Source organism: Amia ocellicauda, chromosome 6, assembly GCF_036373705.1.
Source record: "Amia ocellicauda isolate fAmiCal2 chromosome 6, fAmiCal2.hap1, whole genome shotgun sequence".
Taxonomy (NCBI): domain Eukaryota; kingdom Metazoa; phylum Chordata; class Actinopteri; order Amiiformes; family Amiidae; genus Amia; species Amia ocellicauda.
In genome coordinates, this window is record NC_089855.1 from 46077187 (window position 1) to 46220136 (window position 142950).

The 142950-nt window shown below is 45.7% G+C and overlaps 9 protein-coding genes across 11 annotated transcripts; 6 read left to right on the forward strand and 3 right to left on the reverse strand.

Moving 5' to 3' along the window:
- The first annotated feature begins 15921 nt into the window (after positions 1-15921).
- On the forward strand, positions 15922-26361 carry LOC136751570 (sp110 nuclear body protein). The gene is made up of 9 exons (XM_066707284.1): positions 15922-16260; positions 19013-19155; positions 19361-19532; positions 19893-20069; positions 20794-20922; positions 21028-21126; positions 25421-25560; positions 25694-25758; positions 26067-26361. Exons 1-8 carry the CDS (start codon positions 16227-16229, stop codon positions 25739-25741), a joined length of 942 nt encoding a protein of 313 aa, XP_066563381.1. The 5' UTR covers positions 15922-16226; the 3' UTR covers positions 25742-25758; positions 26067-26361.
- A 24938-nt stretch (positions 26362-51299) lies between these two features.
- tomm22 (translocase of outer mitochondrial membrane 22 homolog (yeast)) lies at positions 51300-54462 on the forward strand. Its single transcript, XM_066707286.1, has 4 exons — positions 51300-51571; positions 52503-52621; positions 53389-53506; positions 53683-54462. The coding sequence occupies exons 1-4, from the start codon at positions 51479-51481 to the stop codon at positions 53755-53757; spliced, it is 405 nt and encodes a 134-aa protein (XP_066563383.1). The 5' UTR covers positions 51300-51478; the 3' UTR covers positions 53758-54462.
- Positions 54463-54559: 97 nt separating this feature from the next.
- dmc1 (DNA meiotic recombinase 1) lies at positions 54560-61837 on the forward strand. The gene is made up of 14 exons (XM_066707285.1): positions 54560-55415; positions 55833-55894; positions 56258-56302; positions 56852-56998; positions 57170-57252; positions 57390-57442; positions 57608-57649; positions 59877-59949; positions 60153-60244; positions 60509-60582; positions 60728-60842; positions 61265-61325; positions 61433-61549; positions 61755-61837. Exons 1-14 carry the CDS (start codon positions 55199-55201, stop codon positions 61822-61824), a joined length of 1251 nt encoding a protein of 416 aa, XP_066563382.1. The 5' UTR covers positions 54560-55198; the 3' UTR covers positions 61825-61837.
- A 1822-nt stretch (positions 61838-63659) lies between these two features.
- ddx17 (DEAD-box helicase 17) lies at positions 63660-73654 on the forward strand. The gene is made up of 13 exons (XM_066707287.1): positions 63660-64053; positions 64363-64519; positions 64761-64857; positions 65485-65618; positions 65774-65839; positions 65993-66134; positions 66249-66409; positions 66556-66728; positions 66852-66962; positions 67073-67134; positions 67370-67429; positions 72209-72448; positions 72547-73654. The coding sequence occupies exons 1-13, from the start codon at positions 63992-63994 to the stop codon at positions 73206-73208; spliced, it is 2127 nt and encodes a 708-aa protein (XP_066563384.1). The 5' UTR covers positions 63660-63991; the 3' UTR covers positions 73209-73654.
- Positions 73655-74575: 921 nt separating this feature from the next.
- gga1 (golgi-associated, gamma adaptin ear containing, ARF binding protein 1) lies at positions 74576-86877 on the reverse strand. Its single transcript, XM_066707288.1, has 17 exons — positions 86747-86877; positions 84506-84590; positions 84274-84349; positions 83787-83885; positions 82751-82874; positions 82464-82564; positions 82238-82318; positions 81878-82018; positions 81690-81771; positions 81079-81186; positions 80696-80845; positions 79999-80072; positions 79653-79846; positions 77886-78127; positions 77594-77763; positions 77249-77359; positions 74576-77161 (listed from the first exon to the last, which is right to left on the reverse strand). Exons 1-17 carry the CDS (start codon positions 86787-86789, stop codon positions 77051-77053), a joined length of 1992 nt encoding a protein of 663 aa, XP_066563385.1. The 5' UTR covers positions 86790-86877; the 3' UTR covers positions 74576-77050.
- A 1629-nt stretch (positions 86878-88506) lies between these two features.
- micall1b.2 (MICAL like 1b, duplicate 2) lies at positions 88507-101346 on the forward strand. The gene is made up of 16 exons (XM_066707290.1): positions 88507-89387; positions 90852-90900; positions 91929-92070; positions 92882-92982; positions 93172-93296; positions 93400-94013; positions 95000-95069; positions 95195-95589; positions 95688-96067; positions 96529-96663; positions 96790-96916; positions 97025-97115; positions 97198-97271; positions 99830-99944; positions 100115-100161; positions 100261-101346. Exons 1-16 carry the CDS (start codon positions 89245-89247, stop codon positions 100389-100391), a joined length of 2739 nt encoding a protein of 912 aa, XP_066563387.1. The 5' UTR covers positions 88507-89244; the 3' UTR covers positions 100392-101346.
- Positions 101347-101517: 171 nt separating this feature from the next.
- Positions 101518-107083, reverse strand: c6h22orf23 (chromosome 6 C22orf23 homolog). 2 transcript variants are annotated; one of them, XM_066707291.1, is made up of 7 exons: positions 106998-107083; positions 103236-103344; positions 103001-103063; positions 102515-102688; positions 102251-102373; positions 102041-102141; positions 101518-101950 (listed from the first exon to the last, which is right to left on the reverse strand). In XM_066707291.1, the coding sequence occupies exons 2-7, from the start codon at positions 103336-103338 to the stop codon at positions 101846-101848; spliced, it is 669 nt and encodes a 222-aa protein (XP_066563388.1). In that variant the 5' UTR covers positions 103339-103344; positions 106998-107083; the 3' UTR covers positions 101518-101845. The 2 variants fall into 2 exon arrangements, with proteins under 2 accessions (XP_066563388.1, XP_066563389.1); XM_066707292.1 differs by having other exon boundaries at positions 106966-107067.
- A 2668-nt stretch (positions 107084-109751) lies between these two features.
- Positions 109752-112373, forward strand: polr2f (RNA polymerase II, I and III subunit F). Its single transcript, XM_066707293.1, has 5 exons — positions 109752-109898; positions 110088-110157; positions 110433-110563; positions 110713-110784; positions 111882-112373. The coding sequence occupies exons 1-5, from the start codon at positions 109879-109881 to the stop codon at positions 111970-111972; spliced, it is 384 nt and encodes a 127-aa protein (XP_066563390.1). The 5' UTR covers positions 109752-109878; the 3' UTR covers positions 111973-112373.
- Positions 112374-119709: 7336 nt separating this feature from the next.
- Positions 119710-131958, reverse strand: sox10 (SRY-box transcription factor 10). Of its 2 annotated transcripts, none has more exons than XM_066707295.1 (4): positions 131784-131958; positions 124546-125556; positions 120840-121102; positions 119710-120571 (listed from the first exon to the last, which is right to left on the reverse strand). In XM_066707295.1, exons 2-4 carry the CDS (start codon positions 124965-124967, stop codon positions 119751-119753), a joined length of 1506 nt encoding a protein of 501 aa, XP_066563392.1. In that variant the 5' UTR covers positions 124968-125556; positions 131784-131958; the 3' UTR covers positions 119710-119750. The 2 variants fall into 2 exon arrangements, with proteins under 2 accessions (XP_066563392.1, XP_066563391.1); XM_066707294.1 differs by having other exon boundaries at positions 120840-121105.
- Between the last annotated feature and the right edge of the window lie 10992 nt (positions 131959-142950).

A 142950-nucleotide genomic window follows, 5' to 3' on the forward strand; every position in this document is an offset into this window, starting at 1 on the left:
TATTATTATTATTATTATTATTATCGTTTGATATTTTAAAACTGATATTTTGAAAACAACCACATACATACAACCTGGTACCTCAGAAATATTCTACTTTTAAACAGTACATTTAAACATTTTAATAAGTCGTGAAGGTGAACTCACTTCCCAGCGGCCCTTCGCTCTGACGTCACCTGAGGACACGCCTCTCTAGTCTCGAGGGAGAGTGATCGGGCGCTTTCAATAATGAATCTGGAACATTTGACAGTTTCAAACATAGTCATAATTATTATTATTCACAGTGTCAAACATAGTTGTCAAACCATGACAACCATCTGCCGTCAGTCATCCCCCATCTCCCCGACCTACTGCTGTCCGACCATGCCAACCAATCCAACGTCGGCTATACGTCACCTCCCCCAACCGCGACTGTTGTCCAACCATGCCAACCATAATCCGACATCGGCTATACATCACCCCCCCGACCATACTGCTGTCCAATCATGCCAACCATATGCCGATGTCGGGCCAACGTCCTGTGCTATCTGGGAACCCAACTTATAACAGAACAGAGTAAAGAATGCAGCTGCTCTATTACATGAAAACAGTTTGTTATCTATGCAAGAAAGCAACATAATAAGTAAATAATTTAAAAATACAATAAAAAGTGATGTATTTCAATAAAAATCTCAGATAATTTATGTTGTGCATGGCAACTACTACCAATAATAATAAAATGGGTAACTAAATAAGTGGAAAAAATACATTTGAAATCTGGACAGAAAGTGTTGAATTCACCCAGTTAATTGTGTAATTTGACCAGTTAAGCAGATGAACACCACAGCGCTGGTTAACAGTGCAGCCGCACCCTGCTCCCCCTGTCCGCAGGCCTGGACCTGGGGATCTTCAAACAAGAGGAGCTGCACAGCTTCTTCACAGAAAACATGTCCGAGCTCTCCAGCACCGAGGAGCCTGATAGGCTGCTGCGCTGCCTGCGGGACTATGACATCATCACACAGGAGGAGTACGGGGTGAGACGCACTTCTGACTGACACCACACTCAGGGTTACTGTACCGGCTGCGGATAGCCAAGGCCACGGGCAGACAGGTCAGAAAGGGCACTGGAGTTAGAGTTACTGTGCCCTCTGTAGCTGCTTCTGGGCTGCAATGCCAAACATTATGCCAGCCCAATGCCCACAGCACTACTGCACTGAATTATGACTTGTGTTTGCCTCTTGTTGTACACTGTATGGAATTGCTGTTTACTATAATATGTTTCTTTTTTGGGGGGGTGGGAGTGTGTTTTCTCTGACACCTGCATCAGAAACGAGATTGTTAAAATATATAAATATATATATATAAATATATTATATATTATAAAATACAAATGGGAAGCTTTGAAAACAGAACACTTATTTTAATCCTTTTCTTGTTTTGGTGGTTGTCCGTGTGTGTGTGTTTGTGCTGTGTCAACTGTGCTTGTCCATGCTGTATGTGTGCTGTGCTGTGATGGGTTATGTGTGTTTGTGCTCTACTGTCCTGTACTGTGCTGTGCTGTACTATATTGTTCTGTTCTGTGCTCTGCTGTGCTGCCCTGCCTGTGCAGAAGGTGAGTAGAATGACTCAGTGGCTCGATCGAGAGGAGGCGCTGTATACTGTGCTGGACAGGCTGGGGACAGAGGAACTGCACGTGATCAAGGGCTTCTGGAGCTGCGCCTTCAAGGGCTTCATCTTAGAGTGCAATCCCACTCTGCAGCGCCTGCAGCACAGGCTGCTGGGTGAGTAACTCTGGCCCAGGACAGAGCAGACTCTAGTCTGGACAGACATTGGGTGCATTAACTATGTCTGAATCAGTGTTGTCTGTTTTAACTGTGCTCAGTCAGAAATGGATGCAGACGCCTGTCCATTAGGGCTCTTATTGCATCCCTACAGCGCTGTACTGACTCCCTGTCCCTCTGCTGACCCATCCTGTCCTTTGCTCTTCCCCAGAGATGCTGGACGAAGAGAGGTCAAGAAGGACAAGAGGTGTGAGGAGCAGGAGAAGGAAACAGGGACCCCAACCCCATCCATGTCATTTTGGCAGCCCCCCCCCCTCACCAGGACATCACTGCAGGACATCTTCATCTCTTCGTGGACCCCCCCAGCCCAGGTCCCTGATCCTGAGCACCCTTCTATATTCCTCCACATTGACCTTTCTTATTGGTCATTATCCTGCTTTTAATAAGATAAGTGTGTGTCAGTGAGTCAGTGTGTGTGTGTATCTGTGTGTGTGTGTGTGTGTGTGTGTGTGTGTGTGTGTGTGTGTGTGTGTGTTTTCCAGCTTTAACACAAGCTAGAAGCTATGGCCTGTGCTGAACTGTTTTCCTCCAGCAGAGGCACCAGAGAGCACAGAGGCCAGAGAGGAGGAGAGACAGGATGAGCTGCAACCAGGACCCTCCACTACAGGTACCTGCCCTCCTGCTTTAATTACATTTTATAGGTTGATAGTTTACCACATTTTTCAAACTAGCTCCCCAGCTGAAAGTGAATACAAAAGCCGTTAAACCAGCACATGTGTCATAGACGAGAGGCTGCGGTGTCTTCACAGTGCAGTTAATTCAGTCCAGCTGCTGTGTTGATTAGAGTAACTAGATTGAAGGAAAGGTGAGCTAGTTTAGGTCAGTGTCAGTGAGGTGTCAATTGGTGGCAGGAGGCTAAAAACAAAGGTACTTAAGCTGCTGTTGAGAAACAAGATTAATAGAAGTGTTTAGGAGTCGCCAAAATCAGACACAGGACAGCTGTGCTGTTTCTCTGTAACAAACCAAAAAAAAAACAAGAAAAAAGTCAAGCAGTTGAATTAGGGTACAGAAACCAAGAGACAGTGTTTAGGGCACCAACAACAACAATTTAGAATCATGTGGCCACTACAGTGTCAGGTTTGCAGAATGATTGCCTTCCTGGATGAACTCATGGATGATTTAATCTGTGAACGTTGTCAGCATGTTGAAGTCCAAGATATCAAAGTCCATGATCTTTAGGCTCAGCTTGCTGATCTACGCTGTATTATCGATCTGGAAGAATTGGTCAGTCAGCCCATGAGAGAGATGGTGTGCACACCAAAATCTAGGAAGGTTTGAGCCTTAGAGCAGGAAAGTGTAGAGAACTGCTGGGTTACAGTAGGTCATAACCGCAGAAAAGGACGAGCACACACCTTAGAGATTACCCAAGAGCTAGAAATGCCCAACAGGTTCCAACTGCTGGACACCGAGTTCGGCAGAGGTTCTGCAAGACAAATTTAAAGAGTTAGGAAAGAAACTAAAGAGCAATACTTCCGGTACCACATGCCAGGCCAGGTAGACAAGCAGAGATTAGAAAGTTTAACACGTGGTTGAAATCCTGGTGTAGGGAAGAGGGCTTTAGATTTATGGAGCATTGGTCTTTCTTCTGAACAAACTGGATGGTCTACATCTAAACAGAAGGGGGGATAATCCAGTGGGAGAACGTATGTGCAGAGTAATTGAGAATGTTTTAAACTAGGGACCAGGGGGGCTGGGAGCTCTGACAATGGGACATGTACCACTGAGGAAAGAAAACAACGATAAACTGCTAGTAGGAAAGTCCTGGAATGTTTGTACCTCAATTCCACCAGTATTAAGAACAAGATGTTAGACCTAGAAGCTACAGTGCTGGTGTGTGACTATGATGTTGTAGGAGTGACAGAAATATGGCTTACAGAAAATTATGGGGATGAATACAAGTTGAAAGGATACATACAGTTTAGGAGAGACAGGCAAAATCGAAGAGGTGGTGGGGTAGCATTATATATCAGAAATGACATTGAAGAACACAAATTAGATCCTGCTAACGAAACAGAATCATTGTGAGTTAAACTTTTGAATACAAGATCTGGAGGATTAGTGGTAGGAGTGTGTTACAGACCACCCAACTCACATATTCAGAAAGATGTTGCATTGTACAGTGTAATCAGGACTGCATGTAGCAAGGATGTGTCTGTTATAATGGGGATTTCAATTTCCCCAAACATAGACTGGGAAAGCCCAGCTGGGACTACAGAAGCAGAAATGGTTGTGGTTGAGATGGCAAATGACTGCTTTCTAACTCAATTTGTCAGGGAACCAACCAGAGAGAGTGCATGCATTGATTTGATATTTTCAAATGGCAAATTGTGATCACAATATGGTTAGCTTTGAGGCATTCTTTCAGAAAACAAGGACCAAGTCTAAATCAATGGTCTACAATTTTACAGAAACAAACCTTGAAGGTATGAGGCGGCACTTAGAAGCGTTAGACTGGAGTACACTGGATACAGAGTCAGTTGAAAATGGATGGTTATATTTTAAGAATATACTACTTGAGGCTCAGGAGAAATTTGTACCTAAATGTAGCAAATTGAGGACCAAAAAACATTGGCCAAAATGGTTTAATAGAAATTTGCAAAAAAATATCAAATAGATAAGAGAGGGATCAGGAAAGCAAATAGGGAAATAGAAAGAAACATAGCTCTTGGAGCTAAAACTAATGCAAAGAGCTTTTTTCAATACTATAACAGCAAGAGGTCAATAAAGGAGGAAGTGAAACTGGTAAAGGCAAAAATGGAAGTATCTTAGAAAATGAACAAGATGTGGCAAATGTTCTCAATGAGTATTTCACAGAGGTTTTTATAAAAGAAAAACAGATAACATGCCACAGGTTAACAACCAGTCCAGTCAAACCCTAAGAGAGAGGAGGATAAATTAGGAGGAGGTACTAAAGGGACTAGCAGAATTAAAATCAAACAAATCACCTGGGTCAGATGGTATATTAACAACAGTACAATATTCCAAATGACACTAAGAACAGGGGATGTGCCAACTGATTGGAAAACTGCAAATGTCATGCCTATCCACAAGAAAGGGGGCAAAACTGAGCCAGTAAAATACAGACCAATCAGTCTCACCTGCATGACTTTTAAAATGTGGGAAAAAAATAATTAGACACATGGGGACTTTATTCAAGTTTTCAAAATCATGAAAGGCATCGACCACATCAAGCCAGAGGAGCTTTTCCAGATCTGCAGGGACACATGGACCCAGAGACACAAATTGAAATTGAGTTCAAGGCATTCAGGACAGAAAACAGGAGACACTTCTTCACACACACAGTTGTAACAATTTGGAACAGACTCCCCAGCGATGTGGTGGAAGCTGAAAATTTCAAAAATACACTGGATAGGATCCTTGTATCATTTCGTTATTAATGGACACCAAATGAGCACGATGGGTCGAATGGCCATCCTCTCGTTTGTAAACTTTCTTATCTTCTTATATACAAGAGACTGTACTGCAGGGGAGTTTCTAATCTGAATTCTTTCGTCGGAACTGACTGAAGACAGCGTTAGCGCAGGGGGATGCTGGCGGTGTTTTGTCTGCGGTGTTAGTGGGGGGGGGGAGAGGTGTTCTGACTGTGTTTTGTCCAAGGTGAACTTACGTAGTTCTTTGATCATCATATTTTTAGGGGGCCTCAAGGGTCTAGTGATGCTCCTGCTGCAGTGTGTGGAGACTCCTTGGTCTCGAGCCCCAGGCATACAGTGCTGTATTGATGTCCAGTCCCTCTGCTGAACTGTGCAGCTTCATATGAGACACTGCAGAGGAAGGAATTCAGAAAGGAGGAGGAAGAATCAGGCATGTCCACATCATCCAGGTCACAGTGGCTGAGGAAGATACCACACATCCACAGCACAACAGCATGAGAGAGGAGGATGATGGTGATGAAGAATTCAAGCTCTGCATATCAGCATATATGTATTGTAGCAATTCTGAAGCCTTGCTAGGCCTAGGCCTTTTAGTGATGAGGTTGTTGCAGTGTGGCACAGGAGAACGGACTACAAGTCCCCGCACCGCCATGGCCCAGAAAACCCCAAAGTGTTATAATCTATACACAGGGCTACAGCACTGTATTGATGCCCTGTCCCTCTCCTGAACTGATTATTTTACTTAAGGATAAGGAACGCCATACTGTTTTCCCTAATGTGGATATTGCTTTCAGAATATATTTTACTTTACCTGTCACAAATGCAAGAGGTGAAAGGTATTTTTCCAAACTGGGCCTGATCAATCATAAACTTAGTACCTCAATGGGTGAACTGTGGCTTAACCACTGACTCTGATGTCTCTTGAATATGATCTGGTGTGTCAGAGGGACTTCACCCTTATTAGTCAGTGAGTTTGCTTCAAAGAAAAGCAGGAAAAAGATACACTAACATAACATCATCAGTAAGTCAGATATTTGTAATGCTTTACATTGAACTCATAAGAATCTATTTTTTTTTATTTGTTGTCGCATGCATGTAGCGCACCTTTCTGCAGTTCTGCACAGCTCCACCAATGGGATCGCTGTGATTTTGCAGATCTGCACTGAACTGCGGTACACGCTCACGACTAAATGTCTGAGTTGCTGTCATTTGTTGGTCCTGCCCTTACGTGTGTGTAATGACCTAATAACGTTACAATGGTCTTGCCAATGCGGGGCTCATAGGCTGTGCAGCACTGGGGTTGTGGTTGTATTGGTTGTTGCATTTTGTTTCATTCATTTGTTTTCTGTGTACAGAGGGGCCTCAAACTGTTCTTAGCCTAGGGCCACAAAATGTCTTAACCCGGGTCTTCTCCTGACCTGTGCAGACTCCTCACCAGAGACACTGGACAGTTCAGAGGCCAGGGAGGAGGAGGAGGAGGAGGAGCCAGGGCTCCCAACACCATCAAAGTCACTGCGGCAGAGGAAGCCCCCCCCCTCTCCACTGCAAGACTGCACCACAGGTGAGGATGATGATGATGAGGAGGAGGAAATTGAGCTCTGCCCAACCAGCCCAAGTCCCTAATCCTGAGTAGCTGCTCTCTGGATCCTCCTGATGATTCTGGCTTTCATGGGCCACCTGCTATTAACACTCAGGGCCCGACCCGATCAAAACTGTGACCCACCCGCAGATTTCAAAGAACAAATCTGTCCCCTATTGTGGTTTAATTTACTGTCAGAAGCCCTATATATTTTGAATATATATCTCAAACTATATATAATACACACCAGGCCAGCGCAGTACACAGTACAGATTCCCATCTCTCTGAGTGACAGCGTCCTGTATAATTCTGGGGGTGACCGACTGATGGGGCAGCTTGAGTGACAGACTGAGTCTGAGTCCCAGCAGGCGGCTCGGGTTGTAGGAGTGACAGCCTGGGAAACGCTAAACTGCACACAGTGGTGTCAACGAAATGGACTGTTAAAACCATGGTGTTCACAGCTGGAATAGATCTCCTGTGTATTTACCTCTGATCAGTGCAGTGAGGTGTGCGGCAGCTTGTACTGCTGCTGTCTTCTTTCTCTCTTTCTTACTTTCTACATTTACTATGGTTGGTCAGTCAACTAATTTGAATACAGAGCAGTACGGACTGGAAAACAGCCCAAAATAATATTCTTTAATAATAATAATAAAAGGTTGTTTTGATTGTTATGAGCTCTGTGTTTGTGTTAACAACCTTGTGCAGGGCTTTATAGCACATAAAGATGGACTGATTGACTAATAATGGTAATACTGTAACTGATTGATAGCTGTCACTCTTTTCTCTGGTCCATGAATCCCAGGTAAGGTCGGGCGCAGGTCCAGGCTCACAGATCACTGCAGCAATGGCAGTGTGTATAGAAGAGCACAGCTGACCCCACTTATCCCTGTCACCTGTGGGGAGAAGGAGGGCATGCTGCACCCAGACGAGCTGGCTAAAGGTGAGGGGGGCACACCCACAGACGCCATGGGCTCCCACTGCAGTCCTGAGCTCATTCACATGCAGGGAGAATTGAAACCGGTTTGCTTGGTTGGTTGGTTGGTTGATTTGCTCAAAATTAAGTTTTAAAATAAAGTAGCAAGAGAAAGATACAGCAGATAAAAACATGCTTTCACAGGCTGCAGCTCTTTAACACACAAAAACAATCTGCTAAAAGTGTATTTGCCTGCAAGCTGTCTGTGATTGAGAGGAATAGCAGTAATGGGACTGTGTGTGTGTCACTGTGTGTGTGTGTGTGTATGTGTCTGTGTGTGTGTGTCACTGTGTGTTTGTGTCTTGTTTTCTGTCTCTCAGGCTCAAGAGTGAAGATCATCCTCTCAGAGGGACAGTGGTTCAGCCCTGCTGAGTTTGAGACGTTTGGAGGAAAAGGAAGCTGGAAAAAGTGGAAACTGAGTATCAGGAGTCAGGGGATATTTCTGTCTCTATTGATCAAGGTGAGATGGAGAGACAGGGTGAAGAGGTAGAAGAGAGCTTTAGACAGGGGTAGAGAGTGAGGGAGAGGGAGAGGCAGCTGGGAGAGAGATTGAGTCTGATATCACAGAGAGACAGAGCAGGAATGGTGGAGGGACAGAGCACAACAGAGAGAAACTGACTTTTTCTTTTCCCTCTCTCTGTATCTGTTTCACAGGAGGGGCATCTGAGATGTCCAGTCCAAACCCACAGGAAAACTAACGACAGGTCTGGGAACTGTTTACACTCATTCTGTACAGGGTTTCACTGCATCTGCTTTGGCTTACCTGTAATTATAAAACACGATGATGGACAATAACAAGGATAACTGGAGAAAGAGCACATGACTCTTTGCAAGGTACTGCAGGATGTGATGTCATAAAATTGTACCAGGAACAAATATGACTCCAGAACTGACAGATTACCTCACCTTGTAGGACATTAGTGTGAAGAGCACTGGGGTGATTCCTAGAGTACAATGGACTTGGCTCACTGCTCAAGGGTACCAGGATAATGAATAGTAACCCCAGCTGACATTTCGTACAGGCAACACTGGACAGTTGGGTTGTATTTTGGTTCTGACATAGACAATGTGAGTAAAATGTTGCACAAATGTTTGACCCCAACCAATAATGTCGTTAATGTTCTCTCCTCGTCACACAATTATCTGCACATGTCACAAGTCCCTCTCTGGATCCACACACATCAAGCCCAGCTGAATCATTTTGCATGCACATATACAGTATATATTCTCTAAGATTTTTATACCTAAACAGTTTATTCTGTGTCTTTTGATTTTGGCACTTGAGAATATTGCTTCTTTTCAATGTAGTTATACATGTCAATTTGTAATGTTGTTATGGAACATTTCCCCCCCGAGTCGACACATTTCTGTTGTCTCTAAATCACTGTGTTCTGTGTTCACTGTATTGCAATGTTGCCACAACATTATGTGGTCAGCTGGGAAGATGTGTCCAGCTTCATGTCAGATATCTATTCTAACTTCTTACAGACATGACCCGACAGATATGTTCACAGGTTAGAAGAGAGTACTTCATATCAGGTTTAGCACAACAGCATCTAATTCTCAGTATGCCTTTTCTTAATTGCTGCAAAATGGTCTGGGGTCCACAGAGACATTTAACCCTTAATCTCTGTGTCTAGCAGCAGTTTCTCTCTCTCTCAATTCAATTTCAATTTCAGGAGCTTTATTGGCATGACAAATACATTCGTGTTGCCAAAGCAATTGGACATTACATACATGTAAGGAAAATAAATAAAATAATAAATCACAATACTTTATAAAATGTATTAAAATACAGAAAAAATAAAAGAAAATGACAATATCAATTATATTTTATACATAGAAAGAAAGAATAGTATGGTGTCTCCATACAGTCCATACTAGTACGGTGGCTCGTTGAGGACATGAAAAAAAAGCCCCTCTGGTTATCTCGTGTTAATGTTACCTCTCGCTATCAGAGAAAGAGGAAGTGATGTCATTTTCTTGAGACTGCGGCAGTGCTGTCAACACATTCGGGTTTATTGAAGGACTACACATCAAAGGAATGGCCACCCCTTAACTGGCAACACAGGGGCTTTAAGTACTCTATTCAATTATTCAATTAAACATCGAACTGCATGGGCACTGGAGGGGGAGAAAACAAAACGTGCAAATGTGGACTGAGACCGCTACATAGGTAACAGTTCAAACTGTATACAACCATACACAGACAATGTCATGCTTATCAAAAGGGACCACTGTGCGGTGATTCAGACCACTCGGTCCATGTGGTCCGGACCTCAGCAAGTGTTCACAGATGAAGGCTTAAAATATATAATTTCAAGCAGGCATAACTATACTCAATGGTTAACAGACTTAACCCCACTATTGTACAGAACAATAATACTGTTTTATTGTTTAAAGTATTTTACATTTTACAAATAAAAACATTTCAATATTTTTAATACTTGTGATTAAAAACTTTTTTTAAAATCAATTCTTAAAATCACTTAACATTTTTAAAATCTTTGTGATTTAACGAAAACAAAAAAACAAAACTTCAAATAAACAAGTGCACAAAACAACAAAGCAAATGTGATTAAAGCAAAACTGCTAACCAACATAAAAGTCAAATACATTGAAAAATAACTGAAAATGCACTGGACAAAATAAAGAAACAATTAAAAAGGTAAAAATAAAAAACAAACAAAAACTGTCCAATGCATTTAAAATTAAATCCAAAACGGACAATGTATTTGACAAAAAAATAGAACAAAATTAAACCAAAAAAGCCCTAAACAATTAGTGTTTTAAAAACAACTAAATCTTTAAAAACAATTAAAATTCATTTTAAAATTCATTTTAAAATATAATCATTCATAAAATAGTTAAAAGATCTTGGACTCGGGCTCCAGCAGGGGGAACTGACCGTCCCCGGAGGTGGGTCCCATCATGGGATCCTGAGCTCCCCCAGATCTTGTATATGCCCGTTCTTATAGGCTTCCTCCTTGCCCCTCTGATGGACCTCCAGATTGACGTAGTCTCTCACAAGCACCATGCCCCTCCGCGCGATGACAATCGGGTCCAGCTCCTGCTTATTGAATAGAGAGATGTTCCGTCCCTCCCACAGGGCCTGCTTCACTGCGCAGACGACACGCCACCAGCACCTCAGGGTGGAAGATGTTAATCCCCTGGCAGGACCATATAAGATCTGCTGGGCGGTCGCCCGCGCAGGAACGGCAAACCTGTGGAGGAACGGAGAAAACAGGAGCCAGACCCTGTAGGCGGAGGGGCAATCTCTAAAGATGTGAGCCTCCGTCTCCTTCCCCAGGCAACCCTTATAGGGGCAGGTGTCATAAGGAGCTATGCCCCTTCTGTGCATGAACACTCGGGTGGGGAGACACCGACTCACAGCCATCCAGGAGACATCTTTCTGCGTATTTGTGAGGCAAACGTGCGTAGCGTTAGCCCAGATAAACCGGCAGGTTTCGGGAGGGAAATCTTCTATCCGGCTGGTCTCCTGGGTAGATCTCATCTGGCTACAGATGGTCTTATAATCCCAGGAGGCCAGCATGACTTTATGGAGGCCTACTTCAAGCGCAAAGGCTCGGAGCGCCCTGTAGAACGGCGGGGGATCCCACGAGTGCGGCCTGGTGTAATCCATGGCGCAGAGGCCGAATGGTCTCAGGCTGCTGGCAAAATAAAAGCGGTTCATAAAACTCACTTTCTTGCCAGCAGCCTGGATGTTCTTGACCACATAGGCCAGCCCCTGCGCCTTTATCAGCCGCACAACGTCCGGGACCCCCCTGCCTCCATCCAGGGTACCCTTCACCATCTGCACTCTTTTCAGCCTCTCCATTTTGCTCCCCCAGACAAACCGAAATATAATTCGGGTCACTAGTTTTGCGATGACCTTGTCTGGGGGGAAGATCATTCCTACTTAGAGGAGTATCGGGAAGAGGATGGCCTTTACGACCAGCACCTTACCAGCCATCGTCAAGGTCCTTGTGCTCCAGCCGTGGATCTTCTTTTGGACCTTAGATATGGCCTCCTCCCAGCTCCGGGTGCCCGTGTTGGTCCCGTCGATCGTGATCCCCAGAACCTTGATAAACGGCTTCACAGGGAACACGGTCGGCGGGCCCCGGCCGACAGGCCATGCCCTGGAGAGGTAGACCTCGCTCTTGGCCTTGTTGACAGCGGCCCCCGTCGCCTTGCAGAAGCCGTCCAGCAGTTCCTCGACCCTGGCCATGGATGGAGCGTGCGTGCAAACCACGGCCACGTCGTCCATGTAGGCCAGGGCCTTCAGTTGCTCTCTGCCGGAACCCGGGAGATGGAAACCTGTCACCCGGACGTCCCGGCGGATCGCCTGCATGAACGGCTCCAGACAGAGGACGTACAGCAGGGCCGACAGGAGACAACCCTGCCGGACCCCCGACCTGACCGGAAATGGTTCGGTCAGTAGGCGGTTCACAAGGACCCTGCTGCTTAGACCGCTGTAAATGATCTTAACCCATTTCCTCAGGCCAAGAGCGAGACCCATCCTCTCCATGACAAGCTGCAGGTATTCGTGGCCCACTCTGTCGAAGGCTTTCTCCTGGTCCAAGCTGATTAGGACCAGGGGAAGCCCTCTCTCGTTCGAGTAGGCCACGACATCCCTGAGCAGCATGGCGTTGTCGGCCGTCGATCTCCCCCGGGCACCACAGACCTGGTCGGGACCCACGACTTGAGGGAGTGGCCGCTGCAGCCGGAGCATCAGTGCTGTACCCTCTCTGTACATCGACCCCAAGACCTGGGCCAGATCTTCTTTAAGCACCTCCCAAAAGATCTTATAGAACTCAGCAGGGATCCCATCGGGACCCGGTGTCCTTCCAGAGTTAAGACTCTTTATCACCTGGGAGAGTTCAGTGGTGGTGATCTCTGGATCCTCCTCCTCCTCCTCGTCCCCCTCATTGCGGGACTCCAACAGGGACAGAAAGTGATGGATCAGATTTTGATCCACCACCTTCTGATCATACAACTCCCTGTAGAAATCCCGAACCACTGTCTCAACAGCCTCTCTGCCCTCCACCTCTTGCCCCGAGGAGTCGATCATGGAGGACATTGCAGGCCGCCTCTCCTTCGTTTTCTTGAAGAAGAAGCGGCTGCATTTCTCATCGTCCTCCATGATGCGGACCCTGGAAAGGACCTTGATCTTCTCTTGCTCCTCCCGATAGAGGGCGGAGAGACTCAGTTTGACCCGAGCCACCTCCTGAGCTAGGTCGAAGCCTCTGAGCTGTAAAAGACTCAGGCGCTGGAGGCGGGCGTTTAGATGGGAATATCTCGCCCGCCTCTCACGAGCTTTCCGTTTCCCCAGCTGAATGAAGTAGCCCTTGGTCCTTTTCTTCACCATCTCCCACCACTCTATGGGAGAATCAAAAAGGTCCTTCAGGGTCCTCCACTCCTCAAGGCGTCTGCTAAAGGTCTTAATAACACGAGGGTCATCGAGCAGGTAGGTGTTGAGCTTCCAGACCCCAGGCCCCGACTCCTGTGTGCTCGGGATGAGCACCTCTGTTGTCAGGAGCCTGTGGTCTGAAAAGAAGACCGCCTCCGAAGACATGGCGGTCCTCTCCAGTGGCTTACTGAGGAGGACGAGATCTATCCTGGAGAAGGAGGAGCCAGAAGAACTCACCCAGGTGAACAAGGGGACCAGGTCCCGACCTGCGTCGCAGAGTTCAAAGTCCTCCACGAACGCAGCGAGGTCCCTGCTGGATCTATCATTGTGGGGCTTACTCCGGTCTACATCCCTCAAAGCACAGTTGAAATCACCTGAAATGATAACTGGTAAGGTGCCGATCAGGAGCGGGCGTAGCTGAGGGAGAAAGAGGACTCTCTCTCTCTGGCTGGTGGGGGCATAGACATTGACCAGCCTCAATACTGCCCCCTTGTATTTAAAATCGAGGCTGGCCAGTCTGCCCGCCTCTATTACCTTAAATGTCTTTACATTTATGAAGGGGTTTTTCAGGAGTACGGCAATCCCGTCCGCTCGGGACACATTGGACCCCGACCAGAAGGATTCTCCTAGGACAATACAGAACAATAATAACAGGAAAAGCATAAGTATTATAGTAATAACAATAAATGCACATATGACCAGCACCCCACATTCATTGAGCGTCTTCACCTCCACAGCACTGTGTTCAGCCGCTACACAACGACACACAACCTTTCCATGAAGGGGGTTTAAAGCTGTTCTGAGGGGTTAGCTCATTTGTAATGTGTTCATTATGCAGAATGAGTGTATTTACGACTAGGCACACATAAAATATGCTAATATGAACATGTGTATGATTATTATAATTATAGTTTGGGTAGTTTTTATGAGTTGTGTCAAGAAAACTAAAACAAAAGCCAGCGCATTCAGTTTGCTTTAAGACCAGTGTCCCACTAGGCCGAACTACTGGCACCGCGGACACACACTCACAACGGGCATTTCTGAGTGACAATTAACCTGAAGCACATGTCTTTGCACTGGGTGGAAATGGAAATGGAAATGGAAACCACAATACACTTAGAAAAGAAGCGAGATACGGAAAGAATAAGCAAGCTTCACAGAAGCTTAAATGCATTACGCAAATTTCAGTCCAGTGGGTAGCCTATACATCAACCAAGAAGTTGTGTTGTAATGAAGTTCAGACAGTTTCAGGATCACTTCAATTACTGAAAGGCATAAAACAATGTGTCTGCATTAGCCTAGCTGAAAATAAACCCGAATGTGTTAACACAGCACTGCCCTAGTCTCAGCACTGTCTCATTAAAATGACATCACTTACGCTTTCTCTGATAGCGAGAGGTAACATTATCTCGTGATCACCACAAAACAACTTGTCACAACCAGATAACCAGAGTTTTTTTTTTCATGTCCTCAACGAGCCACTGTAGTTTTTTAAACTTTTATTTTTCTTATTTTTTAATTTACTAAAACAGTATCATAAAACATTATAACCTAAAATATATAAAACTTTTATTTTTCTCATTCTCTTTTTATTTACTAAAACAGTATCATAAATTATTATAACCTAATAGATAGTTTAGTTTAGTTTAGTTTAGTTCAGTTTAGTACAGTGAACTCATTGTCATGTTCAAGAAACCAATTTGAAATGATTCGACCTTTGTCACATGGTGCATTATCCTGCTGGAAGTAGCCATCAGAGGATGGGTACATGGTGGTCATAAAGGGATGGACATGGTCAGAAACAATGCTCAGGTAGGCCGTGGCATTTAAACGATGCCCAATTGGCACTAAGGGGCCTAAAGTGTGCCAACAAAACATCCCCCACACCATTACACCACCACCACCAGCCTGCACAGTGGTAACAAGGCATGATGGATCCATGTTCTCATTCTGTTTATGCCAAATTCTGACTCTACCATCTGAATGTCTCAACAGAAATCGAGACTCATCAGACCAGGCAACATTTTTCCAGTCTTCAACTGTCCAATTTTGGTGAGCTTGTGCAAATTGTAGGATCTTTTTCCTATTTGTAGTGGAGATGAGTGGTACCCGGTGGGGTCTTCTGCTGTTGTAGCCCATCCGCCTCAAGGTTGTACGTGTTGTGGCTTCACAAATGCTTTGCTGCATACCTCGGTTGTAACGAGTGGTTATTTCAGTCAAAGTTGCTCTTCTATCAGCTTGAATCAGTCGGCCCATTCTCCTCTGACCTCTAGCATCAACAAGGCATTTTCGCCCACAGGACTGCCGCATACTGGATGTTTTTCCCTTTTCACACCATTCTTTGTAAACCCTAGAAATGGTTGTGCGTGAAAATCCCAGTATAAATATATATATTTAAAACTTTTCTTATTTTTTAATTTACCAATACAGTATCATAAAAAAATATAACCTTAAAAACACAATTAATGCTATTAAACATTACACCTCCACACCAGCAGGGTGAGGTACCCTTGGACCATCACCATGATGGATGTCATCCTAACAAAATGGCTACCATCTTACCAGATGACCTATGACCTTACAAATGGCCGATATCATCCAAGATGGCTGACATCCAAAATGGCTGATTTGTGTGGGTGTGGTTACCCAGGGGGAGGCTGGGAAGGAGAGAGGAGTTCCGGTTCAAAGGTGGTGTAACTGGAAGGTGAGGTGGGCCTTCTGGTCTATGGTACGGAGGGAGGGCGGGACTTCCGGCTGTCAAAATAGTAACATGAGCTGCCATCTTTACTACTTGTGCTTTATTTTTTAAAGAGTGCATTGAAATCCCAGCTTTGAAAAAGTACTTCGAATAAATTAATACATTTGCCTTTTGACAAACTGGCCCAGCCGGTTTTTGAGAGTTGGTTGTCTGCCAGGATTTGTTTTAATCTGTGTTGCAGCCTTTGTCAGTGTGCATCGCTCAGTCTCTGGTGTCTCAGTGTGTCTCAGTTTGTGCGTCTGGATTCTGTAGTGAGACTGTGGTGTGGACACTGACCAGGAGAGAAACAGAAAGATGGACAGAGAGACCAGAGGTACCTCAGCCCAGGGTGAGTGATTAAGGTTTAGCCTTCTAACACTTATATCCTATATCTGATCACAGCTAATGTGAGGCGATACACTGGAGCAGGTGAACGAATATGAAGACCACACCAGGGAAGCCCGTGTCCTAATGCCCTCAGGGTGACAGAGACTGGGGCAACACAGTGCACTCCTGTTACCGGACATCATACGCACTAACTGCACTAACAAAGTTCAGTCTGTTCTTATTGGTTTCACTTTCGTTTTTGGCCCTAAGGTGACCATGCCTCTGACTCTGGTGAAACTTATATATGGCAGTCATTTTATAATCAAAACCACATTGTTGACAGATGGGTAGTAGTAGTAATATATTATTTTTGTTATTTATTAAGTAGTTTATTCTGTGTATAATAATAATAATAATAATAATAATAATAATAATAATAATAATACTAATAATAATAATAATAATAATAATAATAATAATAATAAATCAATAATAATTACCCCAAATTACATTGTGGCAGCAAACCATCCTGAGACAGAGAGGAGGAGGGAGAAAGAGCAAGGAAGGCAGTAAGAAATTCACCAGTCTGGTGAGAAAGTGTCAAATTCATTCAGTTCATTGTTTAATTAGACCAATTCAGTTGTTTAATTGAGAGCTGGGTTGGAACAGAAACCTGGGCCCCATTTCTCATAGGCTATAGCTGGCTCAGTTAGCCAGATAACTTTCAGGATAACTTGACAGAAGTGTAATGAAACCTTTTGTGTGATGTGATTACTCTTGTGCATGTGAATGAGGAACGCTGTTCGTTGTGATTGGACGCATTAAGTGCACATTTATTTGGAACTGCTGAATCAAACTATAGAAACTTGTGCGTATTCAAGCAGCACTGCTTATCCAGGAGAACAAATAAAAACAATGAGCGACAGAGAGGAGGGATCACAGACTGAAACTCTTGACTTTGAAGTGTCTCTGTTCCTCATTTTAATTGTGTTTTTAGCTTTTGTATGTATATTCAATTTTAATGTATTTTAGCAGCTGTTTATATACATTATACATACACACACACACACATATATATATATATATATATATATATATATATATATATATATATATGTATAAACATTATATACATTATATATACATTATATACCTGATAAGTATACCTGATAAGGGCCAAGTATTGTAACACTGATTGGACTGGGTTTTATACATTTATTGGTGAACATTTCTTGTTTACAGTTTGTATAATTGGTGTGAAATTGAGTTATTGTTTGTGTTTATAATCTTTAGGTGTTTTTATTTCTAAAAACTGTGAGAGTTTCCCTCTTTTTATAGAATCACATTGTTTAGGGTAAACTGCAATAAACTGATTTTAACCTTAATTTGAGTCAGCCATCTTGGAACTCCAACTCAGATTTCAAAGGGGCAGTAACTAGCAAACAGCTCCTTTTCAGTTTTATCACAGAGGTGTGGCCTTTTCCGATCCTCGAAGCAAGCTTAAAGTCCAGATGAGTAAGTTACCATAGCAACACATCTTTAATCAACTGCTCCAGCGCAGGATAACTCAAAGTTAGTCAGATCTGCATGTAAAAGCTTGTGCTTCGACCCCAGGGGTTCCCAAACCAGTCCTGGAGGACCCACTGTCCTGCTGGTTTTTGTTCCAACCGAGCTCTTAATTACATAATTCAGTCTTATATTGCATTGTTAGTACAATTAAGTAATTGGGTGTTGAAATAAACTTTTTATGACTACAAACCGATGGATCTTTTGAAAAAAATAGGGTGATTTATGCCATTGAATGTGCATAAAATGTTCTTTTTTACATTATTTTCGTGATTGACTCCCAGAAAAGCAGCTCCAGACGTCATGGGATATATCTCCTATCTCTGATTTCTGGTACATAAAATGAGCTGGACATGGAAAACTCACTCCATGTAATATGTTTCTACTTATAGAATACCCAGATTTTAGGTGGAGTTCCCCTTTAAATCGGAATCAGATTAACGAGACAAGATTAGCCTCTATTCAGCTTCCAGGAATGGAGACAGCCTGACTTAAATTTAGGGGTAACTGAATGTCTGATTAGCCTGAATTTGTTAAACCAGGTACGAGGAATGGCCCTAGTGTTCTGGAGTGTGTGTCCCTTGATTTCAGTGAGTGAGGAATGGGTGGGTTCATGTTGTTAATTCATAGGCTCAAACACACACACCCTCCCACAACTGCCTCAGCCATGGGCCTGCAGGGGCTCCGCTCTCCTTGCTTGTCTGTGTTCCAACTGAGCTCTCTGGTACTTCATGGACACCTTAACTGAACTCAGAATTTGCATCAAATCAAATAATAATATCATTATTACAAGCTGGGATATTTCACAAAACACTCCAACATTTTTGTTGGCAACACACTTTTTAAGACGCACTTCATTTTGCAGTCAGCAAAATGAAAGAGTTCAGTCAACAGTTCAGGGATGTAAAATAGTGTTTGGTTGGACAGTGTGGCCCCTGTCCCTGTCCCGGCCCCCTGTTGGCTCCTTCTGCCCCCTGCTGTCCCTGAGTGAACTTAATCTGGTAACTATGCACAGGGTGGGGGTGTTATGGGGTGTCCAGCCATACAGGCAGTAGGCTCAGGGCTTCACATTTGTCACCTTGATAAATTCCTTTTTCCCCCTTTGACCCACCAGGGGGCATATCCAGAAAATTGCACTACTCTGTCACTGCCCCCTAGGGACCACTGAGGCTAGTTGCATTGTTGTGTCATCCTGTACTGCTGCACAGGTTGGGACTTGGGATTTTTCACTGAGGAACAGCTCCATGACTTCTTTAAGAAAGAAATAGTGGTGCTCTCCAATACCGAAGAGCCCATTAGGCTGCTGCGCTGCCTCAAGACTGATGGCATCATTACACGGGAGGAGTACAAGGTGAGCCACACTGCCGCACTCAGGGGACTGTGTCAGAGAAGGGACACACGTTAGAATCATTGTACCTCACTGTAACGGCTCCTGTACTGTTGGTATTTATGCCAGCTCTGCACACAGTGCCGCTGTAAGGCTTTGTCCTCGATATTAGTTCACTGCAATTAACACCGATGTCACACTGTTGTGCTGTGCTGCTCTTCCTGTACAGAAGGTGAGTGGAACGGCAGAGGGGCCCGAGCGAGAGACTGAAATGTACAATGTGCTGGACAGGCTGGAGGAACAGAAACCACACTTGATCAAAGGCTTCTGGAGCCGCGCCTTCCAGGACTCGATCCTAAAGCAGAATCCCACTCTGCAGCGCCTACAACAAGAGCTACTGCGTAAGTAACTCTGGGCCAGGGACAGAAGCCAGTTTGAGAGCCATTCAATGTGTAGACTGTATATAAATGAATATAATTTGTCACAAGCTTTCAAGTGCTATGTGTTAGATCATGTTCAATCACCAGGCTCTCCACAGGTGGAAATAGAACATTATTGCATTTGCATTCCAAAATGCAAATTTTGGAAAAAAAACTAAAACTGAAAAGAATCATCTGTCTCTTCACGTTGACTTCTATAAAAGAGTCTGGGGTGCACAGTGCTGGGATGGACACAGTCTCCTGACTGATAGGTGACCTATTGACCTACAGTCATCCCTGCAGCGCTCTTTTCATTGCCTCTCCCTCCACTGTACTGTACAGGATACTTGCCTTCACCTGAGATGCTGGAGAGGTTGAAAGCAAGAGACGAGCAGAGAAGGGAGGAGCAGCCATCAACGTCATCAAGCTCACTTCAGCCGAGGATGTTCCCCAGCACTCCAGAGCAGGACTATACAACAGGCTATGATGAAGAATTTGAGACTCGCCCAGACAGCCCAGGTCCATAATCCTGAGTAGCAGCTCTCTCTCTCTGCTGCAGTGTCTTATAGATGAGAGGCTGCAGTGTGTCTTATATATGAGAGGCTGTGGTGTGTCTTATATACGAGAGGCTGCAGTGTGTCTTATATGCGAGAGGCTGCAGTGTGTCTTATAGACGAGAGGCTGCAGTGTGTCTTATATACGAGAGGCTGTAGTGTCTTATATGTGAGAGGCTGCAGTGTCTTATATGCGAGAGGCTGCAGTGTGTCTTATATGCGAGAGGCTGCAGTGTGTCTTATATGCGAGAGGCTGCAGTGTGTCTTATATACGAGAGGCTGTAGTGTCTTATATATGAGAGGCTGCAGTGTCTTATATATGAGAGGCTGCAGTGTCTTATATGCGAGAGGCTGCAGTGTGTCTTATATGCGAGAGGCTGCAGTGTGTCTTATATACGAGAGGCTGCAGTGTCTTATATATGAGAGGCTGCAGTGTGTGTTATATATGAAAGGCTGCAGTGTGTCTTATATATGAGAGGCTGTAGTGTGTCTTATATGCGAGAGGCTGCAGTGTGTCTTATATACGAGAGGCTGCAGTGTCTTATATACGAGAGGCTGCAGTGTCTTATATGTGAGAGGCTGCAGTGTGTCTTATATACGAGAGGCTGCAGTGTGTGGAGTCCTGGTGGACTCGAGCCCCAGAGCTACAGTGCTGTATTGATGCCCTGTCCCTTTGTTGAACTGTGCAGCTTCATCAGGGACACTGCAGAGGGTGGAGATCAGTGAGGAGGAAGAGGACCCAGGCCCCTCTAGACTATCAATGTTACTGCAGCCGAGGAAGACACCCCATGAGCCACCACAGGCCAGCGTGATACAAGGTACACATTAGCATCGGTGTTGTTCTGGGAGTAACAGACTGATGGGGCTGATTGAGTGACAGACGTCAACTGTAAGTCACAGTCAAGTCGCTGCTGTCTTTGTAGTCAGCAGTGAGGAGGAGGACAGTGCAGAGCTGGCCTCACCTATACCTGTCACCTGTGGGGAGAAGGAGGGCATGCTGCACCCAGATATCTTTGCTAAAGGTGAGGAGGGGTGTACCTGTTATATCTGGGATGGTCATATCTGGGTGTGTTATTTTGAGTTTTCTTTTTAAGAAGAACTGAGACACAACTTGTTTAATGCTGTGGAAATATTTATTAGGGAGAATCACATCATTCTTTCCATGAAACAGTGCAACTGAGATCCAGGGCAGTGCATCTCGCCCTGGTGCAGGGGATACCCTTGTGTGTTGTGTTGCAGCTGACTTCCAATTAAGCATCTAATTAAGTCTCCAAATACGTCATTTAGAGCTCAGTTGGAACATCCCCAATGAAAAGGAAATAGAGTGAAGTTCACTATATGTATGTTCAGTTAAAGTGCTTATACTTAAGTATACTCAAAGTGTAGCTAAGTGTACTTCTGTTTGCCACTTAGACATGCCCTCATGGGGCTAACATTTCATAAACTGTGTCTGAATGGTAATTTCTAATAAGTAGCAGTGATTTCATTGGCATTCTAAACTAAGCCTTCCCATCTCATCAATATTATAATCATTACTCATGAATAATAATCATTAACCTCTACATTGCCAATTGCATTGGAAGGTAATTTGCAGATAATACGTTGCAAAAACATGAGTTGCTGATAATAGAAGGGAGTGATAGAAAAGTTAAGACAAGAATGTAGGCCATAAAAGTTAAAACGTGAACTCCAGAGTCATGGCACACAAAATAGAAAGAAAGACTAGAATATATATATTTTTCCCCCACACACTGCAGTGACCACTCCAGAACCAGGTCTGAAAACCACTGTTATCTGTTGTCAGAAGCACTGCCCAAAGGGGAGGGGTTTCTGCGCACTTCTGTAGGAACCCAATCGAAAACGTCACTCTATCAAAGCTGCCATTGGCAGACGTCATTCAGAAAAGGTTCCTTCCCCTTCCTGTTCTATAAAACGTGACGTCTGCGCAGGTTTGTCCTCTTTTGCCATTTCGCTGGACCCGAGAACGGGAGGTTTCTGTTTCTGTGTGTTGCATTAGACCTTAAAAACTGCATATTTCGGCTGGCTGGCTTCACTAATAGTGTTGTTCACCACCATCTCTGTCTCTATTGTGTGTCTTATTAGTTATATTTATACCTCATTTTGATCCTGTCCGTCGGTGTACCAGAGCTCTGGCTGTGCACTCGGTTTCAGTTTTGGTTCACAAATAGAGCACTTAAAAATAATAATCGTGTTAATATAGTGCCATATATTATCCGATTGCTTGCTGTGTTGGTTTATTGTCCACAGGGCTTTTTCCTCCACAGCAGGAGCGCTAGCAGTGGCAGTAAAATCTGAGGCCCGGCCACCCGGCCTAAGCCTTGGTCTGTCGTAAGAGATTTCACCCCCGCAAGAGGTGCTCCTCCACCAGCTTGCACCCGCTCTACAGCCTGCAGCTGTAACTGTAGGAGATCTCGCTCTCTCAGCTTGCTGGGATCGAGCTCTGCTGCGCTCCACCGTCCACAGGTACGGCCTCGGTTCTATGCCCCACTTCGGCTGGTGGCCTACTACCCTCGGCCCCCCAGACCCTGGACCCCGCATCACCCTGTTGTAATATTTTGTATTTCAATGATGATACAGGATTAATTAAACAGACTCTGAACTCTTGAACTCAATTCTGGCATAACCACACACAGAACAACCAGCACCTGAAAACGAGGTTCTGTTGCCCCTAATAACCTTAAAGGGGCCTTTGCAATTCTTTGGAATAACTGGTACAGACATTCTCTTAACTTATGACACTGGTGTCCCCGGAAACCCCGGCACACACGGTGTGGTTAAGCCTACGGCTATGCGGTGCTTATATCCTACACCTGGTGTTTGGAATACACAGTGTTCTGTCCGGCAACAACAAGGTTGCATCTGGGTGGTGTTACAGTGCCCCCATGTACATAAACGGTGCCGGGAGGAGATGCACTCCAATTCTCGCGGCGGTGTTTTAGTTATTGTGTGCCCCCTGGTGCAAACACTGACCAGCTCCCCCGCTGCACGTTTCCCTGTTCACTCACATGTGCACTTGGCAATGAGCTCCTCTCGCCCCCGCCATTGCGCCGCTTGCACCTTGCCCACCTGGAGTGGGGAGGTCCTCTGCCCCATCTGTCTGGGCACTGACAGTGGGCACAAATTGGCCGCGACTTCCCACCGGGTCCCACATCAATTGTCGCCGCGCCCCGCAATCTCCCACTCCGGCAAGAAACGGTAGGGGTTCGGAGGCTCTGGACCTCCGCCTCTCCCCGAGCCCTTCCGTCTCCTCCTCCAGACATGCAGCTTTGGAGACAGCTGCTTCTCCGCTTGCATCTGCTGCTGTGCCCACTGCCGCGACCGCACCTGCCACGGCACCTGCTCCCCCAGTGGCAGCTGTGCCCCCCCTGCCTGACGTGCCCGGGGTATGCGCCGCTACAGCCGCGTCTATGGACAAGGGCAGCAGACAGGTAATCTGGGACAGACATGCTGGTTCGGACGGACAACACAGCAGTGGTTGCTTATATCAACAGGCAAGGAGGTCTCCGCTCACGAACTGGGGTCTGTCAGACGCAGTAGTAGCCACAATTCAGTCGGCAAGAGCTCCCTCTATGAGGTCGCAGTATTCCTAGTGCTGGTGCATGTTTAGCACCTGGTGCCAAGACGGCGGTCAAGACCAAATTAATTGTCCCACTGGGGTCATATTACAATTTTTACAAGAGCTGTTGGACCAGGGTAAGTCCCTGTCCATGCTCAAAGTGGATCTGGGGGACCAGTCATCTCTGCATGTCATGTCCAGATTGATGGCGAGCCCCCTGGGTCTCATTTCCTGGCTGCGCAGTTTCTGAAGGGAGCTCGACGGCTACAGTCTCCTCTCGCTCCATCGCTGCCCGCATGGTGCCTTGATGTAGAGCTGGACACACTTTCCCAAGCCACTGAACTCAGCTGAGCTGAAGGTGGTGTCACTTAAGACGTTTTTTCCTGGCAATCACCTCTGCAAAACGTGTGAGTTACACGCCCTGTCCATACACCCATCATGGGTCCATTTTGCGGGAGATGGCTCCAGGGTCACGCTACAGCCTAACACTGCGTTCCTCCCGAAAGTGCTGTCTCCATTCCATGTCAACAGGCCTATTGAGTTGATGGCTTTTCATCCTCCTCCCTTCTCTTCGGAGCAAGAGAGTCGGCTTCACCTGCTCTGCCCTGTGCGGGCCCTCAGGTGCTATTTGGAACGCACTAAGGACATTAGGCGCTCGGACCAACTGTTTGTGTCCTATGGAGTGCGTACACAGGGCCAGGCGCTTTCAAAGCAGTGCCTCTCGCTTTGGAGTGTGGACACTATTACCATGGCCTATGAATCCACCAGGACCCCAGTGCCTGAATACCTGGTGGCCCACTCGACTTGAGGCATGGCCCTTTATCAAGGCACCCCCTTGGCAGACATCTGTGCGGCTGCAGCTGCAGCGTGACTGTCCTGGACAAAGGGGGCTCTGTGGCTCCTGTCTGGAGTTGTGTTGCCGAGGCCCCCTAGTGGTGCACCTCGGGGCAGGCTTCCTTATCAGTTCGCTGCCTCTTCACTTGCGACGGTTTTGTTATACAGTAACCTCTCCCCCTTGGTAGTGCTTCCGACTTGAAAGATAATGAAAGGTTGTGAATGCAACCCCGGTTATCTGAAAAAGGAAGCACTGCCCAAGGGTTACAAGGTCGTGCGGGAGTCCTAACTCCCAGCAAAAGAGGACAAATGCCTGCGCTGATGCCACGTTTTATACAACAGGAAGTGGGAAGGGACCTGTTCTGAGTGACGTGAGCAGGGGCCAATGGCAGCTTTGATAGAGTGATGTTTTCGATCGGGTTCCTACGGAAGTGCGCAAAAACACCTCCCCCTTGGGCAGTGCAGCCGTTTTCAGTTAACCGGGGTTGCATTCACAACCTATCATTTCACCTATCGTGTCACATCAATACAGCAGGATGTCGTTTGTAATGTCTTTATATAAGTGTCTCTCCTGGGGAGGGGAGATTATTCTCCAATACAAATGAATATGGTGCATTTAACTGAGGGCACGTGCAGGATACAGAAATTCCTCCAGCAGCTTCATGCTCTGAATTTCTGCTCTCTGACTTCCAAGCACACACTGAAGTGCCCAGCTTATAACGTGCGCTGAATAAGGCAACATGCAGGTAATATAATATTCCATAGGCACAGGCAGAAAAGGAGGGAATGGCATGACAAATAAAAACTCCTGTCATACATAGAAAATCTGCCAAGAAGTAATTTTGCCACCTGTCTGTGATTGACAGGCAGTAACATGTGTGTCTGTCTGTCTGTCTGTCCCTCAGGAACAAGACAGATGAGCATCTTCTCAGAGGGACAGTGGTTCAGCCCCTCTGAATTTGAGATGTTTGGAGGAAAAGGAAGCAATAGAAAGTGGAAAACCAGTATCAAGCATCTGGGAAAATCATTAGAAAAAGTGATCAAGGTGAGATAAAGTGATAATGGGGGAGAGAGAGGTGACAGAGCGAGTGAGGCTGATACCACTGAGAGAAAGAGGGGTGGTGGAGGGAGAGAGGAAGTGAGAAAATCTGCCTCCTTTCTCTGCATCTTTTTTCCAGGAGAGGCACCTGAGATGTCCAGTCCAAAATCCAAAGACAAAGGAATGATGGGTCTGCAGAGTGATGTGAGAACTGTTTACACTCAAATACCACTGTGTTACACAGCATCTGCTTTGGCATCTTTATAAAACACAAAGTTATCCACAATTGCAACAAGCATAACCTGAACAACTCTGCCCCCCACGGTGGATTGAACCAATGACTTCCAATGAGACTGGGGAGGCAGGGGGCAGAGATTGTGGGTGGAGACTGTACTATTAATCCTAATTGATCAATCCCCATTATTCACTACTGAAGGACACACTACTTAATGCAAACTGGCTACTGGTGCCTCAATGGAGTCTCTCAGTGAGTTTGTTTTGCACTCTTCCAGGACATACAGCCCAAGACGCCAGCAGTCGAAGAAATAAATCCACAGCTGATAAATGAGGGATAAGCCACCCAGAAGAAGTATCAGTAGTCTAGATGGCGGTATCACTTATTTTGACAGCTGGAAGTCCCGCCCTCCTTACGTACCTTTGAACCAGAACTTCTCTCTCCTTCCCAGCACCCCCCAGGGTTACCATTTGACCCTCCCTTGTCAGCCATCTTGGATGATATCGGCCATTTGTAAGGTCATAGGTCATCTGGTAAGATGGTAGCCAGTAAATGGTTTTAGTAAATAAAAAGAGAATAAGAACATACAAGTTTTAAATATATATATATATATATATATATATATATATTTAAAACTTGTATGTTCTTATTCTCTTTTTATTTACTAAAACCATATATATATATATATATATATATATATATATATATATATATATATATATATATATATATATAATTTTATTTTATATTGTTTCATGATACTGTTTCACTAAATTAAAAAAATAAGAAAAATTAAAGTTTTATATATATATAAGGTTATATTGTTTTATGATAGTGTTTTAGTATATTAAAAAATAAGAAAAATAAACCTTTTATATATATATAAGCTTATATTGTTTTAGATACTGTTTTAGTAAATTAAAAAAGAAAAATGAATATTTACCCAGAGTGGGATTTGAACCCACATGGAGATATTTTATTTTATGTTTTATGATTAGGCTTAGGATGATACTGTGTTGGGAAAATAAAAAGGTAATAAAAAATCAATTAAGAAATGTTTAGACTTACATATATTGCATGTCATTAAATATATATTGAAGCAAGTAGTCTAGATGGCAGCATCACTCACTATTTTGACAGCCAGAAGTCCCGCCCTCCTACGTACCATAGATCGGAAGGCCCACCTCACCTTCCGGTTACCCCCACCTTTGAACCGGAACTTCTCTCTCCTTCCCATCACCCCCAGGGTTACCCTTTGACCCTCCCTTGTCAGCCATCTTGGATGATATCGGCCATCTTGGATGGCAGCCATTTGTAAGGTCATAGGTCATCTGGTAAGATGGCAGCCATCTTGGATGTCAGCCATTTGTAAGGTCATTGGTCATCTGGTAAGATGGTAGCCATCTTGGATGGCAACCATTTGTAAGGTCATAGGTCATCTGGTAAGATGGTAGCCATCTCGGATGTCAGCCATTTGTAAGGTCATAATTCATCTGGTAAGATGGTAGCCATTTTGCTAGGGTGACATCCATCGTGGTGAGGGTCCGAGGGTACCTCACCCTGCTGGTGTGGAGGTGTAATGTTTAATAGCATAAACTGTTTTTAAGGTTATGTTGTTTTATGATACTGTTTTAGTAAATTAAAAAATACACGTTTTAAATACACACATATATATTAGGTTATAATGTTTTATGAAACTGTTTAAGTAAATTAAAAAATAAAAGTTTTAAATACATATATTCTTCTAAGGTTATATTGTTTTATGATACTGTTTTAGTAAATTAAAAAATAAGAAAAGTTTTAAATACATATATATTAGGGTATATTGTTTTATGAAACTGTTTTAGTAAATTAAAAAATAAGACAAGTTTTAAATACATATATATTAGGGTATATTGATTTATGAAACTGTTTTAGTAAATTAAAAAATAAAAGTTTTAAATACGTATATACTTCTAAGGTTATATTGTTTTATGATACTGTTTCAGTAAATAAAAAGAGAATAAGAAAATATTTTGTATATATTTTATTTTAGATTATAATGTTTGATTATACTGTTTTAGTAAATTAAAAAATAAAAATAAACATTTTATATATATTTAAGGTTATATTGTTTTATGATACTGTTTTTGTAAATTAAAAAAGAAAAATGAATATTTACCCAGAGTTGGATTTGAACCCACATGGACATATGTCCATGTGTTTTTAGTTTATATGTTTTATGATTAAGGCTTAGGATGATACTGTGTTGGCAAAATAAAAAGGTAAGAAAAAATCAATTAAGAAATGTATAGACTTACATATATTGCATGTCATTACATACATATTTAAGCAAACACAGATAAACACACATGCCTATATCTCTTTAGTTTATATTTATCAATAGACACTAAAGAAAAATACACCACTTTTCTTAGAGAACAACAGTGAAATGTATAGAATTATATCTGTACATTTTGACCAGCCCTGTACTTATTATATTTGTTACATTAGTGAATGCTCAAACGTAACCTTAACATGTATCATATTTAAGAATATATTGCATTTAATTTCATTACACATACACACACACATATATATATATATATATATATATATATATATATATATATATATATATATATATATATAATGATTTATTTATCAATAGACACTAAAGACATGTACACCACTTTTCTTAGAGAGACACAGTGAAGCACTATTTGTGAGTACTCATATGTATAAAATAATATATAATATATGTATATATAATATCATTTGTTTGTGCTCAAATGTATAGAATTAATAAAATACACAAACACACACACACAATGGTGACTTTTATTGTTACAAACAAGCATTTTACAACATGGAACATAGTCAGAAGTAGAAAAAGATACTCCAAAAAAATGTTGTACAGATACTTGTAATTAATTTCTGGTTCACAACACCAACATTGGACAGAAAGAAACACTGACCTGTACGGAGTAATGTCATTCCATAACATTTCCAGCATATTCCATATATATTCTATTAAGTCTTTCACTGTTGGCTCCTTTTTCAAAGTTATACCAGGTTCTGGCAACAAAGTATATCAGGTATCAATTGTAAATAAAGTGAGAAACACTTAAGTTTCTATTCCTTTGGAAATACCTTATTTTTCAAACCTACAAATACATGGTGACAACTGCAACCATGAAACACATACAAAACACAGAAATAGGGACCACATTGCAAGGATATAAGCACAAATGGTATTTACTGCAAATTTTAAGTTTTGTAAAATTATTTATATAACTTCTAGGAGTAATCTACATAGTGAAAATGCAATCAGTCTTCAGGAAACAGACACAGCAGACTGAAATAAGCACAACGTCATATTTATACGACCCAAAACTGCATTCTAAAAACCCTGAAAAATCACTAAAAACTCTTTGTTTTGTAAAATGGCTTATTTCACAGACACAGAAACAAATAGGCTCACCCTCAACATATTCCAACACTTACAAAAATTATGATGAAGGTTTACCAGTACTACAGGGGTATTATTAATCTATTCATGCAACTTTTAGACACTTGTCAAATACAGAGCCAACAACTGCATTGACAGCAGGTAACAGGGCTTAGACAATGCTGTGCGCTGGGGTTTAAAATGACTCTGTAGGCTAGGGCTTCAAAACCTTACCCCATTTTGACATTGTCCAATTAGCCTCCAACCCCTAAAATACTAAGACATGTTTTTTGTATCATATGTATCATGTTGTATTACTATGTACATTAATGTGGTTTATACTTTTGATTTAATTTGACATCATTTTATCATATTTTTAATTACAAATTCATATATATAAATAACAAATACTATACACTCACCTAAAGGATTATTAGGAACACCTGTTCAATTTCTCATTAATGCAATTATCTAACCAACCAATCACATGGCAGTTGCTTCAATGCATTTAGGGGTGTGGTCCTGGTCAAGACAATCTCCTGAACTCCAAACTGAATGTCTGAATGGGAAAGAAAGGTGATTTAAGCAATTTTGAGCGTGGCATGGTTGTTGGTGCCAGACGTGCCGGTCTGAGTATTTCACAATCTGCTCAGTTACTGGGATTTTCACGCACAACCATTTCTAGGGTTTACAAAGAATGGTGTGAAAAGGGAAAAACATCCAGTATGCGGCAGTCCTGTGGGCGAAAATGCCTTGTTGATGCTAGAGGTCAGAGGAGAATGGGCCGACTGATTCAAGCTGATAGAAGAGCAACTTTGACTGAAATAACCACTCGTTACAACCGAGGTATGCAGCAAAGCATCTGTGAAGCCACAACACGTACAACCTTGAGGCGGATGGGCTACAACAGCAGAAGACCCCACCGGGTACCACTCATCTCCACTACAAATAGGAAAAAGAGGCTACAATTTGCACAAGCTCACCAAAATTGGACAGTTGAAGACTGGAAAAATGTTGCCAGGTCTGATGAGTCTCGATTTCTGTTGAGACATTCAGATGGTAGAGTCAGAATTTGGCATAAACAGAATGAGGACATGGATCCATCATGCCTTGTTACCACTGTGCAGGCTGGTGGTGGTGGTGTAATGGTGTGGGGGATGTTTTCTTGGCACACTTTAGGCCCCTTAGTGCCAATTGGGCATCGTTTAAATGCCACAGCCTACCTGAGCATTGTTTCTGACCATGTCCATCCCTTTATGACCACCATGTACCCATCCTCTGATGGCTACTTCCAGCAGGATAATGCACCATGTCACAAAGGTCGAATCATTTCAAATTGGTTTCTTGAACATGACAATGAGTTCACTGTACTAAACTGGCCCCCACAGTCACCAGATCTCAACCCAATAGAGCATCTTTGGGATGTGGTGGAACGGGAGCTTCGTGCCCTGGATGTGCATCCCACAAATCCCCATCAACTGCAAGATGCTATCCTATCAATATGGGCCAACATTTCTAAAGAATGCTTTCAGCACCTTGTTGAATCAATGCCACGTAGAATTAAGGCAGTTCTGAAGGCGAAAGGGGGTCAAACACAGTATTAGTATGGTGTTCCTAATAATCCTTTAGGTGAGTGTATAATAATAGTAATAATAATGCAAAAACATAACAAAAGGGCAGAAACATGAAAACTCGGACTTGGTGGGGTGTTTCTGTCCAGTGGTCTGATCTGATACAACTTTCTACTACATTTCATATTCTATTAAAATAGAACACATGAGTAGTAGATGGCAACCATTTGTAAGGTCATAGGTCATCTGGTAAGATGGTAGCCATCTCGGATGTCAGCCATTTGTAAGGTCATAATTCATCTGGTAAGATGGTAGCCATTTTGCTAGGGTGACATCCATCGTGGTGAGGGTCCGAGGGTACCTCACCCTGCTGGTGTGGAGGTGTAATGTTTAATAGCATAAACTGTTTTTAAGGTTATGTTGTTTTATGATACTGTTTTAGTAAATTAAAAAATACACGTTTTAAATACACACATATATATTAGGTTATAATGTTTTATGAAACTGTTTAAGTAAATTAAAAAATAAAAGTTTTAAATACGTATATACTTCTAAGGTTATATTGTTTTATGATACTGTTTTAGTAAATAAAAAGAGAATAAGAAAAGTTTTAAATACATATATTCTTCTAAGGTTATATTGTTTTATGATACTGTTTTAGTAAATTAAAAAATAAGAACGGGATCGGGAGCTTCGTGCCCTGGATGTGCATCCCACAAATCCCCATCAACTGCAAGATGCTATCCTATCAATATGGGCCAACATTTCTAAAGAATGCTTTCAGCACCTTGTTGAATCAATGCCACGTAGAATTAAGGCTAAAAAAGGGTAGAAACATGAAAACTCGGACTTGGTGGGGTGTTTCTGTCCAGTGGTCTGATCTGATACAACTTTCTACTACATTTCATATTCTATTAAAATAGAACACATGAGTAGTTCAAAGTGTTAAATCTCTTATGAGTGTCTCTACAGCCCCTCATTGCTCCCTTGCATTACAGAGCATGACACGTGCTCTTCACATTGAAATTCACATTCATGTTGATGTAGGACTCGTCAACACAAAACTGTACAAAAATACATGAAATACGTAAACAATACAAACATTAAGAACAGAAACCACTTTCATTCTGACATCTCACAGTATAGAAATTAAATAAGTTTGAATTACCTCATTGCTTTCCTCAGGCTCGGAGCCAGGCCCGGTCTTGCCATCAGCGTCAGAAGCTGAGCGCTCTGTGTAAGATTCAGAGTATCGTTCAGCTGTGAGCGGTGGAGAGGGGAAAGGGAGATGCACAGCAGGCAGAGTGTCTGTGAGACGGGTCTCTGTCCTGCTTGTCCTGCAGAGCCTCTCTTATCTGAAATGGCACTGGACACACACAAAGCAGCAACGCCCCCAGACAGCAGCTCCTTAAGAGAGGACACAGTCAAATTTAACATTCAATAAAAGTCCACTGTTTTGACCATTTTCAGTTAATCAGTTACATAATCCTCAGCATCAAATGCATTGAGACCGTACACAGCTTTCAGATGACTTGTACTTTAAGATATGTTGTATATTTAGGCTACCCTGTTATTGCTTGAATAAAATGTTATTTTATGAGAGCAGTAAGAAAAAGGGGGAACAAAGATATATAATTTAATGAATCATTTTAAGCACTCTTTCTATTAGAAATAACTAAGATGAAGGCCTAAACTGGCTATCTAGTAACTGTTTAAAAAGAAATGGTTTTCTGTGAGTGTGCTAAAGAAATGAACTTCTCATTTCTGTCATTACAGTGAAATAACTGGAATACGTAGTATATACCTAACAGTTGCTTAGATTGAAATGCTTTTCTTTATGAAATGTAAGATGAGTGCTCAGAACAATTAGACATCTATATTCCTACCCGGGCTTGATTATGTTGACAGTTTATGACTGTGCTTTGCCATTAATCCAGATTTCACCTTGTTCTCTATGGGTTTGCCTCGTAAGGCCATGACTTTATGACCAAATATTACCTTTGATATCATATTTGCTCTATAATAAAGTCAATGTTTCATTCACATGAAGGAATCAAGAGCATCTCTAACCTGTAGACACCCAATGAAGTTTAGACCCACAATGATTTAGTGCATTTGCAAAAGCTTTGAGAAGCAGCCAGAGCAGCAGTTTGCAGCTCAAGAGTGAGAGGACAGTGTAGCAGCTTTGGTCTGAAATCTCCTACAGGAAGCCAGACATACAGAGGAACGAGGCTGCCCGGACATATTACTCTTCACAGAGACAGAAATAATTGCCTTCAAAGTTTCAGTTTCTTCACTACAATTATCACACAAAGGCCTCCCCTCCTACTTCAAAAGCCTTCAGTGCTGACATGACCATTCATTGTTTTTACACAAAACCATGGTGTTATATCACTTAACGTTCTATGTATATCATGTTTTATCATCATGCCCTGTTATGGTTCTTTGTTAGGTGTACATGTGCTAGAAGAATACCTGTGCCAGTCATATATCTCTCTGGATAAACCAGTACAAACATGTTTACCATGACATGTTTTTAAAAAAAGATTTTAACTTGTTTACATTGTTTTAGAACAAAAAATGGTAATCTGAAGATTTCATAACTAAATAACTGTTTTGTTTGAATAGGGTGAAATACTGTACATCCCAAACTGCAATACAGACTAAGATTACAAGAGAGCATAGTAAGTGTAGCATGGTAAAATAATAACGTACAAAATACTCATTCCATTTAGACAGACAGACAGTGAGATATACGTATACTTAAAGGTAATCCATATATACACAATTTAGATAAATAGTTCATGTTTAAGAATGAGATTGTCTAAATGATCAGGACTGAACATGTCTAAGCAGATAGAATCCGTAGAAAAGAAGTGAAATGCTCATGCAATACCACAACATCAAAGTGTGTTTATTTTTTTACTTAATGTACATGTATCAATATAGAGTGAGAAAGTATAGGACTGTTTTAAATAATTAAAAAAAACACTCCGAGTACTGGGTTCGTAGGCCGGCTACATAAACACGAGCTCTCTGGCTCTGTCGTTGGGGTGTTATGGCCAGGCCTGGTTGTAGGGCCTTATCTAGAACGTAGCCATCGCTTGCTACTGATAACCGCCTTCAGGGCTCTGCCGTTTCCCACCCAATCTGATAAGTATGTGGTGTCCTTCTCCAGGACACTAATCCAGAGAATAACTAAGAATAACAATAAAAGAAGGAATAAGTAATCAGACCCGGTTTCATGACTTTTACTACAGAGCAGTTTAATTATTGCCGCAGTCTTTGTGTGCCATATTCAGTTTACTTATTTTAATAGCACAAATGAGTTGTTTCCTTACAGTTCCCTTTAAGAGACCAATATTGACACATTTCTTTCTTTTTATTATTATCACTTTTAAGCCTTTACTTCACTAGTCTCATAAGGAAACACATTTCTGTGTAAATATTTCTGTTATGTGCACATTTTAGGTCTTCAACATATTGATAATGGCAAAAATGATTAAGGTTTAATTAAAAAAATAGACAGTTCTTTGTCTTTGGTTAAATCCCTCTCACTTTGTAACTTTTACTAGTAAGTCAAATTGAGATTTTAAAAGTTGGTACATGTGAGACAGAGCCAAGAAGGTGTAATTCAGACTGTAAGTTTATGTACATGGGTAAATTACTTTTGCTAACCTAGTATAGTACTATATACCAATGGTTTATTGTCCTTCAGCCTAAATCATTTTGTATACCAAAATACCACCATGGTGAATGCCATATTCTGAGTAATGTACTTAAACTAGTGCTAATCATGCTCTGAAACCAACCCATAGAGAACAAGGTGAAATCTGGATTAATGGCAAAGCACAGTCATAAACTGTCAACATAATCAAGCCCGGGTAGGAATATAGATGTCTAATTGTTCTGAGCACTCATCTAACATTTCATAAAGAAAAGCATTTCAATCTAAGCAACTGTTAGGTATATACTACGTATTCCAGTTATTTCACTGTAATGACAGAAATGAGAAGTTCATTTCTTTAGCACACTCACAGAAAACCATTTCTTTTTAAACAGTTACTAGATAGCCAGTTTAGGCCTTCATCTTAGTTATTTCTAATAGCAAGAGTGCTTAAAATTATTAATTGAATTATATATCTTTGTTCCCTCTTTTTCTTACTGCTCTCATGAAATAACATTTTATTCAAGCAATAACAGGGTAGCCTAAATATATAACATATCTTAAAGTACAAGTCATCTGGAAGCTGTGTACGGTCTCAATGCATTTGATGCTGAGGATTAATTCAACTGAAAATGGTCAAAACAGTGGACTTTTATTGAATGTTAAATTTGACTGTGTCCTCTCTTAAGGAGCTGCTGTCTGGGGGCGTTGCTGCTTTGTGTGTGTCCAGTGCCATTTCAGATAAGAGAGGCTCTGCAGGACAAGCAGGACAGAGACCCGTCTCACAGACACTCTGCCTGCTGTGCATCTCCCTTTCCCCTCTCCACCGCTCACAGCTGAACGATACTCTGAATCTTACACAGAGCGCTCAGCTTCTGACGCTGATGGCAAGACCGGGCCTGGCTCCGAGCCTGAGGAAAGCCATGAGGTAATTCAAACTTATTTAATTTCTATACTGTGAGATGTCAGAATGAAAGTGGTTTCTGTTCTTAATGTTTGTATTGTTTACGTATTTCATGTATTTTTGTACAGTTTTGTGTTGACGAGTCCTACATCAACATGAATGTGAATTTCAATGTGAAGAGCACGTGTCATGCTCTGTAATGCAAGGGAGCAATGAGGGGCTGTAGAGACACTCATAAGAGATTTAACACTTTGAACTACTCATGTGTTCTATTTTAATAGAATATGAAATGTAGTAGAAAGTTGTATCAGATCAGACCACTGGACAGAAACACCCCACCAAGTCCGAGTTTTCATGTTTCTGCCCTTTTGTTATGTTTTTGCATTATTATTACTATTATTATACACTCACCTAAAGGATTATTAGGAACACCATACTAATACTGTGTTTGACCCCCTTTCGCCTTCAGAACTGCCTTAATTCTACGTGGCATTGATTCAACAAGGTGCTGAAAGCATTCTTTAGAAATGTTGGCCCATATTGATAGGATAGCATCTTGCAGTTGACGGGGATTTGTGGGATGCACATCCAGGGCACGAAGCTCCCGTTCCACCACATCCCAAAGATGCTCTATTGGGTTGAGATCTGGTGACTGTGGGGGCCAGTTTAGTACAGTGAACTCATTGTCATGTTCAAGAAACCAATTTGAAATGATTCGACCTTTGTGACATAGTGCATTATCCTGCTGGAAGTAGCCATCAGAGGATGGGTACATGGTGGTCATAAAGGGATGGACATGGTCAGAAACAATGCTCAGGTAGGCTGTGGCATTTAAACGATGCCCAATTGGCACTAAGGGGCCTAAAGTGTGCCAAGAAAACATCCCCCACACCATTACACCACCACCACCAGCCTGCACAGTGGTAACAAGGCATGATGGATCCATGTTCTCATTCTGTTTATGCCAAATTCTGACTCTACCATCTGAATGTCTCAACAGAAATCGAGACTCATCAGACCTGGCAACATTTTTCCAGTCTTCAACTGTCCAATTTTGGTGAGCTTGTGCAAATTGTAGCCTCTTTTTCCTATTTGTAGTGGAGATGAGTGGTACCTAGTGGGGTCTTCTGCTGTTGTAGCCCATCCGCCTCAAGGTTGTACGTGTTGTGGCTTCACTAATGCTTTGCTGCATACCTCGGTTGTAACGAGTGGTTATTTCAGTCAAAGTTGCTCTTCTATCAGCTTGAATCAGTCGGCCCATTCTCCTCTGACCTCTAGCATCAACAAGGCATTTTCGCCCACAGGACTGCCGCATACTGGATGTTTTTCCCTTTTCACACCATTCTTTGTAAACCCTAGAAATGGTTGTGCGTGAAAATCCCAGTAACTGAGCAGATTGTGAAATACTCAGACCGGCCCGTCTGGCACCAACAACCATGCCACGCTCAAAATTGCTTAAATCACCTTTCTTTCCCATTCAGAAATTCAGTTTGGAGTTCTGAAGATTGTCTTGACAAGGACCACACCCCTAAATGCATTGAAGCAACTGCCATGTGATTGGTTGGTTAGATAATTGCATTAATGAGAAATTGAACAGGTGTTCCTAATAATCCTTTAGGTGAGTGTATAGTATTTGTTATTTATATATATGAATTTGTAATTAAAAATATGATAAAATGATGTCAAATTAAATCAAAAGTATAAACCACATTAATGTACATAGTAATACAACATGATACATATGATACAAAAAACATGTCTTAGTATTTTAGGGGTTGGAGGCTAATTGGACAATGTCAAAATGGGGTAAGGTTTTGAAGCCCTAGCCTACAGAGTCATTTTAAACCCCAGCGCACAGCATTGTCTAAGCCCTGTTACCTGCTGTCAATGCAGTTGTTGGCTCTGTATTTGACAAGTGTCTAAAAGTTGCATGAATAGATTAATAATACCCCTGTAGTACTGGTAAACCTTCATCATAATTTTTGTAAGTGTTGGAATATGTTGAGGGTGAGCCTATTTGTTTCTGTGTCTGTGAAATAAGCCATTTTACAAAACAAAGAGTTTGTAATGATTTTTCAGAGTTTCAGGGTTTATTAGAATGCAGTTTTGGGTCATATAAATATGACGTTGTGCTTATTTCAGTCTGCTGTGTGTGTTTCCTGAAGACTGATTGCATTTTCACTATGTAGTTTGCAGATTACTCCTAGAAGTTATATAAATAATTGGTAACACTTTATTTTAAGGATCAAAAATTAGACAGTAATAAATTACCAATAACTGCATTTGTAAGTGACTAGTTATGTACTTGTATGCCATTACAAGCTATATTTATAATTACATTAATGCTATATAATTTATAAGGCCTTTATTGGCTGTTATTTTATTTTTGTCTTATAGCCCCTTTACACTTGTTTCTGTCCTAACAATGAATTTATTAGCTAAAAATATAACATACTAATAGATTGTATTGTGCAAAATACACACTTTATATGTTCTCAGTACACTGTGTGAATGTATAGCTTATAAGTATGAAATAAATATAGAATGGACATTTCAACACAGACATTTAAATTAGCATAAAAAGCACTATGGTGTTACACAAAAGCACAGTTTTTCTAGTAGTTGTTCTATACTAACACATTATTTATAACTGAAACATTACCTGAATTTATTCATGGGTAACAAGCACATTTCTCACTAATAAATGCATATTAAGGCAATATTACTTCAGAGTATGTTCCCTGTTCTAAAGTAAACATTTGTTGTTTTCCAATAAGAAAAGAGACATTCAATATTGCAGTGAAGAATTCAGTCTTTATTGTTTTATGGTTCAACAAAAGAACAAACTGCAAATGAGAGAGATCTTGAATAATCACAGTTAACTGCCAAACAATTTATGGACAAATTAGTTTTGAACACAAATGATAATGGTCACAGAATAAACTGATCATTTGCATTTTTCACACAGGATACTTCCTTATAATGTCATGCAAAATTATACCCAGGAGGCCATTTTTATGTTTGTCACCACGCCAGTAAGTCCACTCAATTACTTTTAAGTGGTCTTTGAGCATGCTTTCTGTGCAGTTCCCCCTAAATCTCCACACTGTTGCCTTGCAGACTCCCCAGAATCTCTCAATGTTTTGTGTGTGAGCACCTGTCCGAGGATCAACAAAAACCTCTTTATGGTTCACAGTTAGATGGTTATATCCAGCATCTCTGAGACAGTTATAGGCTCTCCACCCATCTGAGACAACAGTGCTTCCTTGTCTAACATGCTTCTGGAGAATTGGCATGAGGTGTTGAGCTGAACGCTGACTGACAACTCTCACAATGGGTCTGCTCTCCTCTTTGACCCCAAGCATTCCAAAGACCCATGACTTCCTGTTGCTCTGTTTTCCTCGGTGTACTAAAAATGACAAAATTTCAACTGTTAGGATAAATATATTGTATTGTTCATCTTTACTATAAAGTGTGACCAGATTTAATTGTAAATATATTACCTTTCTTTTGTGGCCAAATTTGCATTCATCAATCAAAACAATTTCGTGTCTTTTTTCAATTTTCAGGTCACAACTTCTCTTAATTCTTTTAATTGCAGATTTGCAGACTCCACGCAGACAATAAGCAAGTTTAGTTAGTGTGGAAGAGCTTCCAGTGATGCCTTCCTGTAGCATGTCCACTTGCCGCAACCTGAGTCCTTGTGAAAATCTACAGTTTAAAAGCAAACACATAGGATACTTAGGATAATACATCACGATCATAACACATTTCTCAATACTCAATTCACTATCAATTAAGTTATATTATCTGCTTGGGTAATATACTACAAAATAGTTTCCTCTCAACACAAATACAATAATTATTACATAATCACAAATAGTTATTATAACCTTATTAAAACAACCCTAATTAAGTAAAAAACACAGGATGATATATTCTTACCTGTAAATGAAATGCATCCATGTCTGGAGGCTGAGTTGAGACTTGGAAAATATTGAGCCACTTCGGATGCTCTTGCTATAAGATTTCCTGTGGCATTTATCTTGACACACCCTAGCAGAGGATAACAGAATTAAAATAAGCATACTAGCTTCACAACACCAAAATTATTTTAAAATACTTTCAAAGCAAATGCATAGTTTAAAGACAGGTGATATACTGAATTAAGAACATTGAATTAGAAAGAAAATAATATTGAACAGTGTTTCCTGTAGAATTACAAACTCTGAATCAAGTCTGAATCAACTTGTTTGAATCTTTGAGTTTTAATACGTTTTAATTATTCTAACATGTGAATAACAACTCAGAGAATCATGCAACAAATAGGGTTGCATTCTCAACATTGAACTGAACAAATAAATTCCTACTAAATAAAACATTACACTGAAATTTAATTTTAAAATAAATATAATACACTACATATAAGATATACATATAATATAATATACTAAATATTATATGATATAATACATAATATATAATAATAAATAATGTAGGCCATTGCTCCAATTCACATGACATTACAATACATTACATTGTAAACAATATTCTGCGCAGAAAATCAGACGAGTCCAATCAGATGAGCAGCGCTTCACCAAGAGCCGACAGAGCAGAGCTTCAGATCTGGAAAAAGAAACTGGGACCACCAACGATGCAAATGGGATGTTTTTTATGGTTAAATTTCAGCTTTGTTGTTGTTTGTTTTAAAGATATTTTACGTCCATATAGTGTTTCAATTTTATTGCTAGTCTACATATCCTTAACTAATGATAGCTTGCTAGCATCTAATCTTTGCAACCAAGAGCGCCAAAAATATGCATCACTTGTTTAGTTAAAACACTTATAAAACATTTAATGGTCCTGGCGTTTTAATAACCAAGTTGTTATGTATTTGATAACATACACTAAGCCTGTCATCACAAAATAAGCAGGGTGATTAGAATCAAGCTGATTGTACATTATTATATACTTGTATTGATTTAAAATTATGCATGAATAATGAGACAGTAGACTGATATAAGAGATGTAAAACAACAAGAGTATTCCATAGTATAAGAGTAAGATTTACAAATATTTTATACTTAAAACTTTATTGCTTAAGTGGTATATTTACAAATACAGGTAAGTTGGACAGTGAAAACACTGGAAGTTTCTTAATTTTCTTTTACTTTTGTCAGTAAATTTAAAATCCAAGAGAATAAACATCATATTTTTTTTATTGCATTTTACAAATTATCCCAACTTTTCTGGGGTTATGAGGTAATAGAGTTAATAAAAATAAAGTAAATTCCTGTGACCTTTTATACAGCCAACACAAGCAGCAGGAGTCATTCCGGAGAGCTCCACAGATGCAACACCTAATGATCTGGAGGAAAATGAACCTTCTTCACCAAGCTGCAGCAGCCAGTGTTCTCATACTAGTATGTTGTCATTTTGTCTATCTCACAAATAGCAATGAACTACTTGTATTTGTGTCCAATATTATTTGTTAGCTTACTAATATTCCTTTTGGATATTTTGTTTCTAGGCATTTTTTCCATGAAAATGAAGATAGAATTTCTGGAAGAGAAAATAAAGTGGCAAGAAAAAATGATGGGAGAGCTAGAAAATGAACGCGATTTTCTCCGAGAACAGGTTCTTGGGAAAGCCAAAGGACAAGATGTTGGTTACTATAATAATATGATGTTCCATGCTGTGTGTGCAATATCTAATATTATTATTGTATTATAGTCTCTAAAATTCAAAAGTTCTGTTACTTTTCTGATTAGTAAAGTGTCATCCAGCCAGTGATTAGCTACTGATTCTAAATCATTGCCGTTTATTGTCTAAGGCTGCATCTGAATAGAGAAAAATGCCTTTAAAGGCTGTATATGAAGGCAGGATGAAAATAAGGTGTTTTGTAAACCTGCCAGTTAACTGTCAATAACTGATGTCAGCTTCCTAGAAAGTGTTGATTTTAATGCTAATGCTATGCTACACTTTTGTTTATTTATTTTTAGCACCTTTGAACGTGAAACAAGAAGTCCACCACCATGGTCACAATGACGACACCACCTCCTCATCACCAAGTTAGAGCGAATCAGATGAGCCTGAACTAATAGACAACAGAAGAAAAGGAAGAAAAAGGTGGCACACCATTCCCTTCGACATCACATAAGAGGTAAATGGCTTTTGTACATTGTTTATAATGTTTACATTATATTATATAAAGGTATATTGCTGTTGTTTCCCCATATACCTGAATTTGCTTTCAACAATGTTTTAAGTTCAGTGAAAAATCAACTTGGTCATGATCTGGTCCAGAGCTGTTTAATGGATAACCCACCATCATTAGCAGTAAATGGTTGACATTGGCATACATTTCACTGCTCTCATATTTTCCATTTTCATGGCTTCTTTTTCAGTTTTCAGGTTGAAAAGTCAAAACCTTTTCCATAAAGGGGCAGTATTTTTTCACTGAATTTGATTTTTTTGTTTTTTTCACATTTATTTTTACTTTTTTCTTTATCTGACAGCAGAGATAATGACAGGGGAGAAGAGTGGGAATGGGATCAGGAAAACACCTTATATTATATGTGTTATATACATTTATTTTTAAATTAAATTTCAGTGTAATGTTATATTTAGTAGAACTTTATTTGTTCAAAACACCAAGCTAAGACTTAAACTCACCCCTCATGAACAACACCATATTTTAGAGCAAGGCTATGACTCTAACTGAATTTGATCTTCATTTGTTTTTTATACCATTGTGAGTGTGTATGTTCTCTAATTATGGAAATGTTTTTATCATTTTAATGTTAAATATTTCTATTTAATTTGTTTTGTTAAATGAATAGTTTAGCCAAATGACAATCCTCTCGTCATTTACTCACCCTTTTGCCATCTTAAATTTGTATGACATTATTACTTCTGTGGAACAAAGAACAAAGATATTTTGATGGAGATGTATATCCTTAAAACACACGTGAATAAAGCACATAAAGACAACATAAAGGTTCAAGTAATTTCTTCTGAAGAAATGTGATTGGATTTGGTTGAGAAACACTTTCCTTCCGTGGGTGGCACAGTGGCGCGGTGGTTCGCACTGCTGCCTCATAGCTCCAGGGGTACTGGGTTAGAGTCCTGGCTCGGGGTGCCTGTCTGTGTGGGTTTCCTCTAGGCATCATCCAAAGACATGCAGGTTAATTGGTCATATTAAATTGCCCTGGATGTGTGTGTTGCCCAGCAATAGCCTGGTGTATGCCTGCTGGGATTGGCTCCAGTGCCCCCTCACCAGGATAAGTGGTTTTACATATAAAACACAAGGGTGTGTTTTTGCACCCAAATTTTTTATTCAATTCCAAATAAATAAAACTGGTCCTAAAGAATTGTTTTCTCAGTTACCATCACAGTATGCAGGAAGACTGTACTTTTTGTAATTTTTGTGTACTGTTTTTCTTTATATACGTAATTTAATTATGTAGTGACAATGCATCTTTCCTTCTTATTTATGCAAAGTTACAGGTCCAGAGGAGGTCATCAGTCCTCAAAACATTCAGGAAAGTTCGCACCATGTCAGTGGCATTCCATCGGCACAATGTTGACAGAGGCACCATTGCAGCAACAGCACCAATAGCAGAGCTTCAGGTTGCAGACCCCAAGACCTATAGCACCCTGGTGTTTGATCCAGCTATGGAAACATTGCTAGCTTTTGCAAAAAGATGTGCCAGGAGTGTTAATCCTGAAATTAAAAGATCCATTGAAGATCTCAAGGCTGGAGGGCATCTATTGCCCATTTTGATCAAGTATTGAAGTAATTATGTGGTGCTGCAGGATTTTGTTCAAGAAAGAAAGAGACTGTTCAGTAAAATAATTTTTTTAGATTAAATAAAATATATTACTGGATGTTTATAATTCTTTTATTTATTTTCTTGTTTTCCTTTTTATAATCTACATCTTATTAAAATCTTGTTGGTTAGCGACTTTTTGAGTAGTGTTGATAAAAAGGACCTGAAGGAGTCCTTTAACTTTAAATTAATGTTTAAGTTTGTTACAATTAAAAACATAATATGTTAATTGTTTGGCAACTGACTGATTATTCAAGATGTCTCTCATCTGCAGTTTGTTCTTTTGTTGAACCATAAAACAATAAAGACTGAATTCTTCACTGCAATATTGAATGTCTCTTTTCTTATTGGAAAACAACAAATGTTTACTTTAGAACAGGGAACATACTCTGAAGTAATATTGCCTTAATATGCATTTATTAGTGAGAAATGTGCTTGTTACCCATGAATAAATTCAGGTAATGTTTCAGTTATAAATATTTTTTTAGTATAGAACAACTACTAGAAAAACTGTGCTTTTGTGTAACATAATAGTGCTTTTTCTGCTAATTTAAATGTCTGTGTTGAAATGCCCATTCTATATTTATTTAATACTTATAAGCTACACATTCACACAGTGTACTGAGAACCTATAAAGTGTGTATTTTGCACAATACAATCTATTAGTATGTTATATTTTTAGCTAATAAATTCATTGTTAGGACAGAAACAAGTGTAAAGGGGCTATAAGACAAAAATAAAATAACAGCCAATAAAGGCCTTATAAATAGCTTATAATGGCATACAAGTCCATAACTAGTCACTTAGTTATTGGTAATTTATTACTGTAATTTTTGATCCTTAAAGTGTTACCAAGTAATTTTACAAAACTAAAAATTTGCAGTAAAATACCATTTGTGCTTATTATATCCTTTCAATGTGGTCCCTATTTCTGTGTTTTCTATGTGTTTCATGGTTGCAGTTGTCACCATGTATTTGTAGGTTTGAAAAATAAGGTATTTCCAAAGGAATAGAAACTTAAGTGTTTCTCACTTTATTTACAATAGATACCTGATGTATTTTGTTGCCAGAATCGGGTATAACTTTGAAAAAGAAGTAAACAGTGAAAGACTTAATAGAATATATATGGAATATGCTGGAAATGTTATGGAATGACATTACTCCGTACAGGTCAGTGTTTCTTTCTGTCCAATGTTGGTGTTGTGAACCAGAAATTAATGATTACAAGTATCTGTACAACATTTTTAAGAGTATCTTTTTCAACTTCTGACTATGTTCCATGTTGTAAAATGCTTATTTGTCACAATAAAAGTCACCATTGTGTTTGTGTGTGTGTGTGTATTTTATTAATTCTATACATTTGAGCACAAACAAATGATATTATATATACATATATATTATTTTATACATATGAGTATTCACAAATAGTGCTTCACTGTGTCTCTCTAAGAAAAGTGGTGTACATGTCTTTATTGTCTATTGATAAATAAGATATATATACAGTGAGGGAAAAAAGTATTTGATCCCCTGCTGATTTTGTACGTTTGCCCACTGACAAAGAAATGATCAGTCTATAATTTTAATGGTAGGTGTATTTTATCAGTGAGAGACAGAATAACAACAAAACAATCCAGAAAAAACGCATTTCAAAAAAGTTATCAATTGATTTGCATGTTAATGAGGGAAATAAGTATTTGATCCCCTATAAATCAGCAAGATTTCTGGCTCCCAGGTGTCTTTTATACAGGTAACGAGCTGAGATTAGGAGCACTCTCTTAAAGGGAGTGTTCCTAGTCTCAGCTCGTTACCTGTATAAAAGACACCTGTCCACAGAAGCAATCAATCAATCAGATTCCAAACTCTCCACCATGGCCAAGACCAAAGAGCTGTCCAAGGATGTCAGGGACAGGATTGTAGACCTACACAAGGCTGGAATGGGCTACAAGACCATCGCCAAGCAGCTTGGTGAGAAGGTGACAACAGTTGGTGCGATTATTCACAAATGGATGAAACACAAAATAACTGTCTGTCTCCCTCGGTCTGGGGCTCCATGCAAGATCTCACCTCGTGGAGTTTCAATGATCATGAGAACGGTGAAGAATCAGCGCAGAACTACACGGGAGGATCTTGTTAATGATCTCAAGGCAGCTGGGACCATAGTCACCAAGAAAACAATTGGTAACACACTACGCCGTGAAGGACTGAAATCCTGCAGCGCCCGCAAGGTCCCCCGCTCAAGAAAGCACATGTACAGGCCCGTCTGAAGTTTGCCAACATCTGAATGATTCAGAGGAGAACTGGGTGAAAGCATTGTGGTCAGATGAGACCAAAATCGAGCTCTTTGGCATAAACTCAACTCGCCGTGTTTGGAGGAGGAGGAATGACCCCAAGAGCACCATCCCCACCGTCAATCATGGAGGTGGAAACATTATGCTTTGGGGGTGTTTTTCTGCTAAGGGGACAGGACAACTGCACCGCATCAAAGGGACAATGGACGGGGCCATGTACCGTCAAATCTTGGGTGAGAACCTCCTTCCCTCAGCCAGGGCATTGAAAATGGGTCGTGGATGGATATTCCAGCATGACAATGACCCAAAACACACAGCCAAAGCAACGAAGGAGTGGCTCAAGAAGAAGCACATTAAGGTCCTGGAGTGGCCTAGCCAGTCTCCAGATTTTAATCCCATAGAAAATCTGTGGAGGGAGCTGAAGGTTCGAGTTGCCAAACGTCAGCCTCGAAACCTTAATGACTTGGAGAGGATCTGCAAAGAGGAGTGGGACAAAATCCCTCCTGAGATGTGTGCAAACCTGGTGGCCAACTACAAGAAACGTCTGACCTCTGTGATTGCCAACAAGGGTTTTGCCACCAAGTACTAAATCGAAGGGGTCAAATACTTATTTCCCTCATTTACATGCAAATCAATTTAAAACATTTTTGAAATGCATTTTTCTGGATTTTGTTTGTTGTTATTCTGTCTCTCACTGCTAAAATACACCTACCATTAAAATTATAGACTGATCATTTCTTTGTCAGTGGGCAAACATACAAAATCAGCAGGGGATCAAATACTTTTTTCCCTCACTGTATGTGTGTGTTTGTGTGTGTTTGCATATATATATATATACACTCACCTAAAGGATTATTAGGAACACCATACTAATACTGTGTTTGACCCCCTTTCGCCTTCAGAACTGCCTTAATTCTATGTGGCATTGATTCAACAAGGTGCTGAAAGCATTCTTTAGAAATGTTGGCCCATATTGATAGGATAGCATCTTGCAGTTGATGGAGATTTGTGGGATGCACATCCAGGGCACGAAGCTCCCGTTCCATCACATCCCAAAGATGCTCTATTGGGTTGAGATCTGGTGACTGTGGGGGCCAGTTTAGTACAGTGAACTCATTGTCATGTTCAAGAAACCAATTTGAAATGATTCGACCTTTGTGACATGGTGCATTATCCTGCTGGAAGTAGCCATCAGAGGATGGGTACATGGTGGTCATAAAGGGATGGACATGGTCAGAAACAATGCTCAGGTAGGCCGTGGCATTTAAACGATGCCCAATTGGCACTAAGGGGCCTAAAGTGTGCCAAGAAAACATCCCCCACACCATTACACCACCACCACCAGCCTGCACAGTGGTAACAAGGCATGATGGATCCATGTTCTCATTCTGTTTACGCCAAATTCTGACTCTACCATCTGAATGTCTCAACAGAAATCGAGATTCATCAGACCAGGCAACATTTTTCCAGTCTTCAACCATCCAATTTTGGTGAGCTTGTGCAAATTGTAGCCTCTTTTTCCTATTTGTAGTGGAGATGAGTGGTACCCGGTGGGGTCTTCTGCTGTTGTAGCCCATCCGCCTCAAGGTTGTACGTGTTGTGGCTTCACAAATGCTTTGCTGCATACCTCGGTTGTAACGAGTGGTTATTTCAGTCAAAGTTGCTCTTCTCAAATGTATACAATATAAACTAATATATATATATATATATAAAACTTTTATTTTTCTTATTTTTTAATTTACTAAAACGAATCATTAAACATTACAACCTAAAATAAAATTTAAAACTTTTATTTTCTTATTTTTTTAATTTACTGAAACAGTATCATCAAACAATATAACCTAATATATATATATATATATATATATATATATATATATATATATATTTCTTTATTTCTATAAATTGCTGCAAAATGGCCTGGGGGCCTCTCCCCCCTCCCCCCCCTCCCCCCTCTCTCTCTCTCTCTCTCTCTCTCTCTCTCTCTCTCTCTCTCTCTCCCACCCTCACTGCCTCTCAAATTCAAATTCAAATTCAAAAAGAGCTTTATTGGCATGACAAGGTTACACCCGTTATGCCAAAGCAAGTACAGGGGGTTCTACTGCAAAACATAGAACAGTGCAGTGGGCAATGATACTGTATATATACAATACACACAAGTTTACAGACATTACATACATTAATATACATCGAACACAACATTTACAAAACAATTCTGAATGAATTGGTACTATATATGTATACCAGTGCTTAATTTGTAAATCAGAAGGTGCTGGAACGCAAAGTGTATATGAGAGCGGAGGGGTGACAAGGGCACTGGTCCCAGAACAGTGGAGGATGTGAGAGCGGGGTGACGGTCAAAAACCCTGAGAGAGGGGGGTGGCACAAAATAAGGCCTGATGTATACATAGTATACAGTATCTTTTACACTGTCTCTCTCAGTTTGTGGCAGGTAAGCACATAGTCGTCAGCCAGCCAGCTCTGCTGTATGTTCATCCTCTCCTAACAGGATTTTTATTTTGTCTTCATCACTGAACTCTTGGATCCTGTGACCTGGGCTGAGAGTTTCGGGAGGTACGTGTCCCTGGCTGTGGAGTATTTGGTACAGTGCACCAGGAAGTGTGTCTCGTCCTCCACCTCCCCCTGCTCACACTGTCCACACAGTCTCTCCTCTCTGGGCTTCCAGGTCTGCCTGTGTCGCCCTGTTTCTATTTCCAAGCTGTGGGCACTGAGTCTGTACTGGCTCAGGGTTTATCTCTGTTTGGGGTCCTTCACTCTCACCAGGTAAGGTGCCAGGCTGTAGTCCCTCTGTTGAGAGCGGTAACACTGCAGTTTGTGCTTCTGTTCAGTTTCTGTGTGCCAGCGCTCCAGGTATTGTGCTCTCATCTTCTTAGTGATGATGTTGATCCTGGTGCCCGCTTGTCTACCCACTGGGGCTGGTGTGGCTCTGCTCAGTGAGGGGCTGTGCCAGGGTACGAATGGCACACTGTTTAGGGCCATGCTTCTGGCTCTGCAGTGCTGTGTGGCAGTAGGAGTGAGGGTGGCTGTTGTTGATGTGGACCCAGTACTTCAGTTCCCTCTTGTGCACAGTGAGCAGCAGTGGGAATTCAGCTCAGTTCAGCTCTGCATGCGTTATTGGCTGCGCTCCTGTGCAGCTGGAGCAGGTGTCTGCAGAACTCCAGGTGCAGGCTCTCAGTTGGGCTGCTGTCCCACTTGCTGTGATCAGGGTAAGTTACTGGCCCCACACTTCAGTACAGTACAGGAGGATTGGTGACAATATACTGTCAAAGATTTTAAGCCAGATCCTCACTGGGGGTTTTAAGTTGTACAGTTGTTTTTGTATTGCATAAAAAGCCCTTTGTGCCTTTTCTTTAAGTGCACTTATAGCTGCATTGAAGCTCCCTGATGCACTAATGTCCAGACCAAGGTATGTGTAATTGGTTGTGTGCTGTACTGTGTTGCCATTTACAAAGAATTGAAATTTCTGTGCCTGGCTCTTGGCTTTTTTCTGGAACACCATGATTCTGGTCTTGTCCAGGTTGGCTTCCAGGGCCCAATCCTGGCAGTACTGCTCTAGTATGGTCAGGCTCTGCTGCAGCCCCTGCTGTGTGGGTGAGAGCAGAACCAGGTCATCAGTGTACAGCAGTAGTTTGACAGTGGAGTGGTGCAGAGTGAGGCCTGGGGCTGAGGACTGCTCCAGCACTGAAGCCAGCTCATTCATATAGATATTAAAGAGTGTAGGACTCAGGCTGCAGCCCTGTCGCACTCCGCGACCCTGGTGGAAGAACTCTGTTCTTTTGTGGCCGACCTTCACACTGCACTTGTTTTCCTGGTACATGTTTTTGATGATGTCATAGGTTTTCCCTCCTATGACACTCTCCAGCAGTCTGAGGAGCAGTCCGGGGTGCCAGATGGAGTCGAAGGCTTTTTTGAAGTCGATGAAACAAGCAAAGACTTTCCCCGTGTTGGTGCCGTGTACATGTTTGCTGAGGAGGCTGTGTAGAGCGTAGATGTGGTCGGTGGTGCGGTGATTGGGAAGAAAGCCGATCTGGCCTCTGTTCAGCACACTGTCCTCTGACAGGAAGCTCAGGATTCTGCTGTTCAGGATGCTGCAGAAGACCTTCCCCAGGCTGCTGCTCACACAGATCCCTCTGTAGTTGGAGGGGTCCAGCTAGTCGCCGCTCTTGTGGATGGGGGTGATGATGGTTCCACAGAGCAGGGAAGCAGCCAGCAGTCAGCACCAGGTTGTACAGCTTAAGCAGGCCCTCCCGTAATGCCAGGCTGCTGTGCTTCAGCATCTCATTGAGGAAAAAATCTGCCCCACTGGCTTTTTTAGATTTCAGGGATTTTATTCTTTCCTTTAGTTCCTGCAGGGTAATGGGGGTGTCCAGGGGTTTTTGATTGTCTTTGATAATGTTTTCTAAATCCTTTAGTTTCTTTAGGGTCAAATTTTGTTCTGGTGTTAGAGTTTGCTCTGGTATTTCTTGGTATAGATTTTCAAAGTAATTTTTCCAAATGTTGCCATTATGAATAGCCAATTCTCTATCTTGCTTGGTGTAATTTAACTCGTTCCAAGTTTCCCAGAAGGCGTTTTGATCAATTGATTCTTCAATTTTTTCCAGTTTTTTGGTGATATAATTGTCTCTATTCTTTCTCAGTGTGTATTTCTAGTGTCTCAGTGTGTGGTGGTAGTGATGCTGTACTGTGGTGTTATCTGGATCTCTGTGCTTCTGGTTGGAAAAAGATCGCAGTTCCTTTATGATTTCTTTGCATTCAGCATCAAACCATTTTTCTTTTGACTGTCCCTTTTTATTCTGTTTTTTATTTTTATTTTTCTTAGGTTAGACTTGGTGGCTAGGATTTCAAAGATGTCATTTAGTTCTCTTATTGCTAAATTTACTCCATTTGTGTTTGATTCATCATTTTTATTTTGAAAGTTTTGCAATAGATTTCCATCCTGTGTATTGCAGAGTGCTTTCTCATACTCTGAGATGCTCTGCTGTGTCCACTTGTAGGAGGTAGTGAGGTTGAGGAGGTTGGAGGTGGTCTGCTGGCTGGGGTGTGGCTGGGTCTGTCCTCTTTATGTACAGCACTGTTTGACAGTGGTCAGACAGGAGGGTTTGCTGCTTGACTGTAAATGCATTAAAATTGTTTGGGTCCATGTCTGTAATTACGTAGTCCACTACGCCAGTGCCAAGTGCTGAGTTGTAAGTGTATCTTCCTAAGGAGTCCCCCTATCACACTGCTGTGCTCTGTTGACTGGTGGCTGTCTGTCCTTGCCGGTTCTGAAGATCTCTACCACTGGCCACCACACGAGGAGCTTTCGACAAATTGGTGATCTTTGGGCAAATCAATTCCCCTGGTCACTCACAGAGCAGAGACCTTTACCAGAAAAAATGAGCTGTCAGGGGCAATGGCCGATCTGTACATTTTCTGTACATTAAAGATAACAGTAACATTAAATATGATCTGCCGCGTGCAAATATGGCAGATCATGCACAATTGCTTTTCATCGGAAATTAAGCATGGTTTTGTCTTGAATAAATAATTAAAAGTCATTGGCGCAGACACTTTTGCATGACACTGAGACAATATAGGATGGAGAAAACACAATGCATTTGAGTATCCTAGAAACTAATTTACTGAATTGCAGAAGTAGGTGAATGTCAAAATGTATGTTCTCAACACTTGTATGCCAGCAGCACTGAAACGCGTTGCTCATTGCAGTTATCCCTCTCAAACGACAGATGGCGCCACTCTTTCTATGCGGAGGTTTATAAACCATCTGCGCCTGCAAGCCGCCTTCCCGTGGTGCACCGCGCCCAGTAACCCTGAGTGACCTCCGACACACCGCAGCGCCGACACGCTTCCCCGGCACTGAGCGCCCAGGCAGGCCGACACACAGGCGTCCCAGCGGGCTGAACCAGCGGCACCTCCTGTAATATCGCTGTGCAGATTAAGAGACCAGCAGCCAAGCCGGCGTGTCAGTAACCCTCCATGGCCGGAATCGAGAAGCTGTCTCCCGCCTCGGGCCCCGTGGAGACGCGGCCCCCGGAAGACGAGATCGAGGGAGACGAGGAGGACGAGGAGGTGAGCCGGCGCGCTGCGTCCTTGTGCTGCACAGTGAAGCAGCTGCTCACTGAAGTGCTCTGTCCCTCCGGTCCCAGTGATCGCTTCACAGTCAGCAGCGACATATACCTTGAGCTGCAATTGTCTCCCACCATCGCTTAGTTATACTGGCGTGTATTGACCTGGACTGGTGCAGTGTGTGTGTGTGTGTGTGTGTGTGTGTGTGTGTGTGTGTGTGGGGGGGGTGCATTCAACTCCTTTAACACGAGTGATTATTGTGCACAGATGTCTGTATCCCGGCGCCATTGTTTCCTAATATCAAACTCTTCTACACATTTAAGAGAACTACAGCTGTTCTACTCAGTTTGAGCCAGAATACAGATCCCTTCACAGCAGACATCAGTGGAAAATTAATCTCGTTAACAATGCGTTTCATTCAGTAACCCAATCCAGTGTATGGCTTACCGCTGTATTTACACCACTAACGGGTTAATCGTCTAATAATAAATCGCACAATTGATGTAACTCACTGCCTTTAAATGTGAATAGAATTGAACCACCAAGTTTCGTACAGTTGAGTTACTTTTATGCTATTAACCAGGCTCACTATACTGCACTCTGAATCTCATCTTTGCAAAATGTGAAACTATATGCATATATTAAACCTGATAAGGTTCAATTTATCTAAGTTAGTACCTGCACGCTTACATATGCGCCAAACCAACTCTTTATTTAAACAAATTGAGATCAGTGTTTCAAGATGCAAGATCTTCATCTAGATAAAGAATTCACTTTCAAACACACTGAAATCTCATCTTTATTGGTCCATTGTCACTAGCAGTGTGTGTGTATTCTGAATGATGAAATGCATTCTCTGTTGTTGGTGTGTGGATGGGGAGTTTTAGTGGCGGCTGCAGGTTCACATGAGTGAGTGCTGTTTTGTGTTTCCCAGCTGGACGAGACGCTGGGCGAGCGCATCTGGGGGCTGACGGAGATGTTCCCCGATGGACTGCGCTCAGCGGCCGGCGTCACGCTGGACTGCTCCTTCTCCCTCGCCAAGAAGATGTATAGGTGAGCACGAGTGGGGAATGACCTCCTGTATGTGCTGTCAGTCTGTATACTGTGTTGTTCCTTTAGTACAGTATAGTGTCATGGGGGGGGTGTTGGGACGAATGAGCCTTTATCCTGTGGAGAGACTACCAGTGAGCCAGTAGAGTCACCCACTGTGAGCGGTCAAGTTGCATTTGAAGTTCAATCACTGAAGTCGTCAAACTGAAGATCTAAACCATTCGGATGTGGTTGTAGTTGGAAACTTGAACAAATGCGCACACCTGAAAAACACCATCCTTGGATATCTGAATCGTAGTCCTGTGCAGCAGTGTGGAAATCATCTTCTGAAGCCTAAATTATTTGGATGTCTCTGAAGCCTCGAATGCTTCTAAGATGGACATGTTTAAGAGGGTTACAACAGCTCAACCCCCTGTGGTCTTGAATGTGTTTTCAATTATTACACTTGTGTAGAATAGAGGCTGTTTTCATTGGGTGCAGGGGAGGATGGGCGGAGGAATGTGTGCCCTGTTCCGCTGCTGGAGTCAGTGTAATCCTCATTAATCTGTTTTAGTTTTTTTTTTTTTCCATTATTATTCTATGTTCATTACCAGTTCTAAATATTTGCAGTCCTTATAGTTAAGACTGTTAGTCCCATGATGTGCTGGGATTGTGAAAGCTGTTTGAGTGTTCCTGATCCGTTCCTCCAAGAGCTGGACATAAATGCTGGTTGACCAGCAACCCTGTGTGCAGCTCCTCTGTTTTCTAAACTCACTCCCTCCCTCCCTCAGCTTCACCCGCTCAGCGCTGTGGGTCGGAACCACCTCCTTCATGATCCTGGTGCTGCCCGTGGTCTTCGAGACGGAGCGACTGCAGCTTGAGCAGCAGCAACTGCAGCAGCAAAGACAGGTAAGGGGGCCACGGGGGGGCGTGGGAGCCGAAGATTGACACCTACAGGTGCAGGATGCAGAAATGAAACCACAGCGAGGCGCTGGCTGGACGAGGAGGGGTCGGGCAGGTCGGGCACACTGAGACAGGAGCCCTGCAGTATTTTACGGACTATGAATGCGTTTCTTTCTCTCCAGATCCTGCTGGGACCGAACACAGGGATGTCGGGAGGGATGCCGGGAATGATGCCTCCTGCTCCCGGGAAGATGTGACCCCCTGGAGCTGCGGCTGATCCTGACGGGAGCGAGCGGAACTGGGTGTGGGGGAGGGAGGGAGACCCTGGATCGGCGCACGGGTCCACCACCCCAGCACTGGGATGACTGCTACACCAATTCGGAACAGGAAATGACCAAAACAGCGGGATAATAAAGAGACCTCCCCCCCTTTTCAGCAGACCCTCCCCCCCTGCCCAGCCTGTCTTGGGCCGCAAGATCCCGGATCAAAGCACTGACTGTTTGCTGATGGCTGCGGTTTTATGTTGTTGTTTTTTTTTTATATATGTAAATGTCTGTGATCTTGTGTGGGGGGGTGTAACGGTGAGGCGCACATCAAGGACAATGCAGCAACGGGAGCCCGGAGGGTCGGGGCGAGTCTGGTGTGAATTGGTTTAACAGAGCTGGGCATATATATGTGTGTATGTATATTTTAAATAATATATATATATGTGTTGTCAAAGTGCTGTGGGTCAGTCGGCACTGGACAACTGAAAAGCCTCATTGGTCCTCCTGTATCAGATGAGCAGTGAAGAGGGACGTCACAGTCTCCGCTGACCTCCAGTCCTCTGTGCTCCCCAGCAAGGCAACACTAATGTCCAGTGCGTTGCTCTGCTGTCGTGGTGCCCCGGCTCTCGTCCCCGGAGCAGATGCCCATCGCTGTGTATGATTTACTGTACAGGAAATTAAACTACTTCCAGTGGATCCTCCCATGCTTCCAGTCGTTTTGTGCATTCTATTAATAATGAAAACCTGCCAAATATTTTCCTTTTGATTTCCCACTCTCTATCTATCTGAAATCTAGAGTGATTATAGACACTGTGGTTTGATTTTGAATATGGTTTTTGTGTACAAGGTATTACAATTTTCCACCTTTTTTCTTTTATTCACATCCACTCAAAGGTGTTGTCTGGTGCTGGTGCTTCTCTAAAACGGATTTGACCAATAATTACTTATCAGTGCTGGACTGATAGAGAGGGGTCTCGTCCCGTCCCCCTGCTCCTAATTAGTTAATGACCCTTCAATTGAATGGTTATGGGATCTGGAATTCCTATATTTACAGCAGTGCAAAAGTGGGGTTGAGTAAGGTTAAAGGTTAAAATATATTTTTGTTGGGGTACATTTCTCTAAACAAAATATTTGGAGTGGTTTATGGTACTTCATCAATGCACTGCTATAATTAAATATAAAATCGCACCCTGTCTCTTTGGTTTTCCACTGTATTTGAACGTAATCTGTTTTTTTTATTGTTTTTTTTACTTATTAATTACAAACATAGAAGGGATTCATTGCACACGAATTAAAATGTTCTCTCTGTGTGTCTAAAATTAAAAACAAATGTCACTGTCCGCGACCTCCCGGCACTCTCGCGATGCAATAGACACGTGGGCTTGGACGCTCCTCCAATCAGCGTTTGGAATAGACGTCGGGGGCGGGACTTATGTCAATGACAAGACAAGCACCCAATCAAAGGCAACAGGAATGGCGTGACGTATTGACAGTTCTAGCCAATCAGAGGGGCAGCTGGGTGGGTGGAAACCGCCGCTCGACGGCCCGGCCGAGGCTGGTCCTGTTCCCGCCAGCCGTCACCGGGTCTCAGGCAAGCGGTAGGACAAGCGCTCGTCACCGGCCGGCATTGAAGCGCCTACACTATTACAGTATGGCCCCTTATTGAAATGTATTCTATAGAAAACAATGTAACTTTTATTTAGAAGGTGTGAGTTTACTATACTCATCTGAGGTGTCTAATAATAAAACAATATTAATACCATAGGCGTGTTATTCTCGGTGTTTAGTAGGTAATAATCGTCTTATTTTTAAAGACCCATGAAGACTGATCTCTCGATGTATCATTGGAGCCCAAAAGAAGAAATGCTCTTAATACATTTTTTTTTCTGTACCTGTACAGCTAATATAGTTATGCATATCTGTCATTGAAGTGTCAACAACATAAACGTTATTCTATACAGTCCTGTACTGCCTGACAAATTAATTAAATCAGTACATACTGCAAACACATTTTATTGATAGGCATGTTCATTATTATACTCAGTTGTGTGTATATTGTCTCTCAGTCGAGATGAAGTCGGTGGGTGACCAGGTAGTTGAGGACGAATCCGGGTTACATGATGATGAGGTACAGAGCTGTCTTTATTCCTTGTCTCATGTCTATTGATTGATTTTTTCTTAAAGTGTTTTCCCAGTAGCCCACGCTGTACTTTAACTGGACACATTGGTGATTATTATTATTAGTAGTAGTAGTAGTAGAAATAGTAGTAGCAGCTGTAATTCATGCAATAACTCTGAGATTGTAATCGTTTGTCAGTTTACAGAGGAGTTTTCAAAGCTGCCTGCAGCTGGCAGTCTGCAGCCTGGGGTCGCTGACAACAAAACCCCAGACCCACTGCGCTTATAACACAGCGTACACCACCGCTAGTCTGCTGTCGCTCATTATGTTTCTGTCTTGTTTCTGTCCCTGTGTGTGTGTGTGTGTGTCTAGGAATCCTTTTTCCAAGACATCGACCTCCTGCAGAAGCATGGCATCGTGAGTGTGAGACAAGACTCAACCCCCCACACACAGACACCAGCACTGCTTTGATTCAATCTTGGCCTTCAATTAGGAGAAAATGGATCCGCCTGCAAAAAAAAGCTGCAAAAAGTGTCACTGTGGTACAATACCAATGGGAACAGGAGTCCGATTGGGGATGTTATAAGGTTGTGAGGAGCTGTGGTATGCTGTGGAGCAGGTGTCCCCCACCCTGGTCCTGCAGGGCTCTGAGGTCACCCCTTTATAAAAGCCTGGAAATATGTAATTCTGACCAGTTCCAGTCTTTTAGAAACCATTGGGAGTTCCTTCAGCATCTCAGAGCAAAGAGTCCCCTTGCTTGACTAGATTAGTTGATTAATAACTCCCATGTGTTCTCAGTGTTTAGAAATGGGCAATGTAGGGTAACCTGTCAGATTAAGCTGACTGGGGGACCAGGGCTGAGACCCTGCTGGACTGCACTGCACTGAGAGACCTTGGCTGTATGATGCATCTCAGTGTCCTGTAAAATGACTCCTGACTGCACTCCCTGCCCAACTCCCACTGTAGAACATGGCCGACATCAAGAAGCTGAAGACCGTGGGCATCTGCACGGTGAAGGGCATCCAGATGACCACTCGCCGGGCGCTCTGCAACATCAAGGGGCTGTCTGAGGCCAAGGTGGAGAAGATCAAAGAGGCTGCTGGGAAAATCCTGGTGAGGGCAGGGGGTAGACACTCAGAGATCAGTGTACAGTGTCCAGTCTGGTTACTGTGCTGACCATCCCTCTTTCTCTCTCCTTCTCTTCACTCTTTGTGTCTCTCTGCCCCTCTCTGTTTCTGTCTCCTGCTCTCTTTCCCCTCCTTGATGTCTCTATCTCTGTTGTAGGAGAGTGGCTTTGTGACGGCCTTCGAGTACAGTGAGAAGAGGAAGCAGGTGTTCCATGTCACCACAGGGAGTCTGGAGTTTGAGTTAAGAGCACGACCCCATCTTTTTTTAAAATAATTTATTTATTCATTGAAAATCTCAGCCCTTTCTGTCACTGTTGTTGTGCACCCCCTTCATTTTATGCACTCACCCATTCTGTGGTTTTCCTCTGTGTCCACAGCAAGCTGCTTGGAGGAGGGGTTGAGAGCATGGCCATCACTGAGGCTTTTGGAGGTGAGTCCACGGGCTCCATCCTCTAACCTTCCATTTTTAGGACCTGGATGATACCGGTGTGGTTACATCTAGGAGCAGAGAAGAGTTTTCCCCTGTGTGTGTCCAGGTTGTGCAGCTATAGGAGAACAGGCCCTCATTCACTGGTGTTTAATTTTTTGTCTCCAGAATTCCGCACAGGAAAGACTCAGCTGTCCCACACACTGTGCGGTGAGTGCTGCCCCCCTGGGAGGAAAATCCACTCAAGGTTTGGTGGTGTTGTGTCCTTCAATTTGTAGCAGATGCTTAAACTGTGACTCTAGCCAGCAGTAATTTTGGTTACTATTGTCGGTTGGTATCAGTCTGTATTCACACCCTCTGAAACCCCAGTGTCCACCACCACAGGAGCACCTTAATCGAGATGGTGTACCAGGAAGTGATGTTTCTTTATCAGGAGAGACACAGAGCACTTCAATTGGCTTGTGTTTGTGCAGTAGTTCCCACGGACTGGTGGTGAGGGCTGCCCCTTGTGAAGGCGGAGACTTGGGAAAGTCCACAATGCCTGAGGTTATGTGTCGCCCCATGTGTTCGCTCAGAACTCCAGTGCTGATCGGAGCTGCGGCCCGGATCCGTCAGGACCCAGGGTTGCCTTAACAACCGTGAAAGCTGTGGAAAAAAACTAACCACCGTAAACATTGAAATGACCTAACTCTGTCTGCTTTTACTTTTCCTGTCATTGGTGTAAATAGAAACTGACCACAATAATATACAGTGAGGGAAAAAAGTATTTGATCCCCTGCTGATTTTGTACGTTTGCCCACTGACAAAGAAATGATCAGTCTATAATTTTAATGGTAGGTGTATTTTAACAGTGAGAGACAGAATAACAACAACAAAATCCAGAAAAACGCATTTCAAAAAAGTTATACATTGATCTGCATGTTAAGGAGGGAAATAAGTATTTGATCCCCTATCAAGCAGCAAGATTTCTGGCTCCCAGGTGTCTTTTATACAGGTAACGAGCTGAGATTAGGAGCACTCTCTTAAAGGGAGTGTTCCTAGTCTCAGCTCGTTACCTGTATAAAAGACACCTGTCCACAGAAGCAATCAATCAATCAGATTCCAAACTCTCCATCATGGCCAAGACCAAAGAGCTGTCCAAGGATGTCAGGGACAAGATTGTAGACCTACACAAGGCTGGAATGGGCTACAAGACCATCGCCAAGCAGCTTGGTGAGAAGGTGACAGCAGTTGGTGCGATTATTCGCAAATGGAAGAAACACAAAATAACTGTCAGTCTCCCTCGCTCTGGGGCTCCATGCAAGATCTCACCTCGTGGAGTTTCAATGATCATGAAAATGGTGAGGAATCAGCCCAGAACTACACGGGAGGATCTTGTTAAAGATCTCAAGGCAGCTGGGACCATAGTCACCAAGAAAACAATTGGTAACGCACTACGCCGTGAAGGACTGAAACCCTGCAGTGCCCTCAAGGCCCCCCTGCTCAAGAAAGCACATGTACAGGCCCGTCTGAAGTTTGCAAATGATCATCTGAATGATTCAGAGGAGAACTGGGTGAAAGTGTTGTGGTCAGATAAGACCAAAATCAAGCTCTTTGGCATCAACTCAACTTGCCGTGTTTGGAGGAGGAGGAATGACCCCAAGAACACCATCGCCACTGTCAAACATGGAGGTGGAAACATTATGCTTTGGGGGTGTTTTTCTGCTAAGGGGACAGGACAACTGTACCGCATCAAAGGGACGATGGACGGGGCCATGTACCGTCAAATCTTGGGTGAGAACCTCCTTCCCTCAGCCAGGGCATTGAAAATGGGTCGTGGATGGGTATTCCAGCATGACAATGACCCAAAACACACAGCCAAGGCAACAAAGGAGTGGCTCAAGAAGAAGCACATTAAGGTCCTGGAGTGGCCTAGCCAGTCTCCAGACCTTAATCCCATAGAAAATCTGTTGAGGGAGCTGAAGGTTCGAGTTGCCAAACGTCAGCCTCGAAACCTTAATGACTTGGAGAGGATCTGCAAACAGGAGTGGGACAAAATCCCTCCTGAGATGTGTGCAAACCTGGTGGCCAACTACAAGAAACGTCTGACCTCTGTGATTGCCAACAAGGGTTTTGCCACCAAGTACTAAGTCGAAGGGGTCAAATACTTATTTCCCTCATTAACATGCTAATCAATTTATAAGTTTTTTGAAATGCGTTTTTCTGGATTTTTTTGTTGTTATTCTGTCTCTCACTGTTAAAATACACCTACCATTAAAATTATAGACTGATCATTTCTTTGTCAGTGGGCAAACATACAAAATCAGCAGGGGATCAAATACTTTTTTCCCTCACTGTATATATACTATTTTGGAGGAAAACCATTTCCTTTTTAAACGTATCTTCTCATCTACCCCTTAATTTTCTTAATCCATTCCCCCCCCGGTTCTCTCTGCAGTGACCGCGCAGCTCCCAGGTGAGAGCGGCTACACCGGCGGCAAAGTGATCTTCATCGACACAGAGAACACCTTGTATCCTGCCCACCCATGCAACCGCAGCACAGAGACACATACTGCAACCGCAGCTCACCCCAGACCGCCGTGAGCCGCGGGCCTCCTGTGTCTACCATACATGTATTATTAATCGTGAGGTTATCACTCCCGTAATATGGTGCCAATATTCACAATTAATGAAGAGTTTTGTGTGAGTACGACTCCTTGACCCGCTGTGTCAGCCGCCCGGACAGGCTGAAGGACATCGCTGACCGCTTCAATGTGGACCACGAGGCGGTGCTGGACAACGTGCTGTACGCCCGCGCCTACACCAGTGAGGCCCCAGCCTGGCCCGGCTCGCCCGCCCGCGCGTCTGCAGCTCCACACAGTGCTGACATACTTTGATACACAGTACCAGGCTCTGTGGGTCTGGGAACATGTATCGGCTTTATTGCGCTTGATTTTCTGTTATTTATTGTGTGTTGGAATGGTGGACGCTGTGAGAGGGACAGTTGTGTGAGCGCTCTCTGATGCACAGCCACTCCTTCCCTCCCTCCCTCTCTCTCTCCCTCCTTCCCTCTCTCCCTCTCTCTCCCAGGTGAGCATCAGATGGAGCTGCTGGATTTCGTGGCGGCAAAATTCCACGAAGAGGGAGGCGTCTTCAAACTGCTGGTGAGAACCGGAAGAAAGGAAATCTGCTTTCTTCCAATAGTTAAATACATATGTATTATTGTACTTTATATGAACTCCATCATTGTCTCTCCCTCTCTCCCATCTCTCTTTCCCAATCTCTCTTTCTCTCTCCCTCTCTCCTCAGATCATCGATTCCATCATGGCTCTGTTCCGGGTAGATTTCTCTGGCCGGGGGGAGCTGGCCGAGCGGCAGCAGAAGCTGGCCCAGATGCTGTCCCGCCTGCAGAAGATCTCAGAAGGTGCTCCGGCCCTGACCTCCTCCGCTGGGGTCGTCCTCACTCTGTCAAAGCTGTTAACTCATGTTACAGACAGTGGAGGCTTCGGGGCTCCTCCTGTGCAGTAGATACATGTGTTATAGTCAGGATGCTGCTTTTTTTTAACACAGCTTGAAAAAAAAACAAGTCATAGAAAACATGGGGTCTCCAGTTATAGTCTACACGTACACAAAGTCACTTCAGCGCAGTCTGTGTGGGCTCTCAGGTGTGTGGTTCCCGTGTGCTGCACCTGGGGTGAAATGTGTTGAGGGACCCTCTACTTCTCCAACACACTGTCACTGCAGGTGACAGCGGACGTGGATTCCTGAGCTCTAGACTTGGCATGTGAGACCGGGCTGGAAGGGGTGGGTTGTGTTTGACTTATGTCTTGTTTGTTTCTTTCCCAGAATACAATGTAGCCGTGTTTGTAACAAATCAGATGACAGCCGACCCTGGAGCAGGCATGACGTGAGTAAGCAGAGCACAGACGGGCTTTTCTTTTTCTCTGTGTACTGGGGGCCCAGTTCTCTCCCTCTCTCTTGTTTGTGATTGGAGGGCTGCTGTGTCCATCTCAGGTTCCAAGCGGACCCGAAGAAGCCGATTGGCGGACACATCCTGGCCCACGCCTCCACCACGCGTATCAGTCTGCGGAAGGGGCGGGGCGACCTGCGCATCGCCAAGATCTTCGACAGGTGCGAGAGGTCTGCTGGGCACTACACAGTGCAGTACGCTATACCACATTATAGTACACAATAATATAGCAAAGTGCAGTACAGTACCATACAGTACAATACAGTGCAGTAAAACACAGTACAGTAAAGTACAACACATAGTACAGCACACCATAACACAGTACTGTACTAAACAAAGCTGATTGTTGTCCTTGTGTATCTGCAGCCCTGACATGCCCGAGAATGAGGCCACCTTCTCCATCACTGCGGGGGGGGTGGCAGACGCCAAAGAGTGACCTGGAGAGAGGGAGGGAGGGAGAGGGGACCCCACAGTTCATTCATATTTATTCTCAGCTGTTGATATCCTCCGGCTGTTATAACAACAACGCTGTTCTGTTGTAGATTGCGTTTCGTCACCTGTTCTATAGGACGTTCGGTGTTTGTTGTTTTTTCACTGTTGGTATTTATGAACTGTTTTCTATTTATGTCATTTTTTTTAGCCCTGTGGAAAACCACTGAGACAGAAATAAAGTAATGATTGAGAAATGGGAGTTTGTTTCATTGCATTTTGCACCAGGGGCTGGTGTGTAGTGCTCACTGATGTTTTCTCCATCGTTGATCCTGTTTACTTCAGAGGGTATAGGACAGGGATGGTGAACATGTGGCATGCCAAGTGAGTGACTATCTGCATTTATTTTATTTATTTATTTATTTTTGTCAGCCCGCCGCTCAATTGTCTAAACTGATTGGCACTTCAGAAAACCAGTCAGTATATTTGGCAGTGACGGCGCCGCCCCCAAGTTATTGAGCTGCGATCACGTTAATATTCATGGTTAGGTCGGGTTGTTGTGCGCAGATTGTAACAGTTATGCGCAGAACTGAAGAATCCTCCGCTCCCATTGGTGGAGCTGCGCAGATCCGCGCAGAACTGCGAATATCTGCACTTCACGAACAAGATGTTAATGTTATGAGTGTTTATACTGCTGTGCAGCACTCTGAGAGCAGGAGAGAGATGACAAAACACAAGTCTGTCCTGTTGTGATTAATTTTGGTCAGCAATGTCTGTTGAGCACAAAACAATATGGATGGGTTACTAATGCAGTCAAATTAACAGACTAATTCTTGTATGTAACGGCAGGGCAGTGGGAGAATCTGTGGGACTTTTTAAATGTGCCTTAGCATTATAATCCTCAAACTTAATGCGCGATGAAATGGGATTCATGCATTTTACTGCACTGTAGCAATACTGCAACATTGAAATGATTTATTAATTGTATGATGCACTGGTGGTGTTTCGTCAGAAGAAAAAAAACATTAATTCAAATTAACATTTATTTATACTAAAGTAATACAAAAATGACTTAGAAGTGAATACATTTAGAAGTGAGTCGTTTTTCGAGATTTACGATTATACTGTATTTACATTATAATAATAATGCTTTTTCTGACTATGTGAACGAAAAGACACAAATTCGCCCGTTTTCTCAATGGAAATAATTAAATTTAAAAATATCACTGTCCTGGTCACAAAAGCAAAGTTTGTGGGGAATAATCGCAATTTTTCTATAATTCTGAGGCATAAGCAATTAGGAAATAACACTGCCCAGGAAAAATAATTGTGTTAAATAGTGTTATTATACTTACATATGCTTATCCTAACCGATATACTATCATGAACACAGATATTACACTACAGCTACTACCTACTTAGGGTAGTACTATACTATACTACAACTTTGATTACAATCACTGATATTATCCGACACATTAAAATAAAATAATACATATCTTAAAATATATAATTCAAAAAGTACTTTCACATGCAAGTAAATACATTTAAATTCTAGTTAGAAGCAGTTACTAAGGTGGTGTCTCTTGCTAGCTGCATGTGATATATTGTAACAGTGGATAAGGGTCACCCTGGGTAAGGGTGTCTGCTAAGAAGCAGTTACGTCCCCTGTATCACGTCACTCCGGCGTCTTGACGTACGCTCCTTTCTCGGGACGTCGAAGTGACGACTGCGGCGGCAGGTATTCCACTAACTTTCTACGCCACTTTCAGAGCGCAGCCGCAGTCTGAGTGACTTGAGTTGCGCAGTGTAATCCGGTCACTCTACGCTACGAGCGCCGGGTCCTACGACGCCGCCATTTTCTCCTAAAGATCGTTGTGGATGAAGGCAGTTAGAGATACGCACAAACTTTCTGGAAAAATAATATCTTTATCGTTTTCGTAAGATTTATTAAGTAACCAACTTTTTTTTCCCTGAGATTATATTTATATATATATAGTTTTGTTTCTGGTAGCTGGCGCTGAGTGAACATTGACAAATAAGTCGGGCTTGTTTGTGGGCGGAGTGAACAGCCGTGTTGTTCTGTATTGTGCTTGCGTCTCCACCGCGAAACAAGCGGCTGCAGCCCGAGTTCACAGCCGGTTCATTACAGCTCCCGTGTAATTCGTGCGGAGATGCGAGGCGGCTCGTCGTACGGAGACCGGGACCGGGACCGGGACCGCGGCAGAGACCGGGGGTGAGTGCCAGCCGCGCCGTTGCGCAGCGCTACACTGCGGGGCTGAGCGCTGTCTTCTCGCTGTGTATTGCCGTGTGTTTGCGGGTCTCCAGCTGCTGCCACCTGCAGTTTCGTGGTTCTGCGTTGCTTCCGTGCAGCCCCTTTTCCTATAACAACCTTGTGCATATTTGTAGTCGCTTGGATGTACATTGTGTTGTATAAACAAGCTAAGAGCTGTCGGGTTATACAGGCCACGTGTGTGAGAGCCACTTTTCGCCTCTGCTGTACTGCCTGGATCGAGTCTATTGACTCTTCCTCTCTCCCCTCCAGCCCTCGTTTCGGCTCCAGTCGTGGCGGCCCTCCTCCCACCAAGAAATTCGGCAACCCGGGAGAGCGCCTGCGCAAGAAGAAATGGGATCTGGACGAACTTCCCAAATTCGAGAAGAACTTCTACACGGAGCACCAGGAGGTGGCCCGGATGAGCCAGGTACACAGACCCTGCACCCAAACGGGCATCGCCGCTCCCATCTCATCCTCTGCTGCTGTTGTCCTGATGATTGTGAATATTATTGAAGTCCCTTCACTAGGAGTCACTGCTCAGAATCAGTGCCACACAAAAACAGAGTCTCTCCCAGAAAACGACATTTAAATCATCCATAAACAATGATAAAATGCAGAACAAAAAAATTGCCTAATCAATGGTGTTTCTGTCTCCCTCCCTCTCTCAGTATGATCTGGAGGAGTTTCGCCGGAAGAAGGAGATCACCATCCGTGGCACCGGCTGCCCCAAGCCCGTCACCAGCTTCCACCAGGCGCAGTTCCCCCGTGAGTGCCGCCCCAGCGCACCCAGTGTTCTGTACTGTGTGTCAGTTAAACCTCAGTCTTTAACACCCTGTGTGTGTCATCATCACCATGTCAGTACACTGCTGGATAAAGGCCTGCCCAAGATGTTTCCACTAACTATCTTCAGTTTCTCTTTTCCATGTCACGCCTGCAAAGTTTATGATTTAATCTTCCCATGTTCTATGTGGTCTTCTAAGTCTTTTTTAATCTCTTGGGAGATGAAATGGCTTCCTTTGTCCATCTTTGATCTGTTCTTCTTGCAATGTGTCCACCCTATTGCCATTTTAACATTTTCACTCTTACAATCATGTCACATATTTGTTCTCGGATCCATTCATTGTTCTGTCTCTCCTTTTTCCAAGCATACACCTATCCATGCTTCTTTGTGTCGTCTGCAGTTTCTGTATCATTTCTATGTTATGTGATATATACTCACAAACATACATACCTGCTGCTGTAATTCAAAACAAAAGGAAACATTTTGTTTGTACAGAATACAAGGAACACAGATTTAAACTGTGAGTTAAGAGTCTGCTGTCTTGCGATGAAACAGCTGAAGCCTTATTCTCTCTCCTTTTCTCAATCTACACCCCCACACCTCCCGTCCAGAGTATGTGATGGATGTGCTGATGCAGCAGAACTTCGTGGAGCCCACAGCCATCCAGGCGCAGGGCTTCCCCCTGGCGCTGAGCGGCCGCGACATGGTGGGCATCGCGCAGACTGGCTCTGGGAAGACGCTGTCGGTGAGGCTCGCTCTCTCTCCCCCAGCACTCCCCCTCTCCACACTCTGCTCACCTTCGTGCCTTGGCAAGAAAAACAAAGCAAGCCAACAAAAAGTATAAATAAATTGTGTGCTTTGTTTCGAAGCCCTGTTGAATGATGTCTGTGTGTCTTGCAGTACCTCCTGCCAGCGATTGTGCACATCAACCACCAGCCCTACCTGGAGAGGGGAGACGGGCCCATCGTGAGTAGCCTCTGTGTCCTCAAACCCCTTCCCTGCAGTGTCGGTCTGTCTGCCTGTATGTGTGTGTTTGTACCCTTACCCTCTCCCTCCCTCAGTGCCTGGCTCTCACAATGTGTGTGTGTCCTCTAAACCCTGCCCCTCTCTCCCCGGCAGTGCCTGGTTTTGGCACCGACCCGGGAGCTGGCCCAGCAAGTGCAGCAGGTGGCGTTTGACTACGGCAAGTCGTCCCGCATCAAGAGCACCTGTATCTACGGGGGGGCACCCAAGGGCCCCCAGATCAGAGACCTGGAGAGAGGTGGGAGCAGCAGCCACCCTATGCACATGCACTTTTTATACAGATACTCAAAGTACCCAAAGACTTGGCCTGTTTCCACTGATTGCAGCCACTCTTTCCCTTTTCCTCCCCCAGGCGTGGAGATCTGCATCGCCACCCCGGGCCGTCTGATTGACTTCCTGGAGTCGGGGAAAACCAATTTGCGGCGCTGCACCTACCTGGTGCTGGACGAAGCCGACCGCATGCTGGACATGGGCTTCGAACCACAGATCCGCAAGATCGTCGACCAGATCAGGGTGAGTGGAGGAGGGGGGAGTTGACCAGGGTTAGGAATGGAGTCCAAGAGACGGCTTTAGAAGAGTTCCCTACAAACAGCCAGTGTAGAAACGGTTTCGATTTCTGTGTGCCACCTGTAAACGTAGTCTTGACCCCCCCCCACCAGCCGGACCGCCAGACTCTGATGTGGAGCGCCACCTGGCCCAAGGAGGTGCGTCAGCTGGCGGAGGACTTCCTGCGGGACTACGTGCAGATCAATGTGGGCGCCCTGGAGCTCAGCGCCAACCACAACATCCTGCAGATCGTGGACGTGTGCATGGAGAGCGAGAAGGACAACAAGTGAGTGAGATACACACACACTAGCAATAAACTCATTCATAGTGTGTCATTCTCACACACACACACACACACACACACTCGCAGAGCGCAGCCTCACACTCAATCCTTCCACAACCCCCCCAGGCTGATACAGCTGATGGAGGAGATCATGGCAGAGAAGGAGAACAAGACCATTATCTTTGTGGAGACAAAGAAGCGCTGCGATGACCTGACCAGGAGGATGAGGAGAGACGGGTGAGAGGGGGAGGACAGACACTGTATATATTATAGTCGTTTACACCGTGGCAGTTGGATGTTTGGTTCAATGTCAATGTGACGTTTGTTCTGGTCGGTCTGTGTGGCAGGTGGCCGGCGATGTGTATCCACGGAGACAAGAGCCAGCCGGAGCGAGACTGGGTGCTGACAGGTGAGCTGCAGGACGTGGGTCCTCCCCCACACTGGACTGGTGGGCTGGGGTGTCCGCTAACCAGTTACGCTGAGGATGTCCTTTTATCGTTGTTATTACGCCTGTGTTATGATCTGGTATCCACACTCTGTGAGTCTCGTGATGTCACACCAGAACCCCAGTCTTCATCTTCTGTTTGTTTATTTAATGTATTTGGTTGAGTTGCTATTATTTTCAATCCCCCCTCTCTCTGCAGAGTTTCGCAGTGGCAAGGCCCCAATCCTGATTGCGACGGACGTGGCTTCTCGGGGGTTAGGTACGTGTCGAACCCGTGCCGAGCCGCACATTGTAGCACTTAGAAAGGAGGGAAGAGAAATGGGGGGACATTAGGGGAAGAGACAATTTCTAGACTAAACAATGTGTTCTCAGCAACAAGTTAAGTTTAATTTATCGTTTTTATAAAAACTAAAGACAGAGAGAGTGCGTGATTCTCCCTGACGATGGTCGTTTTTTTTTAACCAAATCTTTTTTTTGTGTGTTTTTTATTTTTCTTTTCTTTTATTGTTTTCATTTGTTGTTTTTTATCCCCCCAAGTCTCCCTCCCCCCGGCGCTCGGAAGCCGGCATTCACAGGCTTTCGAAGGGGGAAGGGACGGGGGGGATGGGGCGTGCCTGCCGCAGGACCTAGGCATGACTAATCAAGCGCCCAGCCCAGAGCGGAGAGGGAGAGAAGGCCCAGATTTATCGATCCTCAGCCCAGTCCTCCTGTCTCGAGGAAAAAAAAAAAAAAAACCAAACCCTCCACCACCACCACCCCCACCCAGGGAACTCGACCTGGGCAGGGGGTAACGGCAGAGAGTAAAGGGGGCTGCTGGGCTGCCAAATTCCAGCTGGGGAGGAAAGGTGGCTGAGCTGGGGAAAAGGGTTTAGGGGGGGCCTGCCTTTTGCGGTTGTTTTTTTTTTTCTTCCTGCCTCTTAAAATCTCTAAATGCAGCCGTCCACCCAAGCTGTTGAAGATGCCTGTGTTGCTGGGCAGGGGGGCACCAGGCTGAGGCAGGCAAACCTCTGGGCCCAGCTGTACTGGAGCTGTGAGTCTTCTGGGTCTTTGTGAAGTCTCAAAGGAAGATTTAGTCAACAACATAGCTGAACTGCACTGTGTGTACAGCTTACCAGACCTGGGCAGTGTCAAGGGTTTCTGTCCGTAGACAGGTGTGTAGTGTTACTGGACTTCAGCGCAGTATGTCCTAGGTGTGTCAGTGTAGACGGGTGTGTTGTGATACTGGAGTTAAGTACAGTGTGTTACAGATGTCAGTGTAGATGGGTGTGTAGAGTCACTGGAGGGGCCCCCCCATATCACCCTGGGTCCTCAGCCCCCCCGGCTCCCTCCTCTGCCTCCTCCTCCTTTTCTTCTCCTCCTCCTGCTCCTCCCGTGGGCCCAGCCCCTGCGTGCGGGCGTCATGTCTGGTGTCCTGTTTGGCAGTGTCCCGCTCCGGCCAGCGGCTGCTGTGCAAAGGGAGGGGGGAGGGGGCAGCCTGGAGCCGCCGTGCCGCGTTCAGCCGCCCAAATGCTTCTGCGCCAACAGACCCCAGAACAGAACAGAACGACAGGTTTCACTGCAGCCCCCACTGCCAAAAGTCATATTCATCTCTGTGCAGCGTGCGTAGATGCTCCAGAAACACAGATACAATATTACCCAGCAGCCCTTACTTCCAAAAGAGAGAAAAACATCTTGCCTAGCCGCCCCCCCGGTAAATGGAACCAGACAAAAAAAGAACGGTCACTTTACCCATAGTGCACCACTGTGACAGATCACTTGTCTGTTTTATCATCATCATCAAACTCCTCGAGGCAAAAAGCAGTTTCCTCCTGATTTGTCCCTAGCCCCCTTTTCAAGTCTCCACTCAAACAAGCCCCACCACCCGTCTTGTCCCCCCATCCTCGAGCCTGGACACCCATGGTCTGTTTCTTGTTACTGCAGTAGTCGGGAGTTTTCTGGGCTGTGCTGCCTGCTGCGCTCAGGGCGAGGGGCTGCGCTGTCAGCCGCTCCCCCGCTGTCTCCTCTGTCTCCTGTGTGTCTGTGTTCGAAGACAACGACAAATTGAGAAATCTGTAACACTTGGGTGGAAGCTGCCACCACTACACTGCCAGGCCAGACTCATTGTTTCCTAAATATCCCATCTATAGTTAGAAGAAAGAAACTATTTTTTTATTTTTGGGAGCCTGAGAAAGGTAAGATGTGTTCTCCCCTCCGAGCAAGAAATATCATTAAAAAATACATATTTTTGTTTTCTTGTCCTGGAAGAAGGAGGTTTTTCTCTAATGGGTCAGACCTTTTTCAAAAATAAACTATTTGGAAAGCCACTAGCAGAATCTCGGCCCCCAACACACCCACCCACTCGCTCGACCTCCTCCCTGTTCGGGCAGAAAGGCAAATCTGAGCAAAGATGTAAAAAGTACATTTTAAAAATCTATATACAATGCAGGTTCCCTAAACTTAACCGTGGACTTGCCCTAAATTCTTCACTCCCTGGCCTCCAGCAGAGGGAGGCCTGTGTCCCCTCGGGTGTTCAGTGGGGCCTGTAGGTCAGGCAGCCGTGACGCCCTGAGGTAGCGCCAGAAGAGTGCAGATTTATAATTCACCAGACCCCCTCCCCCCAAGCCACCCACTTGCCCCATAAGCCCCCTCTGGAGTCTGGAGACTGCCCCTTGCTCTTGCTCCTGACCCCCTTGCCCACCCTCCCTCCATCCTTCACTGGCCGGCGCCTGGGCAGAGGTGCTGTCCTGGTCTCTTCCTCCGGGGGGAGACGAGGAGGAGGCCTAAAGACCTGGGACTCGCCTCGTCATGCTGCCCAGGGCACGGAGGGAGACGCTGGGAAGGGAGTGCAGACCCAGTGTGCTGGAGCCTGGTGAGAGGGCTGGGGCTCAGACCCAGAGGGACAGGGTAAGGAGGTGCGGGCCCGGGCTTCTGAGGTCCGGGTCAGACTGGGGCTCGGCGGCAGAACCAAGCAGAACGGCGGCAGCAGTAGGAGGCGGCAGCAGCAGCGGCGCCTCAGGTTCTGGCCTGCCAGGGAGTTGGGCGGTTCTGACCCGTTAACCTCCAGGACAGGTGTGCGTGAGGGGAGGTAGCGGAGCTCTTACCTTGATCTAGCGCCGGCTCCTGTAGCAGCGGTAAGTACGGCTGACGAACACAAAAGCACGCGCGTCGCACAATTACCCTCCACTCACTGCAGTTTAGACACCCCTTGGCGTCTCTGCCCTTCAGCTGTGCAGCCATAGAGGCCAGTGTCATATGAGCCCCTGAGTTGGTGTTCCTTCCTGTGTTGCTTGTTTGTTCATCCTGCTAACCCTCCTGACTAACTCTCTTTATCTTTGTCTTCTGTGTGTTTTATTTACTTATTTAAGTGTCTGTTTTCGCTGGATAATTCCAAATCTACAGTATGACAGATCTCCCCCCCCCCCCCTTCTCCCCCTACAAAAAGAAACTGATTTAAAAGGAGACGTTTCCTCTCTGAAGCAGCAGTGGTGTGTTTGTCCAGAGCCCGTCCTCTGTAATGAGAAACAGACTTGTTTCGGTTCGGTGTTCGAGAATTGCAGCCCGGTGAGCCCGACCAAACAAAAGTATCTGCACGATTTTTCTGAGCAGTTGATGCAAACCTACCCACCTCCTTTCTCAACCACTGCCACCTCGCCCAATACATTTATATCCGTGCCAAATCACCCCCCCAAGACCCTCTTGGCGTGTCCTTGAGCCCCTGCAGATTTTGACACAGGACCGGTGAGATGTTTGGAGCCCAAACGCCCTGTCCCAGGCTGCCCAGACTGGGGGCAGATGTTCAAGGATTCTCTCTCTCTCTCTCTCAGCCTCTGTCTCTCTCTCTTTCTCTCTGAGAGTCCACTGTATGTTATCCTGTTTTATTTTCAGTCCTAGGACATCTCTCCCAGTCTTGCTTGGGCCCCTGTGCAGGAAGCTCTAAAACCTCTTGCCACTGCAGTACCAGTGTTTTAAATTTGACCGCCAGTCCCTCTTGAACGCCAGCTCGTCCCTCTGATCTGCAGGCACAGCCGTGTCTCCCGCACTATGAAGCAGTGCCATGCAAACGCACCCCCACTCGCCCCTGGCCATAGGTTATAGTGAGGGGGGGGCAGGGCGCAGAGAAGCATGAGGCCGCTGTGTCAGAGACGCGAGCGCTGAACTCCAGACTGGATGAGTGTGCGTGTCTGTCTGTGTGTCTGTCGGGTGGGCAGTGGGCGCTTTTATTTTATTTATTTTTATTTGGGGGGGGGGGTTTGTGTTTCAGCAGGTCAGTGTGCAATAGCGGGTTGTAAATGTTTAAAAGATGACCTGTGCCATTGAGCACCAGTAGTGAAGTGGCAAATACATAGTTATGACTCAAAGTCCTGTGTGTGAGTGTGTGAGAATCAGTTTGTGTGTGAGTGAGATGGTGTAAGTGGAAACCGTTTTGTGGTTGGGTTGGCACTCTGCAGTCCTTCAGGCCGCTGGCAGGTAAGTCCCGAGTCTGACGTGACTGGAGAGTTTCAGGTGAATCGCGAGGGGGGTGGGGGCTGTGGTGAGGCTTCACTCTGCAGTGGTTGTTGGGGATGAATCAGAGACTGAGTTGAGCAGTCTGAGACCTGGCCAGAGTGCTGGGTTTGGAGATGTTTGTGTGTCTGAAGTGTCTGGCACAGTCAAGGTAAGTGAAGCCAGGAGAGTTAGCTTTGCAAAGGTGTCGTTGATTTATTGGATTTAGTCATTTGCCTGGGAGGGCTGGGGACGAGACACTCGCGTTGTCTCACACTCTGTAGTGCAGTGGATTAATCCAAATAAACATCAATACATGATCAGCAAAATCAGCTGCCCTTTGCAAAGTCCTTGTCACCAGATTCATCCTCCTCCCACTCGATCTGCCCTCACCTTCACCCCCATCTTCCTGTTGTCATCTCCAGGCTCTAATTTGTCTTTTTCCCCCCCCCCTCCCCCATCATTTCTTGTGGGGCAAAAAATCCCCCCACTCATCCAACCACACATCGCCGACCCCCCCCCCCCAAACCCCAAATGAAACCCCTACCCTGACCCCACCCCACCGGCGATAATAAAGATGTGGAGGACGTGAAGTTCGTGATCAACTACGACTACCCCAACTCGTCGGAGGACTACGTGCACCGCATCGGCCGCACGGCACGCAGCACCAACAAGGGCACGGCCTACACTTTCTTCACCCCCGGCAACCTGCGGCAGGCGCGCGAGCTGATCCGCGTGCTGGAGGAGGCGCGGCAGGCAATCAACCCCAAGCTGCTGCAGCTGGTGGACTCGGGCCGCGGCGGGGGCGGCGGAGGGGGTGAGTGAGGGAGAGGGAACTTGATCATTTTCATGCCACAGTAATGCCCACCCCTGCCCTGCTCTTCTGTAATACCTCTCTCTCTCTGTCACCCCCAGGCGGTCGCTCCCGGTACCGTGGCGCCGGCTCCAACTCCAACAACCCCAACCTGATGTACCAGGAGGAGTGCGAGCGGCGCATGCGCAGCGTGGGGGGGGGCAGCTCGGCGAAGGACGGCCGGGCAGGGGGGGGTAGCGGTGGCGGCTCCAGCAGCAGCAGCAGCAGCAGCAGCTTCGGCCGAGACGGGCGTGGAGGGGGCAGCGGGACGGGCGGCCGGGATCACAACGGCGCTGATCGCTCCTCCTCCTCCTCGGGGTACCGGGACCGGGCGGGGCGGGACAGCCGTGGGGGCGGCAGCAGCTACGGCACTGGGGCCAACGCCAGTGGCTCGTACAGCTCAGGGGGGCCCGGGGAGCAGTACCAGGGCTTTGGCGCTGGGGGGACTGGCCCCAGGGGCGGCTCCCAGCAGACGGGGGGCTCCGTGGCAGGGGGCGCGGGGGCGGCCAGTGGGCAGGACCAGACCCAGGCCCAGGCCCAGGCCCAGCCGCAATTCGGGGGGCTGGCAGGACGCACAACCCCCGCCCCGCCCCCCCCCTCTGGCCCCCAGCCCCTCATGGCCCAGCAGTTCGCTCCCCCCCAGCCCATCCTTGGCTTCATGGGACAGGCACCCTACCAGTTTGCCCCCCCGCCCCCACCACCTCCCCCTCCACCCAGGAAGTGAAGCCAGTACACAGTCCTCTTTTTTTTCCTCTCACCCCCTTTCTTTCTTTCTTTTTCTCTTTCTCTCTGTCTGGACTTGGTGAATCCAGAGCAGTTGCTTGTTAACGTGAAAGGGTGTTTTTTCCTTCTCCCTCCTGCCCCCCCACTCACCTTACCCTCCTGCACTGTGCTGAGACAGAGCCCAGGGGGGAACTGCAGGCTGGAGATCACAGCTGCAGGAGATGTGGGGGCAGGGCCTGGTCATGTGGCCAGTTCTGAAATCTCCTGAATTGCTGTTTGTTTTTGTTTTTTTAAGTCAGATATGTGAAATGTTGATTAACCAGCCCCCCCCCACACCTAGTTACAGCAGAGTTTTTTACCCTCCTGCAAAAAAAAAAAAAATCCCACTTCAGCAGCCAAAGAACTTCCACCGTCACATGTGAATTAAATTGTACATAAGTATATATACTTCTTTTCCCTTTGCTTCATTTCACTGGAGTGTCTGCGCTGCTCCTGCCCTGCCGGTCACAGCCAGCGCCGTGCTGCTCAGTGCTGATCGGCTTGAATGAGTTTAAGTGTTGGGATGATTCATGTTCAGATTTGTATTGCTGTTCAGTTCAGAGGGCTGGCAGTGCTGTTACAGGCCATGGGATTCACTAGTGAAGGATCTAGTTGCTTAGTTTTGCTTGTAGCTTTTCTGATTCAGAGGTAAGGAGCTGTTTGCTTTGGTTATTGTCTTTTTTTAAATATTTTCAATGAGAGTATTTTGTTGGTGCGTATAGGAGAGCAGTCATGTGAGCCGTAAAGTATCAGTTATCAGTGTTGTTTTGTACACAGCCCAGACGCGTGTAATCCCTTTCCTTCAGGAGAGCAGGCGGGGATGAGAGGCTCGGCCTCCTGGGCTTCAGGACAATAGTAGCCTGTGAGGGTCTGATCTCTGTTGTGATTGTAGTACAGTTCACAGTACAGGGCTGCGAGACAAACAGTGTACAGCTGAGCTGCATTGTGGGACAGACCCCCGAACTCACTGCGGGAGACCCCCACTCTGCCTGGCTCCCCTCCCTCTCTCTCTCTTGCTCATCTGTTCTTGTTTGTAGTCTTCTCCTGAGCAGTTGAAAAGAAGGAGAATGTTAATTTTCTGTGTAGTTGAAATTATAAAACTAAATGTCTGTTTTTGATACAGTATGGAGACATTTTCTTTTCAGGTTTAAATAAAAGATTTGACAAAAAAGTCCTATGTTGTATTATTGTAATAAGTTTAGTTTGACATGAAATATGTATTTTTGTGTGGTGGAGTGGCTGGGGGTGTTTTAAGGTGTTAGTCTGCTTGGTCTCAGTGCAGCCAGTGAGTGCTGCACCCACAACCTCACACAATCGGAGAGACAAGGATTCAATCCAAACAGAATACCCTTTTATTTCCCTTTAAATACACATTTGCACTACAGTTTAGTTGTCTTTTTTTCCATTTCTTTGTATTTGTATTCTTTTAAGTTTTTTTTTTGGTTGATGTACAGAATTTGCAAATACCGATATATACATTGACAAAGTCATAGAGTTGGAATTGCGGAGGACCGGGGGGTGAGCGAGCGTTAGTGTGTATTGCTGAGGATCAGTCTTCATCTGCAGCATCCTGGGGAGAGAGGTGTCTGGAGGGGGGGGTACAGTTTGACAAGTGATAGAAATCTAGTTGGTGGAAGTCGGTCAAAATACAGCAAAAGCTATTACAGTAATTCCAAATACATTCTTCTGGAGAGGTTCTGACCCACTGCTACTCTCCCTCCCTGGGCCTGGAGGACCACAGCGTCCCCTCCCCGCTCCCACTTCTAGCAGAGGGCTGAAAACACACTCCATTCCCAAAGGGGGCCACAGGGTCTTATGGGCTTCAGTTCCAATCTCCCCACACCAGTCCACTGGGCTCCCGCTGAGCTACCTGGTCCAACTCAACCGGAATGAGGGCAGCAGCTTCTCTCCTGGTCATGCATGGAGCCTCGGACTCGAGAGTCAAACCGGGTTGAAGAAAGTGGGGAGGGGAATAGACATTCAGTTAAAAACCAGGTCCACCTCCCCAGCTGGAAAACCATCCAGTGTAAAGAAACTGTTCAAGACCACAGATCTTCGTGGCAAAATCAGCTCCTCCCCCAGAGGCTCGGAGCTCCAGGCCGTGGCGGTTCCCGGCGCTGGTCCTTTAAGCCAGAGGTTCTCATGTTCCCCTGGCCCGGCTGATTTGGGGAACAGCGTGCTGGGATTGGCTTGAACAAAACCAAACACCTCGTTTCAGCTGCATTTCACTCTCAATGCCCTCGTGCTCACGAGCTGCACAATTCAACTGCCCTGGTAGCGTTTTTCTCTCCCCTTCCCCACTACTTAGGAAATACTGAAACATCACATGCTGACTGCAGTTTGGTAGAGTAACTGGGAGCCGGAGCTGGAAGAGGTGCCAGCAGGACCGGCATGGTGGGCAGGAGCAGGGTGATGTGGGGATCCCACCTACTACCATGGCTTTTAAACAAGTGGATCTATTATTTTGTATAACTTTTCTTGCCCCAACATTTCAAGCAGTCTATTATCTCAGTGAACTGACTGAACCCCAGACAGACAGACAGACAGACAGAGATAGAGGACACCCACACCAATGAGTCAGTCACCACTGAATACAATATATACATCTGAACAGAACAAACACCACCAAAAAAAAAAAAAAAGCTAAATTGTCAGAAGAGGCACAGTTGGCAATGGGGTGTCAGTAAGACTTCAGGGTCTCCCACTAGTGTCTAGAGTCTGGGGGAGGAAGTGGGGGGAAAAAGGAGAAGGTATTTTTCCATTTTGATTTCTTGTGCAAATAAATGTCTCCAAAGGCATGTTCAGTCTGTGCCTCCCTCTATCTCCCCATCCAGAGTCAGCTTATTTTTAAACGCAAGCTGATGCAGCACTGGCAGCAATAAATACACGAATGGACTGTCCACAGGGCTGCCCCCCTCACACCCACACACAGCGGCCCTCCACCCCGTCTCACTTGCTCTGCCTATCTTTCTGTCGCTCGAGCCCAAGTTCTGCATCCCAGAAACGCCAGGACACGACAACAGTAGAGCGCACACGCACACGCACACGCACACAAACGGAATCTGGCGAGCTGGTTTGATTTATTGCCGTACTTGTTTTGGTTTATTTATTTCTCTCCGCTGCCATTTTAAATGATTCTTATTATATTCTATTCCCTGAACCGATCTGTTTAACAAAGCAGACCAATCCCACCATTATTATATCCAGCTCTCTAGGAAAGTATTATTATTATTATTGACGCTGAATAAAAATCTCAACACATATTGTCTTAACCGTTGTGGCCTCCCAGTGCTGGGAGATCATGAGGTCACTTCCTGTGTCAGGACTCCCAGAAAGAGCAACGTTTCCACAGCCTCCGACACGACAGGAAGTCGCTGTCCGAAACAGACACTGTTCTTGGGGTGGGGGGGGACATCATTCAACAATCACATTCAATCACTGGGGGAGGGGGTGGGGCGTGTGCTGACCATTACATAAAAGGCATTTCATTTCCTCTCGTCAGATTTAAATGATCCCTTTAAGAGTTAGTAGTGCCTGAACAGTGCTGCACTGGGCTGTCAGTTAAAGGGTCGGAAGGGAAGGAGGTGGGCAGCAAAACGAACAAATGCACAGAAGATGAACAGAACAATAAACGGAGGACAAAATAAATTAATCCCACAATGAGATAGACAGAGGAGGAGGGGACAGTAACAGCTCCAGGGGGTGGGAGGGAGAGGAGAGGAGATGCTGAATTGGGCGATGGGGAAGGATGGGGGAGCAGGAAGCAGGTGACAGGAAGTGCTGTGCTGGCGCTGGTCCGTCCCCCTAGAGGCTCCCCCAGGTCTCCGGGGGGGGGAACTGCTCCACATCACCGATCTCACTGAACGTCTCATCCCCCAGAGTGAAGGACAGCTTGTACCGCAACCGCACCTTCTCCTGTAGAGCAGGGGGGAGAGAGAGAGTCTGTCAGTCAGTACAGTGCGTTCTACTGGCCCTGTGTGGGTTACAGTGCGATATACTGACCCTGTGTGGGTTGGCCAGCAGCAACACTTGTGTGATGGCGGCGGGGGGCAGGACGGGGTTAAAGGCCGGCAACTCTGTGCCTGATGGGGGCTGCAGCTTCACTTTCATCACCTGGAGAGAGAGAGAGAGAGAAAAAAAGAGAGAGAGATGGGGGGGGTGTCCTCCTGTGCCAGTCAGTGATGAGCCTCCACTGTAGGTATATCCCAGTGATGGTGGGTCAGAAGGGACAGAAGGGGATATCAAAGGTTGCCTCCAGGGAACAGTCTGACGGGGGAGGGATGTGGGGACCTCGGGACTGGAATACGAGGGGGCAGGCTTGTTGCTGGGACAGGGCTGTGTGCTTACCTTGGGGACGGCGGACTGGAAGACGATGTTGCGCAGCGGGGCAGGGGCCGAGCTCAGCATGGAGATCACAACCACCAGCACGTCCGGCCGCGCCGGCGGGGGGTCACGGGCAAAGTGGAACAGCACCCGCAGACTGTGCCGGTCATACACCGTCACCGGCAACACACTGCCTGCACAGAGAGAGAGAGAGAGAGAGAGAGAGAGAGAGAGAGAGAGAGAGAGAGAGAGAGAGAGTCACTGTCACTGCAACACTTTCTGCAGGCGGGGGGGAGAGAGAGAGAGAGTCACTCACTGGGTTTGATGGACTCCAGGGGTACAGTGACGTTGGCCAGCGAGATCTCAGCCTGGGCGCCGGAGGCAGGGGTGGCAGGCTGGGCAGAGCCCACAGAGAGGGTCCCGAGGCTGGGCTGGGAGTTCAGGAAAGCCCCAGGCTGCTCGGCAGAGAAGGCCGGGATAGGGGCGGGGCTGTGGGCAGGGCCGGACATGTGCTGCAGGTCCCTCAGGGTGGGCTTGGGCTGGGCCTGCTGCTTGTCCCTGGACACCATGGCCACAGCAGCCACGACAAAAACAGCAGCACACAATTGTAACAGACAGCAGTGCGCACAGGACCTGCAGTGCACGGCAGTGCACAGTGTAGTGTGGAGTACACAGTGTACAGTACAGAACTGTGTGTCACAGTATAGTACAGTGTGTTAGAGTGCAGGGTGCTATACTACATAGGGATGCTCCGATCAGGCTTTTTACAGCCGATACCAATCACCGATTTTCTGTCATTACAATTGGCCGATACCGATGATTTTGTTCTGCAAGTCTTTACACCAAGCTTCTTTGTAACCAGTTATGTGCTATGCATAATGTTAGTGCTACCTTATTGTTATTTTGAACTGTAGACCACAGGTGTCATTTCATTTTTTCATTGCCAGAATTAAATTCAGTGGGTTTATGGCTTTTGCAACAAGTAATCATTTTAAATTAAGACTTTTACTAATAAAACAAAACAAAGGACCACATCAGGCTACATTTCATGGCATATAAGGCCTCTTCATTACACATTAAACCAACAGTAATTAAAATAAAGGTAACCTATAACAGAAATATTACATTCAAATAAAAATAGAAAAGACATCAGCCCACAAAGAACATAAGCAATATTGGACACGGTTAAATAGTGGATTTTGCAAGATGTAGGCTAATCAATGAAGATTAATAAAAGGTGTAGGCCTACACTAAACCTTTTTCATTTAAGGCTACATATGATGGCACTGGGCATGTCTTTATCAGCAATTCAAACCATGTTAGTAATTAAACATTGCCTATAACAAAAATGCGCATTCAAATTCAACCCACAAAGAAAACGCATTACTGGGTAAGGTAGGCTAGAGATGGGCCGTCTATTATTAACTTCAGGTTCTTTTTAATGAATATGAGCATCTCTGCATGTTTTGATGACAATCTGTTCCTCTTCTCATCCAGAATGTGCGCTGCTGTACTGAATAAGATGTTTGCTGTCTACACTCGTACAAGGAGCACAAAGGTAGATCCGAGCTGTGTCTGCCAGTGCAGAGAAACGGCCTTTATTCATCTTCCAAAAGAAAAGCGGCTCTTGGGATAAGTTGCTCACTCAGATTGACATTTAGTTCCGATGTGACATCATTTCGTTCGCATTTGTCTCTGTTCTTTTCGCTCACAATTTCCTCGTGCATTGTCTGCAGAATACTTGTGCGTTGTGCTTTCATTAAAGGCTTGGTTGCTTGCGATCTCTCATCAGTTGGTTACCCACAGCACATACCTTACAAACTGCGATTTTTTCATCATCAAAACTGCCAGACCGGCGAGGATATGCTGCAGTGCTATTGTAGGCTAGTATATTAGTCTCATGTCTTTTGCTTCATCAAAAAAATATATATATTTTTTTTATCAGCCACTGGAGCGACCACCGATCGAGTAATTTTAAATGTGAATTGGCCGATACCAATCAGCGGGCGATCGATCTGAGCATCCCTAATACTGCAGGGTGCGTTACAGTGCAGGGTGTGTTACTGTGCAGTAGTTCAGTTACCATTTGACCTGCAGGGCCTCTGGGGGCAGTGACTGCTGCAGGAGACTCTTCCCCAGCTCCTCCAGCATCTCCAGTGCCTTGTTGCCGGGGGGCGTGGGCTGTGCTGGGGGAGGGGCCTGTGAGGGTGCGGTCACTGCAGGCTTCAGCATGGCCGCCGGGGCTGCTGGAATAGGCGCGTCCACACTGTCGGAGGACTGACAGCACAGCAGGGTCAGACAGGGCACAGCGCACTGACAGCACAGTACAGCGACTGACTGACTGGACACTACAGTACATTAACACTGACTGTCTGACTGGACACTAGTCCATTAACACTCACTGTCTACTGTCTCTGTCCGTCTCTCACCTGGAAGGAGTTCCAGCCAGTGGAGTCCACAGTCTGAGACACAGAGGTGGAGCTGGAAGTGGGGTCATTCAGACCTGAGAGAGAAGGAGGGAGACAGAGATACTGTCGATACATGTTCAAGTCTAAAATGTATAATGTCTGTATTTATTGCTCCCCTTGTCCTGTTCTCCAGCACTGGACAGGGCTGTCAATGATTTAGCAACACTGATGTCAATTAGTTAGTCCCTCCAGAAATCTAGGATTCTGGAATTCCAGATTTCTCTTCCTTATGCAGATTTCCACAGAATAAGCCAGTTTTTGAATAATAGACAGGGAAAAATGTTTAAATAAATAAATAAATAAATAAAGGTAGTAACATATATAACCACTAGGTTACATAACATTACACAGAGTAAGTAGCACATATTTCATTCACTTGTAACCACCTATTGTCAACAATCTGCATCGTATATTTTTATATTGTGTGATCTGTTATAGGAGGGACAAAACTAAATCACTTAACTCTGCCAAGACAATCAGTTACCCATAGAGGCAGGTTTAAAATTGAGAGATTTTTTAGACCAAATAGTGTTAGATCAAAAAGTAAAGCTGGAAATGTAACATGCCCATGAGCCTTTTTTGAACTGAGAGAGATAAATACAGACACTCTGAGGGACTGACTGGACAATAGAGTACAACTTCACTGACTGGTGGTTACCTAGTGACATGAGCTCGTCATCAAGGAGGGAGAGCCCTGCCTCTGGGGGAGGGGCTGTCTGGCCTGCAGAGAGAGTGGGGAATGCTGGGTAGGAGGGCGTGGTCAGTGCAGCGTCCAATCCCGTGAGGTCGAGTAGGGCAGAGCTAATGCCTGCGGAGGGGCAAGAAGATCGAGTTAAATAGAGAGACAGTCAGAGAAGTACAGATCCAGAATGAAGACAGATAGGTACCTAGAGATATGAAAGACAATAGATAGACAGACACAGATACAGAGACAGAATGATTCTCAGACAGACAGTCTGATACACACAGACACAGATCAATACACACAGATCAGACAGACCGATACACACACAGACGGACCAGATCCTCGGCACTCCCTACCTGGGATGCGGGGCGCGGCTCCATCCCCATTCAGCTCCTCCCCCTGGACCAGCTGTCTGTACAGGTTGATCACCTGAGTCAGGCTGTCATTGGCCTGCAGGATCTCCGCTGTAACAACAGCACAAAGGAGCACAGCTTAATACAGCACCGTTTGGATTTTGATTTTAAATGCATCAGATTGTTTTGGTTTTGTCTTTATTGTTTTATTTGTTTTTTTGTTTTATCTGGTGCATTTTAAGTTAATTTCAATGCATTTGACCATTTTGTTTAATTGTGTTTCATTTGGCAGTTTAGCCCTTATCACAATTTTATTGTTTTTGATTGATTTATTGCACGTTATTTGAGTTCTTGTATTTTTTGTTCGAATTTAAATCACATTAAGATTTTAAAAATTTTAAGTGATTTTAGAATTGTTCTTTTAAAAAAAAATAATCATAAGTATTAAAATTTCGAATGTTATTTTATTTGTAAATGTAAAATACTTCACCCAATAAATAGTATCTTAATACAGCACAGCAGAGTATAATACAACACAGCACATGACACTACAGTCCAATCTAGTCCACTAAAGTACAACAGAGTACACTACACAGTCCAGTCCAGTCCAGTACCCAGGGCCTCGTCGTTGTCCTCCGTGTCGCTGGCCAGCCGGAACAGGGTGGGCCTCATCTTCTCACAGCGCTGGTACAACTCCTAGGGAGAAGGAGAGGTGGGGAAAGACCTCAGACAAAGCCCCAGAGCAGGACCGTAACACACATGGACTACAGACACACACAACCTCTGCCTCCGCCTCCCCTACCCTGATGAGCTCTTCATTGGGGTTTGGCTGGGACGGTGCTGGACTGTAGTCCCCCAGCAGCTCAGTCAGCAGGCGCACGTTGTTGTTGACCTCCTCCAGCGCGCTGACCCTGCGAGACACTCTGTCCATCCGCTTCTGATCCTGAGAGACAGACAGACAGAGCGAGACAGAGGATCAGTCTGTGTGTTTCTGTCAGACTATGAGTGTGTCAGTCTGTTAGTGTGCGTGTGAACGTGTGTCCCGCTGTGTTTGTCAGTGCATGTCAGTGTGTATGTCTCAGTGTGTGATCGCCTGCGTCAGTGTGAGCCTGCCAGTCCAATGTGTGCGTGTGTGTGTGTGTGCCCTCTGCTAGCCCCTCACCTCCTGCACCATCTCCTTAATGAGCTTGTTGGCGGCTCTCAGGTCCTCTGGGTGTGAGCTGTTCAACAGACGAGCCAGCATCTAATCAGGGACAGGGGGGTGAGAGAAAAAAGCATGAGTTTTAAAGCGTCTCTCTCTCTCGCTCTCTCAGTGCACTCCTCCTCCTCCTCCCTCTCTCTCTCTCTCTCTCTCTCTCTCTCTCTCTCTCTCTCTCTCTCTCCTTCACCTTGGATTTCTCCTCGTCCTCAAAGATGGCATTCTTGGGTCTGGGGGGGGGCGGGGGGAGGGGCCTGTCGTCGGGCAGAGCTGGGTCCTGCTTCACAATCCCTGAGAGGACAGAGGGAGGGAGGGGGAGAGAGAACAGATCAGTCTGCTAAATAACAAACAAAAACAATATCAATAACAGTAGTATCTGGCTCATCTCATCTCAATGAGTAACTTTTTAGCCTAGGGCAAGAAAATGACTGTGGTGTCTGAGCAGGAGTCAGGGGTCAGGGGTCAGGCTGCACTGACCTTGTTTCTTGAGCATCTGATAGGCGTCTGCAATCTTGACCTCGTCTGGGAGGCCGACTGTCCAGCTGTACATCAGCTCCAGGACTTTCCCTTTGACCTTTTCAGGAGCACGAGAGCCAAGGTACTGGGGAGGGAGGTAGAGTGAAAAAGTGACAGGGAAAGAGAAGGAGAGGGGGTGGGCAGGACGAACAGGGACCAACAGAGAGGGACTGAATAAGATGCATTGAAAGAGACAGAGAAAACAGGAATGGAGAAGCACAGAGAGAGAGAGAGAGCTGCACACAGTGTCTGCGTTTAGATGCAGCCTAATATTCCATAAATTATCCGAATAAAGGCCATTCTGAATAAAATTCCTTCATATAAACACCTCAGTCGGAATAGAATAATCCGAACGCAGTGATTCTGAATAAAGGACCTGGTATTAACCTTAGCTAATAGGAGAATATTAGCCATATAAACGCTTGTTCGGATTACATTATGAATTGCTCTTGGTCTGCTCTGACGTAGCTGACGTAGACCTAATGAAGAAACAATGTATTTAATATGTGGATTTATTGATGTGCTGTACATGGTCATGACATTTCAAGTAAATACCTCTGCTTTATGTTGTTGCTGTGTGAATGGTAGGATGAGAGTGTGCAATTGCGGTGTCTGTCTCAATTGCAAGAATATGACTGAAGCCAGTAAGATGCACAGAATGCAAAGACATGTCTCTTATGTGAGGAAAGGCAAACTGCACGGCAAAATGACACTGCACAAGTCACAAAGTAGCACAAAGGAGCCTATCCGTGTTATATAATTGACATGTAAACGGGTACCCACAATAAACAGTTGGTTCGTAATATCCATTTGGAATGAACTGATTACGACTGACCAAATATTGTGCATTGAAAGAGAGAGAGAGAGAGAGAGAGAGAGAGAGAGAGAGAGAAACGGAAATGGAGAAGCACAGAGACAGAGAGGGCTGCACACAGTGTCAGGGTCACACAGCACAGACAGTGCTGCAGTACCATTCTCTAGCCAGGAGGGGGCTCACCTTGGGAGACACCACCTTGATGAGCTCGTTGAGGAAGCGAAACTTTCCCACCTCGCTATGGAAACGCTTCCCACAGTTCTTCATGCAGGTCTCCAACACCTACCGCACACACACACAAACACTGTAACACACTGTAATTCACACACACACACACACACAAACAAACACACTGTAATTCACACACACACAAACACTGTAACACACTGTAATTCACACACAAACACTGTAACACACTAATTCACACACACAAACACTAACTCACTGTAATTCACACTAACACATACACTGTAATACCCCATAACACAAACACCAAAATACTGTAAAACACTAATTCACACACACTTTTTAGAACATTGTAATCACACATTTAATCACTAACACACTGTAATACACAAACACACACTTTAATTAATAGAATATTGTAACACAACTTATACATCACACAGTCACATTCAATACTCCCCTCCTCCCTCCCTGCCTCACTCACTGTCAGAGCCTGCATGGCCTCCCACTCCTGGGGAGACTGGATCTTATGGGCCAACAGCCTGGTGGCCAGCTGAGGACTGAGAGAGAGAGATAGAGAGAGAGGGGGAGGGAGGGAAAGAGAGAGAGAGAGAAGAGTCACAAACACAGAGTGACACTGAGATGCACACAGTCAATACAGATACACAGAGAAGCACAGTCAAACACTGGTTAGCACAGATCAACAACTCACTCACCCCTCAAGGTCCTTGTTGAGTTGCTCACAGAACGCTCGGACACTCTCCCAGTCCAGCTCTTTGTTCAGGGGATTAGTGGCCTTGTCTACAGGAGACAGACAGACAGACACATACATTAGAGATACACTGACTGGACTGGACTGCTGCAGAGTCACTGACTGGACTGGACTAGACTGCACTGCACTGCTGCTGGGTCACTGAGTGGACTGGACTGGACTGCTGCAGAGTCACTGACTGGACTGGAATGGACTGGACTGCTGCAGAGTCACTGACTGGACTGGACTTGACCTCAGCACTGAGTCACTGACTAAATGCAAACACAGCCTTCATCTTAACCCCTGGTTTGGCTTTTCTCTACACATTGCCTCCTATATAGCAGTCCTGACCACTTCCTTCTTGTTATTTCCTGATTTTGTGTGTGGGGAGGTATACTACTATTTTATTGAATTTAGTATTTTTCTTTTCATCAATAAAAACAATTCAATTTTTAATACTTGTGATTAAAATCATTAAAATATCAGTCCTTAAAATCACTTAAAATTTTTAAAATCTGTGATTTTAACAAGAACTAAAACAATTAACTTCAAATTAAACGTGCTCAAATCAACAAAACAAACGTGATAAAAGCAAAAACTGTGTGGGGAGGTATAGACGGCACATTTGCACAGATACAGGCGTGTGGAGGTAAGATGACAGCAGCTACAGTTTCCTGCTGAGCTGCACCAGACTGGGAGAGAGGCTGCTGGTGGAGGAACCTGAAATACAGCAGCAGATGGAATCCTGGGACTGCAGCCAGCCAGCCAATCAGCAAACCACAACACCAGCAACCAGCCAATCAGCACATGAGAAGACCGGCAGCCAGCCAGTCACCTAACCCACCAGTAAATGAGCAGCAGTGGCTCTCAGTGCCTGGACTGGCAGGGCCCCTGCCTGCACTTCTGCTTTCTGTCTCACGCAGCTCTCAGGAAATCGGAAACCCCCCCATCACACTTCCAGCAAATTGTTTGGTTTACATTCATATTTCTCCACCAGCTGTTTAATCTGATTGGCCAGATGAGCGTCCGATTAAGTAACTGGCCGCGTTTTCCCTTCCTCTAGTCGAGTCTTCCCTGTCCTTCAGTCATTGTACCAGCTGACGAAGACATACAAATAAGAATCCAATTGAGCAATTACACTAATTACAACTCCAACTCAGTAATGAAGAGATGAAACTACATTAAACTCAGGGGCAGCTCCAGGACTAGGGTAGAGAAATGTGTAATTACTATGGTTATAATTCGTGTTTCATATATATCATCATCAGCCTATACTGATGATGGATGAAGGCCTCCCCAAAATGTTTCCAATTGCTTCGATCTAGATAGGTACAGCTCTGGAAAAAATTAAGAGACCACTTAACATTGATTTCTGAACTTGGAGTGGTCTAAATTTCCAGAGCTGTATATATACATGTACATATACACAAAAAATACACACACAATATACAATGATACACTATTCTCACTGCATATTTTCAGTCTGTGTTTTAGCTTTAACCTAGACTGCAGAAGCCAAGAGTGGATTATTTTATTTGTATCATTTTATTTTCTTATTCTGGGCTGAGGGCTACGCAGTATCACACCCAGGGCGCACCTCACACGGAGACAGTGTGCATCCTGCGGCAGTGGGACCAGTGCTGTGGTCCGGGACAGATACACACTGACTGAGGCCCCGGCACAGCAACAACACAGTAACAACACACGTGTCTGTCGGCATTATTCATTCAAGGTCGTCCTCCAGTGCGTGTAAACGCGACTCTGCTGTCTAACCCAGACGGCAAGCAGCGCTTTAAACCCCACAGCGCCGGTGACACTTAATGAGGTAAACATCCGCTAACAGACACCCTCCTAACTCCTCCCATGTCCCCCCAGTCGTGGAAAATAAATAAACCGCTTCCACACAGGCTCGGGCCGCCCTGTTTACACTAGGGAGGGATACCGAGGTGGCAGCCCGGAGCGCAGCGCAGCGCCGGCGGAGCAGCGTGGTCTGCGCCGACACAGGGACGGGTCAGGGTGAGGTGTGTCATCTCGCTGTTGATTTGTATGTAGTGCCCCGAGTCCGGCCCAGCTTCGGAGACCCCCGACCCAGCCGCCAAGCCCCACAGAGGACCCGGACTGACAACTCCCGATGAGGGAGACTCCCAGCCGCCTCCCCCTGGCCCCCAGCCCGCCACCCCGCTCTGCGATCCCGGGCGGTACTCACTGATTCGTGACTCCAGGGTCTCCTCGTCTGGCGGCGCCGCCATCTTGCGGGAATCCTCCCCACGCCAGCAGCTGGTGGAGTCTCGCGAGGAGAGGCCGCCCAGCTCTCGCGAGAACTGCTTTCTCTGTCTCTCGCGCTCTCTTCCTCAAATCTGGTTGCCAAGGAAACGTCACTAGGGTGCATTCTAGAGCACGTCACCCTTCTTTATGACAATGGCATTATTCCCTCCTGTGCTTTCCAGGGATGTGGAGAAGTATACTCTTAGATATGGGTATATAGCAACACTGTGCTTGAAATGTAATGTATGTTAACACATGAAACTAAATAGGCCTACCCTCTAATAGTATTATTATAATACATGTGACATCAAGCAGCCCTGCTCTTTTTCAGGATCTGTATTGTTTTTAGTAGTAGCAGAAGTAGAACCATTGCTTTCGGACAGTCACGCTCCTCTCACCACATTTGCACTGCACATAGAAACCTCCATACAGTGACGCTTGATGCTTGTGCTGTAATACCCGATATTATCCCACACAGCAGTGCTGTGGTGGTTAAATAAATGGTGTTTGTAAGGCCCAATATGGTCCAAAGTTGAGACAACGATCTTGTCCCCTATGACAGTAAAGTGAAGTGTGGTTTTCCACGGTAAAAATGTGCTACAAATACAAAAGTGCTACATGGTACAAATATGGCACAGTCCAGTGGTAAAATACTGTAGTGTCCCTTGGTAAAAACATTGTAGAAATATGGAAGTGTTGTGCTTTTTTTAACTCATATCATTCATAATTATTGATGTAACTGATTAAAGTCCGTTGGATATAACATTGGATACTCACACACACTCACACAGACACACACACACACAGAGCTGTGACGTTGTGATAGCAGAGCAAGTGGGTTACTATGTGGGGCAAAGGTGGGGGCAAAAGTGCAGCCTCACCTTTGACAAGATCTCCCCTATGACAAGCCTTTCTCCTGTGCAACATTTTTGTGACCGACAAAGTAACACACAGAGTGTGTTTAATATTATTGTAGTTAAGGTTGTGAAGTTATAGTATAGTACAGTTTAGCATGCAGTCCGTTATAACAGTCTATATTACAGTACGATAAAATATAGTGTATTACACAGCATAGTGTGCCACATTGCTATAGAGTATTATAGCAAAATACTGTTTACAGTGCATTAATTCAGTCTATAGAATCTAACAGTAAATAATGATGATGTATAATAAGGAGCATATCCAATGATGTGGTTAAATTGATTGTCCCCAATGACACTTTTTAGTGTTTTGGTGTCCCTTACAACACCATTTTACTTCCATATGACATTGGGTCGAGTATGACCATTTTCGCCCCTGTGTGGCAGTAATATTGGCAGTAACTTGGTTACACGCAGGCTTTGACATTGTAGTATAACTCAGGAGTGCTATAAAGCACCACTGTACCGTTACACTGCAGTGTTTAAGGCACCATACTTCTCCACACTGTACAGTGGCTTGGAAATGTACCTTGACACCTATGGTATTCACAGTATGGTACACGTTACACTGTTGAAAACAAACTTCTTTTTAAAATATAAACAGAGAGAGCGTGTGTTTATAACCTGTGTAAACTAAAGACCGGGAGACAGTGGGGATTTGGCCCGGGCAGGGCGAGGGGAGATGAGTCAGCTGCTCAGCGCCGGCTAAAGCGCCGGCTAAAGCTAAAGCCCCGGGCTGCGCTGCCTTATATGGCGCCGCGGGAGCGGAGCGCCTACTGACAGTCCACAGTGAGCGGAGTGGCTCGACTCCGCACCGCCTGCGTTCATTGGCAACATCTGGGATTTCTGTTCAAACATAAGCTTCTCTTTGATGCTTATACGTTTCATTTAGTTTTTATCCGTTTCAAGGAGAAGGAAAAGAAGAAGCTTCGATTTCACATTTGGATTAATTACATTTTTGCACAATAGCGGAACCCGTGTGTTATTTCTGGACTGGTAGTGAATGTAGCCTACGTGCGTGTCTAGGCAACGCTGTTTTTGATTTCGTTTTCCTGTTCGTAATGTAGCTACACACCGGTGTGTCGGGGTGACGGCGCAGTGTGAACTGTACGCACAGATTTCAGCTGCGCTTCAGCGCTGTGGGGCGTCACTGGAGGGCGCTGGGAGGCAGGCAGCACACAGGCTGCATTGTCCGCCCTGTGCAGTTAAAGCTGGTGCTTTTCAGTGTGTTGTGAAGTGCTCAAATCGTGCGGCGTGCAGCCCGCGGCGCGCGTTGTTCTCCCGTCTGGACCGGCGTCGGCGCTGCGCTGCGCTGCGCTCGGGTTCAGTGAGATGTTCTCAAGAAACCCGACGCGGCTCCAGTGGAAAGTCGGTGTCTGTGTTACACCCGGGGTGTGTTTTAACCACCAAAGGACATTTTTATGACTGTTTTTCCTGTCCTTTTCTCCCTGGGATAAACTTTTACAAACTAATTAAGCGCAGTTTTTAAATAATTGATATTATATACCGAAGAGGCACCATGGGCTCTCTGAAGGCGCTGCAGGAGTGGTGTCGGATACAGTGCGAGGGCTACCGAGACGTGGACGTTAAGAACATGACCTCGTCTTTCAGGGACGGCCTGGCGTTTTGCGCCATCATCCACAAACACCGACCCGACCTCATGTAAGTATCCCGCTCTGGGTCTGTACTGAGCGGTTGTGTGTGTCGGTGTTAAACCGGCTCCTGACGGCGGGCCCGCCCATCCCCGGGCTCGAGTGGAGCGGTTCCCGCCGGAGAGGGCAAGGGAGGCGCGGGTGTCGTATTGCCGCCGCGCTGCCGGGCGGAGGGCTGGGGTCGTGTGTGAAGAACAGTGTAGTGTAGTTGTGTTGTATTTGGACGAGTTGCGAGTTTGGCTTAGTTATTAGTTTATGACATGGGACGACTATACTGCCCCTAATGACGAACTATGTTGTAGTACTATTAGAAAGTTACATAATCATCATATGTATTCATAGTTATTGTTTATTATGATTATACGGTGTATTCCAGTTTGTGAGCAAGTTTGCATTTGTATGAACAATGCAGAAGAAGATGAACAAGAATAGTCAATTATGTCTCCGAATTGATTCAGTTACCGAGCCCTCAGCACTGGGCTCTTCCCCATGAACACACAGTACAGACTGTACAGTACAGGGGAATAAGTGCCCTTTTCCCCGTTATTAACCTGAACCAACAGAAGCAAGATATATTAGCCCCTAAGAGCGGATATGGCGCTGGTGTGTGGTTGGCATGTTGCACATCCCGCAGCGCCTTCAAAAGCATTTCCATTTCCAGTTGCGCCGGTTCTGCAGAGCTACATCATGTCGGGTATAATAAGTCATACGGACCAAACCCGGCTGCCGGCTGCAGTGTCTGCGCAGGTAATGCGTGTTTACCGGTGAGCCGATGAGATCACTGGCCACCAAGCGCTGTGGCAGCGGCAGCGGCAAAGGTAACCCAAACAGCTGTTACAAGAATGATGTACAGAATAAACCGTGACATCAGGACTTCTGCAGTGCTGGACACAACACACCAAATCGACGCCCCCTCCTTCCCCTCTGTGTGTTGAGCGTGTTTATTTTCGAAGACAAGTCTATGTTTAGTGAGTCAGCGTGTGTGTGTGAGAGAGAGAGAGAGAGAGAGACACAGAGACAGAGACAGAGACAGAGTGTCAGTGTCAGCTATACACTCACACACTCGAGATGCTGCTGTTTGTTGATGCTCATGGTACCTCTGTTTACATCTCCCTCAAACCTGACCCTTGACTGACTGTCACAGCGCTCTCTGTGCCATAATGTATCTATTATTACTGATGGCACTGCTGACAAGCACTGCTAATAATACAGCCCCTAGGATCACAGATTACTGCAGGTATCTACACCCGATACTTCTGCTGCTACTGGTTCACTAATTAATAAAATAAGGAATATATGAAAAAATAAAGAAAAACAACAAGCTTCAATTTCATTTCTCCTTTCCTCACCCCTGTTTTCTCTTCCTGTATTTTCATATTTTCAGTTTTCTCTGTCTGTCTGACTGATATTGTACAGTACAGTGTGCCAGGGAGTCAGTGTATCAGTGTCTGATTTCCTGTCTTTTCTTTTCCAGAGATTTTGACTCCCTCTCCAAAGACAGCGTCTATGAGAACAACAGGCTGGTGAGTGTATGTGTGTGTGTGTGTGTGTGTGTGTGTGGTCTCTCCCTCTGTCAGCCACTGTGACTCTGACACGGGGCTCAACACTGGACACTGTGGACAACTCAGAGTCTGTCCCTCCAGTTCTGTTGCTCTCTCCAGTTGGAGTCCTCTGCTTCTCGACCTGCTCTCCTGTCTGTCCACCTCCTTCCCTTCCTTCCTCTCCCTCCCTCCCCGCCTCCCTCTGTAATGCCCTGTGGAATGCAGTGTGGCTGCACAGCTCAGTCAAGTGAGGCATTGTTTACAAGTGCCTAGTACTGACTGATACAGAGGGAGAGGGAGGGAGGAGAGAGGGGGAATGAAGGTGAGAGGGAGGGGGGCAGAGGGACTGCAATAGATATTCCCAAACTAGGGGAATATTCTGTAATAAAATAATCAGTGTCAGTCCTCCTAGGGGAGGGACACACAGCCCAGCTGGCTTCCACAGCCTGAGGGCCCACTGTGACACTGACAAGATGGCCCTGCCTGGGAGGAGCGGAAATGTGATGACCACAGACACCATTTCTACTCTCATCTGTTTTCTTATTAATTTTGTTTGCTAATGGAAAAACAAGGATATGTATGTGTATGAATGTGTGTACATTTGAGTTATGAGTTATATTTATCGTGTGTGTGTTTGTTATGGTGCAATATGTGTCGTCCATGTCTCTCTGCATTTCCTTTCTCTAGCCATGATCAGAAATAGTCTCTGCTGCCCATTGTTCTCAGTGGATTCCATGAGTGCTATTTATATACAGCCTGTCTGTCTGCATCTCTCTCTCTCTCTATTGTGTTGTCCTTATCTATATCCCTCAACCTGTCTCTGTATCTCTCTACCTCTTTCCCTCTTCTGTGTCTGTACATCTTCCCATCTCTCTGTCTCTGTCTGTCTCCTGAGGGCTCGTTTCACTGTTTCAGTCATCACACGAGAGGGAGGGGGAGGGGGAGGGGGAGAGAGCTGCTCCTCAGCCTGGGTGACCCATGTCCGTCTCTGCTGTGTCTCGCTCTCCCAGGCGTTTGAGGTGGCCGAGGCGGAGCTGGGCATCCCGGCGCTGCTGGACGCTGAGGACATGGTGTCCATGAAGGTGCCTGACCGGCTCAGCGTCATCACCTACGTCTCCCAGTACTACAGCTACTTCAGTAGCAAGAACCACGGTACATAACCCTGCATCGCACTGCACTGCTCAACACTACACAACAGTTCACACACTGCTCAACACAATACTGCACTGAACAGCTGGGCACTACACAAACTGCTCAAAACAGCACTGCGTTACTCAACACCACACACTGCTCAACATGACACACATCTCAACGCTACACACACCTCAAAGCTACACAGCACTACACACACTGCACAACACTTCTCGGACACAACACTATATGGTATTGATTGTACATAACATCGCACAGCACTAACCACACTGTACGCTATACACTCCAATGGTACAACTCTACACACTCCACACTGTACAGCAGTGTGTCTGAGAGGGTGACAGTCACAGTGACGGTGGTTCCTGGTACAGAAACAGGAAGTACAGTGATTGAGGGGGAGAGAGGGAACGTGACTGGAGTGTGTTTTAGTGTGTGTGAGAGTCTTTGTTAGCGTGTGTGTAAGTGAGAGAGAGAGTGTGTGTCTGTGTAGAAGAGAGAGAGTGAGAGTGTGTGTAGAAGTGTGAGACTGCACGTGTGTATGTCTGTGCATACTTGTGGGTTGGGGGAAGCGGCTCACTTCCTCAGTTAATTCCACAGCCTGGAGTTGACTGAGGTCATCAACCATTAGCCAGCTGACTGGGCCATTCCTGCCCTGCTGCTCTGACACACTGACTCTCTGACATTGTGACACTGTGACTCTCTGACTCACTCCCTGACTGTCATAGAGACTGAAATAGATCAGGTGAGGGAGAGAGACAGTGGCAAGGAGATGGAGATCCTGAACTGTCTTTTTATTCTCTTTCCCTGGCAGCTGCCCCACCAACCATGAAGAGGCCAAGTGGCACGGCCCACAGCGAGCCAGCCATGAAGAAGCCTGTGACCGGCGGCGACGACAGAGTGGGAGAGCCCAAGGTACAGTGGGATTCAACAGATGATAAACAGTGTTGGTGCAGCCCTGCCTCACCCTGTGTCCCCAGATCAGGAACTCTGTGTTTTCTGTCTCCCTCTCTCCCTTTCTATCCCTCTGCTATTCTTTGTAACTTTCTTTTGTATTTAATTTGTGGCAAAATAATTATTCTCCCTCCTTCTCTGTCTGCACAGTCCGGGGAAGACGGCCAATCAAAGCGCAGTACCATGAGCAGCACCTGCGCAGCCTGCGGGAGACACGTGCACCTGGTGCAGAGATACCTGGCAGACGGGCGGCTCTACCACCGCAACTGCTTCAGGTACTTCTAACAGACACACCCAGGGACCACTGACGGACACACACACACACCCAGGGGCCACTGAAACGCCAGAGCACACTGACACAGCTCTCCCCTCACCCAGGTGTCAGGAGTGTAGCAGTACTCTGCTCCCAGGATCCTACAGGCCAGGCAGCGAGGAGGGTTCCCTGGTCTGCACACATCACTTTGGGAAGCCTTCGGCCAATCAGAACGGCCGTCCGGACCTCAGCATGGGGGCGCGACTGGGAGGTGGAGCCTCATCGGAATCGGTGGGAGGAGGTGCACAAGTGGCTCCTCCCCCAACCCAGGAGAAGAGCCAGACTGAGACGCTCCCTGTGGGCACCCCTGGGGAGACTGGCAGTCTGGAAACTGTAGAGAAGAGAGAGAAAGAGAGGGAAGGAGGAGAGGAGACAGAGAAGGGGGAAGAGAAAAAAGAGGAGAAGGCACAGCCTCCTGTGCCTCCCAATCCTTTCGAGGAAAGCGAGGGAGAAGAGGGGTTGGAAGAGAATCGAGAGACAGAGGCCAGAGCCAATGATAGCACCCTCCCCACCACCCCCCCTGCATCATCCACAACTGGCCAATCGGGAGGGCCAGGCCGACCTGTCCCCGCCCCTCGCCGTGTGTTCGACATCGACACCTCCCCCTCTCCCGCCCCACCCCCCCGCCCAACCCCCCGCTCCAGAACGCCCCGCCCAGCTGACAGTCCATTGGTCAATGGTGAGTCACAGGGTTTGACTGCTCCTGTATCTAGTCAGCTTATGTTGTAAATCACCCTGGATAAGGGCGTCTGCCAAGAAATAAAAATAACAATAATAAAATAATAAATTGCAGTCAGCTGCTACTGTGTGCTCCAGTAAAAGACATGAGTGCTTCTGCAGCCTGGTGAAAGAGCCCAGCAGAGATGTGGTCAGAATTTGTTTTCAGAAGAAAGAACCAAATGCATAAATAACAATAAATGTTCTTATTATTATTATTGTTGGAAGAGTCAAAAATAATCCAGAGAGAGATGGATGTTCAAGCAAAAGGAAATTATTACGATCAGATGCACGGAGAAGCAATTGAGAGGCAATCTTGAGAACAGTCTTAGAAAAGTTACTAAGTACAGGCATGTTTATGCAGACCAGACAGAAGAGAAAGATAACAGGCCCACATGTCTGTCCTCTGATGAGTGGAAATTAGGTTTCTGCCTGACAACTGCTCAGGGAGACCTGGGGTAAAATTAAGGCGTACCTAATGTTTAATATTAGAGGGTCTTGTATGATGTATCAAGCCTAAATTGATGGTGAAAACTTCTTAGTATTATTTTTGTCATTTAGCTGATGCTCTTATCCAGGGTGACTTACATTTGTACCCATTTATACAGCTGGGCATTTTACTGGAGCAATCTAAGTGAAGTACCTGCTCAAGGGTACAACAGCACTGCCCACCTGGGATTTGAACCCATAACAGTACCGTAGCACAGCAAGACCATGAGATGTGACCTTGTTCACACAAACACTCCGGGAAAGACTTGCAGTTCTTCATTGTTCTTATTTTTGCAAATCACTTGGGGAATATTCCTCTTCTGGGGATCGGAGTGAATTTTCACCAACCAAACAAAATGAAAAGCAAAAAGCAGACGACACACAGCCAGGATGGTTCGAATGCTTGAAGTGGATTCCACAGGACCCTCCCCATGTTGCTAACCCTTCTTGTCTTTGTAGGAGATCCAGTGGACTCCAGAAGCTCCACACCCATGCCCACACCCACTCACAGATCCCAGTCCCACGGCAAGTGAGTAATTAGCCCCGCCCACCTCATTACATCACAGGCACATCAGGGTGACTCAGTGCCCTGTACCTTCACTGTAAGTAACAGAAATACAGCCATAATAATGAATATAATAATGTTTCTGCTAGCACCAGCCTGACCAATGAGACCCGGCCTAAGGACCCCCCTTGGATGGCTCTTGTCCAATCAGAGCCCAGGAAGAAGCCGCCCCCTCCCCCTCCCCCTGGAACACCCCCTCGTTCTGGTTCGGTGCCGGCCCTGAGGGGGGAGGAGCCTCAGCCCACCACTCCCCCACACCCCAGTAATCCCTTCGAGGACGGGGAGGAAGAGGAAGAGGCGGGGCCCCAGCATGAGGGGGAGGCAGGGCCAGAGGGTTTGGTCCCGCCCACTGTGGTTGCCAGTCACCCCTGGTACAGCATCACCAGCCCAGCCAGTGGCTCCAGCACACCCAGCCCTGGCCACACAGACAGCACCTGCAGACATAAGCGACCAGCACCCAGAGCCCCGCGGCCCTCGCCATCAGGTTAGTCTCTCTCCTCCCTCTCTCTGTTTCATAATCATATATATCTGAGTTTATCTGTTACTCATACTGTTCCTCTCTCTCCCTCTCTCTTTCTCCAGCTCCCCGCCCCTCCTCCTTCTCCCCCCCCCCTTCCCCGGCGCTCAGTGCGGAGAGCGTCTCCTCCGACTCCTCCTCCTCACGGGGCCCCGCCGCCTCTCCCGGCTCCCCAGTCACCAAGAGCGTGTCGGAGCCGTCGATCAGCATCCCGGCCAATCAGAAGCCGGAGCTGACCGCCCGGAGCCCCTCCCCCCATGCTCCCGCCCCCTCGGGACCGCCGACCAATACCAGCTCGGCACCGGCCACCCCGCAGACTAACCGCAGCACAACCACTGGAGGGGTTCGCATCACCCGCCCCCCGCCCCCCCGGCCACCCTCCACGCCCAGCCCCCTTGCCAAACCCGGGACCCCCCCCTCACAGCCCCTCCCTACACTGAACAAGGTGAGACTGCGATTGGCAGCTAGGGTGGTCACAGAGAGTAACAGTGCAACAGAATAGTGATGTTATAGTAGGGGGCTGTAGTAACAGTGCAGCAGAATAGTGCTGTTATAGTAGGGGGCTGTAGTAACAGTGCAGTAGAAGAGTGCTGTTATAGTAGGGGGCTGTAGTAACAGTGCAGTAGACTGGAGCTGTTATAGTAGGGGGCTGTAGTAACAGTGCAGTAGACTGGAGCTGTTATAGTAGGGGGCTGTAGTAACAGTGCAGTACAATAGTGCTTTTCCAATAGGGGGCTGTAGTAACAGTACAGTAGACTGGAGCTGTTATAGTAGGGGGCTGTAGTAACAGTGCAGTACAACAGTGCTGTTATAGTAGGGGGCTGTAGTAACAGTGCAGTAGAATAGTGTTTCAGTGCTGTGTATGTGTGGTTCTGATGCGCGCTCTCTCTCTCTCTCTATTCTCAGAAGACCTGTAAGGAGAATCCCTTCAACAGGAAGTCTTCCCCCACTGCCACCCCCCCCAAAACGACTCCCCCCCGCGGCCCACGCCCTGCCCGCCCCCCCGCCCCCGGTCATGGATTCCCCCTCATCAAGAGGAAGGTGAATGACTGGAAGGAGGATCGATCAATCACTGTATCGATCAATTATTAAGTCAGTCCGTCGGCTACTAGAGTAGATTGATGAATAATTGTCCAATATTGTAACTCTGTCTCTGTCTCTATGCAGGTCCAGTCAGATGAGTATATCCCAGTAGAGGACATCTATGTGGAGATGGGTCAGATCGAGCGGCAGCTGGACGAGCTGGAGCGGGGGGGCGTGGAGCTGGAGCAGAAGCTGCGTGGCTGCCAGAGCGGTGAGGGCGGCGGGGGCTGGGCTGTGTTCTGTGCTGCTCTCCTCTATGGCACTGAGGTGCAGGTCTTGTACTCTGTTTTAAAGTCCTGTGTTCTTGTCTCTCTCCCAGATGAGGAGGAGGAGAAGCTGCTGGTGGGCTGGTTCAAGCTCATCCACGAGAAGCAGCTGCTGGTGCGCAGGGAGGCGGAGCTGGTGTACACGTGAGTGACAGGCAGGGGGAGGGTCTGTGTTTGTGCGCACTGTTAATACAGTGTGTGAACGCTCTCTCTCTCTCTCTCTCAGGGCGAAGCAGCAGTCTCTGGAGGAGAGGCAGGCAGATGTGGAGTACGAGCTGCGCTGTCTGCTCAACAAGCCAGGTGACTGAGGAATACTCAGTAGTGTAGTGGACAGTGCTTAGTGTAGTCACTCAATTTCAATTTCAATTCAGTTTGTTTTATTGGTATTGACAAAGCATTATACAAATTATAACAAACAATATTTTAATAATATAGAAAATCCATATATATAATAAATATTAAATATTTTCTGTATTTAAATTTATTGTTTGTTATAATTTGTATGTGTGATATATATATATATATATATATACCCCCCACCCTCATTCAACACAAATACAAACAGAACAGGTTCCCTCCACCCCTCCCTCTAGCAGGTCTGTATACTGTACTGCTTCTCAGACCGGTGTCATGCGCTGTCCCTCAGGCTGTGACAGGTGGACACATTGGGCAGCCAGTGGGGCTGTGTGTCGCTCTCCCTTTCTGTCTCTGTCATTTGTGGGAATTGTGGGATGGAGAGAGTGATTTTATTAATAACGTTTTTTTTCACAAGTTGGGAGTAGCACGACAGATATATCGGAGGACCGATGTTACCGGCCGATATTGGCCTTTTACAGAAATATCTGTATCGGCACATATTCCACTGATAATGCACCGATACATTTTTTTTTTTTCAAATTAACTTAAAATCCTTCGTCAGACTTCAGACAATAAATTAAATGTGTTTATTTGGTTTTACAGTCGTTATTATAATTATTTACCATTATTTTTTAACAGTTATGGTGCTTAGTTTCTGCTGGAAGCTTCCGACTCCACAGTGATTCTCAGCACAGCGTACACACTGCTGAGCACCGCGGTGAAACACACCCTCACTGAGAAGCACAGGGCTCATAAACCAATAAACCTGTGTTTTACTAAAACACTCATAACTGATAGAAAGTGTTTTTGAAAGCTGTGCAGCATTTGAGTATCCATGGTTTTGATTGTTTATTTTTGTCATGACTGAAGATTACCGCATACTATGACACAGAGGCGCATTTTTACGGAAAAGTTAATCACTTTTCAGAATTCACAAACATCAATTCAAATAAAGAAAAACGGTAAATGTTCACTGAAGATGTTGACTTGGATATCCGCAAACAAAAACTGTCTACAAATGACATGCATGTTTTCCTGTGATCTGAGCTTGCATCTCAGACAATGTTGGATAAAACTGAAACTACATCATATTTATAAAATATTTCAAATTCTGCATCGTGTTTTGGCTGTGATTCGTATTGTAATACGTTTAACATAAGTATTAAATAAGCTACACTTTCATGGGCATTTTTTAAAAAAAAAAACAGCTGTGCTATGCTGCCTGCGCTATAACCTGCCCGTGTGATCGGCAGTATTGAGGACTGAACTGGACATTACCTCAGAGAACCTGACCCGTGTAAAATGCAAATATAATCTTGATCAGCACTTAACAATATCATAGTATTTGCTCTAATGTATAGAACATGCATATGTTTATTTTTCCTTATTCTCACTTAATTTATTTTTACAATGTTTGATTTGAGGTTGTTATTTATGATGAAAATTAATACTAAGTTAATTATGTAAAATGTAAAAATCCTGCCTTCAGTGCATATTTTACAATTTCTCTCTGACGGAGAGATTTGAGGGATCCATGCTAAGACAAAAAAGCAAATATCGGCAGATATATCGGTAATCTGGTAATTTAGCTTCCCAATTATCAGTATTGGTAACGGACCCAAAAAACCTGTATCGGTTAGGCTCTAGTTAGGAGAGAGTGCATGTCTATGTCCACCTCCTGTCTCCGTGACCACAGAGCCTGTTCTCCCTGGCCAGCCAGGTCTGCCTGTCTTCCTGTTTCTCTGGCCAGGCTGTGGTCACTGAGCCGGTATCTGGTCAGGATCTGCCTCTGCTTTGTGTTTCTGACAGTCATCAGGTATTCTGCCAGGCTGTAGTTTCTATTGAGGGTCTGATAGCACTCCAGTGTCTTCTGTGTTTTAGTGTTGGTTTCCCAATGGCCCAGATAAGAGTTTTGAGGTGCTGTATAATTTGGTTCAGTCGAATTGGCCTTGTTAGTGCAGTGCTGTCCTGCAGCTGACTGAGCACAGTGTGGCTCTACTCAGTGAGCCTCAGGACCAGCTGGTGGAGGGGACTCGGGGTTGAGCTCCTGGTATTGCAATGCTTTGAAATGGAGGGAGAGTCACTATCCAATATTTCACTGCTCTTTTTTGAATGTCACTAATCAGTGGATAAAGGCCTAATTCAGCCCTGCATGCACTGGTCAGTGTATCTCTCTGTACTTTCAATATATTTTTACAGAACTCTGCATGCAGGTTTGTCCCAATTTGTGATCTCCTGGTTGGTGATTAGTCCCCACACTTCACTGCCATATAAGGGAATTGGTTGAATTCCATCTTCCAAATGTTGACTAAACTTTATGGCATGAAAAGCCTTTATTGCGTTCACTGCCTGAGTTCTGTCTTTCTTCTGGAGTATCATGATTCTGTTTGTATTTATTCTCTCCCTATACAGAAGGAGTGGTCAGAGGAGGACTATGGGGTAGTGGGTGGGTAGTGTAGTGGACAGTGGTCAGTGTGGTCACTCTGTCTCTCTCCCTATAGAGAAGGAGTGGTCAGAGGAGGACCGGGCGCGGGAGCAGCAGCTGATGCAGGAGCTGGTCACCATCATAGAGCAGCGCAACAACATTGTCACCAGCCTGGATGAGGACAGACAGAGGTCACTGCACTGCATACACTGCACTGCACTACACTACACACACTGCACTACATTGGACCAGACAAAAACAGAGGTGTCACAATCCTGCACTACACAATCATAAAAACAGTCAGAGAACACACCATAACAATCAATTAATAATAATGATGTGATGTGTTTCTGTGTGGCAGAGAGGAGGAGGAGGACAAGCTGCTGGAAGCCATGATCAAAAAGAAAGGTTAGCGCAGAATCTCTCTCTCTCTCTCTCTCTCTCTCTCTCTCTCTCTCTCATTCTCTGTGTCTGTCTCTCTCTAACCCTCTCTCTCTCCCCTGTCAGAGTTCCAGAAGGAGGCTGACTCAGAGCCCAAGAAGAAGCACAAGTTCAAGCCCAGCAAGGTGCTGAAGATCCTGGGCAAGACTGAGTCCAAGAGGGGCTCCCCGCGCACCTCCCCTTCCCCCAAGAAATAGAGAGAGTGGAAGGATGGGGGGAGAGAGTCGGGTGGGGGGGAAGTATAGAGTGTTGGGGAGTGGACGAGTGTAAAGTGAGAGAACTGTACCCCCCACCCCCAGCCACCCTTTGAACTACCACTCAACCGCTGAGCAATAATCCTCCTCCCTCTCTCCATCATTGAGATGGGATCTGCTGTCACTCACCATGAACAGATGGGTCAATTGCTCTGAGAGTGGAATGGTCTATGGGGACCTATTGCTCTGATTTACCTTCATCTTCAAGTGCTTTCCTCTCTCCTCTCTCTCTCTCTCTCTCTCTCTCTCTCTCTCTCTCTAGCTCCTCCAGCTGTACACGTGTATATATGATCAAATGCCTTTGGATGGGGGGGTTATAGAGCAAAAACTGAAAAACAAGCTTAGAGTGATTAAGTGTGAGAATAAAGACTGTGTCAAGGTGCCGTTACATCACTGACTGTACTGCAGGCTCCTGCTGTGGGGGGGGCAGCCTGCCCGGTGCAGCACATTTCTTATGCAATATCTGTTGTAGTGTCGTTGTTTTTGTATTATTGTCAGCGTTTTTAATTTATATACTTTCTACGCTCCTTACGGTGTCAATGCTGTGTGAGGCAACTCTCTTTGTGTGTGTGTGTGTGTGTGTCTCGCGCTCTCTCTCTCATTATGTGCCTCTCCCTGTTGCTCGCTCTGTGAGTCACTTTTTTTTTTTTTGTGTCTCTGTCTGTCTGTCAGTGTCTCTGTAGACCCCGGAGAGTTGTCAGTTGATATGCTAATCTGCACTGTGTAAAGAAACTGTAAAATGTATGTATATATACTGTCAGGAGCCCAGTATGTAGACATCAGGGTTAGTCTCTCTCAGGCTCGGTCTGTCTGTCTCTCATTGGGCCTCGTGCCTTCCTATCCGTCTGTCAGTCAGTCTGTGTCTCTTGATCAATTTATCTATCTGTCTTTAACTGATCAGGTGTCTCTGTGTCAGTCATTCTGTATCTGTCTGAGCGGGTATCTGTCGAACATAAACAGAAGGGCTGCGGCTGATGGAGACGGAGACGCAGACTAACCCTGTCCACACCCAGCACCGGTGAACCAGACCACACAATAAGAGAAATGAAATGCAATAAATACGACTTCATAAAATGCACGGCCCGCTCCTTTATTGGGTAGATCGCAGCATACAGGGTGGAGATGGGGGGGCAGCTCATCTGCAGGGGGCTCATAGCTACACCTATAGAGACGCGGGGGGGGGTTGCGCTGGGTTATCGCATCAGCATTACTGTAGGCCTCACGTGCAGCCAACCCAGACTAGGAGGGATGGTAGGTGCGTGAGGGGAACCAGTCCAACAGGGGGAGCAAGAGCATGGCCTAGAGAGGGTCCAGAACTGGTGGGAAGGCAGTGAGAAAGCCAGGCCAGTCTAGTCCAGTGTTTTCTCCGGCTCCTGTGCCGCCACCTGCTGTTGCTGCTACTGCTGTTGCTGGTCCTTCCTCCCCCTTGCCATCTCTCTCTCCCTCTCCTCTGTCAGCTTGGAACTTCGCACCTTGTCAATCATCTCCAGCTCCCTGATTTTCTGCAGAGGAGAGGAATGAGTAGACAGGGGAGTCGGCGAGAGTCTCATTTCTAAAACCCCCGGTTGAGGAAATGTAATGAGCTGCGTTACCTGGGAGATCTCAGTGCTGATGATAGGCTGGTACTCCTTGCCCCTCCCCAGTGATGTCATTTCCTCCAGGAAGCTCCGCCTCTCCTCAATCTCATCCAGTACTAAAAGAGGAGAGAGAGAGTAAGAGAAGTGTGTCACAGTGTGGTGTGGGTGTGTCAGTGTGTCACAGTGCACTCTGGGTGTGTCAGTGTGGGCGTGTCTGTGCCTCACCCTCCTGGAAGCGATCCCTCTCTGTTGGGGGAGCCGGGGGAGCCGGCAGGGGCGGAGGGGGTGGCTCCTCACAGCCTGTGGCCAGCAGGTTCTGCAAGCGCCTCTTCTCCTTCTCCAGGTCTCCTGCAGGGGGCGACACCGGGAGTCAACACACATCACACTGCACACAGCAGAGCACACTGTACTGGCTCTGCAGGGCTGGAGGCCCGGCTGTGCTGCGCTGTCTCTCTCAGGACACGGTTTCTGGGTGGTGATGTCACTCACTGGTGGCGCAGGGGCGGAACCTCTCCCTCTCGTAGCCGCCGCCACCCTGGCACTGAGCTGCACTGCGTCGCCTGGAGTCGGGGCCAAGTGCCGTGATTGGCTGAGGCTTTGGGGGCGGTGCTTTGGGGGGCTCGCTGGAGGTGGGGGGGCAGTGTAGAGGGAGAGCGCCCCCCTCTGAAAGTGAGTGAGAGACAGAGACTTAGAGGAAAGAGTGTAATCAATCCATCCGTCTTTGGTTTTGTATAGTGTCTGTTGACAAGCACTGTCACAACACAGTATTATTATTATTATTATTATTATTATTATTATTATTATTATTATTATTATTATTATTTATTGCTCTTAGACAGTTTTCACAAGAAACGTGTTCTGTATATATTGTTATATATGACAGTGTAGTGTATTGTTTTAGAGTACAGAATTTTACAATATGATACAGAAAAGTGCAGTACAGTATAGTACACTATAGTGCAGCGCTGTACTCACTGTTCAGTTTCTCTCTAATCTGTCTCTGCTGGAAGTTGGTGAGTCTGGACTCCTGCATCATCACTGCAACACAGGAACACAGAGTCACACACACACACACACACACACACACACACACACACATACACACACTCACACACACACTCACACTCACAATCACACTCACACTCACACTCCTGCATCATCACTGCAACACAGGAACACAGACACATATACCCCCCCCCCCACCTCGCACCGTTCAGCAGCTCCTGGGTGTCCCGGCTGTATGCGGGGACACGGGGACAGCTCCACAGCCCGCCCCGCAGTCCCCTGTCCCCGGCGCTATGACTGGAGGACATGGCGGCCTGAGAGAGAGAGAGAGAGAGACATGGCATCAGGGTGCAGACTCTTCTAATACTGACTGTAGGACACTACACTACTGTACTGAACTTTGAACTGGATTAGTTCGATAATAAACAGACCCAAGAGACAGTGTGACAGCTAAGTGGCTGTGCTGTGTTGTGATGTCCTGTGTCGTTCCGCACGATTTACAAAAGTATACCCAGTTCACAGATTCCCCTGATCACCGTGCAGCCCTACACTCTGTGCAGCCCCACACACCCTGCAGCCCCACACTGTGCAGTCCCACACACACCCTGCTGTCCCACACTGTGCAGTCCCACACACACCCTGCTGTCCCACACTGTGCAGTCCCACACACACCCTGCTGTCCCACACTGTGCAGTCCCACACACACCCTGCTGTCCCACACTGTGCAGTCCCACACACACCCTGCAGTCCCACACTGTGCAGTCCCACACACACCCTGCTGTCCCACACTGTGCAGTCCCACACTCACCCTGCTGTCCCACACTGTGCAGTCCCACACTGTGCAGTCCCACTCACCCTGCTGTCCCACACCCTGCTGTCCCACACTGTGCAGCCCCACTCACCCTGCTGTCCCACACACCCTGCTGTCCCACACACCCTGCTGTCCCACACTGTGCAGTCCCACACTGTGCAGTCCCACTCACCCTGCTGTCCCACACTGTGCAGTCCCACTCACCCTGCAGTCCCACACTGTGCTGTCCCACACTGTGCAGTCCCACACTGTGCAGTCCCACTCACCCTGCTGTCCCACACCCTGCTGTCCCACACTGTGCAGCCCCACTCACCCTGCTGTCCCACACACCCTGCTGTCCCACACACCCTGCTGTCCCACACTGTGCAGTCCCACACTGTGCTGTCCCACTCACCCTGCTGTCCCACACTGTGCTGTCCCACACTGTGCAGTCCCACACTGTGCTGTCCCACTCACCCTGCTGTCCCACACTGTGCTGTCCCACACTGTGCTGTCCCACTCACCCTGCTGTCCCACACTGTGCAGTCCCACACTGTGCTGTCCCACTCACCCTGCTGTCCCACACTGTGCTGTCCCACACTGTGCTGTCCCACTCACCCTGCTGTCCCACACTGTGCAGTCCCACACTGTGCTGTCCCACTCACCCTGCTGTCCCACACTGTGCTGTCCCACACTGTGCTGTCCCACACTGTGCTGTCCCACTCACCCTGCTGTCCCACACTGTGCAGTCCCACACTGTGCTGTCCCACTCACCCTGCTGTCCCACACTGTGCTGTCCCACACTGTGCTGTCCCACTCACCCTGCTGTCCCACACTGTGCTGTCCCACACTGTGCTGTCCCACACACCCTGCTGTCCCACACTGTGCTGTCCCACACTGTGCAGTCCCACACTGTGCTGTCCCACTCACCCTGCTGTCCCACACTGTGCTGTCCCACACTGTGCTGTCCCACTCACCCTGCTGTCCCACACTGTGCAGTCCCACACTGTGCTGTCCCACTCACCCTGCTGTCCCACACTGTGCTGTCCCACACTGTGCTGTCCCACTCACCCTGCTGTCCCACACTGTGCTGTCCCACACTGTGCTGTCCCACACACCCTGCTGTCCCACACTGTGCTGTCCCACACTGTGCTGTCCCACTCACCCTGCTGTCCCACACTGTGCAGTCCCACACTGTGCTGTCCCACTCACCCTGCTGTCCCACACTGTGCTGTCCCACACTGTGCTGTCCCACTCACCCTGCTGTCCCACACTGTGCTGTCCCACACACCCTGCTGTCCCACACTGTGCTGTCCCACACTGTGCTGTCCCACACACCCTGCTGTCCCACACTGTGCTGTCCCACACTGTGCTGTCCCACTCACCCTGCTGTCCCACACTGTGCTGTCCCACACTGTGCTGTCCCACTCACCCTGCTGTCCCACACTGTGCTGTCCCACACTGTGCTGTCCCACTCACCCTGCTGTCCCACACTGTGCAGTCCCACACTGTGCTGTCCCACACACCCTGCTGTCCCACACTGTGCTGTCCCACACTGTGCTGTCCCACACACCCTGCTGTCCCACACTGTGCTGTCCCACACTGTGCTGTCCCACATACCCTGCTGTCCCACACTGTGCTGTCCCACACTGTGCTGTCCCACTCACCCTGCTGTCCCACACTGTGCTGTCCCACACTGTGCTGTCCCACTCACCCTGCTGTCCCACACTGTGCTGTCCCACACACCCTGCTGTCCCACACTGTGCTGTCCCACACTGTGCTGTCCCACTCACCCTGCTGTCCCACACTGTGCTGTCCCACACACCCTGCTGTCCCACACTGTGCTGTCCCACACTGTGCTGTCCCACTCACCCTGCTGTCCCACACTGTGCTGTCCCACACTGTGCTGTCCCACACTGTGCTGTCCCACACACCCTGCTGTCCCACACTGTGCTGTCCCACACACCCTGCTGTCCCACACTGTGCTGTCCCACACTGTGCTGTCCCACTCACCCTGCTGTCCCACACTGTGCTGTCCCACACTGTGCTGTCCCACTCACCCTGCTGTCCCACACTGTGCTGTCCCACACTGTGCTGTCCCACACACCCTGCTGTCCCACACTGTGCTGTCCCACACACCCTGCTGTCCCACACTGTGCTGTCCCACACTGTGCTGTCCCACTCACTTTGCTGTCCCACACTGTGCTGTCCCACACTGTGCTGTCCCACTCACCCTGCTGTCCCACACTGTGCTGTCCCACACTGTGCTGTCCCACTCACCCTGCTGTCCCACACTGTGCTGTCCCACACTGTGCTGTCCCACTCACCCTGCTGTCCCACACTGTGCTGTCCCACACTGTGCTGTCCCACTCACCCTGCTGTCCCACACTGTGCTGTCCCACATACCCTGCTGTCCCACACTGTGCTGTCCCACACTGTGCTGTCCCACTCACCCTGCTGTCCCACACTGTGCTGTCCCACACTGTGCTGTCCCACTCACCCTGCTGTCCCACACTGTGCTGTCCCACACACCCTGCTGTCCCACACTGTGCTGTCCCACACTGTGCTGTCCCACTCACCCTGCTGTCCCACACTGTGCTGTCCCACACACCCTGCTGTCCCACACTGTGCTGTCCCACACTGTGCTGTCCCACACTGTGCTGTCCCACACACCCTGCTGTCCCACACTGTGCTGTCCCACACACCCTGCTGTCCCACACTGTGCTGTCCCACACTGTGCTGTCCCACTCACCCTGCTGTCCCACACTGTGCTGTCCCACACTGTGCTGTCCCACTCACCCTGCTGTCCCACACTGTGCTGTCCCACACTGTGCTGTCCCACACACCCTGCTGTCCCACACTGTGCTGTCCCACACACCCTGCTGTCCCACACTGTGCTGTCCCACACTGTGCTGTCCCACTCACCCTGCTGTCCCACACTGTGCTGTCCCACACTGTGCTGTCCCACTCACCCTGCTGTCCCACACTGTGCTGTCCCACACTGTGCTGTCCCACTCACCCTGCTGTCCCACACTGTGCTGTCCCACACTGTGCTGTCCCACTCACCCTGCTGTCCCACACTGTGCTGTCCCACACTGTGCTGTCCCACTCACCCTGCTGTCCCACACTGTGCTGTCCCACACACCCTGCTGTCCCACACTGTGCTGTCCCACTCACCCTGCTGTCCGACTTATTCTCTCAGCGCGTCCGTCTCTCTCGCGGCTTCCGCTCGGCCGGGACGCGGGCTCGCTGCCATGGCACCGGGAGGAGGCGCCCGGCGGTGACGGTGACGACCATAGACATGTGACTGGTTAGAAAGAAGACCTATCTGTCTTTTCTGTGAAGCTTCGGTCCGCCATGTTTGGTGAGAATAAACGCTGTTCCTGATATTCGCAGATATATGCATTCAATGTCTTCTTGGTTTGTTTGTTGTTGTTGTTGTTGTTGTTGTTGTTGTTGTTGTTGTTGTTGTTTTATGTGTATGTTAGGGGTAGATTAACTGACTGAAGCAACTAGGTGTTTTCAATGTATAATGTATATATGTATATACATGTCAATATATAGAATAGTACAGCACAGTGGAATAGTGCTGTCACAATAGGGAGCTGTTACAACATATCCAATAATTCAGGTTTATTCAGAGCCTATATGTGTATCTGCCTTGGTTTGTGAGACACTCGGTTCCCAAAACATTTGAGTTCCTTGCCTTGGCACTTTCAAGGGATGAGGTAAACATGGATACATTGATAACAATGAATGTGTGCCAAGAAATTAATAATAATAATAATAATAACAAACCTTCCTGTTGTTTCTACCAGGCATCCACAAGGTCACAGAAGTGGTGTGGGGGTGGGATTTGACCAACAGGGTATGATAGAGAGGCATCACTCATTTACTCATTTTCTACATTGTTGATTATAGCCAATATAATCTGTTAGACTTCCATATGAATTCACATTTCATTAATACTCAATGATTTTTCCAATTAATCCTATCTACGGACTTTTTCCTTGCTCTGTTTCAAGGTCGCAACCTATAAATGACAGCACCTATTTTTCTCAAGGCTCAGAGCCGGCGCTGACTCCAGGGCTCCTATGTCTCTATCACTTGTTTCTCTAGATTACGTAATTACCAAATAAACATCCCCGTGATGGACACCTGTACTGTGGCACCTGATTTTTTCCTAAATGTGTGTAGTGAGAATCCAGTCTGAGAATTGAAGGCTGATGTGCAAGAAATAAATTAGCTGGAAGATAATGCTGCAGAAACCAAGTGTGCCGGGAGCTCATGATCTTTCTGCTCTTGCAACATCTAGGGGTGAAATCACAATCCTACTGCATCCCCCAGGAAGATGACTGCTAACACACCCACACTGGGGTCTGAAACAGAACCAGTCACCTGAAACTGACTGCAATCCTCACTGCTTGACCCAGTTGCACTTTCAAAAGGTAAGGTTAAGAACACTGTGGATGTGCCACAAAAAACAGTGCAAGCTAGGATGGGATTCTTATTTATAAAGATGTGTTTATTTTCTATACATTTCCCAAGATGATAAAAGAGATAAGAATATATAAATCTGGTATTAAATCTTCAGTGATTTATTTACTATTTATTTACTCATGAAAATAACTTGAATAAAAGCAAAATATTAATAACATAAACATCTGTTAACCATGCAAACATGAAAAAGAAAATAGTACAATAAAGATATCTTTGACAATCCAGGTGCAGGGCCCATGACTCCAGCATGTGACCTTAACTCCCTGGCAACCAACTTTTGGCCAATCAAATGTCAGGACATTTCAGATAACAGAAGCCTATAAAATGAGGTGAATTTAGGCAGATCTTGTTGAAATTAAATAATTTGGAGATACTAAAAACTGTACAGTGAAAATGGAATATACAATTAAAATGAATGTATTATGTACTAATAGCTGGAGTGAGAACTGATCTTATTTCATAGCCCTCAACACACAACAATACATATGAAGTTACATATTTTGTTATTTCAAGAAAACTAGACTTAATATATGGGAGAGTTTAATGGAGGGGAGAGAGAGTGGACCAGCTCCATGACCTCAGCTCCAGGGCCAGGCTCCGCAGCTGCGATGAGCCCTAGTCCAGCTCCGCTACGGCTCCGGAGCACAACTAACACAAATTGTACAACTCCGCTATGGCTCTGGGTCCTGGAGCATGGCCAACCCTAGTGCACAGTGTCTGTCTGACAAGCACGGCCTCTACCCTTTCACTGAGGATTTTACTGGCTTACAATGTATGTTGTGTCATGCCGAGTCGCACGTAATTGTAATGCCACTGGACTCAGCAGGCTGGTCAGAATGTGTCGGTGGACCCCTGCAGCTGCTATAAGGGGGTGTGCCAATTTGATAAACTTCCCTGCCACCTCCAGCCCCGGCATAGGTTATGTATCATGGCATTTCTCCCTCAGTGACTCTGCCCATGATATATTCCAAATAATTGTTCCTGCATGCAGTCTGAGATAAGACTGGTTCCTCTTCAGTTTCCCAGATCCCCTTGTGGTTCAGCTGCACTTGTCTCACACCTCCCCACGGTCCTACAGCTCTGTGGGTTTCTGTATGTGTGGGTCTTCTTATAGTATCTCTGGGTGGTTTGGGATCCTGGCTGTATGCATCTCTGTGTTGAGGACACCTCTCATAATTAACAATAACGTTCTAATTAATATTTAAGAGTCATTTAAAAAACAATAATATGTATCTGTTACAGTCGACAGTATTAATACAATTTCTGAAATATTGTAGTGTTTGAAATAGACCAATAAATATATTATCCTTGAATAAATGAGGTCACATTTGTGTCGCGCAGATGTGCGCTGCTCCGCCAATGGGATCAGTGGAATTCTGCAGCTCTGCGCAGAACTGCGGAAATCTGCGCAACACGATCGCGACCAATGAGCTCCAGTTGACTTTTGACCCGGACGTTGTCTGTAGCGGAAGACGGCAGCGTGTTGTGTTTGTGTGCTGGTGGCGCACATTGTTGGTTGTGGTTAAGACTGACCCAGAGCCGGTCCGGACCAGCGACAATGTCGGACAACGAGGACAAGTAGGTCATCGCGCGTGTGAATGCAGTTCCTGGCGTGTAGGCGCGGGAGATGAACCGTGTGGCGCAGACAGCCGTCGCGCTGCGCAGACATTGCATTGCTCTCTCTTGCTAGCCAGTCGTCACGCTTTCCAGAAATGCCTTTGAACTCTGTTTGCCTCTCTCCTCCCCCTCTCCCTTTCTCTCTCGCAGTTTCGATGATGGAGATTTTGATGACGCCGAGGAGGATGAAGGGCTGGATGATCTGGAGAACGCAGAGGACGTGAGTTTCTCTCTCTCTCTTTCTCTCTCCCGCCCCAAGACCAGAATAAGTATTACCAAACATTTCACTTGTACATACATATAGTTATGGCCAACAATTATCAATAATAAACAGGTCAATATATATAAATCAAAACATAAATGTAAACATGGTGTACCAAATAAAGCAGTGTCTGAGTACATCAATTAATACATTATTGAATAGATTTTCTCTCTCTCTCTCGTTCTGTTGCCCTCCACCACTTCATCTGTCTCTTCTCTCCACCCCTCTGTCAGGAGGACCAGGACAACGTGCAGATCCTGCCAGCAGGGGAGGGTCAGCAGGCCAACCAGAAGCGCATCACCACCTCCTACATGACCAAATACGAGAGGGCGCGCGTCCTGGGCACCCGGGCCCTGCAGATAGCGTGAGTGTGTGTGCGTGTCACTGTGTGTCACTGTGTGTGTGTGTGTCAGTGAATGACCTTGTGTCTCTCTTTTCCGAGTCTGATTCTGCTACAGCAGGTGTGTAGTGCTCAAGATTTCTAAATGGTCTAATTCTCTCTCTCTCCCTCAGGATGTGTGCTCCAGTGATGGTGGAGCTGGAAGGAGAGACAGACCCGCTGCAGATCGCCATGAAGGAGCTCAAGTGAGTGATGGAGGGAGAGAGAAGGAGAGCGGAGGCGGTGAAAGGAGGAGAGTCAGGCAGTGACTGCTGCTCGGTGCCCCACGGCCTCAGGCCGGCATCAGTGCCTTCGTGTGTCACTGACTCACTGTGTCAGTGCGCCAGCCAGTGTAGCTGTGTGAGTGTGGGCCAGTCATAGGCCTGGGTGCTATACCGTAAAAAATAATATACCGTTATTCATTTATGGACCTGTTTGGAAATTTAAGATACCTTCATATTGGTATTTTAAAGTTTTCTATGCTAAATGGAATAATTAACTGTCATTCAGCCATAACATTCAGCTGCCAAGAAACATGGTCACGTTGCGTATCCCACAGCTTGCTGTGGCTGCTTGTGACTGTGTTGTCTGACGCCTCACACATCTGATCAAAGAACGCCGCTTGCATTCGTGTAGTGCAGATTTGTGCAGATCTGCCCAAATCTGCACTACAAGAACACAACGGCCTTTCTTAACAAACCCTACAGAAATCAATGTAACTTTAAAAAATATATATGTATAACTTTATTGTGCATCATAGATTTACAGTATTATATTAAAATAATTGATGTAATTATTGAATAAAGCATTGACACTGCTGAAGCGTCGCTCTAGAATTGTATATCTATGGTGTTGACGATGCTGTTCACAGCTCCAGTGTGTGAAGAGTTGACCTAGCCTCCATTAACAAAGGGGCAGCAGTAGTTTTCATTCAGCTGAACATGCCCCTCTTGATCTCTGCAGCGTCTCTTGTCTCACAGCCACAGCTCGACTCGCGCAGCAACTTTATACACAGCTGACATTGACTAAAGTAGTACTGTTATTTTTGCTTTACGAACAGTATAAAATGACCACTAAACCCCACTTTATTGTGTTGCCATTCTGTAGTCATGAAATAGTCTAAATATATTTAGACTTTTTTGTCGTACAAATCTAACAAAAACAAAAAAAACGCTATATCGTCTAAAATGTGAAAAATACTGATACAACGTTTTGGCTGTATCTCCTGGCCCTAGCCAGTTAGCGTGCATGTGTGCATGCGTGTGTGCGTGCACGTTGCTCACAGTGTTGCGCTGTGTTCCAGGAGCAGAAAGATACCGATCATCATCAGACGCTACCTCCCGGACGGCAGCTACGAGGACTGGGGCTGTGATGAGCTCATCATCACCGACTGACAGCCCAGGCTGGTGTGGGAGCTGGCCTGTGCTCCCCTGCCTCCATCCGTGACCCACATCTCCTCAGCATCACTCAAAACTTGTGCCCAGCTGTGCCGTGTCTCTGTGCTGTACAGTGGGACATCGTTTTCCCACTCAGGGGTGCATTTACACCATTTTGACACAAGCGGGCGCCAACATGCAGCATTTAAACATCAAATCCCAGCAGCGTGTGAACTGCAGGCGTCCCGTTGACAGAAGTGACAAATCTTCACCGACCAGAGATCTGAAATCACACCATCCACCCTTTATTTATTTTCATTTTTCTGAGGGTTGATTTTAATTTTTGTAATAAAAAAGTAAGAAAATAGGGTACTTTGTTTTCTGTAAAAAAACAACCAATAAAATATTGTTAAACCCAACTGTTCGGTCACCAGAGTCTATTGTGAGGTGTGTTGTGGAGGAACCCAATAAATCTGAATCTCCTGTCCACTGGGGTTGGGTTGGGTTGGGGTTGGGGTTGGGGTTGGGGTGGGGGGGTGGAGAGTTTCGCTGACTGAGAGTGACTGTTCGCAGCGCTGGCTCAACGCTGGCCTGACATCACTGCGCAGTGGCTGGGCGGGGAGAGTCTGGGTCGCAGCTCAGTCACTGTGGCGTCTGGAAACTGAAATCCAATCTTTTAATCGCATGAGTGAGTGTATATTCATTAAAGTTGTGTGTGTACCTGAAGGCAGGGGACTGACTCACTGTAATGCTTCTCTGAAACATTCCACCCTCCATCTCTCTCACACACTCTGACTGTCACTTTCTCTCACTCTCTCCCTGTCTTTGTCATTGTTTGTCTCACTTTTTCTATCTTTCTGTCACTGTAACTCTCTCACTCTCTCTCACTTTCTCCCTTTGCCCTAACCAGTAACTCACTAGCCACTCTTGCCCTCCCTCCTCTGTATCTCTCCCCTAGCAGGTCATGTAGATCTGTTGGAAATAACCTGCAAAGGAAAAAAAGAGGAGGAGCAGAAGCAAGGGATGTGTCGAGAGAGGCAGACAGGCACCCAGCCAGGTGAGCAGGTGAGGTATGCAGAGTAGGCCGCTCTCACACAGACGCACCATTGTTTAGACCCGGCAACGCTGCCTTGGCAACCAGGGGTGGAGGTAGAATTGGGGGGGCTGTTGCCTAGGTGATCTGGTTCTTGCCTCAGGGGGATTCCCAGGACTATCAGAGAGCAGCCCCAGTGAACACAGCCTTTGTGTGGGTGACAGCAATACTCTGGGCCCAGGATTTGTATCTAGGCCGCATTTCGTTCCACTAGAGAGAGAGAGGGAGGGTGTGGGGTGGAGGCGAGAACGGGAAAGGTGTTTTAATTTTCTCTCTTTCTGTCTCCATCCTGGTTGACTCTTCTGAGCCACTCAACTCTGTCAACCCAGCAGCGAAATGGCTAATTTGGTAAACTGACTGATTGCTTGGTTGATTGATTAATGAGTCTTTCTCCTAGTCCCCTTTTCTCGCTCCCTCTCCTTCTTCTCTGCCCTTCGCTCTCCCTCTCGCCCTCCCCCTCTTCTGTAGCTGTTAATCTCCTGGCCTCAGGCTGCAGTGTGTGTGACTCTGAGCTGCTGCCTGACCAGAGCAGCACTGATCACTGAAAGGGAGTCTTTGTGTGGCCGTCTCCCTCCCTCTTTCCCTCCCTCCCTCTCCCTTGCTCTCTCTCCCGGTACACTCGCTTGCCCAGCACCCTCCCTCTGTCTCTCTCTCCTTCCCTCCCTTCTTCTCCCTCATGCCTTTCCTCTGTCCCTCTCTCCCTCTCTTGGTCTCTCTCTTCTTCTCTCCCTCTATCACCCTCATGCTCTCTCTGTCCCGCTCTCTCCCTTCCTCTCTTCCTCTGCCCCTGCAATGTAGATATCTGCATGGCCTCCCAAAAATAAGAATTCTGGGACCATGATATATATAAATATATAACATTAAAACAATGAACATATACGTTATATGTATAGTAAAATGTTCTTGTTGATTTATTTTTATAGTCTGTACAATAGAGAGATGTATAATTAAATGCATAGAAAGGGGGCAGTGGAGCCCTCATCTCGGGGGCCTGGGCAGGAGGAGGATGGAGGGCCGATATTGCTGTTACAGACGCAGGTGTCAATAGTGGTGTTTGAATACTGTCTCCCGACAATGACTTGCGATTGAGAGAGACGAATGCTATTGGAGATGAGATGATGAAGGGTTTTATTTTTTTATTTTTTTATTCATAAGCTCTGTATTGCAAGTTTAAAATGATGACTACCATCGATTACTCTGAAACACAAAGTTAGAGTCACTCAGACATTAGAGTTTGGCTACTAAATATGAGTTCTCTGGTAATGATGCTTTATTCATGTAAGTTGTCCCCTTATACTCTCTGATAATGTATAGTTTATTACAGAGTCTGTGTTTACTGTACAGGAGTGTCTAACCTTGCTTTATTGCTTGAGTGTCAGTCAGTGTGAGTGAGTGTGAGTCAGTGCTAGTGTCGGTATGAGGTCGCGTCAATGAGTGTGTATCGGTGTGTCAGTGAGTGTGTATTGGTGTGTCAGTGAATATGTATCGGTTTGTTTGTGAGTGTGTATCAGTGCGTATTAATGTGTCAGTGAATGTGTGTATCATTGTGTAACAGCGTGTCTGTGTCTGAGTGTGTGTCATTGAGTGTGTATCAGTGTGTCAGTGAGTTTATTGGTGTGTCAGTGAGTATGTATCAGTGTGTATTGGTATGTCAGTGAGTATGTATTAGTGTGTATATGTGTGTCAATGAGTGTGTATCAGTGTATCTGTGTGTCAGTGAGTGTGTATCAGTGTATCTGTGTGTCAGTGAGTGTGTATCAGTGTGTATCGGTGTGTCAGTGAGTGTGTATTGGTGTGTCAGTGAATATGTATCGGTTTGTCTGTGAGTGTGTATCAGTGTGTATTAATGTGTCAGTGAATGTGTGTATCATTGTGTAACAGCGTGTCTGTGTCTGAGTGTGTGTCATTGAGTGTGTATCAGTGTGTCAGTGAGTATGTATCAGTGTGTATTGGTATGTCAGTGAGTATGTATTAGTGTGTATATGTGTGTCAATGAGTGTGTATCAGTGTATCTGTGTGTCAGTGAGTGTGTATCAGTGTGTATCTGTGTGTCAGTGAGTGTGTATCAGTGTGTATCTGTGTGTCAGTGAGTGTGTATCAGTGTGTATTGGTGTGTCAGTGAATATGTATCGGTTTGTCTGTGAGTGTGTATCAGTGTGTATTAATGTGTCAGTGAATGTGTGTATCATTGTGTAACAGCGTGTCTGTGTCTGAGTGTGTGTCATTGAGTGTGTATCAGTGTGTCAGTGAGTGTTTATTGGTGTGTCAGTGAGTATGTATCAGTGTGTATTGGTATGTCAGTGAGTATGTATTAGTGTGAATATGTGTGTCAGTGAGTGTGTATCAGTGTGTATCTGTGTGTCAGTGAGTGTGTATCAGTGTGTATTGGTGTGTCAGTGAATATGTATCGGTTTGTCTGTGAGTGTGTATCAGTGTGTATTAATGTGTCAGTGAATGTGTGTATCATTGTGTAACAGCATGTCAGTGTGTCTGAGTGTGTGTCATTGAGGGTGTGTCAGTGAGTGTGTATCTGTGTATCAGTGTGTAAGTAAGTTTGTGTCAGTGAGTGTGTATCAGTGTGTATCAGTGTGTATTGGTGTGTCACTGAGTATGTATTAGTGTGTATATGTGTGTCAGTGAGTGTGTATCAGTTTATCTGTGTGTCAGTGAGTGTGTCAGTGAATGTGTGTATCATTGTGTAACAGCATGTCAGTGTGTCTGAGTGTGTGTCATTGAGTGTGTATCAGTGTATCGGTGTGTCAGTATGTATGTGAGTGCATATGTGTGTTAGTGTGGATTTTCAGAAAGTATGACACCCCTGCTTCATAGAAAAAAGACAGAATACATCTTTATTTAGTGTGAGAGACATTAATAACAATCTCAGAGTGGCTACGGTTTCCATACAATTCAGAATTACATGTGCAGTTTGTCTTGCGTTTGTCTGTTTTTTTAGCCAACAATAGAAACTGGAAATGGCAAAATAATAATAATAAAATAATAATAAAATAAATAAAACAAATGCGACCAGAAACACGTGCGACTGTGACGCATGTTGGAATGACTGATCACAGCAGATAAAAACTGTTTTTGTTTGTTTGTTTGCTTCAGAATATAAAATAACTTTAATATATAATAACAATAATAATCATAATAACAGTAATAACAATGAGAATTATAAGAATACCTACTATATATTTTTTATGCAAGAAAGAAAAAACATAGAGAGAAATAGGAAAATTCAAAAACATTTTGAACATTTGGGACATTTTTGTATTCATGTATTTATTTATTTCAAGGAAGAATAATTATGGGAAATAGTTTGTAATTTGGATTAGAAGTGGAGAGGAACCTCCAATATGTGTTAATAAAGACACACACACACACACACACACACACACACACACAGAGGCATATAATGACAATGTTCACATTGGGAGGGACCAGAGTTGGATTAGCAGGTGGACAAGTCAATAGGATTACAGAGGGGGTTTGGGTTGGCTTTTGATTTGTCCGTTTGGCATTTGACTTGTTTTAATGGCGAGGGGGACTGCAGCCCTGCTGTTCATTAACTGATTGTGTAAATAATTAATTAGCTAAGTAATTCATTCTGGACCAGGATGTAAATGGTACCTATAGCATGTTTGATTGGATCATTTTCCAAATATGGGCGTTTCTAGGTCATTTGGTGTTGTCAGGCTGCTGAAATTATACGCTCGGGTTTACAGGGATAAACTGTTTAAAAATGTCCATTTAAAAACGCTCTCCAAACACATATGATTCAATAAAAGTAATTGATGAGGTTTAGCCAAGCTGTTCTCTCTCTCTCTCTCTCTCTCTCTCTCTCTCTCTCTCTCTCTCTCTCCTACAACTGCTATTCTCACTCCCTTGGCAGTCATAGCTGTGCCCCCACTCCCCCCCCAACAAGACTGCAAAATGGTAAAAAAAAATACAATTAAAAAACAAAGAAAAAGTCACACAATCGCACAAAACATCATACAACTTCATAATTATTAGAGACCAAACTGATATTTAACACAACATATGTACAATACAAAAACAAAATACAGCGACAACAACAATACAGACCAAAACAATAATAAAATAAGCTAATACATTGTACACACAAGTGTTACTGTAACACAAGCAGTGGTGAAGACTTTCAGTGTAATGGAGACAAATAACATAACAACAATAATAATAATAATAATAACAATAATAGATACATTGTTTTCTTTTCAGACAAAACAGGAAAGAAATAGCCTTCATTTTGGTTATTAATAAATCAATAATAATAATGATAAAAAAAGATATATATATTTATGTATTTAAAACAAAAATGGATTTTATACACAATCTCTGAGGGTGTCGTGTGTGACCTCCTCACATGCGACCTTTGACCTGCGCAGCCGTGAGCGGAGAGTCGCGGTTACGGCCCGGTCAGCGCCGACGCTCCCACCCTGACCTACACACAGTCTGTGTCAGGAGGTCGGAGACTGAGGCTGTGCATGTGGTCAGATCCCAGGTCCCGAGGCTAAGGTACAGACTCTGAGCTTAGTCCTCAACACGTGATCTCTATAGACAGATTCTATAGCACAGACTATAGCAAAAATCCTGGATAAGCGCACAGGTTCGCACTGAGACCACTTACACCTACAGCTCTCTATAGCGATGCATCGTAGGAGTCCTTCAGTGTCTCTACAGCCGCTCCGACACTGAAGCGCTGGCTCTGCACAGCCACACAGCACGCCTGCACCCAGAGGTGTGTAGTGAGCCCCTTGTGTGTGAACACGTGTGTGTGTGTTTGTGTCTGTCAGTGTCACTTTGTGTGTGTGTGTGTGCTTGCATCTGTGAGAGAAAGTGTGAGTTTGTGTCTGTGTGTGCTTGTGTATGTGTGAGTCTGAGTGTGACCGTTTGTGTATGTGTCTGTGTGAGAGTGAGAGGAATATATGTGTGTTTGTAGGTATGAGTGTGAGAGCCGTGTTTTGTATGAGTGAGAGAGTGTGGACTTGAGCCTATGCCCACTGCATCCCTCCAGCCTGGCCTGCGGTGAGTTTGGTGAAGTTCATGCAGTAGGATCGGAGAGAGCGTTGCGTTCTGCTCATGCTGGGGTATTAACGACAACAACAACAAAAACAATAACAATAATAAAAGAGCTGGATTATACTGCCACACTGTAGAGGCTCAGTCCTCCCCCGGCCCTGTGTCCCAAACTGAAATTTCCACCCGTGTTTTCTTCTCAACAATTAAGTAATTTCAGACTACTGTCCTTTCCTTATGTCTATGTGTCCTGTCGGCCCCTGGGCTGCCCCTGTGTGTCAATTGCTGTGACCTGTCCTGTTCATCCCATCGGTGTCGTTAAATGCGTTCTGCACTGTCCTGTATTATAAGTGTATTTAAATGTGCACAACAGGGAAGCTGAATAGCACTATCTGTCTGTCGGCAAATCCCTGGTGGCCTTGGCTGTTGTGCCAGTGAGAGTTCAGACATTGTCCTAACTGAGATTATACTGGATTATACTCAACCCAATTATACTCACAGTGGGGCCCTCGTCTCATCTCGTCTCCCCCCTCAGCTACCCCGTCCCCATCCCCAGTCCTAGTAGTGTATAGTCCACCCCCCCGTCCTCCTGCATCTTGCAGTTACAGACAGTTGCACTGGCCCAGTCTGGGATGGTGTAAATACTGCACTCAACTGTAGACTGCAGCTAGGATTCTTCCTGTCTAGTAACTTGGATTGGACTGAATACCCTTTCTACCCTCCCTCCCAGTTTAGGATAGTTAGTTTATTATTGTATCGTCCTGAACTGCCCCCCCCCCAAAGAAAAAATATATATATACTTTGTAGATTGACACCTCAGATGGTATGATCTGGCGTTTTTCTGTGCATTTCTTCCACTAGAAAATTAATATTTTTCCTCAACAATGGGACCACCGTGGCAGGGGGCTTTGAGGGAGAACACAGAGGGGGGACCCAGGGAGCCACACAGCCCATCTTGACGGGCCCCCACCCCCTTACCGGATCACGCCTCGAACCCGGGACCCCCCACCCCCCGCCAAGAGTCAAATGATCCCAGGTACTGAATGCACTTTTTTGTCTCTTAACTCTCGAGAACTCTGACTGCACTGCGGCCGGTTGATTAGTGTTGTTTTCCTGTGGTGTCTTGTCCCCCTCAGCCTGACAGCATCTGGGATAGTTTGTGTGACCTAGTCCTTCCCCCCCCTCCCACCCCGCTCATGCCACGCCCATAGTGCAGCGAGTCGGAGCTGGGGAGGGCAGGAGGGGATGGGGGTGGTGAGGGGAAAGGGGATTGGGGATAGGGAGGGGATTGGGGATAGGGAGGGGAGGGAGGGAGGGAAGGCGGGGGGAAGGTCGGGGGGGGGGGTTTGTTAATGACTTACTGCATTAACTTCACCAACTGGGGGCCCCTGAGCGCCATCCCCCACCCCCCCAGCAGGGCCCCGTGGAGCCACTCTTCCCTTGGCACGCGCAGCTGCACACCAAACCCCGGGTCGCTGAGGGCTGGGACAGGAGCCGAGTGAGTGCTGTGCCCCTCTCCTCTTCTTCCTCCTCCTCCGCCGCCTCCTCCTCCTTGCTCTCTCGCTCCCCCAACCTCGTCCCTCGCCGCTGCCGCCGCCGCCTCCTCCTCCTCCTTCTCTCTCGCCCCCTCCCTGTCTCTCTCTCTCTCCCCGCCCCTTGCTATGTTTCAGGGCCGAGAGAGGGTGGTGTAGACCGGCTGCTCCCAGTGGGTGGGGCTGTGGGACTGGGGCACGCTGGAGGGGTCGGCGATGGCCGTATACAGGGGTCTCTGTGTGGGGCCCATATAGGAAAAGGCAGAGTATAACCCCGAGGGCTGGCCCGAGTGACTGTAGTAGGAGCTGGAGGTCTGGTGGTCAGGGTAGTCGAACTGGGCACGGCTGGCCAGCGCCGGGAAGGCCGAGCCGTAGTGGGGTAGGCTGAGGGGGGTGTATGTGAGCTGGGACCCGGGGGGCTGCTCCCCGAAGTGCACCCCCGCTCCCCCCGCACCCCCCACGCCCCCTGCCTCACTCTTAATCTGGGTCTTCCCTGGGTCAGGGCCCACGCCGCCGTGCTGCTGCTGCTGCTGCTGCTGCTGTTTGGACAACCAGCTGCTGGAGTGGCCGCTGCTCCCCCCCGCCGCCGCCGCCGCGGCTGCCGCCAGCGCACTACTCAGGCCATAAGGGTACGAGGACCCCGGGCCAGGCTGCCCCCCAGGGTGCCCGTTGGGGGGCAGGTACTGGTCGAACTCGTTGACGTCGAAAGGCTCCATGTTGCTCATGACGTCGTGGCTGATGTCACCGATGTCCATGTTGCCAAAATCGATGTGGGGTTTGCCCCCTGGACCTGAACCTCCCCCGCTAGCTGCTACGCCTCCCTCCGCCCCACCCACTGCCAGTGAGGATCCACCCCTCTGCCCCACCTCTCTCTTGCCTTCCCCTGCCACCTTGCTGCCTGCCTGCAGCTCAGTCTTGGGGGTGGTGGGGGGTGTAGGGGGGCTGTGGCTCTGACCTGCAACACAGATGCAATCAGAAAGAAAGAGAGTGAGAGAGAAGTTTGGAGAGTGAGAGAGAAACACACACACACACACAGGGTGAGGTGCCCAACACACACACACACACACACACACACACTCCCACAGTGGACTGACTGAGAGACAGGCAGATAGATAAGCAGAGAGGAAAGGCCATGGGGGAGGGAGAGAGAGAGAGAGAGGGGTGGAGGAAGGGAGAGAGAGTGGGCGAGAGGGAGAGAGGCAAAGAGAGGGGGAGAAGCTCACCAGTTGGATGTGGGTGGTGCCCGTCGGCCAGCGGAGACCCCGCACCCCCGGGGTGGGCGTGCTCCAGGTGCACACTCTTGTAGTGTGACTGGCTGTGGTTGACCTCACCCTCGGAGTGGGCGTCGCCCTCGGAGCCTGGCCCGGCCTTGCCGTTCTTGCGGCGGCGCGGCTGGTACTTGTACTCGGGGTAGTCCTTCTTGTGCTGCTTTCTGAGCCGCTCTGCCTCCTCGATGAAGGGGCGCTTATCGTTCTCGTTCAGCAGCCTGCTCCAGGGGGGGCACGATATGGGGCAGGGGCAGAGGGAGGGCAAGGGCAGGGGGAGGGGGCACAAGTACACCTTTAATACCTGAGATTCCACACCTGAAACTCAATGCCTACTGTATGAGCGTTACTCCCCTGAGACTCAACATTAACACCTGAGACTCCGCACACACAGCCTGAGACTCAACACTGAGATCTGAGATTCAGCACTGACAGTGTCTGCTGTTTTTTGTTCCAACAGGAGATCCCAATTACTTAATGAATGTCATTATTTACATAGGTAGGCTTATCTAAAATGTTCCTTCTCTATATTTATAGCCAATATCTTACAATTTGTTGATGACTCAAAACATTGAACCCACAGAACATATCAGAGTCTGGAGAGAAGTGTTAAATTCATCCACTTAATTGTTTAATTAGACCAATTAAGGAGCAGACAGCTGGGCTGGAACGAAACCCAGCAGACACTGCAGCCCCCCAGGACTGGAGTCTGACACCCCTGCGGTTACACACAGCAACTCCTCCCTGTATCTGTGTATAAAGCTCAGTGTGTTCACATCCCAGCAGTTCATCCCAGAGGGGCACACGCAACTTTCACTCATGTGTTCATCAAAAGAGAATCATCTGTTGCGGAATACAAACACAACTGAACGAATACAAAATAACAAAACCCGATGAGAGTCTGGGGTAATCTGAACATCAGCGGCCATCGTGGGGCTTCAAAGCCCAGCCTGGAAACTTGAAAAGACTATTTCCTCTCAGGCCAGTTGGATAATTCAGCTCATGGGGCTCATTGCACCACTCCATCTGTCAGCCAGAGCCTGAAACTACAGCCACTAATCGAGTTTGTCCAGAACCTCAGGAATGTGATCAGAAGATCAGTGGGAAAATAAAAAAAAAACTTTTAAAAAAGGATTCTTTATTAGATTTGTGCGTCTTTAAAGGGCTGATATTGGGTTACGGAAAAAATGTTTGCGCTGGTAGACAGATCAGTCCAATGTGTCTGAGTGTGTGTGGCCGTCTGTGTGGGTGTGTGAGAGACAGTGTGTCGATATGTCTCCCTCTCTCTATGTGGTGTGTGTATGTGGTGTGTGAAAGATGTTGTGTCTCTGAGGCTCTATCTCTGTATCTGTGTCTCTCTGCTTATGTGACTCTGAAATTAATCCTGACTGAATTTATATATGTGTGTGTGTGTGTATGTATTTATTTTCCCCAGTCCCACATCCTAGGGTGACACACTGTTGGTCCTACGTTGGGTTCCCATAAGATTGATTGAAAGAATGAAATCCAAAACTGAAATCGAGTGGGTCTGTTACTGTACTACAGCATAATGGCATTATAATCTAAATGGAAATAAAGATATGAGATTTATGGTAAACATAAATAAATGGGGGGGGTATCAGTTTAACCTCCTTGTCCTGCTAATTTTCTCTTATTAATTATATTAAGCTCCAATCAGACCGCCACTCTCGCCTCTGCTGTCACAAGGCCCTGTTGGGAGCATTTTCATCAAAGGGATTAGGTAGCGGGAATCCCTCTAATACACGCCGGCCCTCCCTCCCCTTCCCTCTCTCGGCCTCTGATCGCCGCCCGGGTGGTGCACAATGGCCCAGTGTGATGGACACAATGGGCAGATCATGCGCAGCGCTGCGTGGGAACCGTGCGTTATAGTGCGCGCGTGCGCACACGGCAGGGGCGCCTCATCCCGGCTGTCAGTCATCCGAGAGCCACCGTGGGTGTGCGCACGCGTACTGTAAATACGTTAAAAGTATGTCGTATCGTACATCGTTTTATGGATGGATGTTTTTGGTTTTAAACACTCGAGCTGGTTCATTCCGGATGGGAGACGTTGACTCACAACAAGCAAATAAATAAATCGCCCCGTCCTAACGCGCTTTATCCACGGTTAACCGAGGGCCAGTCAGCCGCCTCGCCCAGGCCCGCACCTCCCCTCCTCCCGGGACCGCAGTCACATCATGTGGGAAGGATGGTAAATACGAGCTCGTCAGCTTCCAGGTCGTACATACTGCTCGTGAACTCGGACTTCAGAGATAAACCCCGCTTTCTCCCATTTCACCAATTTTGACCTCTGGACGGTTAAACAAGTGATCAGTGAATCATTAAATGACGTGGACTGGGGACACGCAAGGCAAACGTGTAGGCTACTTAAGCACTTCATTGTTACACTAAGCACTAGATCGTGGTACGCAATGGTGGCGCACAGAAGGCGCAACTCTCTCTCCAGTCCGCTCACAGCGCACGTGCGTGTGATTACAAATATCGCGCTATTTCAGTTCCCGGTGACTTGACCTCGTGAGGATGAGCAGCGTTTTTATTTCAGTTTATACACCGTGTTTGTACCCCAGCCCCGCATTTACATCGTTTTTGGGATCAGATGGATGTGTGTGTGTGTGTATGAGGAGGTAAGCTGTGGAAATGTTACGGTCACCATAACTGCCTTGACCACAGAGAGAATATCTATAAGATATTTTGGCAAAACGAATTAAATAAGCAGAAAATAATTAAAAATGACGGCGAAATACTAGCCGGGATCACTTTTTACATTATATTACATTATTTGTCATTTAGCAGACGCTCTTATCCAGGGCGACTTACATTTGTACTCATTTATACAGCTGGACATTTACAATTCAAATATAATTAAAACTTGAGAAGAAGGATAAACACATTAAAAGCGTACAGTTAATAAGTCGCAATGACGTGCTCTTTCATATCAACATTTTCCTACTAAAACCGCGTTAGTTTAGAAAGGTGTGCCCACCAACGTATTGAATATCCAGCCAATCAGATGTGACCTAGTCTTTCCTGATTGGAAGCCCCTACACCAGGTTTGCATAGCTTTACTGTGGGAACGTGTGGGCAACGAATTGATCTTTAATTAGTCAGTCTGGGCTAAACACGTGATTAGAGATATCGTTGATGCAAGTGCAATTAAAATAATAAATAATTATGATGCTGTGACGAGGTCACGGGTGCACTTCCCATACCAGAGCCTGCAGTTTACATCAAAATCAGGAGTGGTTGTCAGTGCTGTGGAATAATAGTCTTTAATGTACATTGTGTGTGTGTGTGTGTGTGTGTGTAGTGAGAGAGAGAGATTGTGTGTCCAATAGTAGGTTGATTTCACTACAATATCTGTTCAGTCTCAAATACATATTTTTTACAGTGTGTTTGTGTGTGTGAGAGAGAGAGAGATCATGTGCATGTGTGTGGATTCACTACTCTGTGCATTGTGTGTGCAGTTGTATCCCTCTCTCTGTAGATTGTGTGTGTATGAGAGAGTCTGATTTCTATTTGTGTAGTGTTCGTGAACAGTCTATGCTTCACTGTATTCCGATGGCGACACAGTGTCTCTGTACACAGACTGTGAGTGTGCCGTTTGGTTTCTCTACAGTGTACTCAGCAACCCTCCCCTCCGTCTCACCTCCATAGTTTGCCCAGCGTCTTGCTGAGCTCGGCGTTGTGCAGGTGCGGGTACTGGTCTGCCAGCTTGCGGCGTGCGGCCTGAGCCCACACCATGAAGGCATTCATGGGCCTCTTCACGTGCGGCTTGCTCTTGTTGCCCGAGTTGACCCGCACGGGCATGGGCACGAGGGTCCAGTCGTAGCCGTTGAGCACCTGGCTGACCGCCTCGCGGATGCCGATGGGGAAGCGGTCGTCCTCCTCCTCCGGCTTCACCCCTGAGGCCCCCGGCCCATCCAGCCCTGCTCCCTGTAGAGGCTGCCCAGGCAAGGGGGACTCCCCGCCCGCTGCCCCCGAGGAGGGGCCCGGAGACAGGGAATGCCCGTCTTCAGAGGCGTCTGGGCTCATTTCCACTTCGGACAAACTATGTTCCTCTCCGGACATCTCTTTCTTTCTTAATATATATGGATATTTCTGTTCTGTTTGTTGTTGTACTTTTCTTTTTTTTCCTTCTTTATAATAATAATAATAATAATAATAATAAAAAGCAGCAGCCTGACTGCCTCCTTTGGCACAGCTCACAAAAAGCAACAACGGTTTGAAACTCTCCTTCGCACTCTTCCCCCCTTAGAAAATAATTTGTGTCCTATTCTTCAGACACGATCTCCCTCCTTCAAGAAGCTTCTTTGTATTTCTAAACTGGAATGCAGATTTACTTTAAGTCTCTTCCGAGTTGTTTGTCTTGCTTTCTTATGGGCTGTTTTGTGTACTCCTGTGTGTCTGTAGGTGACTGTCTGTAATCCCCAGTTACAGTTGCACGCAGTTGCAGAATTTTGCAAACAATCCCCACAACGTAATTTCCATTCGTGGAATCCAAAGCGTATGTGTCCCTCTCACCCTTCTCTCTTTCTCTCTCTCCTTCGTTGGCTCTTTCTTCCTCTCCCCGTCTTCGTTTTATCGCTCTCTGCTTCTCTGGCTTATTTTTTTCCTCTTTCAAAAATCCTCGCCCACTGAAATCATAGACAGGTCACACCTATAAAAAATATGAGAGAGAAATCCGATATTAGACCCAACAGACACAGGCTACACCTTGAGAGACAAAATCTAGGCCTATTTTTAGCATTGTGATTTGTTTTGGCTGTGTTTGTGAGAGATAGAACACCCTGACTAAAAACAACAACAATATAAATTTCTGTGGGTTATATTGTAAGTGGACCACAAGAAGTCTATGGGGGCTTTTACCCAAATCTATGATCTGTTTGGTTCTCAATCCTGGTCCTGGAGGAACACCTACCCTGCTGGTTATTGTTCCAACTGAACTCTTAATTACTTAATTGAACCCTTAATTGAAGTAATTGGATTTCATTTGAATCTTTACATCGTTTAACTGATAAAAAGTGTTCCTTAATAAGATAATATTTTCCTTATACAATTGTATACTTAAAACCCCACTGTTAAAAATAATTAAAAGGCTCTGATTTAGGACATTATTAGTTCAAGTAAGGGTTCAATTAGGTAACTGAGAGCTCGGTTGGAACAAAAACCAGCAGGGTAGGTGTTCCTCCAGGACCAGGATTGAGAACCACTCATATGCTGCCATCATTTAAGGTTATTAATGAGTTGTATGTTTTAAATAGTGCTTTTATTTGGTATGTATAACGCCTTTTAATGCTGCAGTGAGCATGCTTTATACCTTCAGATCAGAATTTGAGTGTGAGTTTGTATTGATGTTGTTGTGATTTTTATTTTGACTTTCTGTTCACTGTCGTCCATTTATTTTATATTATTTTATTGCCGAGACTCTTCAAAACATCCTCCTGTTTATCCAGCCAGAATCGATGATGACTTCATCGCTCAGTATCACGAGCCTGCCGTTGATTACCGCCGTGGCCTGGAGGAGGACACATCTGCCCCCCCAGACGAAGCAGGGGCAAGACTGACCTAGAGCAAATGAAAGCTTTAACTTTGCCTTTAACAAATCGGGGGGGGGGCGAAAAAAATAATGTGAAGGCAGGTTAATTTTGGCGTTTTTGTTTTTCCTCCCCTGGTTTTGTTTTCCTCCAACACTGTTTTGTGGTTGTACTAGTCGAAAGTCGCAGACAAGATTCGGGCGTGTTTTGGTGTCACACAGCGGCACAGTACCGACGCCACTTCACTAGAATAAGCATTGCATGCAGGGAGGGAAATAAGTAGACCAGGACCCTACAGTAAATCAGCTCTGATATTATTTGTGGATTTTAACACATCTTATCCATGTCTGAACATAAATCGAGTTTTTCAAAGCACATATATATATATATAACATACGTACGTAAATGAAAATGAATAATACATGAAAAATAACGCAACTGCTATCATAACCGGTTGCCTCTCGGCGCTGACAGGCCGGTGTTATTGTAGCCGCGCTGGCTCTGACGGGCTACTGTGCATGACCTCGCCGTTTTGCTAAGATCCCCGGGGACAGAGAGTCGGGGTAACACTGGCTCGCCAGAACAGGGCTCGATTTATACCGCGGAGCTCTTAAATAAACTGGGCTGGCACGGAAATATAAGCCGTGTGTGTGTGTCCGAGAGAGAGGGGCTGAAACAGAGCGGGTTGTGTGCGGAGTAGGGGCTGCATAGGAGTTGTCGGCGCACAGACTCTCATTCTCTCCCTCTTTCTGTCTGCATTACTTGTGCATGTATGCAGACACGCAACATATACTCTCTCACACACACAGACACTGACACTCTCTCTCTCTCTCTCTCTCACACACACTCACACTCATCAGCTCTGTTTCAAAATGTCCATTTAGCCAGAGAATGGTTGGCGCACTGTTTTTTTTGTCTGCGTGTCTCTGTGTGCAGCTGTGTAGGCATGTGAAGGGACATGCGCTTCCAGCCACAGCACGAGTATTTAATTAGACCCCCCCCACACACACACACTCGGGTCAAAGGTCGCCATGCTCACAGCACTGTTGCCCAGCTGTGTGTCACTGACTGGCTTGTCAATCACAATCATCCTATCAGAAGGAGACATAGGCTGTACTGTTTGTATCTGAAAAGTAGAGAGGTGGAGTCTGTCCTGTGTGTTCTATGTGTACAGGGTCCTGTCTTGTCATCAAATGCTTCTCCCTTGCGGTATCTTTTTCAGACAAGTGGATCACACTTATAGTGCCTTTCTTAACCAACGAGCGACCCCTACATGGGTCACACCCTGCCCTGGTTCTGACAGCATAAGCAGGGCGGGACTGTGGTCTCTGTGGCTGGCTGGCCCACACCTCTGATTTCAACCTGCATATGTTGCATTCTCAGGTAATGCCAATCAGAACCATCCTTGTTGCTTACAAAGTGGGCCAGAACCCAAATTGGTGTGCCAGTGTGAGAGGGGTCTGCTTCCGACAGGGGCTTCTGGTTTATATAGGCTATACCGTTTACACTGTACACCTGGCCTATATAGACTGCACACACTGTACACCTGGTCTATATAGACTGTATACACTGTAAAACTGGTCTATATATACTGCACACAAGTCTATAGACTGTATACACTGTTAACCTGCTCTGTAGACTGTACACACTGCACACCTACCTGGTCTATATAGACAGTATACCGAGCACAATGTACTCATGGTGTGTGTTGTGTGTGACGGCGCAGTTTGCAGACCGCAGTGCCACGGTGTGGTGAGTGACAAGGCGTCGGGTTACACACACGCAGGCGCCCCTGTACCCCCCCTAACCAATTACAGCACCGAGCCCAGGGACAGACAATGCCTCTCCGGTAATGGATTACTTCCCGCCCGAGGCCTGAACGCGAATTTGTAAAACATCTTCCAGACAAGTAGCTTTTAATTAAGTGCTAGGAGGCGAGGAGAGGCTGCTATCGAGGAACACTGATCGGGCTCAGTGCTTGTAGGAGACTCGCTGTTTGTGCAGCTTCTTAAGGAGCCAACGAAAAAGAGACAAAATAAAACACATTCCTCAGCTCTTTTTTATGCCACGTATATAAATATAATACATTTTCAAATGTGTTAGGTTATTGGAATCTGATACACTGTATCCCAAGGCCCTATTTCTGATTATATTTATTTACGTGCGTCTCTGTATGTGTGTGAGTGAGTGTTAAATAACTGAACTGGGCTGTGCAATACGCTACACACATATAGGTTTAAGGCGATTTCAGTGAATCTCTAGGAATAATCTTAATTTTGAATAAGAGAGGGAGAGTGTGTGTGTTGGGTAGAGATGATATTAATAAACATGACGTTTAGTGGTAGCCGGTAAATATATCCACCTAGAATGTGTTTATTGGCGCTTTGGACGTTCGATAGAATACGCCTCTGTCCAATCAGACGCCTTCAGAAAGGTAGAGACCCCACCTTATGGAGATTCCTAACCATGAGAAAACAAAACGTAATATTTCACAGCTTGACTGATTTTTTCGTTTGGTAGGTATTTATGTATTTGCTAGCATAATTACATAATAATAATAATAATAATAATAATAATAATAATAATAATAATAATAATGACAATAATGATAATAAATTAGTGAAAACACTTAAAAAGAAAGATGTTCTTACAAGCGGCTCACTGTAACAAAATTATTATTATATATACTATTATAGGATACTTTTGGGGAGGATTCCTACAACAGTGCGTTGATATTTATGTGATCTCCCACCACTCATAGTTTAACAGAAAGCAGCAGAGAATAAAACACAAGAAAGAAAACTAAGTTTTTTTTTTTTTTTTTTTTTGCTGTTACTAAACACTAGTTAAGAAGGAAAACCCAGCATCTGCCAGTGAATAAATACAAAGTAAACAACCAAAAAACTAAATACTTTGTCAAATGTTAGATTAGATTGCCTTGATGGGAATTCGTCAAGTGATATTAAAGATGGAGGAATTTGGTCTTATGATCTTATGGTCTTATGGAGACATTGGACAAGCCCAGATCAAAACCTTGACCCACCCGCAAAACGTACAATTACAAGCTTGTACTGTTGGGATTTGATTTATAAGTAGTATGAAAGTGATTTAATAAAGTTACATTAAATTGGGATAGGATACAAGTTTGTGCTTTGCAATGTGCGGCCCGCTCAAAGTTTTGATTGAGTCTGTCCCATTAGAATAAGGTGAATTAAGTTTAAATTAAATGTTTACGTTTCATACATCGAACTTATTTATGTGTCACTTTATTCATTTTTTTACAGGCGTTTTACTGTCTTTCTGTGTGAAGACCTTCAGAGGCTCGAAGAATGAATACAAGAATACACAGGTCAATTAATGATGAAAGAAATAGAAGATGTTTCGGTTTATAAAAAACGGATGTTCTGTTGGGCGTGACTTTTCTTTTTCCGCGTTTGGGAGGTGTGAAAATAAGTTTTGTTTATTTATTTGATTGTGTATTATCCCGTTTAAAAGCTGTTCTTGGCTCGTTTCGACTCATCTTGAATTATTAAAATGGGCATATATCAATCTATCGATCTTTTAATGTAAAAGTGTGGCTGTATTTTTGTGTAGTGATGTGTTGTAATGGTTTGTAACGGCGTGTAGCTGTAGTGCAGTTATGTGTTGCTTTTTGGAAAAACCTGTCTGTTGAAAGACTAATAATAATAATAATAATAATAATAATAAACTGTGCAAGTAATAATAATATTAATAATAATAATAATAATAATAATAATAATAATAATAATAATAATAATAGCACAGTTAATCCACTATTCAAATAACGACGAATGTTTATGCATTTATTAAAACACAAGAATCAAGCCACAGGAATTGAGGTCAGCCAGTCTTGAATCTTTTCGTTTATTTTTATCCTTATTATTATGAACTGTGAAAAAAAACAAACAGGCGTTGCATGATATTCTTCGTTTCACCCTACTTCTTTTACACAGAAGGAAATGAAGCGGGGGTTATCTTCTCCAATTTCCTCATTTTTAATATATACTTTTGTACATTATTAAAAAAAGAAGGCTCGACTGGAAAAACTCGCCATTCGAGAACTGCACGCGTCGGGATTACGTGCGAAAAAAAACCAAAACCAAAAAGCAGCCGACTGCGCATCTCGGTTCTCTCTTTAACCCCGGTTAATCCCAATTAGGAAGAGAGCGACACGGTGTCACTCCATAAGGGCGGGGAATGGAAAAAGCCTAACACTTGCTTGGGACTGAATCTCCCGAGTCACTCCTAAACATATATCATGCATTTCATTTATTTAATAAATAAATAAATAATAAACAAAAACAACATCAACATCAATTTAAATATCAGTTTGTGATGGAAGCGGTACGTCTCCTGTCACTCAGATACAGTATAAAAAGGTTCCATGCCGATTTCTAGGGGTTTTAGTGCAGCAGTCAAGTACTCACTAACCTATATATTATTATTATTATTATTATTATTATTATTATTATTATTATTATTAATAGTGCCAGGAAGAAAATGTGTGAATTGATCGGGAGAGGCGTCCTCACCCTCACTGTAACCCAAGCCAAATCTGGGGGTTAAAGGGGTTATTGTCCTTGCATTACAGATGGTTTCAGCGACACGTTTTTAGTCGAGGCAATTAATTAATCAATATATATATATATATATATATATGCAATTAAGTAAATCAACTCACAAACAAACGAACAGCAAACGAATACAAATCTGACAAGAGCTGCGGATCAGTAGCGACCCGCAGAGGGTTAAACAGACACGGGACCAATCCCTCCAACCCCATTTTAGATAATTGGAACCGATAAGAATGGTCACAATATTATCAATAGTAATAATGTCATTATTATTATCATTATAATTATAATTATTATTATTATTAATAATAATAATAATTATTATTTTAATAAAAGTGACACTTTAAAAGTGTCCCAACTTTCCCTACCCGGTCGGGTAGCCTACTTACATAAGGAAAATAATCTCGCAAACGAAATCTCATATTCAGAACTGGCCCGCCGGCATATCAAGATCAACAACAACAACCTCAGCAAAGACAACATCAATAATAATAATAATTGAAATAATAATAATAATAATAATAATAATAACAAGAACTTTACGTCCACAAAAACATAATAACGCTATCGAATTGTCCACCGATTACACCCGCAAAGTGGCTCTTTCTACTTTTCAGAAACAGGATGAAATTAAATTACAAAAAGTTTTAAGTCGTCCAAGAAAAGAGAGAGGGGCAGCAGGAGAGACTGGGACAGACAGAGAGAGAGAGAGAGAGAGAGAGAGAGAGAGAGGGGGACAGACTCGGAGCTCTTACTCTGTGTGGAGAAGGCGGTCGTCCGCTCTGCACGGGAGATGTGTTAGAATTTCCCAGTGACGCTCCAGCCCCCTCGCCGGCTCGCTCGCTCTCCCCCCAATGAATGCCGTCTCTGTGTCGCACGCCGGCTTAAAGGGCTCCGTTGTGCGCGGAGAGGGAGAGGGAGCGGGAGGGGGGTCGGGGGAAGGGTAGAAAAAAAGGGAAAAAAACGCCAAGACGTTTTAAAGGAACAGAGAGTCGCAGTGAAACGCAGGGATGGCGATGCTGCGCGGGGATTGGTGTTCGCCGGGGGATGCGGGGGCGTGGCTTTGTGCAGGAGCGAGGGGGAGGAGCCTAGGAACGTGGCAATTGGCTGTTGATTCCAGTTCTTTTAATTAACGAGATCAATAACATGTTCATTGCTATTTGAATGTGGTAATAACATTTCATAGAGCTGGAACACATGGACATATATTTGATAACAGGTGGTAATGTATGTTTAATCAGGGATGCAGATCTTTAAAGGTTGTTAGAATCATGTTTGGTGTACTTTGTGTGTAATTTAGCTATATTTATTAATCAAATTACATATTAGTCCAGGCTGGGGTTCGGGTTTGAGTCCCCAGTGACGGCAGGCTTTCTTGAAGGTTGGGGTTAGCATTTCTGCTGAGTTCCCTGTATCGGGTGTAGGTTTGTTCGGGACTGGCTTGGCCCGATTGGGTGCTGTCTGGGTTTAGAGTTCAGGTTGCGATTAAGACCTTAAAACGGAACAGGCTGCTGTTATACATTGGGTTAGTGAGATGGCCCTGCTTTCTGTACTGTAATGCAGCATCACAGCCCCAAATAAAGATCAAGAATATTACTCAGTTACTAGGTGACATAGGGTGGGAGAGTCATAGTGTATATGGGATCCTGACCATCACTAAGCTAAAGGGTTCCATGCTATTTGGCTGACCCTGCCTGTGATCTCTACACTACTCAAATGGAGTTTTGAATCCTCAGCAAACCTTGGCTGTTATTTTTGGCTATAGGGTGTCATTGTAGAAAGACATTATATATATAATGTGAGATACAGTATAGACACTGAAATACAGTACAGACACTGAGACAGTGTACATCTCTAAAGTGTCTTGGTGTCTATACTGTGTGTATAGAGTGACTCATTGTGTATACAGTGACCATACCGTGTCTCAGTGTCCATACAGTGTCTGTACTGTGTGGCGGTGTCTATATATAGGTCATGAGGTTTTTGCTGGGCCATCTTGAGAATCATGTAGCTATCTCTGACATTGCACTTCAATGGTTAAGGTCATATCTATCTGACAGAAAACAGTTTGTGGCATTAAATATAGTCATATCCAAAGCAATGTTGGTCTCAGATGGTGTTCCACAGGGATCTGTACTCGGGTCTCTTCTTTTTAGTATTTATCTTTTGCCTTCATGTCAAATACTTTGTAGCCATGGACTAAACTTTCATTTTTATGCTGATGATACAAAAATGTATCTGCAAACTAAACCCAAAACAAATTGAGACCTTTCCATATTTCAGGTTTGTGTAAACAATGTTACAATTTGAATGCAATACTACTTTTAAAAATGTAACTGTGATAAAACAGAAGTGTTGGTTCTCCCCAACAGGTTCGAAAAATGTGTTATCGTCCACCTAAATATAATGGGGTTGAAATGTGTTGCTCCTCTGAGGTTCGATGTTATTTTTTGACTATTTTTGCTGATGCAGAGAAACTTGTCCATGCTTGCATTACCTCTCGCATTGACTATTACAATGCACTCTTAGCAAGAGTCTCTGGTCAGCTCCTGCAGTGGTTCCAGATGGTCCACAATGCAGCAGACAGGGTTTTAACCAGAACCCCACTCTCTGCTCCTATCACTCCTGTTTTGGCATCTTTTACTGGCTACCAGTAAGGCAAATAATATATTTTTAGATACTTATATTAACATACAACGCTTGGAATAATCTTGCACCTATATACACCAGGACACCTATATACACCAGGCGAAAAGTATGTGCACACCCCTTTGGCTATTTAAGCCACGGTCATTGCTGACAGGTGTATCAAATCAAGCACACAGTCATGCAATCTCCATAGACAAACATTGGCAGTAGAATGGGCTGCACTGAAGAGCTCAGTGACTTTCAACGTGGTGCCGTCATAGATGCCACCTTTCCATCAAGGCAGTTCATCAAATTTCTGCCCTGCTAGAGCTGCTTTAGTCAACTGTAAGTGCTGTTATTGTGAAGGCGACACTTCTAGGAGCAACAACAGCTCAGCCTCAAAGTCTTAGGTCACACAAGCTCACAGAACTGGACTGCCGAATGCGCAAAAATTGTCTGTCCTCGGTTGCAACAATCACTACCAAGTTCCAAACTGCCTCTGGAAGCAACGTCAGCACAATAACTGTTCGGCCGGAGCTTCATGAAATGGGGTTCCATGGCCAAGCAGCTGCACACAAGCTTAAGATCACCATGTGCAATGCCAAGTGTTGACAGGAGTCGTATAAAGCTTGTCGCTATTGGACTCTGGAGCAGTGGAAACACGTTCTCTGGAGTGATGAATCACGCTTTACCATCTGGCAGTCCGACAGACGAATCTGGGTTCGGCGGATGCAAGGAGAACACTGCCTGCCCGAATGCATAGTGCCAGCTGTAAAATTTGGTGGAGGAGGAATAATGACCTAGGGCTGTTTTTCATGGTTCGGGCCCCCTAGTTCCACTAAAGGATTATCTTACCGCTACAGCATACAATTACATTCTAGACAATTTTGTGCTTCCAACTTTGTGGCAACAGTTTGGGGAAGGCCCTTTTCTGTTTCAGCATGACAATGCCCCCATGCACAAATTGAGGTTCAATGGTCAGTGTGGAGGTCCAATAGTCAGTACTAGATCAGTGTGGAAGAACTTGACTGGCCTGCACAGAGCCCTGACCTCAACCCCATGGAACACCTTTGGGATGAACTGGAATGCTGACTGTGAGCCAGGCCTGATTGCCCAACATCAGTGCCCGACCTCACTAATGCTCTCATGGCTGAATGGAAGCAAATCCCCACAGCAATGTTCCCACATCTAGTGGAACGAGTTCCCAGAAGAGTGGGGGCTGTTATAGCAGCAAAGGGGGACCAACTCCATATAAATGCTCATGATATTGGAATGAGATGTTCAATGAGCAGGTGTCCACATACTTTGGCCATGTACTGTATTTACTTTGACTCCCTGTCCAGTATTGTTGACTTGTTGGAAAGGTGGCATCCTATGAAGGTGCTGTGTTGAAAGTCACTGAGCTCTTCAGTGCGGCCCATTCTACTGCCAATGCTTATCTGTGGAAATTGCATGACTGTGTGCTTGATTTTACACACCTGTCAGCAAAGGCTGTAGCTTAAATAGCCAAATCCACTAATTAGAAGGGGTGTGCACATACGTTTGGCCATGTAGTGTAGAAATACCAGACAGTCCGTCAAAATAATGGAATAATGCAACCCTAATTGCCACAGACAACTTTATTGTACAATTTACAAGGTTTGAATGGTTAAACAGATGTTCATGTTATTAATATATTGGTTTTGTTAAACAGTTATTTACATAAAATAAGTAAAATAGAGTAAATTAAACACTGAAGCTTTAATACCAGATTTCTATATGCTTATCCCTTTTATCATCTTAGACAATGTATAGCAAAGCAACACAACTTAAGAACACTTAATAAATGATGATCCCATCTTAGTTTGCACTGTTTTTGTAGCTCTGGAGCTGGAGCTGGTTATAGAAGCCAGAGTTTAAGCAGCAGGGTCTGCTGGAGCCAGCCTGAAGCTAGAGCTGAACCTCTGGAGCCCCTCCGGAGCCGGAGCCAACAAACCCGTAGCTCTGCCAACCCTACACTGAGACACTATAGACACACTTCACACACACTGAGGCACTATAGACACACTGCACACACACTGAGGCACTATAGACACACTGCACACGCACTGAGGCACTATAGACACACTGCACATACACTAAGACACTATAGACACACTGCACACGCAATGAGACATTATAGACACACTGCACATGCACTGAGACACTATAGACATGCTGCACACACACTGAGACACTACAATCACACTGAGACACTATAGACACACTGCACACGCACTGAGACACTATAGACACACTGCACACGCACTGAGACACTATAGACACACTGCACACTCACTGAGGCACTATAGACACACTGCACACGCACTGAGACACTATAGACACACAGCACATACACTGAGACACTATAGACACAATGCACACACACTGAGACACTATAGACACACTGCACACACTGAGACACCATAGACATGCTGCACAGGCACTGAGACACTATAGACACATTGCACAGGCACTGAGACACTATAGACATATTGCACCCACTAGGACACTATAGACACACTGCACATACACTGAGACACTATAAACACACTGCACACGCACTGACACACTGCACACGCACTGAGACACTATAGACACACTGCACATGCACTGAGACACTATAGACACACTGAGACCCTATAGACATGCTGCACACACACTGAGACACTATAGACACTGCACAGGCACTGAAACACTATAGACATGCTGCACACACACTGAGACACTACAATCACACTGAGACACTATAGACACACTGCACACGCACTGAGACACTATAGAAATGCTGCACACACACCGAGACACTATAGACACACTGCACACTCACTGAGGCACTATAGACACACTGCACACGCACTGAGGCACTATAGACACACTGCACACGCACTGAGACACTATAGACACACTGCACACACACTGAGGCACTATAGACACACTGCACACACACTGAGACACTATAGACACACTGCACATGCAATGAGACACTATAGACACACTGCACACGTACTGAGACACTATAGACACACTGCACATGTACTGAGACACTATAGACACACTGCACACACACTGAGACACTAGACATGCTGCACACACACTGGGACACTGTCAATGTAAACACACTGCACACACACTGAGACACTTTAGACACTGCACAGGCACTGAGACACTATAGACACACTGCACACACACTGAGACACTATAGACACGCTGCACACACACTGAGGCACGATAGACACGCTGCACACACACTGAGGCACTATAGACACACTGCACACACACTGAGACACTATAGACACACTGCACATGCACTGAGACACTATAGACACACTGAGACACTATAGACACACTGCACACACACTGAGACACTACAATCACACCGAGACACTATAGACACACTGCACACGCACTGAGACACTATAGACATGCTGCACACACACAGAGACACTATAGACACACTGCACACTCACTGAGGCACTATAGACACACTGCACATACACTGAGCCACTATAGACACACTGCACATGCACTGAGACACTATAGACACACTGCACACGCACTGAGGCACTATAGACACACTGCACACACACTGAGACACTATAGACACACTGCACATGTACTGAGACACTATAGACACACTGCACACGTACTGAGACACTATAGACATGCTGCACATGCAATGAGACAGTATAGACATGCTGCACATGCAATGAGACACTTTAAACACACTGCACACACACTGAAACACTATAGACATGCTGCACAGGCACTGAAACACTATAGACATGCTGCACACACACTAAGACACTACAATCACACTGAGACACTATAGACACACTACACACGCACTGAGACACTATAGACACACTGCACACTCACTGAGGCACTATAGACACACTGCACATACACTGAGCCACTATAGACACACTGCACATGCACTGAGACACTATAGACACACTGCACACGCACTGAGGCACTATAGACACACTGCACACACACTGAGACACTATAGACACACTGCACATGTACTGAGACACTATAGACACACTGCACACGTACTGAGACACTATAGACATGCTGCACATGCAATGAGACAGTATAGACATGCTGCACATGCAATGAGACACTTTAAACACACTGCACACACACTGAAACACTATAGACATGCTGCACAGGCACTGAAACACTATAGACATGCTGCACACACACTAAGACACTACAATCACACTGAGACACTATAGACACACTACACACGCACTGAGACACTATAGAAATGCTGCACACACACCGAGACACTATAGACACACTGCACACTCACTGAGGCACTATAGACACACTGCACATGCACTGAGACACTATAGACACACTGAGACCCTATAGACATGCTGCACACACACTGAGACACTACAATCACACTAAGACACTATAGACACACTGCACACGCACTGAGACACTATAGACATGCTGCACACACACCGAGTAACTATAGACACACTGCACACTCACTGAGGCACTATAGACACACTGCACACACACTGAGGCACTATAGACACACTGCACACACACTGAGACACTATAGACACACTGCACACGCACTGAGGCACTATAGACACACTGCACACACACTGAGACACTATAGACACACTGCACATGTACTGAGACACTATAGACACACTGCACACGTACTGAGACACTATAGACACACTGCGCATGCACTGAGACAGTATAGACATGCTGCACATGCAATGAGACACTTTAAACACACTGCACACACACTGAAACACTATAGACATGCTGCACACACACTGAGACACTATAGACACTGCACAGGCACTGAAACACTATAGACATGCTGCACACACACTGAGACACTACAATCACACTGAGACACTATAGACACACTGCACACGCACTGAGACACTATAGAAATGCTGCACACACACCGAGACACTATAGACACACTGCACACTCACTGAGGCACTATAGACACACTGCACATGCACTGAGACACTATAGACACACTGAGACCCTATAGACATGCTGCACACACACTGAGACACTACAATCACACTGAGACACTATAGACACACTGCACACGCACTGAGACACTATAGACATGCTGCACACACACCGAGTAACTATAGACACACTGCACACTCACTGAGGCACTATAGACACACTGCACACACACTGAGGCACTATAGACACACTGCACACACACTGAGACACTATAGACACACTGCACACGCACTGAGGCACTATAGACACACTGCACACACACTGAGACACTATAGACACACTGCACATGTACTGAGACACTATAGACACACTGCACACGTACTGAGACACTATAGACACACTGCGCATGCACTGAGACAGTATAGACATGCTGCACATGCAATGAGACACTTTAAACACACTGCACACACACTGAAACACTATAGACATGCTGCACACACACTGAGACACTATAGACACTGCACAGGCACTGAAACACTATAGACATGCTGCACACACACTGAGACACTACAATCACACTGAGACACTATAGACACACTGCACACGCACTGAGACACTATAGAAATGCTGCACACACACCGAGACACTATAGACACACTGCACACTCACTGAGGCACTATAGACACACTGCACATGCACTGAGACACTATAGACACACTGAGACACTATAGACACACTGCACACTCACTGAGGCACTATAGACACACTGCACACACACTGAAACACTATAGACACACTGCACACGCACTGAGACACTATAGAAATGCTGCACACACACCGAGACACTATAGACACACTGCACACTCACTGAGGCACTATAGACACACTGCACAGGCACTGAAACACTATAGACATGCTGCACACACACCGAGACACTACAATCACACTGAGACACTATAGACATGCTGCACACACACCGAGTAACTATAGACACACTGCACACTCACTGAGGCACTATAGACACACTGCACACACACTGAGACACTATAGACACACTGCACACGCACTGAGGCACTATAGACACACTGCACACACACTGAGACACTATAGACACACTGCACATGTACTGAGACACTATAGACACACTGCACACGTACTGAGACACTATAGACACACTGCGCATGCACTGAGACAGTATAGACATGCTGCACATGCAATGAGACACTTTAAACACACTGCACACACACTGAAACACTATAGACATGCTGCACACACACTGAGACACTACAATCACACTGAGACACTATAGACACACTGCACACGCACTGAGACACTATAGAAATGCTGCACACACACCAAGACACTATAGACACACTGCACACTCACTGAGGCACTATAGACACACTGCACATGCACTGAGACACTATAGACACACTGAGACCCTATAGACATGCTGCACACACACTGAGACACTACAATCACACTGAGACACTATAGACACACTGCACACGCACTGAGACACTATAGAAATGCTGCACACACACCGAGACACTATAGACACACTGCACACTCACTGAGGCACTATAGACACACTGCACACGCACTGAGGCACTATAGACACACTGCACACGCACTGAGACACTATAGACACACTGCACACACACTGAGGCACTATAGACACACTGCACACACACTGAGACACTATAGACACACTGGACATGCAATGAGACACTATAGACACACTGCACACGTACTGAGACACTATAGACACACTGCACATGTACTGAGACACTATAGACACACTGCACACTCACTGAGGCACTATAGACACACTGCACATACACTGAGCCACTATAGACACACTGCACATGCACTGAGACACTATAGACACACTGCACACGCACTGAGGCACTATAGACACACTGCACACACACTGAGACACTATAGACACACTGCACATGTACTGAGACACTATAGACACACTGCACACGCACTGAGGCACTATAGACACACTGCACACACACTGAGACACTATAGACACACTGCACATGTACTGAGACACTATAGACACACTGCACACGTACTGAGACACTATAGACACACTGCGCATGCACTGAGACAGTATGGACATGCTGCACATGCAATGAGACAGTATAGACATGCTGCACATGCAATGAGACACTTTAAACACACTGCACACACACTGAAACACTATAGACATGCTGCACAGGCACTGAAACACTATAGACATGCTGCACACACACTGAGACACTACAATCACACTGAGACACTATAGACACACTGCGCATGCACTGAGACACTATAGACACACTGCACACTCACTGAGGCACTATAGACACACTGCACACGCACTGAGACACTCTAGACACACTGCACACGCACTGAGGCACTATAGACACACTGCACACACACTGAGACACTATAGACACACTGCACATGTACTGAGACACTATAGACACACTGCACACGTACTGAGACACTATAGACACACTGCGCATGCACTGAGACAGTATAGACATGCTGCACATGCAATGAGACACTTTAAACACACTGCACACACACTGAAACACTATAGACATGCTGCACAGGCACTGAAACACTATAGACATGCTGCACACACACTGAGACACTACAATCACACTGAGACACTATAGACACACTGCACACGCACTGAGACACTATAGAAATGCTGCACACACACCGAGACACTATAGACACACTGCACACACACTGAGGCACTATAGACACACTGCACATGCACTGAGACACTATAGACACACTGTGCATGCACTGAGACAGTATAGACATGCTGCACATGCAATGAGACACTTTACACACACTGCACACACACTGAAACACTATAGACATGCTGCACACACACTGAGACACTATAGACACTGCACAGGCACTGAAACACTATAGACATGCTGCACACACACTGAGGCACTATAGACACACTGCACACGCACTTAGGCACTATAGACACACTGCACACGCACTGAGGCACTATAGACACACTGCACACACACTGAGACACTATAGACACACTGCACATGTACTGAGACACTATAGACACACTGCACACGTACTGAGACACTATAGACACACTGCGCATGCACTGAGACAGTATAGACATGCTGCACATGCAATGAGACACTTTAAACACACTGCACACACACTGAAACACTATAGACATGCTGCACACACACTGAGACACTACAATCACACTGAGACACTATAGACACACTGCACACGCACTGAGACACTATAGAAATGCTGCACACACACCAAGACACTATAGACACACTGCACACTCACTGAGGCACTATAGACACACTGCACATGCACTGAGACACTATAGACACACTGAGACCCTATAGACATGCTGCACACACACTGAGACACTACAATCACACTGAGACACTATAGACACACTGCACACGCACTGAGACACTATAGAAATGCTGCACACACACCGAGACACTATAGACACACTGCACACTCACTGAGGCACTATAGACACACTGCACACGCACTGAGGCACTATAGACACACTGCACACGCACTGAGACACTATAGACACACTGCACACACACTGAGGCACTATAGACACACTGCACACACACTGAGACACTATAGACACACTGGACATGCAATGAGACACTATAGACACACTGCACACGTACTGAGACACTATAGACACACTGCACATGTACTGAGACACTATAGACACACTGCACACTCACTGAGGCACTATAGACACACTGCACATACACTGAGCCACTATAGACACACTGCACATGCACTGAGACACTATAGACACACTGCACACGCACTGAGGCACTATAGACACACTGCACACACACTGAGACACTATAGACACACTGCACATGTACTGAGACACTATAGACACACTGCACACGCACTGAGGCACTATAGACACACTGCACACACACTGAGACACTATAGACACACTGCACATGTACTGAGACACTATAGACACACTGCACACGTACTGAGACACTATAGACACACTGCGCATGCACTGAGACAGTATGGACATGCTGCACATGCAATGAGACAGTATAGACATGCTGCACATGCAATGAGACACTTTAAACACACTGCACACACACTGAAACACTATAGACATGCTGCACAGGCACTGAAACACTATAGACATGCTGCACACACACTGAGACACTACAATCACACTGAGACACTATAGACACACTGCGCATGCACTGAGACACTATAGACACACTGCACACTCACTGAGGCACTATAGACACACTG

Excerpts from the sequence above, each read along its gene's own strand:
- LOC136751570 (XM_066707284.1), top strand. The coding sequence starts at position 16,227 with ATGGACAGAGAGACCAGAGGTACCTCAGCCCAGG. Across the intron at positions 21,127-25,420 it reads CCCAGATATCTTTGCTAAAG|GAACAAGACAGATGAGCATC; the intron begins GTGAGGAGGGGT and ends TCTGTCCCTCAG. Across the intron at positions 25,561-25,693 it reads CATTAGAAAAAGTGATCAAG|GAGAGGCACCTGAGATGTCC; the intron begins GTGAGATAAAGT and ends TCTTTTTTCCAG.
- tomm22 (XM_066707286.1), top strand. The coding sequence starts at position 51,479 with ATGGCCGGAATCGAGAAGCTGTCTCCCGCCTCGGGCCCCGTGGAGACG. Across the intron at positions 52,622-53,388 it reads CTCGCCAAGAAGATGTATAG|CTTCACCCGCTCAGCGCTGT; the intron begins GTGAGCACGAGT and ends TCCCTCCCTCAG. Across the intron at positions 53,507-53,682 it reads AACTGCAGCAGCAAAGACAG|ATCCTGCTGGGACCGAACAC; the intron begins GTAAGGGGGCCA and ends CTTTCTCTCCAG.
- dmc1 (XM_066707285.1), top strand. The coding sequence starts at position 55,199 with ATGTCAATGACAAGACAAGCACCCAATCAAAGGCAACAGGAATGGCGT. Across the intron at positions 57,253-57,389 it reads ACAGGGAGTCTGGAGTTTGA|CAAGCTGCTTGGAGGAGGGG; the intron begins GTTAAGAGCACG and ends CTGTGTCCACAG. Across the intron at positions 60,245-60,508 it reads GTACGCCCGCGCCTACACCA|GTGAGCATCAGATGGAGCTG; the intron begins GTGAGGCCCCAG and ends TCTCTCTCCCAG.
- ddx17 (XM_066707287.1), top strand. The coding sequence starts at position 63,992 with ATGCGAGGCGGCTCGTCGTACGGAGACCGGGACCGGGACCGGGACCGC. Across the intron at positions 65,840-65,992 it reads AGAGGGGAGACGGGCCCATC|TGCCTGGTTTTGGCACCGAC; the intron begins GTGAGTAGCCTC and ends TCTCCCCGGCAG. Across the intron at positions 67,430-72,208 it reads CGTGGCTTCTCGGGGGTTAG|ATGTGGAGGACGTGAAGTTC; the intron begins GTACGTGTCGAA and ends GCGATAATAAAG.
- gga1 (XM_066707288.1), bottom strand. The coding sequence starts at position 86,789 with ATGGCGGCGCCGCCAGACGAGGAGACCCTGGAGTCACGAATCA. Across the intron at positions 80,846-81,078 it reads AGCCGCGCCCCGCATCCCAG|GCATTAGCTCTGCCCTACTC; the intron begins GTAGGGAGTGCC and ends GCCCCTCCGCAG. Across the intron at positions 77,360-77,593 it reads TCCAGTCCGCCGTCCCCAAG|GTGATGAAAGTGAAGCTGCA; the intron begins GTAAGCACACAG and ends CTCTCTCTCCAG.
- micall1b.2 (XM_066707290.1), top strand. The coding sequence starts at position 89,245 with ATGGGCTCTCTGAAGGCGCTGCAGGAGTGGTGTCGGATACAGTGCGAG. Across the intron at positions 89,388-90,851 it reads AAACACCGACCCGACCTCAT|AGATTTTGACTCCCTCTCCA; the intron begins GTAAGTATCCCG and ends TTTCTTTTCCAG. Across the intron at positions 90,901-91,928 it reads TCTATGAGAACAACAGGCTG|GCGTTTGAGGTGGCCGAGGC; the intron begins GTGAGTGTATGT and ends TCGCTCTCCCAG.
- c6h22orf23 (XM_066707291.1), bottom strand. The coding sequence starts at position 103,338 with ATGTCCTCCAGTCATAGCGCCGGGGACAGGGGACTGCGGGGCGGGCTG. Across the intron at positions 103,064-103,235 it reads CACCCAGGAGCTGCTGAACG|TGATGATGCAGGAGTCCAGA; the intron begins GTGCGAGGTGGG and ends CCTGTGTTGCAG. Across the intron at positions 101,951-102,040 it reads TCAGCACTGAGATCTCCCAG|AAAATCAGGGAGCTGGAGAT; the intron begins GTAACGCAGCTC and ends TCTCCTCTGCAG.
- polr2f (XM_066707293.1), top strand. The coding sequence starts at position 109,879 with ATGTCGGACAACGAGGACAA. Across the intron at positions 109,899-110,087 it reads ATGTCGGACAACGAGGACAA|TTTCGATGATGGAGATTTTG; the intron begins GTAGGTCATCGC and ends TCTCTCTCGCAG. Across the intron at positions 110,785-111,881 it reads ATCGCCATGAAGGAGCTCAA|GAGCAGAAAGATACCGATCA; the intron begins GTGAGTGATGGA and ends GCTGTGTTCCAG.
- sox10 (XM_066707294.1), bottom strand. The coding sequence starts at position 124,967 with ATGTCCGGAGAGGAACATAGTTTGTCCGAAGTGGAAATGAGCCCAGAC. Across the intron at positions 121,106-124,545 it reads ACGCTGGGCAAACTATGGAG|CAGGCTGCTGAACGAGAACG; the intron begins GTGAGACGGAGG and ends CCCCCCCTGGAG. Across the intron at positions 120,572-120,839 it reads GCACCACCCACATCCAACTG|GTCAGAGCCACAGCCCCCCT; the intron begins GTGAGCTTCTCC and ends TCTGTGTTGCAG.